At 36.0% G+C, this 144,179-nt stretch overlaps 1 protein-coding gene across 1 annotated transcript; it reads right to left on the bottom strand.

Annotated features, from left to right (window-relative positions):
• Window positions 1-38,674: 38,674 nt before the first annotated feature.
• SLC4A1AP (solute carrier family 4 member 1 adaptor protein) lies at window positions 38,675-91,910 on the bottom strand. Its single transcript, XM_032317563.1, is given in 15 exon segments — window positions 38,675-38,872; window positions 43,214-43,326; window positions 43,484-43,604; window positions 89,995-90,259; window positions 90,261-90,350; window positions 90,512-90,684; window positions 90,686-90,813; window positions 90,816-90,911; window positions 90,914-91,026; window positions 91,028-91,087; window positions 91,089-91,181; window positions 91,183-91,326; window positions 91,328-91,367; window positions 91,370-91,397; window positions 91,560-91,910. Coding segments are annotated over 15 exon segments (2,013 nt in total).
• Between the last annotated feature and the right edge of the window lie 52,269 nt (window positions 91,911-144,179).

Below are 144,179 nucleotides of genomic sequence, written 5' to 3' on the forward strand. Positions count from 1 at the left end.
TTGTATTTTCATTATCATTTGTTTCCATGACTTTTTTCAATTCTTCTTTAATTTCTTGGTTGACCCATTCATTCTTTAGAAGGATGCTCTTCAAGCCTCCATGTATTTGGGCTCTTTCCAACTTTCCTCTTTTGATTGAGTTCTAGCTTCAGAGCATTGTGGTCTGAAAATATGCAGGGAATGATCCCAATATTTTGGTACTGGTTGAGATCTGATTTGTGAATCAGGATATGATCTATTCTGGAGAATGTTTCATGTGCACAGAGAAGAATGTATTCTGTTGCTCTGGAATGGAATGTTCTGAATATATCTGTGATATCCATCTGGTCCAGCGTGTCATTTAAGGCCTTTATTTCCTTGTTGATCTTTTGCTTGGATGATCTGTCCATTTTGGTGAGGGGAGTGTTAAAGTCCCCTACTATTATTGTATTATTGTCTATGTGTTTCTTTGATTTTGTTATTAATTGGTTTATATAATTGCTGCTCCCATGTTAGGGGCATAGATATTTAAAATTGTTAGATCTTCTTGTTGAATAGACCCTTTGAGTATGATATGGTGTCCTTCTTCATCTATTATTATAGTCTTTGATTTAAAATCTACTTTATCTGATATAAGGTTGGACACCCAGCTTTCTTCTCATGTCCATTGGCATGATAAATTGTTTTCCACCCCCTCACTTTAAATCTGGAGGTGTCTTTGGGTCTAAAATGAGTTTCTTATAGACAGCATATTGATTTTTTTTTTTTAATCCATTCTGATACCCTGTGTCTTTGATTGGTTGGGGCATTTAGCCCTTTTACATTCAGGGTAACTATTGGGAGATATGAATTTAGTGCCATTGTATTGCCTGTAAGGTGACTGTTACTGTGTATTGTCTCTGTTCCTTTCTGGTCTACTACTTTTAGGCTCTCTGTTTTCTTAGAGGACCCCTTTCAATATTTCCTGTAGATCTGGTTTGGTGTTTACAAATTCTTTTAGTTTTTGTTTGTCTTGCCAGATTTTTTTCTCTCCTTCTATTTTCAATGATAGCCTAGCTGAATGTAGTATTCTTGGCTGGGATGTCAAAAATTTTCTTAAAGCGCTTAAGTGATGGAAGGAGCTGGAAACACCAGTCAAGCAGCTTCAGCCATGGTAGTAGTGGCCGCCCTTAAAAACAAGAGTGAAACGTTGGTTCCAGGCAGCAGCTGATCTGGAAAGCAAAAGTGGTTCAGGCAGTCAAAGGAACTTGAGGGGGTTGTGGAGGGATCAATGGAGCTTTGTTTAATTCACATGCAATAAAATTTACTTATATATTATCTTTAGTATTTGTCTTATCCCATTAGAATAAAAGCTCTAGAATGATCAGAATATTTGGTGATTTTTTTTTTACTAATATAGTTCAGTACAGGAACTTTGTATTTCCAAATTGGTGGCTAATACATGTTTGCTAAATTAAGACAAATACTGTTTCACCAATGAAAATTGTATTCCTGAATATTCATTTGCTCTCATGTGTGAATGTCATAACCTAAGAAGTTATCTCATCAAATTAGTCATATGCGAAAAAGTGGAAAATTTTATCTCTCATTTTAGTATTTATGGCTTTGTTATAGAGAAGAGAAAAATGAGCAAAATTAGAAGATGCTTAATTGCTGGAGCTACCCAAGGTAGAATAATTAAGCAAAAATGCTGAGTACAAGAACCAGGACCTTTGTCTTAGTTCTTTTAATTACTTAAACTGTTAGATATGAAGAAAGAGAAAAGAAAGAGAGGGAATCTGTCCAAGGCCATTAGAAGGTAAATAATAAGTAATTAATAGGGCCAAAAAGACACCATTAAGACTCTACATGCTACAGCCCCACAATTCACCACAGCACATGAAAGCCCTGTTTTTCCATCTCTAAAAACTCAGAACAACTTGGCTTCTGGACTTAAAATGTTAAGCTCTAAAAAAAAAAAAAAACCAAAGTCTTAGTACAGGCAATATAGGTAAGCCTGTAATTTATTATTATTTTAGGGAAACTGAACACATGCATAAAGACTAACCAAGAAGGGAAGCCTTGCCAAGGTTAAGTGCCACCTGAGCAAGACTAGGGGAGATACTGATTCTAGCATCTGGTTCTAGCTCTCACAGTGGTAGTGTCACGTGAGCTTTAGGTAAAACTCTCACTATCTCGGATCGGTGTAACAAAAGATGAAAGAAAAAGATCAGACTTGGTGTTAAGTAGTGCTATGCGGTAAGAAAATAATTACAAAGGGTTGTAATCTTGATGTCGTCCATGTATTTATCTCTATATTGGTTATATGACTGAAACCCTGGAATCTTCTAAAGGTATAAGATACTATAAGATAGGATTAGATGATACACAAGGGTCAATGAATTGATAGTCATTAACCGGAACGCATTTAGATAGTGTACTTAGTAGAGTAAGCACTGTGCTGAACTAGACTTTCAGATATCATTCTTACTTTTATTATGCAAAATAAAAGTAAAGTCTCACTCTCTATACACCACACACACACACACACACACACACACACACACATGCACACACACTCATTCTGCTTCTAAAGTTAATATTATCCCAACAGCCTTCTCCAGATTAAATTACAACATATTTAACTGGGTTACCCTTCAGTACAGAGAAGCAAAAGAAGAGCCTGAGGAATTTGAACCTCTCTCATCCCTGAATGTAAGGTAGGAGGTGAATGTCTACAAGCACACAGAATAGCATCCCAGGAAATTCTGAGAACAGTCTTGGGGGGCATAGTGTCCAAAGAAATAATTTAAGTGATTGTTATTAAAGAATTACTGATTAACAAAAATACCTCTGTGCCATGTAAGCCAACTACTTTCTCTGTAGTGGTAGAGTGAAATAAATCACACCTCATTTAGATATACATGAAGTATCACATTTTGGGAAAATGTGTTAAAACAGTGCTCTGTTCATGTTGCCCTAAATTGCTGTCAAGAGAGCCAGGACTTTCAGAGCTAGATTTGAGGATTTGGTATTACAAGACCCTGATGGCTGAAAGGTCAAAGAGAGGACAGTATATATTTATCATGAGGTACTTTGTCTGCTTGAAAATAGGAGCCCTTGATAATTCACAACAGTGTTTAAAAGGATAGTTTTAGAGATTAATTATCTGGAGATGCTTGTTGTTGAGATACCATAATAGGTTTTGATTAAACTTTCAAAAAACATTAACAAGATGGCTCCAAAGTGCTGGTCTGTCTAGATGACTGTAGCAGAGATTGGCTCAGTTTTTATCAATCTCTTTTTCTCTTCCTTCCTGGAAACGTTATTACACAACTAGACTATATTTTCCTGCCTTCCTTGAAGTAAGGTGTGGCTATGTGGCTGAGTTTTAGTTCACAGAATGAAAATGGACACAGTGTTTGCCACATTACACCTGGAGGGGCACACCTCCCATGTGATTCTCTGTACTCCCCTTCTCACGCCATGAGATGCTGAACATTGACATCGAGGACATGGCAGAGCCACAGTTGGGAGGAGCTGGGATGCTGAAATCATTGCATGTAAGCTCACCCACTGAAGTGCAATGTTATGTGAGCTAAAAAGTAGGCAACTAATAGGTTAAGTCTCCGATTTTTATAGGTATTAGTCTAATACAGGAAATCCGTTTTTTTGACTTTTGCCACACCTGCTAAACCTGGTACATCTGTATAATATTTAGTAAAACAACAAACGAACACACAAATATAAGTCTTACTTTAGGCAGCTTATCAAATCTTCAAAACATAAACTATATAAAATTTAATAGTTTATTGGAAATAGATGTACACTATAACAGATTTTGAAGAACCCATGAAGATAATAATTAAAAAAAAGCAAAGCTAAAATATGAGTGATACACACTTTCAAAAAACTTGAAATAAGAGTTAGGTGTAACTGAACGGTGATTCAAGGGGTTGGTATCCTGAGTTGTACTGGAGCTTGGGCTAGTGATTATTCTTCATTCCCCACATCCAACCAGTGGTTGGAACTTAAGAATTATGTATTTTAAAGGGCAGAAGAAACTAGAAGGATGTCTATAAAAATTCAGATGGACAATTGTCACAGACAAATTTGGGTAGTCTATACAGGGTGCTAGTCAACAAGTGTAGTTACCTTCTCCATCAAATGATTGGTGCCAAGCTGGGTAAGATGAGGCAGTGTTGGTCCAGTTGTGACTCTAGAAAAGTCTATAATATCTCACGTTAATAGGCCTAAGTTTTCCAAGTAGAGAATATGATCATTATCTCCAAGGAAATTACAATTTTGTTCCTGAGTTTAGCATAAACTACAGTGATGTAGTAAATATTTGACTAGTTTTTGTTATTCAGCATTTAAGTACCTTTTTACTATTATATATCATAATATTTCTCTTTTAGGGGAATTCTCACATCTTTACAAAAGGGAAAAATAAGTGAAGGAAATACTTCCTCTATGTTTCCTATAGAAGATGCCTGACTTGAGTTAATATTTTACTATTGAGCCAGTGACACAAAGACAGTGATGATGACAAAAATTCAATCACCTGACCACAAAACTGACTCTTCTGGACCCTAAAGCCTTCAGAGCAGGGTTGACATGTGTTCAACTCCTGGCCCAGCCCTCCATCCTAGAAACTTCCCACATCTTTGTAATTATTGTTATTATTAACTTTATTTTTGTTTAAGATAGTTTCTGTTGTTTTTCAGTAAGACCTTGACTGACACAACTAGTTAATATAGTATCAGACTGTGCACTACCTATGTTGAGAATTATGGCAACTGCTATCTTGCCTATTTCAAAAGTATTAATCATATATTAATGTGTATTTTTTGGCCTTTGGAGAAGGGAAAGAGCCCCAAACCTGGTAGGGCCACATTTTTATTTGTTTTGTTTATTTTAGCCCAAGAAGAGCCAATGCGATCACATCCAAATGTGAAATATTTGCCTGCTGCATTCAGTAGAGAATTATGTCAGATCTGAAAGATCACCTGGAAAGTCCCATAGAAGACAGGCCTGCAGAGGTGACTCTTACAAATCTGTTCTAAGAACCAAGTAGCAGAAACTTTGAGAACAAAATTTTGGTGGCAAAATTGAGATCAATTAAAGTTAAGATTTTCCTACTATAGAGAAAAAATTTGTTGATTTTCACGCATGATAGGAATTTTTAGCTCGCTGGTTATGTTGGTTTTTGCCCTCTTCACACACTACAGTTTGCCTAGACACAGGTCCACCCTGGTAAAGATTGCATTTTCCAGCAATACAGGTGTATTTCTTATTCTTTCTTCCTTCCAGTTGTATGGAATGCAGATGTGGTGGCAAGAACCAAAGCTACCACCCTAACTTCAGAGATGTTTAAAAGAAATAGTAGTGAGAGAGAAGATATCTATGTCCTTGCTTTGTTCCTAATATTCAGGGGAAAATATCTAGTTTCTCACTAGTTGTGATGTTACTCCTTTTAATTATTTTTTAATGAAAACGTTCAGAAGAACATGTCCAGGAGTGGGCCATTTTCTTACCCTTGGTTGGTACATTTAGAAAGCACTTTCATTATAAAGTTAAGCAGTCTTGTGTATTTAGCGTCTTTAATTTTTAGTGTCTAATTTTAAACTTCATAGATTCTTTAAACTATTCTTTCTAGCACTTTCATTGTAACTCTGTTATTGTGATTTTTTAATTTTATTGCATTTTAAAATTCTTCTTGAATTATCTATGCATCCAGTGGGCTTATTTTTCTATTTTTCTATCTAGTGGTTTGTGGTTGTATTTTACATCTCTGATTTAGGACTCTGTTTATGACCGTGAGCCATTATTGACTTCTCACCCGGATAAGGCATTCTTGCCTTTGGTTTGTGGGGCTAACTTTTGTGAGAATGCACTGGGCATGGGCATGGGCAGCTTGGTGGGACTCTCCCAAATGGGAAACATAGACTCCTATTCTTAATTACCATCCCTTCCCTCTTCCCTGGGAGGCAATCTTGAATTTTACTTCTCTTGGTTTTCTAGGGAATCAAATATACTAATCTTCACAGGGATGGATTTATGAATTTACTAATTTATAAAGTTAGTAATTTACAAATTTATAATTTTTATTTACAAAGTCACCAATTTAATAATGTATACATTTATAATTTATAAACTTATTTGAACACAGGTGACCCTTTGCAATTTAATATTCAAATTTAAAAATTTACAGAATTATTCCCTTACTGATTTGCTAATAAAACACCACATTAAAAATTTAGCTATTTACTAATCTTCAAATAGAAAAAAGGAAGTAAGAGGATGAAGGTGTTGATCCTTAAATCCAGTGCACACATATTTTTTTCCCCACTTCCCTTCACTCTGGCCTTTTCTTCTATTCCACTCCTGTAGTTGCATTTTGCAAAGGGCCACCTTCATCCTTCTTTGTGCATGCTCTGAACTGACCTATGTCAGTTTCAGTGAAATAGGTTCTAACTTACATCTCTCAGCAATTTGTGAAAATCTCCATGACACTCATGTCATACCAGCTGGTCACCTGACATTTTGTTTTTGCACTATGTTTTATGGAAAGTAGAAATACAATATATGTACTAAATGAATCATTATTTGTCAGAAGCCAGAAATAGAAAAATTTCAAAAAAGTGACATTCAAATATTTTACTGTCTTATAAACTGTTTTTCATAATGTAAAATGGATTAACTATCTCTGAATTCTGAATGAACTAAGAAGAATCCTCAAGAAGTGTTTCCTCCATGCCCTAACACATGAGAAATCATATATATTCATTTATAAAATAATATATTCAAAGCAGAGGAAAAAAGGTATGCTATTTGCCCCATTCACATGATTTATTTCTTAACTATGGAATTTTTTACAAGGACATATTTATATTTTTTTTAGTCAGAAAAGAAAAGCAAGGCAAGCTTATTTTCTTTAGAATTACAGGCATAGAGAGTTATACTAGGTTAGAATGAAATGACAGTTTAAGAGTCCACATTGAGTTCAATGAATTAAAATCCAACAGCAGGTCAACACTTAAAATCCATGCCACTCTCCTGTTGTGTGGGAATCTGCAACCTTATTTAGAAACTTTATGCAACCAAGTTAAAGGACATTGCACTGGAAAATCTCCAAATAAACCTGTAATTAATATTCCTGGGAATACAGATATTTTATTAAGTGTGTCTGAAACAAAAAAATCCAGCCATTTTAAAATCAATTTATAAAATTGTGATATATTCCTGGGACATATATTCTATGAAAATATCCAGTATTAAAGAGTGTACTAGGCTGTGTACAAAGATTCATGCTGTTGCCATAATTGTTTAGACATTTTATTTTATTTACGTATTTTTTTAAAAGATTTTATTTATCTAACAGAGAGAGACACTGGGAGAGAGGAAACACCAGCAGGAAGAGTGGGAGAGGGAGAAGCAGGTGTCCTGCTGAGCAGGGAGTCCAGGGTGGGGCTCCATCCCAGGACCCTGGGATCATGACCTGAGCCGAAGGCAAACACTGACTGAGGCACCCAGGTGCCCCTAATTTAGACATTTCAGAGCCTATATCATCATGTAAGGGTAGCTACACCAAGAGTGTTTCAGTGGTATACTGATGTTCAAGGCTCCCTCAAGTGCATTCAAATTAATGCTTACTGAAGCTTCGCTGTGGAGGGGTAGTTACTAAGAAGTCTTAGACATCAAAGAAGGGATGGCCATGAAAGAGGCGAACTGTAGATTCTCTCTCACTTTCACCTCCTCTCCAGATTAATTCCCTGAATGGCCTCTTTTCAAGCTCTCATTTGTTTCTTGCTTTTTCACTTGGGATTAGAAGAATCTAGACCACAATGGTTTTCAATAATTAAAACGCTTATCTTTCTGAAGCATGTGAAGGCCCCTCTTCCCTTGCTTAAATGTGAATCTCATGATTAAACCTGCCATTAACCTGAGCTGAAGTTCCTATATTCACATGCTTTTACTTTTTTGTACTTTGCTGGTTAAATTCTAGGAGCAAAATTAAGAACTTAATAAAAATAAAAATAATTTCTGAACTTAAAATGATGAATCACTAAGGAGAAATGGCTATGGCATATCGCATGATAATTTAAATTCAGACTGTATGTGGGACATATTTTTCATTCATTCAGCAGCCTCAGATCTTGTACACGAAGATGCTGTACACAGCTCATGCTGTCAGCTTGCTATGAAAGAATTAAGGGAATCGAAATATATTAGGTTTCATCCAGGAAAACTATGTATTGTTTAGAGCGTGTCCTTCAGAGTTACCCGATTCTGTTTTTGGTTTTGGTTTTGGTTTTCATTATCTTTGAGCTATTTTACAACTATGTAAGCTGTAAAACAAGACAAAACAAAATCTCCTCGTATAACAGATAATTATTGCCCATAGAAATTCAAAGTTTGTCTAGTGAACTGCAAGTGATGATTGCTCTGTGCACATGAATCACTTTTGCTAGTTTTGCATTTACTTGTAAATTCACTTCAACATTTTTTACCTGAGAAGTGCGGTACTTTAAATTCTGTTTTGTAGTGTCTTACTGGATCCTTCATGAACTGAGTTAAATAAAATCTTTGACATGTAGGCTATTTTTGGCTCTTTGTGTGTCCCAGTTTCTTTTTGAATATCTTTAATCCCTTTATGAATCTGAATTGTAAGTTGCAAAGATTTACCATAAAATGTGTCCTCTAGAATAGATCCCGGTACATGGCCATCATTGAAGGACAATGTGTGTCTTGTGTATTTACTAGATCCAACATTTCTGTGGAGCATATATTCTGTAAGAGAAAGAGTTCTCTTGAAAGAGTTTTATTTTAACTCAATAGCAGAATATACAAAATTCGCTTTCACAGACTTCACAGAATTTAATGAGAACTTTGTGTGCTTTTCTATGGCCATGTGTTAAAGTATCCTCTCCTTTTAGTACAATGTGTTCCTGAAAATGTTTAATTCCTGAGGCAGAAATTCTAAAGAGAGTTATTGAACCTACAGAAGTCATTGTATACCATCTTACACTTCTAGGTAGAGATACATTTTTTTTCCAGAACTGTATTGGGTTAAAATTAAGTTGTGTGGGTGGTTTTTTTTTTGGGGGGGGGGGATCAATAGCTTCACATTCCTATAGAACTTATTAAGTGTATGTGAAGAGTGTCTGCAAGTATTCAGAAACACAGATTTCTTTATCATTACCTGATGAAGATTTTAATAAATTGCTGAAGTTGTACTGCTGTTAATTATTAAGTAAGAGTAGCAAATGTAGAGGGCTTTATGTTTTGTCATTCAGTGAATCTCATTTATAGTTCTCAAAAATTCGTTCAACAAAATAAATGCATGATCTCTATATTTGTTGACAGAAAGGTTTTTTGTTCTTGCTTTTTTTTTTTTTTTTAACAATACAGAGCATTTTTCTATAGTTTTTTTGTATTCTCAGTACACCTGCACTTCATGGGTACAAAAACCAGACTTTTTCTAGACAGTTCTCAAAAAGTTTTTTCTAAGTAATGATACATTAATAAAGTTGTCACATGTAACCACCAAGTATTCAGGGTTTCATAAATATTTATGTAATCTAAATTAATACATATTATACATTATTAAGCATCATAAAATGTCTTATTATGAAACCAATATAAGACTAAAGAAAAAGTCCTGATGTATTAGTTTATTGAGCACCTAAAGTGCGTCTGGACCTGAATTAGAAGTGAATGACACAAAATAAAATAATCATGTCTGTACATTCTAGCGGGGAGAAATAAAACTGCACAAATAGTGTAATACAATAAGATACGGGTTTGTGTGAGTGTATGCACTCATATATTGGATGCATGTGTATGTGCACGCATGTGCATCAGAGAGAAAGAGACAGAAAGAGACCTTAAAATGTTGATACAGACCAGGAGGTGCCCTTGTCTTGTCCTGAAAGTTTAGGGGAAGATTCCCAAAAGGAGAGAGCCTCAAATGGAAACTTTGAATTTGTTTGAGAGGCATGAAAGGATGGACGCTCTGCCATGATGAATGTTACAAGCATTTTTCCCCTGGAAGTAGAGGGGGGAAGTCACACAGGTACACAAATATAGGAATGTGATGTCCAATAAGGCAACTGGACCTGGAGACAAAGACTAGATCATGAAAACATCAGGAAGGCATAGAGATTTTATATTGTGGTTAATGGAGTAGCATGAACTCTTTCCTTTCCAAACACTGCAAATTAGAGAAATCTCTTCAAAATATGTCCCATATCCTGGGATCTGACCACTTCTCACCACTGGAATTATTTTCAAACCACTTTCTCTCATCTGTCTCACTTACTCGTCTTTCTGCCTCTATTTCTGTGCCCTTAAAGTCAGTTCTTCCCATACAACTGCCAGTGTCCTTGGCATACTGTTTTTGAATAGGTCATTCTTCTTCTCAAAAGCTCCAATGGCTTCTCTTCTCATGATACACAGTCAGCTAGAATTTAATGACAGGATTTATCATCCTTCCTAAATTATCAGGCCTCTAGTTGCAATGTTGGGTTTAATGTAGAACATGAAATCAGCCATAATACCTAGCCAGCTAAAATGTAACACAGGGGCCACTGAGGGCAGGGAAGATTTTGGAGAAGGGTGTAGGCCTTTGGAATGCCAAGGCCAACTGAGCAGTCTGCATTGGAAAACCCCTGGAAGTTATCTTCCCAGAAGCTTTCTTAGCCCAAACAGCTGCCCTGTGATCGAAGAGATGTATGCATCATCCCTGAGGCTATGGTCAGCATAACCGTAGAACACGCAGGTTAGCATACCTTGTCTTTCCCATAAGGAGATCCTCCTAGTTTCAGTAACACCCCTTGTCACACATCACATGCTTGAGAAACAGTGATAAGGATTTGTGATGATCCTGAAGGACCAATAAAAGAGTGAGCAAAGACAAGCAAAGAGTCTTCCTCTCTGAGTGCTGAACCCTTGCCTCCTCCCTCTCGCAGTAGAGTTTGGAGTGATCTTTCATCTGTCAGTGCAGGGATTGCTGGTCATGCCTGACAAGTACATCCCCAAACTTACTTACTCCTGCTCTTCTCCATACTCACTCCAATCCAACTTGTAGTGACCTTATGCCATTCCCTGAACATCAAAAGGCAGCTTCCCCCAAAGCTTTTCTACCAGCTGTCCTCCTGCCTGTAACACTCTTTGGCTAGATACCTTCCTGGTTCCTGTGCTTCATTTGGACTCCTCACTTCTGTTTTTGTTTGCTTGTTTTAAATCAGTATTGATTTGAGGTATTTCATAGCAGCTCTGTGTGGTGATTTCAAAGAATGAGATAAAATATGTAATTCAGCAGTCATTTAAAAAAAAAATACAGACCCAAAGAAATAAGAAACACTTTTAGGAAATGGAAAAACATACAAACAAACAAACAAACAAACAACAACAAAAACAGCTGTAGGATATCCAGCATGTATGTATCCCATCTTCAAATTTGAAATCTATTGCCAGTTGTCCAAAGTGGCTCGAATATAAAGTTTGTGCTATGAAATTGTGAAAATTCGTTCTGTGAAGGGTTGGAGAAAACCAGTGCACTACCACAATATTTAGCTTCCTAAATTACCTCTACCTACAGATAAGCAAGAAGTTTAAGTTAGCCTATCTTAGTGATAAACTCCACCAAGAAAACTTTTTAGTTTTTAAGTTTTACAGTTTGATGTAAAAACAAAACCCAAGTTTCAGACTCCCCTCAGAGTCCTTCTCTGACTACGTTTTTAGGACAATAGTCACTTGGGTGCTCTTGATCCCTTTAATTTGCTCAATAAATAGTTTGCTGAATGAATAAGATGGATTTGATTCATGATTCTATTATGTGAATGTTTACTTGAATATATATATATATATATATATCTCTCCAAGAAATTAAATAATCACAATTCAAACATCATTTCTTTCTTTCTTTCTTTTTTTTTAAGATTTATTTGAAAGAGAGAGAAAGCATGGGGGCTGGGAGAGGTAGAAGAGGAAGAGAAATGCTCAAGCAGTCCATGCAGAGTGCAGAGCCCAAAACAGAGCTCAATTGATCTCACAACCCTGAGATTATGACCTGAGCCGAAACCAGGTCTTATGCTCAACCAACTGTACCCCACAGGCACCCTAAATATCATTTCCTTTTATTAAACCCTATCTTAGCTCAAATTACGTTGCTTGCTTTTAATAACATAAAAGGATTTTGTTTGTTACAAACAATACTCATAGGAAAGTAATCAATATTTTCCTGGTTGGTATTGCTTTTACTGACTTCTTACAGGGATGGAGATTCATGTTTTGAATATTAACACTCGCTGAGTAATAGACAAACAGATGTATCAGAAATAGATAAAATTTCTTTGCAAATCATTAGAAATGGATGCAACTTCCTTTGTAAAACTGTTCAATTTTTTTTTTCTTTTAGAAGATATAGGGTGTGATCTTAGCACAGAATATTTTGTTAAAATACAGAGAAGTGTTTTGTTTTCTCCATTATAAAGTAGTAATTAATAATAATGGGACCAGTCTTTGAAATAGTTCACTAAGTGATACTTACCCAGAGTGCATTTCAATGATACTAAATGATATATTTGGAAAATTGAAAGTATGAACTTCAAAGATAATTAAAAATTTTGCTACTTCTCCCTAGTATTGTGGCTTGTTTTATATCATTGCTGTTATTTTCCCCTATATTCTGATCAATTCCTTCTCAGGTGAATTGTGCACTGGGTTTACCTCTTGTTTGACTGAACACTGTGAAAGGTTTTGTTTATGTTTAATATAACATACAGTTGTTTCTACAGATACCTGCTTGTTACAGTTTTTATTGTTTATTAATAAAATGTAATCAACTACAACTTTCAAATATCAGTACTTTTTCATCCTTTTTCTCATTAATACATTAATGGCTGATCTGATTTTAAATGAAATCAGTAAGATACATCAAGGGCTTTTTTTTTTTTTTTTTAAAGATTTTTATTTATATATTTGACAGAAACAACAAGTGAGGGAACACAAGCAATGGGACTGGTAGAGGGAGAAGGAGGCTTCCTCCAGATGCAAGGGCTCTATCCTAGAACCCTGGGATCATGACCTGAGCCAAAGGCAGACGCTTAACAACTGAGCCAGCCGGTGCCCCAGATACATCAAGTTCTTAACCTTAATATGTAATTAATGCTTACAATAGATATTTCCCAAAATGGAAATCATCACCTGCATTTGTAATCAGAGTATTTCCAGCAAAGCTTTGAAATTATAAAATGTAAAATTCTATTAAAATATAACTTTAATAGAATTTCTATTTCATTTTATATTAGAAAAATTTAATGATAATAATTAAGACTCATGGAGGGTTTTCTCTGTTACACTGTGCTCAGTACTTCACTTAGTTCCTATTTTGCAGGTATTAAAATCCAGATGGAGTTAAGTACCCAAAGACCAAAGAACTTACTAGTAGGCAAGCTTGATAGGAACCCTCTTGTGAACCTTGGCAGTATGATTTCAAAACCTGAGGTCCTAACCACACAGTCACCCGTCTGTGGCCTATGGATGGTGTCATGAACCAATCAGAAGTTGACACTTTATGGGTATTTAAGGAAGAAAAACAGGAGAGTCACAGTAGCATTTGAAAATATGTACTTTTCACTGATGATCACGAGTGTCCTTTAAAGATATCCAATCGAAATAGTAGCATGTCAAATAGCAGGCATGGGGTATTTAAGATAGATTAATTTCAGAGTTAACTTAAGGAAGCAAGAACAAAACTGATATAATGGCTTATGCTACCATTATCTGTTAAATGGAAAATTTTATATGGTCTAGCCATGCCACTGTTAGTTTCTTCTATCCATTTTAAACAGAGCAGTAACAGTGATTTTTAAGGGGGGCCTGGGCTCAGTTAGTCAATGACCAAATCTTGGTTTCTTTTCAGGTCATGATCTCGGGGTCCTGGGATCAAGCCCCAGGTCCTCTGCCTTTCTGCTCAGCAGGGAGTCTGTTTCTTCCTCTTCCTTTGCCCCTCCTCCCGCTCCTGTTCTCTCCGCCAAAATAAAAAAAAAAAAAAAAAAAAAAAAAAAGTAAAGTCTTTAACAATGATTCCTTTGATGTCTTCCTACTGCACTTAGGTTCAATATGAATTTCTTAGCCTAGAACACAAAGGCTTACCCATACTCATTCCTGCTGCTGCCTTCCTTCCTGCACTGACCTTCTTTCAATATACCAAAGGGTAATTGAGTCCGATACTCTTTCTTCCTGGCCCACTTCTTAACTTTTGTTAACTTCTACTCAACATACAAATTTAACTTTTAAATGTGGAGCTTAATCTGAGTAGATTTCATAAACTACCTTACGTCAAAAAGATTAGACCTCATAGTCTCCCACCGTACCTTTTTTTCTTACAGAGAATTTACCAGGATTTGTAGTATGTGTTTATTTGTATCTTTCTTGTTTAATTTGTATCTCCTTTTCAAACATATAAGCTCATGAAGGCACAGTCTTGGAGTGTCTTGACTGTAAGCTCGTAGAACTCACCATACTGCATACATCAACAAGTACAAATCCTTAATAGGTGTTAAATAATATATATTAAATACTTAAATGGGTGGAAGTTTAATGTTTTAAGCACTACAAACCTTTAATGTCATCTTTTGTTTATATTAAATGTCTTTCTAACCTTGGTCTGCATGTACTAGTAAATAGAATCATTGAATGCATGATAACTTCTCTCTTATAATTCACATTCTGTACTGCAATATGGTACTAAAATTAGTTTTTAAGCAATTTAAAAAAAGAATATTTTAACCATTCCACTGTTGGCTAGAAATACTGTCCCAACAACATTAGTATCTTCTGGGAGTTTATTAGAGAAACAACAAAATTGGGATCCACGCAAGACCTACTGACTCAGGCTCTAGGAGTGACGACTAGAAATCTGTATTTTAATTGAGCTCTTTGGATTGATCCTATGAACACTCATGTTTGAGAAGTATTGCTCTAAACAAATTTGTATTTTTATGAGCCTACTTATTCATGTGCATTTATTAATTAAGCCATGCCTGTAATGTCAAGTCATGGCCCATAAGCTTCAGAATGTACTATAGAAGATAACTTTTCAATGAATTAAAGAACAGGAGCATTTTATTATCTGGCCTCTATCCACACCAAAATGAATGAGGGAACCAGTTAAACGTAGGAGAAACATAATTATTTTGCTTAATTTCCTCATGTTGCCAGTTGATAGCACCTTTATCATTTCTACATGAGCTCCATCGTGTGGCTGAGCTTTGATTTTTTTTTTTTTTCCTGTATAACTACTAGAGGTAGTTACATAGATGATTAAATCATGAATAGAAAAATTAATGCTTTTTCAGAGTTCTGTTGCTGAGAGTGATTCATAATCATGCTTCCTTTGTTGTTTTTAGTTGTTTCTGTTAATTTTTTGGCATCATGATTTTAAAAATTGGAAACAGGATGGACAATTGGTGCTAGAAATGTAGCACTGATGGTTCTTTAGTGCCTTGACCCTACACTCCGAATTGGGTTCTAAAAGAGACAGATTACAATTCCTGTAATCACTGTGTTTTGAGATTGAAGGTTTCCCAAATGAATGTGCGGTATGTTTTTTGTTTTGTTTTGTTTGTTTTGTTTTTGTTTTTGTTTTTTAATGAGATAAATGACTTCTTTCTGCCTATCCACCTAACTTACATCAGGAAAAACACAAATAAAAAGAGTGTGTAAGAGTTTTGTATTCTTTTGTGAAATGGTCAGTTGAATATAACCATAAGGGAGACAGAAGAGAAGCTGTGAAAAACCCATATCAGTTTATTATACTCATAGATTTAGGAATAGGAGGCATGGCATATCGTGCAGGACAGCATATGGAAGCCACCAGGTGGGCAGGAAGCAGAAGACAGGATCTGGGGGAAAGCTAGGTCTGTAGCTTTTCTTGGGAGTCACAGAAAAGGTAAGACCAAGCAGGCTAAACATATTAAGACTGGCTAGTTTGAACAACTATGAAATGCTTTAAGTTATGGGGGTGGTCCCTATTTGTCTGGCACCTGATCCTGGGGTGAATGAGGTAGAGAAATATCATTTCTTGGGGTGAAATTACTTTATATATCAAAGGCATGCTCTTGGCTGCATACTTTTCCAGGTGTAAAAATTGGCTAGCTTAGAGAGGGGCAATATTTCTTCAGATAGAAAGGATTTTTTTTTATATCAAAACATTATGATATACAGAAAATTTAAAATATTTATAATACATTGCTTGTATGTGTGTATCCCAATACCGATGTTTTTGTGTTACACTCAATTACAGAAATAATACAAAAGGACTCCACCCTGTGCCAAAAAAAGAAATGACCCTAACCTATCATACAAATGATTTTTTTTTTAAAGATTTTATTTATTTATTTGACAGAGAGAAATTACAAGCACACTGAGAGGCAGGCAGAGAGAGAGAGAAGGAAGCAGGCTCCCTGCTGAGCAGAGAGCCCGATGCGGGACTCGATCCCAGGACCCTGAGATCATGACCTGAGCCGAAGGCAGCGGCTTAACCCACTGAGCCACCCAGGCGCCCCTACAAATGATTTTTGATATTAAAATAGTATGACAGTGGCGCGCCTGGGTGGCCCAGTCATTTAACTGTCTGCCTTCAGCTCAGGTCTTGATTTCAGGGCCCTGGGATCAAGCCCTGCATCCGGCTCCCTGCTCCATGTGGAGTCTGCTTCTCTTTCTGTCCCCAGCCTCCTCCTTCTGTCACCACCCTCCTCCCCTTCTCATGCCCTCTCTCTTTCTCTCTCTCAAACATGTAAGTAAAATAATTTTTAAAAAATAGTATGAAAGTGTATATAACGGAATTTATTCAAAAATGTTTTTCAAAGGAAGAGGGATAAATTTAAACACATGAAGCACCAGTTAAATAAACATGACAGTTATATCAATATAAGACAGTTTCTGCCATCAGTTTTTCCAAATTCATTAGAAAACTTCAAAATTTACCATAAATCACAATACAAATATGTGTTAGCGTGAGGATTTTGAACTTCTTCAGTCCACAGAACTTTTAATAGGTTTGTAGTTTTCATTAATCACTTAACCAAAACACTCACAGCTCAGTTGCTCCTTACCCTCTACATCTTGCTTCTCTTCCAGCCTTCAAGCCTCTAAGTATGTGAAAATATCACCATAATTAGAGACATGGTGTTTCACTGAAGACACACAAGAAACGTATTGTCAGCAAATGTGTACCCCTGAAACAAATAATACATTGTATGTTAATAAAAAAAATCTATAGTGAAATATTTGTTAATGAAACAAATAGAAACCATAAATTTGAAAAGACCACAGAATCATTCTCCATGGGCAAGGTATTCTCTGCATCTATATTTAAATGTCATTTTATTAGCTATTACAAAAATAAATTATGAAACAAGCTGAATTCTATAATTCTATCTTAAACATACATATTTCCATTTTTTCACAAAATGAAAGCTTTTGTGATGTTCTTTGGGTTTCCATAACGCTTTTAACATAGCTTTGCTTACCACTATGATTTAGAAAAATCAAATAGGCAGACTTCATTTCCCTTGTCTTTGAAGACTGATGGCTGCATGGACAACCAACAGTTCATAAATGAAGTAAAAAAGAAAACCCAAAGAATAATTCAAATTTTCTAAAAGAGAAGCATGTAGGAAAAAAGCTAAAATTATATATGTATTGCTAACCTAAAAATAAAGAGCCACAGTGAGAGGAAAAGGAGTGTTTATTTAGGATCAAAGATTGCAATTTGTGGGAGTGGGTAGAAACCCAAATGTTGTCCCACTTGTAGAGGGAAAGCAAGAGGTTTTTATGAAGGGGAGTGGAAATTACCTGAGTTAAGAAGAGAAAAAAAGGCTGAACTACTTCTTGCAATCAGGATGTCCATTCGTCCCCGGACTTCTCAAGCAATTGCTTAAAAACAATTGCTGTTTTACTCTGTTCACAGGTCTTGGCCCAGTTCAAACAAAGATGATTGAGGCTATTTCTCTGCCATGACCTCTTCAGCTCCATATTAAAATAATTCTAAAAAAAATAAATTAAATAAATAATTCTAATATCAATTTTCCACAGAATATGTAAATAATATGTATTTAGAAAATATAAATATTATAATCTTCTCAATACTCAATACCCCACTGAGCTAGATATATATATATAGAGAGAGAGAGCGAGTACGCGCAGCTTTTGGCACACTGAGAAAATTTCATATCTTTATGTGAATCCATCTATAAATTGTTTCAACTGCAACCATCATTTGACATATTAAAAATGTAAGCTATTAGATTGCTAGATTGGTCAAGATACTTAACATCTGTGACTTAAAATGCTCTCCAATAACATGCCTCTAGAATTCTCAAAAAGAATATTTCATAATCTAGTACATCCTATCAGGTAAATACTATGAGAATAACATTTCTCAAATGCACTCCTTATGAAAGTAAAAATATTTCTTCTTAAAGTCTATTCTTCAGCAAGAGGTCTTCAAATGTAAGCTAATTTCTAAGTTATGTGTACGTATATGACATATAAGGGTTTAAATAAGACACACGTCTACTTTTTAGAAGTGTGCTGTAAAAAATAAACTAGAAGACATTTACCAGTCTCAATAAGAACAAAAGGGTAATCAAAATATATACTATAATTGTGTTGTAACAGCAACACATTATAGGTGTTTTTTTTTTTAAAGATTTTATTTATTTATTTGATAGACAGAGATCACAAGTAGGCAGAGAGGCAGGCTGAGAGAGAAGAGGAGGAAGCAGGCTCCCTGCCCAGCAGAGAGCCCGATGCGGGGGCTCAATCCCAGGACTCTGGGATCATGACCTGAGCCAAAAGCAGAGGCTTTAACCCACTGAGCCACCCAGGCTCCCCCACATTATAGGTTTTAATTCGGGTTGTGAACATGTAGTTTATTTGATAAATAAAATTTGTAGTGTATTTGATAAATAAGAAATTTCCTTACATATTTGGGAACGGTCTGGTAAAAGAAAAACATGTAAAATAACTCAAAGAAGTCAACAAAATTTAGATAAGAAATTATATGTGCCCAGAATAAAGTGGGACTTAAAGAGTAATAAATAAGAAATATGGGTGCCTGGGTGACTCAGTGTGTTAAAGTCTCTGCCTTCGGCTCAGGTCATGATCTGAGGGTCCTGGGATCGAGCCCTGCATTGGACTCCCTGCTGCGTGGGGTTCTGCCTTTCCCTCTCCATCGACCTCTCCCCCAACTCATGCTCTCTCTCACTTTCTCTTGCTCTCTCAAATAAATAAATAAAATCTTTTTAAAAAAAATTAAATATTGGGGCGCCCAGGTAGCTCAGTTGGTTAAGCAGCTGCCTTCAGCTCGGGTCATGATTCCAGGGTCCTGGGATTGAGCCCCACATCAGGCTCCCTGCTCAGCAGAGAGCCTGCTTCTCTCTCTCCCCCTCTCCCGGACGCTCTGCTTACTTGTGCTCTCTCTCTAACTCTCTGTCAAATAAATAAAATATTTTAAAAAAAATTAAATATTTGTTGCATTATAGAGCATATATTCATTGTTTGCTCTTTTGCAAGGATATTCACCAGTCAACTTATATATAAATTGATTATATTAGTATTGCACTCAGAACAGTTTTAAACTATTGACATCTAAATGCTAATGCAATTTGCCATGCAGTATATAAAATAATTGATATCAAATTAATTATCACAGGGTAACATAAAAAAACCTTAATACAAATGTACTACTCCCGTATGTATTGGAGAATAAATTATGGATTGGTTGGCCATATTGCAAAAATCTGCACTATTATCTAAATTAAAAAATCGGAACAAGTAAATTGCTACATTAACCTTTTAGAATTACAATTTAATTATTCTCCACACACCAGTTCACATTTATGCAAGTTTTTCTTCTGAATTAATAAGTCGTTTCATTTAATTGCTCAAATGGTGTTCAAAGTTCTGATTTTCACAAGCACACTAACATCAGTTTATTTTGAGAAAATGGATATTTTAAAATTCTTCTTTTCTAAAAAAGTTACATGTCATTTGCCAAAAATCATTGACAGAGTTAAAGATAAATGCATTAAGGTGTTTTCCAATTCTCCTGGGAATAAAATACATAATACAGACATGAGTTACCCCATGTTTAAGAACTATGCTCTCTAGTATTACATTTCATACTATTTTAATTAAATATTTAGATAAAATTGTTGGTTTGTCATCCCTTGTAATATTATGGTCATATATTATGGGCATATTATGGTCATATATCACATACCAGGAATAAATAGCCTCTCTTTGAACTCTGGGTTTTGTTACTTTTATCCACTTAGGATTTATAGTAATTATGAAAAAATGTATGGACATATCAGTCCTTTGCCACTTGACTGACTGCACTGCCAATAAAACTTGGCCCTCAAAAAGACTTATTGCTTGATTTTGGCTATGACATACGTTTTCATTGTTCGTGAATCCTACACACACACACACACACACACACACACACACACACACACGAGATTAAGAGAAACAATCTTCTTCAAACTGTTAGAGCTGTTTCCAGTTCCCTCCATCTGTGGTGTCCATCCAAATTGTAGTGGAAGGTATGTTGGGATAGAGTTAGACTTACCTGAGTTTGAATCCAACTCCTGTGACTATTAACTTGGGGATCTTAGGTAAATCATTATCTTTCTTGAGATTTCATTTCTTCATTATAAAATACAGATTAGGGCTTCCAGGTGGCCCAGTTGGTTGAGCATCCAACTCTTGATTTCAGTGCAGGTCATGATCTCAGGGTCCTGGGATGGAGCCACACACAGCAGCTCCCAGCTCTGTGGGGAGTCTGCTAGAGGATTCTTTCACTTTATCCCTCCACCCCTTGCCCTGCTCATGTGCTCTCTCTCAAATAAATAAATAAATAAATCTTTAATAAAACAATTTTAAAAATATAAATAAAATACAGATTAGAATATTCCCCCTCATAGAATCATTGTAAATTTGAGCTTGATTCTCTCGAGGGTCCTTTGTCTTTTGAGGTGTTTCCTATGGAATATACGAGGCTTTCTCGTGGTTTCCATAAGTTTTGGGGAACCTTTATTACTTTTGCTTCTAGGAATCTCACTGCGTACAAGTTATTCTCTTCCTGACAGATTTTACAAACAATTCTTTTTTCTCACATATTATTTGCCAAATATTTTTAATAGATTTAAAGACTAAATAGCTTTAAACCTTAGTATAGTATTTTGTAATTTAATTTTGAACATAAAATGTGTATAAGTGACTTCACAAAAAGGAGGGAGGTTACACTCCTTAGTTTTAAAAATCTTAGAGCACTGAACTATCACATTAATTTGCTCTGTAAACACTTTGTTATTGCTCATCAGCTTGCTTTTAATCCCCTTTCTTCTCTTTTGTCTTTCATCCTACCAGACATTTTTATTTCCTAACAGGCAACTATTTATTTTTTGTGTGTTTACCTATACAAGTATTTATCTTGGTCTGAATTTATCTATTCCTTCTAATCTATAACTTCAGTGCCAACATTCCTACTAGCAAGTATTTTCTGAACAAAACCAAAACAACTTGTTCACTAAAATAATCTTTGATGCTAAATATTACAAGATATATTTTGCAACATTCCTACTGAATACATAAGACATAACTAAGACAAATGTAGCAATATATGGCATATAGTCATTATTCAAAGCAAGTTATCCCTCTTCTCATTTATAAATAAACCATAAAATATATTTAATAAACCAGAGAATAGAAGAAATAATGCATTTCTTAAGGATGAACTCACTCACACATCACACCTTTTCTTGGCCAGTAAATACTCAAGGGCTACAAACCATTTGTACTCAATGAGCTGAGATTGTACATAAATATAACTCTATGAAGTTACTTCAAAAATGAATATAGTAAGTTTATTCTCTAAAACCAATGAAAATTAAAACACTAGTTGATTTGAAAGATAGACTGAAGATGGCTTCTGATTTTCCCCATCTCCTAGTATTATACCTTTGTACAATCCCCTCCCCTTGGTTTTAAATAAGATCCATGACTTACTTCTAACCGTAGAACATAGCAGAGGTGATGAGATGTCATTTCTGTGATTACATTTTTTAAGATTGTAACTTCTCTCTTACTAAAGGACTCTGTTGATTCTCCCTCTTGCTGCCATTAATGAAGTAAGCTGGGCTATGGAGAGTTCAAGTGACAAACAATTGAATGTGGTTTGCAGCTAACGGCAAGCAAGGGACTAGGAATCTCAGAATGATAGTCTTCAAGGTTTTGAATCTCGTCAATGGCCATATGAACTTGGAAATGGATCTTTTCTCAGCCAAATCTCAGATGAGACCACAGTCAACATCTCCTTGATTGCAAATTTGTGAGAAGTAGGTAAAGAAAATCCAGTTAAGTCATGTCTAGATTCTGAAAATAAACTGAAACCGAGAAAATAAACTTGTGTTGGTTTAAGCTACTAAGTTAGTGGTAAATTGTTGTGTAAAAAAAATGAGATCCATGATATTTCAGTAATATAAATAAAATAAAATTTTTAAAAATATTTTAGTGTGAAAAATTTCAAACATACATACAAAAGTCAAAACAACCATACAGTGAATGCCCATATAAATACCTCAGCAAAGCTGTCATCATCATTCATGACTAACACAGATAATGGAGAATATCATTACACTAAGAGAAGCAAAAAAAAAAAAAAAAAAAAAAGATGTCAGAGCTAATTGAAATATATACTTAACAATTTTTAAATAACCCAGTATTTTCAACACATTGTAAATTACTCAATTTTATTTTTTAATTTCCATGAATATTTTTTTCTCAAAAGGATTAGGATATTATTAGTAAATTATTGAACAATTAACAAAAATATTTCTAAAACTTAGAAATGCTGTTTGACACACTTTAATAAGAAAAAAATTAGAATCCATTCTTATCTTTGGAAAAAATTAAAATTCTACATTATTCTCTGAAGAAAAAAATTTTGCAGCATGGATTTCATTTTGTATTTAAAAGACAGAAGCAGGGGCACCTGGGTGACGCAGTGGGTTAAAGTCTCTACCTTCGGCCCAGGTCATGATCCCAGGGTCCTGGGATCAAGCCCTGTATTGGGCTCTCTGCTCTGCAGAGAGCCTGCTTCCCCTCCCCCTCGCCCCTGCCTGCCTCTCTGCCTACTTGTGATCTCTGTCAAATAAATAAATAAATAAAAATCTTTAAATAAACAAACAAACAAATAAATAAATAAATAAAAGACAGAAGCAAACTGATGACCCTTTACAATTGTCAAAATTGTTTATGAATAGTCAATACTGGGAATACTAAATATATAACAGATACCTTACTGTCATGAATGACATAAAAATATAATGCAATCATAATCCTCATGTCCTTCTGATCTCTTTTCCTCTAAATTTGATTATTTAGAAATCATGATTTTGAGGAAAGATGGTAGCATTGTAAATGGATACATAGGTTTTGTTCTAAATAATGCAAGCTTTAAGTCTAGCATTTTATTGTAATTTTAATCAAATTTCTTACTTTTAATATATTACATATGTGTATCATTTACCTCGATTTTTAAAAAATCCATTTTCTAGATATCTGTTCTCTTACATTGCAAAATTAGGTGCTGACTGGATATTTTAACAAAACAGGGGAAGTTCAAATATATGGTGATATGTATGCTTTAATGATGAACATTCTGAAAATATCTGATTTCCATATTGTTAAAAATATAAAGAAGTTGTATGTATAATGGATTTAAGCAAGTGGAGTTTAAGTATAAATAAAATGCAAGCAAGAACTCTAAAAGGAAAATATCATCTGATATTTATTAAACAAACTAAGGTAAGCAGCTCAAAAGTCCTAAGTTAAATTCTGAAGAACCAATTTAAACTTTGCCCAAAGCCACCCTTTCTGTCAGAAGCTCGGAGATAAATAGCTAACAGAACCAAACGATGACAGAGCTGAATTCAGATATCAGCAATACTGCTAAGAACTGAGTAAGGCTATGATTAAGTGTAATTCTGGCCTAAGAGGTCATTTATCTGCAATATATCAGCTATAAAGACTTGAGCAGAGTCATATTTAGTGAAGATTGAGGATGATGTTGAAACTAAGGCATTATTGGGATGCCTGGTGGCGTAGTCAGTTAAGCGTCTACCTTCAGCTTAGGTCATGATCCCAGGGTCCTGGGATCAAGTCCTATGTCAGGCCCCTTGTTCAACCTGGATCCTGCCTCTCCCTTTGCCGCTGCTTCCCCTACTTGTGAGAGCTCTTTCTCTCTCTCTGACAAATGAATACATAAAAATCAAAAAAATAAAAAATAAAAAAGAAAGGAAGGAAGGAAGAAAGAAAGAAAGAAAGAAAGAAAGAAACTAAGGCATTATTTCACAATGAAGCACAACTATAGACAATGATCTGTACAGACTTGGTGCCCCTTCATTCATAGCAGGACTATGCAGACACCCTGAGCACTTCATTTGACTCACCACTGACAGAGAGAAAGAGTAAGAAGGGAGAGAATAAATTAATCTTAAATTGGTTGAGTTTGAATATCAAATTTGAATTAATTTTACCTAAAAAAAAAATTTAGCCCGAAAGTAACATATTTAAAGAGTCATGCTTATCAAATAGAGTTTCATTTGTTTTTGTTTTTGTTTTTGTTTTAAGATTTTATTTATTTATTTGACTGACAGAGATCACAAGTAGGCAGAGAGGCAGGCAGAGAGAGAGGAAGGGAAGCAGGCTCCTTGCTGAGCAGAGAGCCCGATGGGGGGCCCAATCCCAGGACCCTGGGATCATGACCTGAGCCGAAGGCAGAGGCTTTAACCCACTGAGCCACCCAGGCGCCCTGTTTTTGGTTTTTTAAAGATTGATTGATTAATTGACTTGAGAGAAAGAATGTTTGTGCACAGGTGGGAGGGGAGGCGGAGGGAGAAAGAGGAGCAAACTCTTTGCTGAGTGGGGTACATAGGGCTCCATCCCAAGACCATCAGGTCCTGACCTGAGCTAAAATCAAGAGTCAGCTGCTCAACTGACTGAGCCACCCAGGCACCCCTTGTTTTTGTTTTTTTAAATTTATCCTTATGAGAAGAAATGGCAGTTCTAAAGCTGAGATGTTATTAAATTTTTTAACATAAATTTTAATTCTACATTTGTAAATTTTGATGATAAATTTTAACTTTGTCATATTCACTAATAATGTGTATACAGATATGTATGTGGGAGATAAATTTATTCAATAGTCCCAACTCTCCAAGGCATAAATATGGAAGAGTTTTATTTTTCTCCACCACTGTCTTTCAATCATGGTTTGTCCAATCTTCCTCGCCCATACTATAGTATCATTTTCGGGGATCCCATTACCAAAACCCTGGACAAGAATCTTTAAAGAATTATTATGCATAACAGTCAAACACTAGAAATAACAAAATGCACAATAAGTGACTAGCTACGCCTTTTGTCCGTTTATCCACTAATTGAATAATGACTCTCAGTCAGACCCCATGTCGAGAACTTGAAAGGCTCCTGTGGAGTTCCCTTCACCAGAGTTTCCTGATGTGAGCAAACCTTTTACAACAGGCTGTAGGCTCCCAACACTGGAAGGAGGAGTCACCTTTCTGATTCTTCTCCTACACTCTGGAATATGGGGAGGAGAATGTGTGGGAGAATTGAGCTAGGTCCACTTCCAAGAAAGCCCTTGGGCAAGGTGCCTGGTTCCCATATTTGGCAGTTCCATGGCTCCTCTCCTTAGACTCAGGGGCATTTAAAGTATCATTCTCAGTTTTGAACCTGGCGTTCCACAGGGGCCATAACATCCCCCTGAAAATAAAATACACTCTCACTCATACAACAAAGAGAAAACCATGCAGTAGTTTTCAACCAGGTCTGATTTTGCCCCCCATAGGACATTTGGCAATGTCTGGAGATGTTCTTGATTTTCCCAGCTGAAGTAGGAGGTGCTACTAGCTTCTAGTAAATAGAGAGGGAAAAAAAAAAAAACAAAACTTTGCTAAACATCCTAAAATACATGGAGCACCCTCCACCAAAGCAAAGAATTACGTGGTTCAAAATGTCACAAGCATCAAGGTTGAGACACTCTGAGTTACAGGGAATCTCTTACTTTGGACATTTTAGAGAAACCATAAATTCTGGGGAGGTTTAGAAAACCATACTCAGAAATATGGCACCTTGTAAGGGTGAGCTTCTGTGAAATAAACATGCCATGCAATCAAGCTGCAGTTATTTACAGTGATTGTACGCATTGTCTTCTCAACCTTCACACATCAAGTCATTTCAATAAGCCTGTACAGTTTTTGTGAGAAGTAATTACAACTAGAAATGATAGCAAAACCATATTCTCAAAGGACAGTGTTGTACGGTAACCTAATGATGCAGATAGAATATCATTTACTGCATTTTAAAAGAATTATGAAGAACACTACCAATGACATTATGTTATGTCCTTTAACATATAACATAATATTTTAAATATGAAAGAAACATAGTAACTTTAAATGATGCAAAGATAAGTCTACTTATTTTCAACATTAATTTAAACCAAGAAAATGAGTTCACTTACTTGTGCAAAATGTAGAGATTCATTTCAAAAAGATATCTTTAATTTTACATTTTGAGCAGCAATAAATAAGTTTTAGAAGAGAATATATACCCCTCATACACCAACTTCTATCCACCCCCCTGAAGCAGATATTATTCAGTAAAGTTTCCCTTATTGAAAAGAATATACACAAAGGATTTTAATATTGATAAATTTAGTAAATGTCTCTTAAAACATACATCTATTCACTAATTTGACAAATATTTATTGAGTTCACAATTAAACAAGCACCGTGCCAAGCTGAAGACACAGTAATAAACAGAGAGACATGTCCTTGCCTGTAAGGATATAACTCTAGGGGCACCTGGGTGGCTCAGTGGGTTAAAGCCTCTGCCTTTGGCTCAGGTCATGATCTCAGGGTCCTGGGATCGAGCCCCAAATCGGTCTCTCTGCTTGGCAGGGAGCCTGCTTCCCTTCCTCCCTCTCTGCCTGCCTCTCTGTCTACTTGTGATCTCTGTCTGTCAAATAAATAAATAAAATCTTAAAAAAAAAAGGATATAACTCTAGTATCTACATTAAATTGTTTATATGTAGTCTTAGTTAGTGCTAAGCCAAAGTGAGCTACCATCATTAATTCTGTCCACACAAAAATTACATTGTATATATTGATTACTAGTTACACATGATCACTGAGGAAAACAAAATTTCAAATATGCATAGGTTTCATATTCTAGAAATTATCATTTATTTTAGTTTAGCATCCAAATTAAAAATAAAGATTTTCAGTAGTTCATGTATTTATATATATTTATGTTGTATATAATATATTTAATATACATTTATGTATGTTTATATATTAAAGGGGTTATATTTATAATAACAATTTTATTAACAATATTTCACGGACCTAGGAAGCAATAAATATAAGGTAAATAAAATAAAAACAGAGATTCCCATCTTGCAGTCATTTGCTTTCTGAGTCCAGATTTAAACTGAGTGAGCGTTTTTACCATCTATTTACTATTTGTTGGTCAATCTTAAGTGAATTTGTAGTTTCAGTCTGGCTTATCCCTCTCAAACTCAGGTCATATTAAAAAAGAATGGCTGGGGCGCCTGGGTGGCTCAGTGGGTTAAGCCGCTGCCTTCGGCTCAGGTCATGATCTCAGGGTCCTGGGATCGAGTCCCGCATCGGGCTCTCTGCTCGGCAGTGAGCCTGCTTCCTCCTCTCTCTCTCTCTCTTCCTGCCTGCCTCTCTGCCTACTTGTGATCTCCCTGTGTCAAATAAATAAATAAAATCTTTAAAAAAAAAAAAAAAAAAAAAAAAAAGAATGGCTGTCTTTAAATTGGAACTAATTAAGACCCATGGAAGTCCAAGTATCTGATTAAAAGATGGTTGGGTCCCATTGATAAATCAGCAGGGTAGCTTACATGTCTCTTTTAAGGTTGGATATCATAAAAATGTCACAGAAATTCCATTTGGTAATTTCAACCTCTTTTTAGGAAATGAAAAAAAATTTTTTTTGAAAAACAAAAGTGCCTAACAAAGAGACATATAAGAAAGTTTCAGAAGACAGGTAATGAAGTGCTTGAAGCAACTTAAATACGTGCTATTCATCCTAGCCTATGAAGTCATGGAGCATTTGCATATATAATTCACAATACAAGTTGCTGAGGTTATAATGAGAAATCCAGAATCTCTTTCATCTTGCACTTCATAGATTGGTAAGAGGAATAAGATGATTAAGTACAGAAAGGTTATAGTACAAAACTAGAGTATAAGCATAATTGGAAAGACATGGTGTTACATAGCATCTCTTTTATTCATTTACTCATAAGCATTTAAAAATATATATATCCTATAATGTCATCCTTCACCACTGGTTCACTATATTACCATATTTCTCAGAAATATTTTCCAGAAATAGTAAACTTTTACATAGGTAGGTGATTGTAAGAATTAATTTCAATTAGGGGTGCCTGGGTGGCTCAGTGAGTTAAGCCTCTGTCTTCGGCTCAGGTCATGATCTCAAGGTCCTGGGATCAAGCCCCACATCGGGCTCTCTGCTCCACGGGGAGCCTGCTTCCTCCTCTCTCTCTCTCTGCCTGCCTCTCTGCCTACTTGTGATCTCTCTCTGTCAAATAAATAAATAAAATCTTTAAAAAAAATAATTATTTTCAACTAGAAATGATAGGCTCTGTCTTAAAAGTGACCATTACATATACATATCCCTAAAACTAATATTACATTGTATGTTACCTGACTGGAATTTAAATAAAACCTTAAAAAATGGCCATTGCATGTATTTGCATATATACACATACATATTTATATGCGTGTGTGTGTGTGTTGTTTGTGTGTGTGTGTGAAACAAATCAGTGAAATAACACCATATCTATTTCTCCTCATTCTCTGAACACTACAGCATGCTCTCAGTCAGTGAGAGCTAGTGTGGAATATTTTGCTGGATAATGCTGGCCAAGAAGTGTTTGGGATGGATGCTGTCATGCCTCTCCCAGACCCTCCCCTTAGGATGAAGGATTGCTGGGAGGGCTGCTGGCAGAAAGGCGTCAGCTGTCACACATTTAGGATGAGTCAAGCCACATCCAGACACGGGGATATAAACCCCGATGGTCCTTGTCCCAGCTGGGCATAATCTTACAGGGTCCTCCTCGCTTCAAAAGCTCTCTGTGGGGCCAACTGAAGTCTCTGTCAAGATTCATCACAGACAACGCCTCTGTTTGCCCACTCCTGCTTCTGTCCCTTCCCTTCCCTTCCCTAGTACCGATGCCAGAAATCCTTCCTCGTAAACCACCAACAGACTAATCTCCGTCACAGAGTCAGCTTTCTGTGAAAACCGCAACAATTTTAGTGACCCATATGGCCAATAATCTTCACTGCTTAGTGCTCTACTGTGCTCTTCTGCATTTTAGGATTTCGTCATGGTGTGATGATGGCTTCTTTTAAGCAGTTTATTTACATATTTCTTGGAAAATTGTTGAGATGTGTAACAGACAATAAAAGTTGTTCAACAGGGGTTACACACAGACTCACAGGAAGAAATAGAAGTATCACAGCAGATGTGAAAATTAAGTTTGTAGGGTCTGGAGTCTTTCAATAAAATCATCGAACAAGCAGTAAGAAAGACAAACAGGCAACAGGGATTTGTGGGAATCCTTTGACATTCTGAAGAACATTATGAATATCAAGGCAACTTGAGAGGAGTGACCTGTACTTATACAAAGGAGATCCGGAACAAACTCCAGCTGAAATGGCATCAGGCCCCAGGCATTTCGAAGAGTACACAAGAGGGAGTTCAATGTGGTGGGCCAGAAGAGGATGGCAACGAAATTCTCTCTATTAACCCCAAATTGTACTGATTTGATTAGTGCATCCATATTTCTAAGACTGGATGACCTATCTTAAAGAGCATTCGTTTTTGTCAACCAACCACTAAAAAACTAAAACAACAACAACAACAAAAACTTAAAATTTTGGACATACTGACCAATATAACAAAGTATTTGCCTTCACAAAATTCCATGAGTTCAACTCATTTCACGACTTACACTTCAGTATTAACTTCTCTTAGAAAATTATTTCATCTTAAATATACATGCTCATTATTTTGTATACTTTCCATGCTGTAAAAATAAATATATTAAAACTCTTGGTATAACACAATCCACTCAATATATGAAGCTCTCTTCACTAATGATGGAATTAAATGATGCCAAATTACTGAAAATGTGTTCTTCCAAAAGCACCATCTGGATTCTTGACAGAGTATTGGCAGCTGGAAACTTAAGTTCTTGAATTTAACAGTACTCTTGGGCCTCTAATCTGGTTAGTCCATCAAAAGCTATGTTAACTAACAAAAAGATATGCTATGCTTTAGTTATATAGCATTCTTTTGTCTTTTATTTTTAGAAAACAATGCTAGCTATTAAGAGCCATACATGAAATTTTCAATCATTCACCATAATCTGTCTAATATCATTGGTCCCTAATATTTTGATATAAAAATTCTAATATATATATAATGCAATTAATTCATTCAACTGTATTCATTTATCAAAACTCCTAACCCCATAAGATTTGAGATCACTTCATTTTTTTGTTTACTGTTATAAGACCAGCACCTCGAACAGTGCCTGGAACATATTAAGCATTCTATGAATACTTTGAACATATGAACAAACCCACAACAAATGAATGAATGAATTCATCTTTCTAGCTCCTATATTGAGTTCTGCTACTTGTGCATTACTTGTGTTTTTTCAACTAATTAACTTAACAAGTAAACATGAGATTAAAAAAAATTAAATATAGCAAAGCAAACCTTGCTCACCAAGTATGAAGAAATGTCTTCAGGCAAAAGTTGAGCTAAAAGAGTCTCATTGATTATATCATACATGTGCAAAAGTTTCATCTCAAATTACCTAGGAAGGTTTTAATTTCAGCTTAACCGTATTTAGAAAAAGCCTAACCATACATAGTAATGTTTTAGCAAATTTTATTTATACAATGACTGTTGTTTTCCACAGGAAAAATGAAACAGGAAAAAAAAAGAAAAAAAAAAACCTAAAGCAAATATATTTTGAGTTTTTTCTAAAACAGAAGGAATTTTATATTGAGCAAATCTTAAGTAGAAATTTCTTAACTAACTATTGTATACTATGAGTTAATAAATCAAGGTCCAAAAAGTTATCTGAGCAAGGTAAGAGAGAAGGATCTCCAGATTTGGCATATATTATGTCTCCTGACTTTGCAAGGTCAAGACAAAAATAGCATTAAAAAAGAAAAGAAGAAGAAATAGCTTTGAAAGGGAAAATTCAGTATTGCTACAGGCCCTTAAAGAAATAGTTTAAGAACCAGAGTTTCGAAGCTGGTCCTCAAGATTAAAAGTTCCAACATGAAGATTCCAGATCTTGTTTGATCTCTAAGAAATCTATTTAAAATAATTAACTTCAAAAGACGTACATATAAATAATGTTAACTACTTACATTTCACTCAATGCCAATTATGTCTATTTAACTAAATTTACATTTACACTGTATTATTGTAAAAAGAAAGCCAAATTATTAATAAAAATTTAGACAATCTTGGCACAGTTTTCCCAAGACAGGTAAAAGAATCTTGACTCTTAGAGTGTACTTCTCTAGTGGCTGTTATTTTGGTCCGTTGCCCTTTGGCAAGGTGAGGCTAAAAATAGCTTTGAATTCTGGCTCTTTGTTTATCTTATTTTATTTTTTTAAGATTTTATTTATTCATTTGACAGAGATCACAAGTAGACAGAGAGGCAGGCAGAGAGAGAGAAGGAAGCAGGCTCCCCGCTGAGCAGAGAGCCTGATGTGGGGCTCCATCCCAGGACCCTGGGATTATGACTTGAGCTGAAAGCAGAGGCTTTAACCCATTGAGCTACCCACGTGCCCCTTTGACTGTTTATTTTAAAGATCTTGGCATTTATTTTAAAGATCCTTCCCTCCTTTCTTAAATATGTTAAGACAATTAATTAGGATTAATTCCTTGCTAGAAACTATTCTTATATTGTCTTAAATGCTGAGGGCTATAAAGAACTGAATTTTTCTTATACATCTTATTTTCATTGATTTCTTTCTGGGTGCTAAACTTAGTTTAAAATTCTGAGATATTTTATATGTAAATTTCTTGGGGTGCTTTTAGTATAATCATGGCCCCAGTAAGGACTTCCATTTAAAACCATAGGCTTTCTTCAGATACACTAACCTCATCTAACAAAAACAGTTTATATTTTAGCTCCCTTGTTAGTCCACAACAATTTATATTTACATGTCTTATAGCACTTACATAAGACATGTACAAAAAAAAAAAAACTTGTTCTAGCATGGCTATTTATTATTTTTAGACTAACTCCAATATCTGTTAGATTGTTAGTTTCCTAAAGGCAGGGACATTGTTTCATTATATTATGCACTGTAGAACTAATCAGAATATCTTACTACCTAATAGTATCAACAAAACACAGAATGGAATCAACTATTTCATCAAAATCATCTGTTGCTTTGACACATTGGTGAAGATGATCTATGATCTTTTTTGAATTGCATTTTTCCAAATCCAAACAAAACAAAAAATGTAGTTATTTGCATATATCTTATGATTCTACATGTCCAACACATGCTTTTGTACAATTTAAATCACTTCCACAAATTCTGTCTACCAGCGTCTAGGAAAATAATCCATGGCAATGCCTTGTAGACTGCATTTGATTCTTTCTGCCTGGGAGAAATTTTTCATAGTATATGGGTTTTCATCATTCAGTAATCTGCCGATTTATTTATTATAAATAAAGTTGATTCTTATATAGGTAAATATATAAATAAAGTTGATTCTTATATTTAAATAAATCCATGAACATAGATTCTGAATGGAAGAGCAAGAGAAAATTAAAACATAACTTTGCAAGTGGGCTTTGTAAGTGTCAGGACTTTTTTCTGATCCCAGATACACAGTGCAAAGAAACCAATTTTCTACTTTCTCACAGAGGAAGAGTAAATTGAAATTTACCACTTGCTGAAAAGAACAAGCAGCAGGTCAATGAGACCTCTCTATAACAGGCAACCAAATAAAAGTCAGTGGGTGCAATTAAGAGCATTGAAATTTCAAGGGAACTGTGTGTATCTTTAAATAAACAAATCAATAAATGGTACTTATTTTGTGAGTTTGAATTGGTTCTAACTGAGCTAAAATGATCCAAGATACCAGATTGTTTAAATATTTTAAACCATTTTTTCTCTAGTTCAAACTAAGCTACATATTATATGAAATCTTTGTAATATTTTTATAATGAAATCTCAGTATATATTCTATTAACTAGTGAACTTCCAAAAATATTTAATTTCAGATTTTACATTACAGTTTGGCTTAGACTGGAAACCCCACAAACAGATTATGAATATTATAAAAATAAGATACCAAATAAATTTGCAGGATTTCACTTGAAGAAAACAACCAAATAATGAACATTTATACCATCTATATGTTCTAGAGTTCATAAATGACTTATACTTTCAAGTACAGATATTGTGTAGTCTTTTGATATCGGTTCAGTGATATCCTAGACCAGACCTTTGAAAGCACAGCATTAATTAAGCCAATGGTGTTTCTGGCCTTTACCAGTTGGGGGTTTAATGTACAATTCTATTTGTATGCAATCATATGTTTTGTAGATATTCTTGGTAAAGGAGATATTTTTCTCTTCAAATACCATTTCAAACATGACAAAGAATCTATGTAATAAAAGAAATATTCAGATATAAAGCAGTCCTTTAGAAAACTTCCATTTTGAAATTAAAAAATAAAAGCTCTACTTAGTGCCATTATAAAGTAGATGTATCTAAAATGAGGAAGAGTTAACCTCTTGTAATTTTAGCTAACAGTCCCTTCTTAACTTCACATTGATTTTCTACCGAGTAAAGGAAAATGGAAGTTTGAAGGAAAAACCTGTTAAATGGATTTCAGTAATACTGAAATTGAAACGACTTCAATTCTATTAGTGTGAAATCCTTTGTAAGGAAATTTAAACTCTAGGAAGGTTGAGATTGTTAACAGTATCAGTAAAATAGACCTATAAATATAAATTCAGGTGAAGGAGAAAATATCTGACATTAAAACACGTAGAAAAGTTCAAATATATTACACAGGCAAATCTGGAGTAAAAAGCCTATGTAATAGTAGATGGGTACCCTTTATGTGTCCCTTTTTAAACTTTATAAAAATTTTCAATCACATAGGAAAGAACCATATAATAAACACTCACATAATCTGTTCTAGCTTGATCAATTACAGTTTGTTATACTTATCTGTTTTTACCAAAATATTTATGTAAATATATTACAGATATAATAACATTTCACCTCTAAATATTTCAATGGGTAACTCCAAAAAAGATATTATCCAGCATAGCCACAATATAATTTTCACAACAAACACAACTAAAAATAGTCCCTTAAAATCACAAATACTTAATCTATATTCAAATTTACCCAAGTGTTCTAAAATGTCCTTTATAGCTTATTTGCTTTAGTCAGAATCCAATCAAGATCACCAGTTCAATTTATTGTGATCTTTCTCTTGTCTTTTAAAATATGTAACAGTTTAAAAAACAAAAACAAAAACGTGTAACAGTTGCTTCCTTTCTTCCACTTGCTGCTCTCAGAGATCAGACAAGATGTTCTTCAAGGTACACCGTTTTCTAGATCTGTTAGATTGTTTACTCATGTTGTTATTTAGCAATTTCTTCTATTCTCTGTAGTTTTGCATACAGACTATAGACCTAAAGATAAATCAGACTCAGGTGAAACATTTATGGAAACTTCCTGTGTAGGAGGTGGTAGAAGCCAGAAGAGAGATAACTTATGGGAGGTTGTACTGGTGGGTTGGTGACTGTGTGGGGAGATTTCTGTGCTGCAGATAGCATTGTAGTTTGTTCTAAATGGTGGTTATACATAACGGTTCACACGTGAACATTAATCAACCTCTGAGCTTTTAATTTGAAAATGTATTTTACATTTTTGAAGGAAAAATGAATATAATACATTCTTCCATTCTGTTGCATCATTTTTCATGATGTACATCATGCTTAGTCATCCCAATACCATTGCTAGAATGATCACACTGAAGCTGTGACAGACTTAACTCTCCTTTGTAAATTTACATATTTTTCCCCCTTAGGAACAAGTAATAATTTGTGAAGTGATGCTTTGGTGCCATAAAAATATCAAATTTACCTTTAGTCTTCTATCATGTAACAATTTTACTAACCATTGATGTTCCTTGCCTAAATCTATTATTCAATGCCTTCATTATGGGTAGCAAAATGGTACATTTCCTTCTATGATTTTTCAAAGTTCATCTACAAATACTAAAGCAACTATAAGCCACAACTTGTATGTATCAATCAAACTATAGAAAGACATATCTTATATGTGTATACATGTATACATACAAGAACATGTGTTTTAATTTCCCTTCTTATGATACCTATTATATTATACTTTTATATTTTACATTTTTTATTCAATAATGCCTTATGAAAACTGCTCCAAGTCTTTTAGTATATACAACCCCAATTCATCATTTTTATTGATACAATCATTTATTCAACTATTTTTTGTTTTTCCCACTTTATGTGTCTATCACAATCTTGAAATTTTTATATACTTGTGCATATATGCTTAATCCTTGAAGAATACAAGTACTTTAAACATATTTTTGACATTGTCAACTTACATTCAATTAAAAAGAGCCATATGGAACCATCCACATTTCCTCTGTCAGAGATTGAGAAAACATTTTTACTTTACTCAGCTATTACAAAGGAATATTTTATCATTTACTTTGCCTGAACAATAGTTTCAGAACTTTCCATTGGTTTGCTGAATATTTCATTGTATTTGTTTGTGATTAACCTGGACATATCCCTTGTTTTTCTTTTCTATGATTTATTTATACCTTTGACTCAGTTGATAGGGAATCTCTACAAACCCATTGTATAACGGGAGAAACTTGGCATGTCTTATTCCATATTGCTTCGATTTCCCTTGCTGCTATGACCTGTAGGTTAGAAACTTCTGCTTAGCCTTGCATGTAGGCACGTTAATCATAGGTACAATTTGCAAAAACAGCTCTTTACCTGAAACTTAGCTCACCTGAGGAGAAAGGGAAGTAACCAGAGCAGTCATTATCCCAATTCCTTCAAAATTGAAGAATGTTCATAACTCAGGAGAGATTGAAACTCTGCCCCACAGGGTTAATGAGGTTGAAACAAGCAGAAAATTTAATGCTTGTTTTTCAGAGAACAGTTTCCCCCTAATCAGCTATTGTGTCTCTTCAGACCCCACTAACAAATCCACTGGCTATCTCTGCAGAAGCCTGACTCAAGGTCAACTGATACGGTTCCATTTTGTGAACAAGCAAGGCTTTGCATTGCTTATCTAAGATAATGAGCCCAAGACCCCATTCGATTTATACTAGCTCTTGGAACCAGGCTCATAGCCCCCTCTCCCTGTCCTAAGTTAAGCTCCTCATATCAGGGGCTGAATTTTGTCTCATTCTGGTGTTAAGTTTCCACCCCAAAGTGAACACAGGATGTATGTTTCATATACGTTTGCTCAATGAGCTTACTCCATCTTTCCTCATAAACAGAAGCGTCCTCCCCCTTTTCATCAATATGTTTATTTACTTTACATCACCCTTCATCTATAATTCTTATCTATGTTTTGTTTTTTTAATTTTTAATGATAAAACTCTTTAAAAGAGTTGTCTGTGCTTGTCCTTCTCAGCTTCTGCCCACCTACCCTCTCACCGATAATAGCCAGCTGGCCATATTTTTCGAGATCATGAGTAACCTCTTTTGTTAAATCCAGTGATGATTCTAAGCCCTCATCTGACTTGACCTTTGAGCAGCATTTGACACAGTCCATTCTCTGAACCTCCTTGATCACTTCTGCTCATAGGAGATAAACCTTTTGCTAGATTTCTAGATTTTCTACATTGCTCACTCATTCCTTTTAAGGCTTTGTTGATGCCCCCCTATTCTGCCTGAGTATATTAGAGTGCCCAGGTACTGTTCCCAGCCCCCATCCCATTATAACTATCCTTATTCCTTGGTAAACTCACGAATTCATTGGCTCTAAAATCATCTATACATTCCATGATCCCCATATATATATTTCCCCCCAAAGTCTATTCAATCACACCAGTCAGAGTGGCTATTTTAAATACAAGCCATACAGAGCACCTGGGTGGCTCAGTGGGTTGAGCCTCTGCCTTAAGCTCAGCTCATGTCATGATCTCAGGGTTCTGGGATCAAGCCCCGCATCAACTGGGCTCTCTGCTCAGCGGGGAGCCTTCTTCCCCACCCCCTATTCTGCCTGCCTCTCTGCCTATTTGTGATCTCTCTCTCCGTCAAATAAATAAAATCTTTAATAAATAAATAAATAAGTAAATACCAGCTATATCATGATATCATTCTATCAAAGTTTTTAAATGACCTCCTACCGTTTCATCTAGAGTCAATGGATTTAATGATATCCTGCAATATCGTACCTGCTCTGGTCTCCTTCTTGCCTCTCTGACCACATCAACTAGTATGGACCTCTTTGCTGACTCTGCTACAGGCCCATGATATTTGGCCGTTTATTTACCAAGGATAATGTTTCCTCAGGATCACTGCTTGCAGTTCCCTTTGCCTGGAATGTTCTTCCCTCAAATACTTCAACATTCATTTCTTACTGCCTCTACACCTCCGCAAAGAGTTACCCTCAGCGAAGCCTTATGCAAATACATTTTGCCAAAAAAAGAAGAAAAAAAGCCACCCCACAATACTATGACAATCCCTATTCATTATCACACTGCTCTATTTTTCGCCAGAATATTTTTTTCATTTTCATTTTCTGTGTGTGTGTGTGTGTGTGTGTGTGTGTGTTTTGTGTGTGTGCGTACATTTATTTCTCTCCCCCTCCCACCAGGGTATACATCCCCTGAAAATGTGAGCTTTGTGTATTTACAGTTGTATCCTGAGAGCCTAAATGAATGTCTAACACATAGTGGGTGCATTAGAAACATTTATGAGATGAATACATGAATGCAAGCAAGATTGGGTCAAAGTGTAAAAAGTTTTTGGTTTTGGGAGAAAGCAATTGGACTTTACTTAGTCACCAAACTGGGAGCTCTCATCGATATTTTAAAAAATATTGACATATTATGCTTTAGAATATGCTTTAGAAAGATTAATGTGGCACGCTGTCCAGGATGGGATGACAGGCAGTGAGGCTAAAGAAACAGGAAGAAGAAAATTCTGCAATGTTTTATTGACTAGGAAGAATTGAACAAGTGGGTTATTCAAATATTAATATATATAGGCAGAAAGACAATTCGAATGTGATTTAAAAATCCTTACTGAAATTTTCGATAACTGTACTAAGACGTATGTTTTCATGGATTTTTCAAAATTGTGTTTTACTTTTGAGATCAACATTCAGAGCCAACTTCCTGAAATTTTTGTGGAGATTAATATCTCCCTGAATCTCATATGGTTCAGGAGTTTCAAAGCATTTGATAAAAGTATCTATGGATTAGTTTTCTTAACAGATCTGCCAGGGTAGCACAAAACCTCTGATTTCCAGCAGCCCACGCCCTGCTCAGACGAGCTCTCGTTGACCCTTTCTCCTTCCTTCACCTCCGCGACCTCCCTTTTAATTGGGTTTTCAGCGCTGACGACAGACATCTGGTTCTCAACCTGCCCATTAATCTGAGGGCTGCACTCCTTAAACTGATAAAGTCTAAAGCTCATCAAAGGGCAACATTTAGATGAACCCACGGAAAAGCTTTTATTAAATAAAGGCTAGAGGGATCCTATTTAAAAAGATAATAGAGCTGTCAGTTTTCTTGATAATTAATGTACTTTTCCATAAAAATCCAAACCCAGGTTATTTTTGTAAACCAAAACAAATACATATGTATGTGTATATATATATATACACACACATATATATATCTGTGTGTATATATATATATATATATATATCTGTTTTTCTTTTAGTGATTTATTTTGTAAATACAGACTATGTGCGTGAGTGTTCTGAATATTTAAGTTCTGTGGCATATAGCCTGTGCTCACAGTGAATGCCTACAATTTGAATAAAACTGAGGTTAAAAAAAAATGGTTAGCGTATCCCATAATATTAGGTGTCTGTAATATTTAAAAGCTCAGTCTCCTTCATTTTCATATGTCATATTTCAAATTATCCATAGGGTAGAATTTTCTGAAAGACAGGGGACACAAAGAAACGAATGGCAGGAGGCATTGGTTTCCTCTCTTGACAGGCGTCTTGAGAAAATATAAATAATTATTAGCTAATTGTAACAACACAGTAAGATTTCTATGTGCCTTTACTTGCTCATTTCAATGCCACCTTGTTTAGGCCGCTATCCCACTAGAAAAATGCCATAGTCCCATTGCCACCCTGTAGTTTAGTACCTGTCTGGTTGTCTGACAGTAAAACCTTCGATATATGCCAAACTGCTATTTCCAAAATTTGATCACATGCTCATGTCATTCCATAGCTTAAAAACCTCCCAGTGGCTCCCTTTTATAGGTCCAAGAATATAAAAACTCTTTTGATAAGGGGACTCATTCCAAGTCATGCCAGTAAATACATAATGAAACGTCTTTAAAGATTCCTGAATGGACAATACTGTTTTATACTCACTCATAGGCCATTCTCTTTTTGGAATGCCTGTTTTGTTCTAGTTTAATTCTTATCATTTTTGCAACAAAGTTCAATGATCCACCTCTTCCGAAAAGATTTCCCTGACCCTGAACTCAATATATGTGTTCTGCCACTGGAGGAACTGTCCACTGTCCACTTTGACAGGTGTCTGGTCAGATCTCCTTCACACCTTGGTTATCTTATCCTTTCAAAATGTTTACCTTGTCCTTCTTCAAAGTCGCCCTGCTCCTTAGTTCCTAAATCCTGGCACAGTAACTGACATCCCAGTAACCACTGAATGTATTTTTGAACCAACTGAAGGTAGTATACTTGTTAATTAAAGGGAAACAAAAATTCTTGGTAAAAAATTAAATGATAAGAAATTTAATTAATTTGATAATATGATGCTTTTAGATTGGTGCCTGACAAATAGTAAGCACCCAATAAATGTTAGTTCCTTCATCTGTTTATTGATTCAATAAATATTCCTTCGTTATCTACTATGTGTGAAGCTCTGTTGTAGATGCTGAGGACAGAGCAGTAAATAACATAGCTGAAAATCCTTCATAGAACTGACATTTTAATAGGGGGAGACAGGATATAAGCAAAGTAAGTAAAAAATAAATAAGTAGTTTGCTCAACGGTGATAAATGTAAGGGAGCAAGATAAAGTAGGGGGTGGGTTGAGGAATTCCTGTCTGAGGGGAGTGGCCGTTTAAACAAATGAGGTCAGTGGAGAAGAAGACATTTGAGCAAAACTGAAGGAGCTGAAGGGGGTGCTCGGAAGATGCTGGGAGGGAAAGACCCAGCCAGAATGAACAGCGAGAGCAAAACCCCAAATTTGGGGCATGGGGATCGAACACAAACGCGGAAGAATGTCTGGCCTTGCGCAGTGGGGTGGTAGGAGATCAAGTCACTGGACACAGTGACGGTGTGGAAGCCAGAATCATGTAGGAACTTTCAGACCATTGTTAGAATGTTGGCTTTTACTTGAAAAACCACAGGAAAAACATCGGGGGGAAGGAGTCGGCTGACTTTGGTTTTAAAAGCATCACTCTCCTTATTCAGACATATTCCTAGTTATCGTGTCAGTAGGAATTTATACTTTAGCAATGCACCTATTATCTCATTATAAAGGATAAATTCAATTTTTTATCTTTTCACTTAATCTCTTTGCGATTATCTACTACTTCTTTGGTTACGCCTTGTAAGTGTCATTTGCTGTCCACTTTTTTTCTCAGCCTCTACCTATTGGGGTGGCCCAGGGCTTATTCTGTTTTCTTCTGGTTCTTTTCTTGCCCCTGTACCGGTGGTTATAAACTAGGGGGGGTGACTTTTCTTGCCAGTGGATACCTGGAAGTGTCTGGAAACAATTTTGGTTATTACAACCAGAGGAAAAGAGATCCTACAGACATTTAGTAGGTAAAATCCAGGGAATGTCTTACGATGCACAGGAGAGCCCTGACAAGAGAGATTTTATCTTGCTCAAAATGGCAAAAATGTTGAACTTGAGAAACCATGCTTTATTTATATTCCAGTGGTGTTCATATCTTGATAGCAAAATTTAAATCCCATCAAAACCGTGATGATTTCCTCATTTCTATCCCCATCTTCAACTCTCACCTGTGCTCTAGACACATAGAACCTGTTGCCAAAAAGCAAGTCTATAGACATGCCAAACTTAAGATATCTAAAACGGGATTTCCCCCCAAAGCCTAATCTTTTCCTAGCTTTCTCATCTCTGTAAATGGCATCATCATCTGTCCAGATGCCCAAACCTTTAACTGGAAGCCATTCCTGATCTGTTATTTCTCTCATAACCCAAATCCAAAACACTAAGTGCTGCCTTTAAAATATGGGGATGCCTGGGTGGGTCTGTGGATTAGTAACGTGTCTGTCTTTGGCTCAGGTCATGATTGCAGGGTCCTGGGATCAAGTCCTGTGGGGAGCTCCTTGTACAGCAGGAGAGCCTGTGTCTCCCTTTGCTTGCTTCTTCCTCTGCCTGCCTCTCTCCCACTGCTTGTGCACTTGTGCTCTCTCTCTCTCTCTCTGGCAAATAAATAAACAAAAATAAAATCTTAAAAAAAAAATGTTCTGAATCTGCTCAATTCTCTGTACCTCTACCACTGCAAACCTAGTTTGCCCTAAGAATAAGCCAATGACTTCCTATCATTTGCCTTCCACCTTCTCTCTCAATAATCAAGGGGGCCCCACACCCACGGTGGCCAGGGAAATGTTTTCAAAACATAAGTTGGGTCATGTCCCTCACGTGCTCAAAGCCACCTGAAGCTTCCCATCTTTCTCAGTATGAAGACCGACACTTCACCACCACCTGTAAGGTCTTGCCCGCTCAGGCTCATATTTGTAGACATTACTCTCTAAATTCATTATAAATCTCTCCTAAATGTTATGTGCTCCCTACGTGCTTCCTCCAAAGGCAGCCTGCCGCCCTACACCACACCGCTATTTCCTTACCACCACCCTTCTTCCGCCATCTTTCCTTCTAACACCACTTTCTCAGGTTTACTCTCTTGCTTACTCAACTCAATAATATTAGTTGAAGGAATATTTATATTCCTTATATTCCTATTTTTTCCTATATTCCTATATATTCCTATTTATAAAAACAAGTATTCTAGAGATGTCTTCATTAAGATTGTTTCTTCTTCTTTGCCTTCTATATATACCTTGTGTCTAGTGTTTACTCTGAGTAAATATGATTAATAGCCATTTTATTTTATATTTTAATCACTTGATAAAGAACAAACTGGAGATGATAATTTACCCAAATCAAATCATCTTGCATGTCTCTCCCATGAGCCAGGTCTGTGGCAAGTTCCATAGAGGATATTGGATACTATTCCATGACCTTAAAGCAAAAACTATTTTTTACTACATTTTTGCTATCAAATTAAATGAGATTAAATTAAATTATAATTATACTTCAACATGAAAAATGTAAAAAAAATTTTAATAAGGAAATTGAATTTTCTTATTAAGATAGACTGTAACATTTTAATCCTACATATTCCCCATAGGAATAGTTCCTTTGCACTTGATAGTTAGAAGGCTGCGTATAGTAATCACAGCCCAGAAAATTAATTGCAGGCAAGACGAATGGAAGTAGCAGCATAGATAAAGAGTTACTGAGAAAAATACACTTTTACAATTTATTGAGTGCCACGCATTATAAAAGAATTTTCAAACGGTGTCTCACAAACTTTTTGTTCGTGACAATGATGTCATCAAGCAAATTTGTAAGGAGAGGACAGAAAGCACAGTCAGTGGGCAGGATAAGGCTCCATGTACTCTCCAGAGTTGGAACATCTGGTGAGGCAAATCAGTTGCCAGCTCCCAGTTCTCCTGGTCTGGAGCTTGCTGTACTCAATGCTTCACCTGGGAGAGGGGCAGTCTGAGAGAAGGGGGGACAGTCTGAGAGAAGGTGGGACAGTGATGTTCAGTGAAGCTAAATTCAGGTACAAACGTGCTTCCAGATGTTTCATATCTTCCTGCAGAGGGATGAACATGAGAAAACGTTAATCCATGTGGGTGTGGGTGAAGTGATTAAAGTTGCCTAAGAAAGTATATACAGAAACCCTCTTTCTGTATATATATAGTTGCATGAGTTCATGATGTATTTTAGACATTAGCCCCTTTTTAGATTACGTGAAAATATTTCTCCCATTCGGTAGGTTGCCTTTCCATTTTGTCGATGACTTCCTTCACTGTCTAAAAACTTTTTAGTTTGATGTAGCCCCATTTGATTATTTGCTTTTGTGGTCCTTGTCTGAAGAGAAAGATCCAAAAAAATATTGCTAAGGCTAATGTCCAAAAGCTTACTTTACCTATGTTTACTCCTGGGAGTTTTATGGTTTCAGGTCTTACATTTAAGTCTTTTATCCATTTTGAATTTATTTTGCATATGGTGTAAAAGCGGTCCAGTTTCAGTCTTTTGCATGTAGCTGTCAGGTTTTCCTAACATCATTTGTTGCAGAGACTATTTTTTCCTTACTGTATATTCTTACCTACTTTGTCAGAGATTAATTGACCATATAATGTGGGTTATTTCCTGGCCATCTATTATGTTCCATACATCTGTGCGTCTGTTTTTATCCCAGGACCGTAATTTTGATTACCATAACTTTGTAGTGTAAAGTCTGAGAGCACGATGTGTCCAGATTTGTTCTTTATCAAAATTGTTTTAGCTATTTGGAGTCTTTTGTGGCTCCATACAAATTTTAGGATTATTTGGTCCAGTTCTGTGAAAATGCCATTGGTTTTTTGATAAGAATTGCATTGAATCTGTAGATTTCTTCGGATGATATAGATATTTTAACAATATTAATTTTCCCAATCCATTAAGACAGAGTATCTTTCCATTTGTTTGTATCATCTTTGACATCTTTCATCAAAATCTTACAGTTTTCATAGCATAGATTTTTTTACCTCCTTTGTTAAATTTATTTCTAAGTATGTTATTCTTTTTGATACAAATAGAAGTGAGATTTTTTTTTCTAGTTTACCTTTCTGATAGTTCATTGGTAGTATACAGAAATGCACCAGATGCCTGTTTATTAACTTTGTATCCTGAAACATAACTGAATTCATTTATTAGTCCTAACAGTTTTTTGGAAGAGTCTTTAAGGTTTTCTATCTATAGTATCATGTCATCTGCAAATAGTGACAGTTTTATGTCTTTCTTTCCAATCTGGACACATTTTATTTATTTATTTACTTACTTTAGCTTTCCTGGTTACTGTGCCTAGGACTCCCAGTACTATGTTAAATCAAAGTGGTAGTAATGGACACCCTTGACTTGTTCTGATCTTAGAGAAAAAGCTTTCAGTTTTTCACTATTGACTATGGTGGTAGCTGTGAGTTTGTCATATATGGCCTTTATTATGTCGAGGTACATTCGTTGTACCAACTTTTTGAGAGTTTTTATTATAAATGGATATTGAGTTTTGTTAAATGCTTTTTTCTGCATCAATTCTGCACCATAGTTTTTATTTTTCATTTTGTTAATGTGTGTATCACATTGATTACTTTACAGGTGTTAAACCTCCTTGCATCCCAGAATTAAATCCTACTTTATTGTGGTGTATAAGACATTTATTTTGTTGTTGGATCCAGTTTGCCAGTAATATGTTGAGAATTTTTGCATCTGTGTTCATCAGGAGTATTGGCCTATAATTTTCTTATTTATTTATTTATTTGTTTATTTTTTATTTTCTAGTGTTTTTGTTTGATTTTAGTATCAGGATATTGCTGTCCTCATAAAATGAGTTTGGAAATATTCCTTCCTCTTCGGTTCTTTGAAAATAATTTGAGAAGAATATGTATTAACTCTTTTAAAAATATTTGGTAGAATTCACCTGTAAAGCCAACCCGGACTTCTATTTGTTGGGAGATTTTTGATAACTGATTCAATTTCATTGCTAGTGATCAGTCTATTCAGATTGTCTATTTCTTCATGATTCAGTCTTGGAAGATTGTTTCTAGGAATTTGTCCATTTCTTCTAAGTTGTTTGATTTGTTGGTGTATAATTATTTATAGTAGTCTCTTCTGATCTTCCCCCCCCTGCAGTATTGGTTATAACTTCTCTTTTATTATTGGCTTTGTTTTTGTTTTATTTATTTGAGCCCTTTCTCTTGTTTTCTTTTCTTGATAAATCTAGCTAAAGGTCTATCAATTTTTTTTTATCTTTTCAAAGAACCAGCTTAGTTTCATTGATTTCCTTCCTTCTTTTCTGCCTTGCATTTATTCCATTCTAATCTTTATTAATAACTTCCTTTTTAATGTTAACTGTGGGTTTTGTTTGTTTTTCTTTTTTTAGTTCCTTTAGGTGTAATATGAGATTGTTTATTTAAAACATTCTTTGTTTTCTTGAAGTAACCTTGTATAGCTGTATTTTTCTCTTTTAGAACTGCTTTTCCTGTGTCCCACAGATTTTGGACTCTTGTGCTTTTCCATTTTCATTTATGTCTGTGTGTGTGTATCCCTTTTTTTTTTCTTTTCTGCTTTTTAATTTCCTGGTTGACCCATTGGTTCTGTGATAGCATGGTGTTTAGTCTTCATGTGTTTGTGTCTTTTCCAGTTTTCTTGCAACTGATTTCCAGTTGTAAAACATTGTGATAAAAAAAATGCTTGCTATGTTTCAATTTTCTTAAATTTATTGTTACTTGTTTGGGGGCCTAATATGTGACCTCTCATGGAGAAGGTGAGGTTTTAAAGTCCTCCACTTTTATTGTATTTGCTGTCAGTTTCTCTCTTTATGTCTGTTAATATTTGCTTTATATATTTAGGTCCTCCTTGTTGGGTACACAAATATTTACAAGTGTTATATCCTATTGTTGATCAAATATTTTATCATTTTATATAATGCCCTTCTTTGCCATTTTTAACAATCTTTATTTAAAATTCTAATTTATCAGTGGAGCTTGCGTGACTCAGTCAGTTGAATGTCTGACTTCTTGGTTTTGGCTGAGGTCTTGATCTCATAGGTGGTGGGTTAGAGCCCTGTGTTGGGCTCCATGGTTAGTGGGGACTCCACTTGAAGATTCTCTCCCTCTGTCCCCACCCAAATAAATAAATCTTTAAAAAAATTGTTTTAAAGTCTCTTTTGTCTGATATGAGTATTGCTTTTCATTTCCATTTGCATGGAATATCTTTTTCCATCCTACCCTATCAGCTTGAAAACTGGATAAACAGAGCCTCCATAACCAAGGACAATGGGACAGGAGGAGTGGCAAAGGCAAGATGATACCAAAAAAAAAAGAACTCCCTCCCCAGGAGCAGCAATCCACAATTGGGAGGGATCTCAAAAACATGAAATTTTTTCCCTGAACACCAAGAGATTAGATCTCTGCATCAGGCACTCCAGTCTTTGAATCTTGCATCAGAGAGATGAGACCCCCAAAATCTAGGCTTTGTAAACTAACAGGGATTACATAGGGAAACTAATAGGGATTGTAAACTAATGTAAACTAATGGGGATTAAATGTAAACTAATGTAATATAAACTAATAGGGATTACATCCAGGAAAAACATGGATGTACAGGAAATAGAGAACCTAATCTTAAAGGGCTTGTATGCAGTCTCACTTGCCCTGGGACCCAGCAATAACACATCAATCAGAAAAGAGCTTAGAACACAGGTGAAAGAGATCCACCTACTACTAGTCCCAGGGCATCTGCCTAAGAGGGAGGAAACTGCTGAAACACTTCTGGGGATGGAGACACTGTTGGGCTTCATTCTTAAGATTACATTCTGCCTTGCTAGTGCTGAAGCGGGTGGGTGCCATCTCGGGATTCTCATTCTAACCTGCTGATACTGGCAGTGCACTTGTTGAGAGCCCCACCCACTGCCTCTTTTGCCATATTGGATTTCATGAACCAATAAAATCAATCATATTATCTTTATTTTCTACATTAGACAAAGAACCAAGGGGCTACAATGATAGGGAATGCAGATAATAGATAACTTAAGAGTCTTAAATGACCTGCTTAAATTCTCATAGACAGTGAGTAGTTGTCCTGGAATTTAATTCACTTTCCCCACCCCACCCCCTGACTTCCAGTTCACAGCACAGAGTTACCCACTCTGGTAGCCTCTCCAGTCTCTCCTCTCTATAACTTTGTCAGGCACTCTGACTTTCTTGCTGTTCCTATAGCACACCACTTACTCCTCTGCCTCTGGACTTTTGCACCTGCTGGTGGTGCCTCTTCTTAGAATGGCCTTCTACTGGATGTCCATAGGGTGTACTTCTTCACCTTCTTTAAACCTTTGATCAAAAGTCACCTATCATAGCGACATTCTCTGGTTACTTTAAAATTGCAACTATTCTTACTCTCATTCACTTGTTCTTTTACTTTTCACACACTTATCATCCTGTAAGAGACTATGCCATTTGCTTATTTTTGTTATTATTTATCATCTATACCTCACAACTACTAGAAGAAAGAGATCAGATTTCTAAAATCTTTTTTTCCACTCTATCACTATGGCTATGAACAGGGCTGAGCGCAGAGTAAGTGTTCAATAAATACTTTTAAAATGAATGAAAAACATCCTTAAAATACTCATAATAATGCTTTGTATTAAATTACTTTAATGCTTATAATTTTGACTGGTTCTAGAAAAAAAATTAGAAGCAAATAAAGATAATTCTATAGGGAATTTAAACAACATGGCCCAAATATTCTATTTGTTATGGATTGGTTTAATTCAGTGAATAAATTTAGAACAGGGGTTCCTAACTTAATTTATGTGGATCTTCATGGGCCTCCAAGGATGGAATTCAAGGGTCAATACATTATGAATAAATGTCTAAATTAAGCAAAATGCTTTTAGCATATTTAAGCAGAAGAGTCCATCAAAAAAACTGGCCACAAGAATATTTCAGAATATATTCCAACATGCCAGATATCCTTCCCCCCCCAAAAAAAAAACTGCTCCTACTGGCCTAGTTTGATGAAAATTAGATATGCCTACTGCATAGAGCCAGCCCCTCACAGTTTTAGACCATACTGTGTGCATTATGTAAGAAATCAAATGCTGTCTCCATTCTGATGGAAATTATGCTATAGCTCATGTTTATAAAAAAAAGCCCTACTGTGGATAATTTTTAATAGTAAGAAAAATGAATATGCAGTATAGATATTTCATTGGTTTATTGAACATTATTCTTAATAAAGTCCTTTAAATACTGAAATTCCATAACTAGTTTTGGGTATCATGCACATATAAAATCTGAATTAGTCAATGTAATTATTTTGAAATTTGAGAGAAATCTAGTATTAGATTACAAATAAATGTATAGTGTAGTTGTCTCTTTTTAAAATATGATACAGTACTAACATAATTTAAATAGTTTTCATTTGGAGGATCATTTATTTCCCCTAGGTTTTCATGAATTCTCAGTTAATATTACCACCACAATGAAGATTAAAGAGAGTGAGCTCTAGAGTCTTGGTCAGAGTGGAATATTAAGTGAATGATTTTCATAGAATTAGGATTCATAACTCTATGGATTTGGCTACTTGGAGTACTCTGGCCTGTCACTCTTCATAAGCACACATGATAGAAACCACACTGCCTCTCTCGCATAATGCTGGTACTTATATGTTATGTTGGGCTTGGAATCGTCAAATTTTTAAAGAAATAAATAGAGCAAATATTGTTTTCCAGATTTTATAACTGTATTTCCCCAAAGCCCATACTCAAATATAGACTCATTTGGGTCTTAAAGACTGTGGATAGAATATGGGTTATAGCCAATATTGCACAGTCTAATGAAGCACTGCCACAGGCAGAGGAAGGGGACCTGCACAGCCTGCTGACCGCAGAGCATCCAAAGCGCCCGGGTTCCGGACGACCAGGAAGAGCTGCATCCTTCAGAGGAAGCATATGGAAAGCCTGTGGCTGAGGTCAGGAATCATGTTGTGAGGCAATGTTTTCAGGACCATCTGTGTCCATATGCTTTAAGAATATGTCCCGGTGATAAAAGATCTATGGAGGAATTTTGGGAAATTAAATGGTCAAGCTCAGGGACACAAAAATCTACAGGGTATGGATTTTTTTCTGAAATGCCATCTTGCAAATAATGCTATACGTTCTGTTTTGTTTTACATTCCTGGAACCATCTTCCATTCCTTCCGGAGCCAAAACAAATGTATATAAATGGATAAAATTGTTGTTTTCATGAACTCTTTAAAAAATGCAAAAGACATTTGCCCAGAGAAAATGAAATGTTGTATACTATTCACAACACCCTAAATGAGTTTATTTCATTTTATTAGATTCAGGAAATTCCAATTTTAAAAAGTTTTGACATATTAAAGGCAAGATAGGTGAGAACAATGTTCAGGAAGGTAGTTACAACAACAATCAGCAAATGAAGAAGGCTTTGCTGCCTTAAACCCATATCTATGGGATCCTAAATGTGAATTGTGATTCAGTGTCCATAATTGATGTTTTAAAAAAAAAGGCAATAATTTCCTCTCTTATAACTTCAAGAATACATAATTTATTCAGCGGTCAGATTGGATGCCATCTTGGTCTTCATCACAGAGAGTGGGGGACAAACTTCCAACTCATAAACATTTGCCACAGAGTCTTCCTTTATAACAGAATAAGGGGTGTGGATTTTCTGAAACGACAAACTTCCTCACTCAGGATGAATGCTATAATCTTTTTTGTTTGCTTTTTGTATATCAATTAAAAAGAAGAACACCAAAAACATTTTAGAAATGTTTCCAACAAAAACAGTTCAGTATTAATAAATAAACTGATACTTGAATTTATTTACCTAACTGCCTACCTCATGTAACAATTTTTGCAATAGGGCAGTAACATGACCACTGATGTAAAGTAATTAACTGACCAATTACTACGTGACCAGTCAGAAGTCTAATCCAAGACTATATGAATTAGCAGGGTGCCCATCTTCATTGAGTAAGTCTAATTTTCTAGGAATCAATTCTTTCTTCTTCAAAGTTAATATGTAGGTTTGGTTACTTTCGTTGTTTTCTTTTAGCCCAAATATTCTAAAATTATGCAACTTCAGGAAACAAAAACAATGAAATTCAATTGTTCAAATGCGATGTAAAATATTTTGAGCCAATACATTTTTGAAAATTGTCATTCCAAGACTCAAAATACAAACAAAATGGAAAAAAAATCTGATTAAGTAATAAATAATTAACATTTAAAAATTCATCAATTTCAATTTAACCTGCAATTACAAAATGGAGATTATTATGACTTTGGATTTAATGAAGAAACAAAAAAAGTAAATGTGATTTTTGACACACTTGGAGAAAATTCTTACTTTGTACTTTTGAATTATATGTCAATAATAGTAAGGATGGTAACCAGGCAAATAAAATTCTATTAGATGTCATGTTATTGCCCAATTCCATTAGACCACCTGAGATATTTAAAATAAGCCTGAGGCAGGAAAGGAGCAAAATTAAGTCATTTATCTTTTGACTAATTTGTTCATGAAACAGACGGACTCATGCAGGGCTCCTTTCAGATAAAATATACCAAATGCTTTCCTGATGTCCAAAGTCATTTTAATCTGCACATTTCTAGTTCATAATTAACTGTCAAACTTATGATATTTTATTTAAGAAGACCCCTATTGAGAAAGAATCTTATGTTAGAAATTTTTGGTTTTTCAGAATTAATTTCTACAATGCCCATGATAGATAGATCATAATAGAATGCCTTTGAAATCAGACCTACACATGTCAACTGTGTTTAATCTCCACTAACAGAGTTTATTACTTACTACGTGGAATCTTGACCCCAATTTATAATCATATAGATCTCTGGAATTCTAACTATAGAAATTAAAGTCTGCAAACCTAAAAGTTAGGGTGGGAAAGCAGAAAGAAAATGTCATAACCTCAGTTTTGGTCAATTCTTGCTCGTTAGTTGCTACTGAATGAAAATTCTACTAAAAACAAATATAACTATGGTAAGATACCATTTCACACCCACTAGAGTGGTTATTATTTAAACAAAACAAAACATGAAATAACAAGTGTTGGTGAAGATGTGGAGAAATTGTAACCTTAGTGCACCATGGAAGGGAATGTAAAATGGTGCAGGAGCTGTGGAGAATAGTATGACAGTTACTGAAAAAAATAAACAGAATTACCATATGATGCAATAATTACAGTTCCAGGATTCAAGTGGGCATTTGTACACTCACATTCCTAGCAAGATTATTCGTAATAGCCAAAAGATAGAAGCAATTCAAGTACCCACTCACAGGAATGGGTAAAGAAAATGAGTTGTATGCGTACCATGGGTTATTACTCAGCCTTAAAAAAGAAAGACTTTTGGATACATGCTGTATCATGAATGAACCTTAAAAACATTACAGCAAAGGAAAAAGCCAGTCACCAAAGAGCTTCTTATGAGGTTCCTAAAGTAGCCCAAGTCATAGAGTCAGAAAGTGGAATGGTGGATTTTCCAGGGAGTGGGCTGGGGGGAGGGGCGAATGGGAAGTTACTGTTCAGTAAGCAGAGTTTCAGTTGGGGAACACAAGAAAGATCTGAGGATAGATAGTGGTGGTGATTGCACAATAATGTGAATGTACTTACTGCCACCAAACTGTACCTATTTTTTTTAAGATTTTTATTTATTTATTTGACAGACAGAGATCACAAGGAGGCAGAGAGGCAGGTGGAGAGAGAAGGAAGCAGGCTCCCCGCCGAGCAGAGAGCCCGATGCGGGGCTCAGTCCCAAGGTCCTGGGATCATGACCTGAGCTGAAGGCGGTGGCTTTAACCCACTGAGCCACCCAGGCGCCCCCGAACTGTTACCTTTTTAAAAGTGGTCAAAAATGGCACATTTTATCTCGTGTTTATTTTTTAAGACTTTATTTATTTGTCAGAGAGAGGGAGAGAGAGAGCACAAGCAGGGGAAGCAGCAGACAGAGGGAGAGGCAGGCAGAGGGAGAAGCAGGCTCCCACTGAGCAAGAAGCCCAATGCGGGGCTCAGTCCCAGGACCCTGGGATCATGACCTGAGCCAAAGGCAGACACTTAACTGACTAAGCCACCCAGGCGTCCCCTGTCATGTGTATTTTATCACATCTTTTTAAAGGGAGAACTATGGCCAATAAACTGTAAAATGTTTTAAAAATTAAAAAAAAAAAAACCCACAACCTAATATACATTGTTTCTAATACATACCCCTCATGTCACTATCCTAAAAACCTAAAATTGTTATAGATCTTTCAGATTCATTTAAAAGGAATTTTTAGAGGCAAAACATTATGCACTAGAAAGAGCTTGTTTTGTTTTGTTCATTTTAAGTTACAGGTAGTGCTTCCAAGGTGATCTTTACTTTTACTAATTTTTCTACATTTGTTTTCCTGCTTGTGTCAAGTTTGTGAACCTGCCCTTTGCAGCCATAGTTCAAGTCACCAAACTAGGCACAAGGGAGACATCCTGTTCATTCAAGGAAACATGTGTGGATGGCCTTTTGCAATGCCGTCTGTCTGTTCCCAGATTAGTCTCTGCATGTAGAACTATTGCCCTCTTTTTAAAATTTATCATCTGATTTGGAAAGTAGATGATGTTACCTGGTTAACTTCAGACGTATATTGGCTATCTTTTTAATTTGTATTTTGAAGAACTGAAAAAATATATATTGCCAGGTAGACAATCCTTTCCCCATGTAGGCAGGTTTTATTGCCTGCAAGATGAAAAGGAACAACTCTGTTTTTTTTTTTTGTTTTGTTTCAGCACATCTGATTTTTCTACATATCACGAATAACTAAATCTAGATAAATAAGCACGTTACAGAATAATTGGCTTTCTCCTTTGCCCACCAGATATAAACTATGCTTTTAATTTTCCCTATTCCTTATTCATTTTTTGATATAAATGTTCAATAGGGGTTTAAATCCTTTTCCCAAGCTTCTCCTTTATCATGTTTCTAATTACCTAGCCTAATTGCTCAGAACCTTTTAAAGCTTGTGAAGTTTCTAAATGGTTTTCTTTAATTATGATTCTTTCGTGACGAAAATGCAGCTAAACAAAAGTTAAAGCTGCACATTGAATATCTGTGTTAGAGAAGTCAAAAGAAAGAAATGAAATGTTTGCTTTAGAAACATGGCCCAAGAAAAGTGATTTTTATAATGGTCTCTCGATGGGCCACTTGATGGTATAAAAGATTCAAGATTCGGGGTGGCAAATGGATCTAATGAAAAGATTCAATATAATGTAAATAGTTTCATATATATATATAGGCCTGTTCTTTTTGTTTCCATAATTTGCACATGCATACAGTGTCAGAACAATAAGAAAGCATTATTGTATATTTTAACTAGATGTTTTATGGTCAGTATAGAAATTTAGAACCCTAATTCAGATCTCAAGACAAAGATAATTTTTATCAGCAGCCAAGGTATGGTTGGCACCTTCCTAGTAGTTAAGCTTCTGTCTAACTGGGTTCTCAAAAAAATATTACTGAAATAAAAATCAAAAAATGGTGTGTTAGGAAAACATTATAAGCTTGTGATTTCTTTAAGGTTTTAGTGAGCAAAACCATATGTCTATAAAAATTATTTTATACACACTACAGACAAAACTGTGCAGATTCCAGCTAGGTATCGGAACCCGAATGTGGTTGGCTTTGGAATGGCATAGGGGTCCATTTATTTCTAGAGATTCTAATGATAGCTCGAGGGTCAGCAGCAGATGCAGGCGTGCAGATAAGAAGCATGTGACAACGTTCCTTTAGGGATCAACAGTTGGGAATGTGAGCCCAAAAGGCAGAGGAGAAGTAGAATATGAAGTTGAGCAGAAAAGCAGAATGAAAGAGGATTAGAATTTGAGAAAGGAATGTCAGGATGAGATTGTCTGGGACAGTAGAAGTGGAAACCGAGGCATCATGTGAACAAGTGTGATAAGGAAAGAGAGAAGAGATGTGGGCTGGATGGGGCGGCAGTTAGTTAAGGGGTGGGAGGCAGATTCAGCTCTGATGGAGCCACAGGATGGTGCAAAAGGAGAGTTAACTAGAGAGTTAATAAGCAACCGCCGACTACTAAGTATTGACAAAGAGACCCATCAGCATCAGAAGTGTCTACTGACAGGAAATGGTTTACCGACCCATGGAAACTGGAGGCCAGCTCCGAGACTAACTCCAGGAGCCTGAGTCAACCGTGCCAATGACCCGTAGGGAACTCTGATCTAATCACTCGCAGGACCCAAGCAGGGAAGCCTCCTTCCTAAAAGTCGCCATTGTGGGGCAGAGCAAAAGGAGCCTCCCTTCAGTTGCAACAAACCATTGATGCATGGCTGGATACCACTTCTATGCAAGCAGAAAGCAAAAAAGTCCCTTCCTCAGGGGTGGACTCATCCCCACAGCGGCTGGGCAGGGCTGAGTGCAAAGCCCAATGGGTCCTTGCCCTGGTGTCTTTGTGCAATGCCCAGGAGCTGTCCAGCTGTGCGATGCATTCCTGCCCCAGGTACAGTCCCTACAATGGGGGCTATAAATGGGGTCGACAGAAGGAAAACCTTCATTCTTCTCTCCCTCGTTTATTCAAGAAATACCTACAGAACATCTGACCTGGTCTAGGGGTTGTGCATGATGATAATCCAGGCATGAGTTAGATCAAGTTCCACTTAAAGAACAAGAACGTGGCCCAGACGAAGGCTGGTGAGGATGGTCAAACAGAAATCACAGGCCTGTGGTAGAGTAGTGCTCCCCCCATCTAACACAATCCAGAAACCTATGTCTACTTCTGTATGTAAACGCATCACTAAAAAAGAAAAAGAAAGCTGATTAACCAAAGAATACTTTTCTGTTTCAAAATTCGGAGTAGAATTTATAAAACACAGACTGTCAGCATTCCCACATTTAGACTAAATATGTTTTGACCTCTTCTTGGTTAACTAGGAGTACTTTTATTCACATAAATTATCATAAAATATACTGTGGTTCTGGGTTCTGCATTACCTCTGTTTAGGCCATGAAAAGATAAATACCACATGTAATGCTCTTAGATCTTAGTTCCTTTCCCTCTCTGTAGTCCTCTGTTATAAACTCCATTGGTCTATCTCATGTCTAAATGAGAGATAATATTTATACAGCACTAATCATGCTGCCCTTGGTACTTTACATGTAGTGACATATTTAATCCACTCAAAAACCCTGTGAAAGGACCAATTTATAATTGAAGAAATTAATGGAGAAAGGGGTTACTGACAGCTGCAAAGTGACAGAGATTTGCATGCAGAAAACCTGTCCCTAGGGTCACTGCCTTTATCTAAGATGTCACTGCTCATCAGATTCCTTAGGGAGAAAAAAAAAATTATCCAAGCATCAGTAGAATTGTAAACCTAGGAAGTAAAATGAGTAACTGCTGAGATGTTTTAGTAGAAAAAGGGGGAATGTGGTGGGGTGGGGGCAGAAGTCTAGATTTCTTACCTCTTTTTCCATCCTCCCAAACCCTGCCATTCTGCAAAGAAATGACTAAAAATTACCAAAAGAGATTAAAAATAAATGACCTCCAATTCAAGTGCCAGTATCTTGACTCTATAACTTTAGAGAGCACACACACTTCTGCTTAAAACATACTTACTGCTTTTTATATATCTATCCGGCAAGCAAAACATATTAATCCTATTTTGTAGAAAAAGATAGTTTTGCAGATTCTCCTTGTCAGCATGAAAGATGAATATTACCGTGTAGTTGTGCTCGCTACATTGCAATTACTTTCTCAGCAGTGTATTAATTAGTCAACTGCAGTAGTCTAGAACTCTTTGATGCTAGGTAATGAGATTAATAATAGATTTCTATCAACCCTCCCAAAACTACAACAGGCATCAAGTACTTTTAATCTGGATTGCCTGTATGTGTCATAAAAAAGCTCTTCAGGTATCCACAGCTAAATGGGGACCATTGTGTTCAGCACACCACAGTATCTAATGCTTACAAGGGTGTCATCTACGAGAATAGCATTCTAACACTGCACGCTATGAAGGGTGCATCTACGAGAATAGCATTCTAACACTGCACGCTATATCTGGTGTATAATGGACCAGCTTGTTTCAGTTTTGTACATAAAGTTGCAAGTGCTTTCCTATAGGAATAATTCCACATTAGCTGTAGCCTGATGGATTGTAGCTTCTTAGAAACACAGGCCTGTAGGTTAGGAGGTACTGGACACACAACAAATAATGTGTGTTGGGAAATACCTATTGTAAAAAGAAAATATCAAGAATTCCTCTTCTTGAGGCATTCATAATTTTCTGAAGAGGAAGCTGTTTCAAGTGGAGCAAAAGTAATGAATATAGAGATATTATCTAACAATTAAAGATGGACTATGCATTATAAATCCTTACATGTACACAGGGAAACACACTCATTGCATATATGGTTCTTGTACTGTTCTATGGTTCTTGTACAGTTCAAGCGTATTCATTTCTTTCTTTGTGGAAGCGTATACATTTCTTTCTTTTAATGTCTAAGTGTACATTTATTTGGCCAATGGAATATGCACCATGTCTTCTGGTGCGCAGAGCTCCCTAACCATGTCAGAATCCCAATAGACTTGCCTTCTCCCAGGGCTCCCCTCTGATGAAAGACCCACTGTAAGAAATTGAACTCCTATGTTCTGGATTATGTCTCATGACTACTTAGGACATGGGTGATACAAACATGAATTTTAAAGCTTTGTTTGCCTGTTCAATTTCTTACCAAAATATGAGAAATGATATCTATATACTGTAGGTGGTCCTACCACCAATTTCCAGAGAGTATCTCTGGCTAAGTATTTATTTAAGATTATATCTACTGACCACTATTCATATAAATACATATAACTTTAAAAAAATGAGTTCATTCCTGGAGGTGCTTGGTCAAATTCTCTTTTTTAGTTCTAATGCTTCCAAGCATTCATAGTATGTTAAGATTTTTCTTCTTATAGAAAATTATAAGGAAAAAACTATTATATATAGAAATGTCTATGTTTATAAATATATAACAAATCATGACTATTAATTGTTGTTCTCAAATGCATTACAACAAAATTTCTAAGCAACTTTCTCAGAAGGATAAATTTCACTTTTGCACCCAAGGGAACACATGATGTTTGCAAAGTTGCAGAGATACATGTCTGCATGTATTATCTGTTAATACTGATGCTATAGATTAGTGGGGACGTTCTCCTGAGATCACCTCAAAGAAGCCAAGGGAGTAACGACTAGACCTCTTTGCTGCCTGTTCTTTCTGTCCCAGATGAGGCTAAAATAAGGTTCAGAATATTATCCTGCTTGAAAGTAAGGGCTCGTATCATTGTGGGCAAAAGCATGATATGATCATTGACTGTAACCAGGGACTGGTTGTGAATTAAAGATTGTAGTATGTGTGGCTTGGTGTGTGTTTATGTGATTGTGTGACTATGTGTTATGATGAGTGAGTGTGTCTGAGTATGCTTCTGGGTGTGTGTGTGTGTGTGTGTGTGTGTGTGTGTGTTGTGTGTGTGTGTGTGTGTGTGTGTGTGTGTGGTGAAATTGGAATAATAAAAACCATAACTCTAACTGGAATGAGAGAGTCTTCCCTTTCTTCTACATCCACCCTTTGACTTGGTGGTCATATTCTTGTCCTTTAAGATTAGACTGATAAGGGGCGCCTGGATGGCTCAGTCATTAAACATTTGCCTTCGGCTTAGGTCATGATCCCAGGTTTCTGGGATCGAGCCCCGCATCAGGCTCTCTGCTCAGCGGAAAGCCTGTTTCTCCTACTCCCCCTGCTTGTGTTCCCTCTCGCTGTGTCTCTCTTTGTCAAATACATAAATAAAACCTTTAAAAAAAAAAAGATTAGATTGATACAGCTAATTTAATGAGAAACCTAACACCACCCTTTTTCAGAGCTGACTTAGTATAATCATTTACCGTTATGCTTTGAATAATTAGGTGCATGAAGTTGGCAGTATTCAGTGCACCAGAGAGTTCTAAATGTCTGCGAGGTTGCCATGTGACAGAAAGGGACATAGAAAATTTTCAACCAGTGAGATTTGAAGTGCATTCTCAGAAAGAATGGGTTTTATTATCAAGTCACATTCGTCAATTAAACAAAGACCCTCTTAAATTCCAACTGTTAGGTTAGTCTTTTATAAAAGGTTTTTGTTATTGTTGAATTCCCAGTATAGAGATGTTCCCTGATGTCAAGTACACTTTTTACCTGCCCTTTCCAGCATGGCATAAAGGTTCTATTCATCTGACTGGGTGTATGTTTACCAAATGTAGGGCTTTGCTGGGACGATGAATCTGTGATAGAAGATTCTAGTCCAATTTCAGAGCTAGGAAGAGCCTCTCTTTCTTCTTCCCTTGTACTGATGGCTGATGTTCCTCAATTTTATTTGATGACTTCCTGTAAGGCGAAATTAAGAATTTTTTTGTGTCATTAGAACCTTAAATATTGAACATGTCTTGAATTCTAAAATAAATATGTATTTTGTTCAGTTTTCTATAGTTTTATTATTTTAACTCTATTACACAGATACACTTTTTTAAAGATTTATTTATTTATTTATTTGACAGAGATCACAAGCAGGCAGAGAGGCAGGCAGAGGGGGGGGGAAGCAGGCTCCCTGCTGAGCAGAAAACCCAATGTGGGGTTCGGGATGCTGGGATCATGACCCCAGCCAAAGGCAGAGGCTTTAACCCACTGAGCCACCCAGGTGCCCCAACACAGAAACTTTTTTTTAAAGAACTACAGATTAATATCTCTTAGAAGACTGGTATTCTGAAAACCGAGTTTGGGAAAGTCTCCTTTAAAGCTTTGTCTCCTATTGAAATGCAAATGAGATTACCCATTAAACTTCACCATTTCACTAAGTATAAGTTCTATTTATCAACCCTTTTCCTAACAAGTTTCAAAGAAGGAAGTGAGACTATGAGGACATGATGTTGGTAGAAGGTTAAACCTTGGCCTGGTGTTTAGCTGCGTTGGAGCACATTCTTGGCACATGTGGTCAAAAGAATTTATTTTAAATCAAGGCACAGAACATTTCGCTTCTACCAGGGGCTATGGATATTTGGAAGCCTATTCAAACAGATCATTGATTTATTGAAATCAAAGAATTCAGCAGTTTTCTGTGTGGTTTATAGGTATTTGTGTGAGTCACTTTTCTGCATATTAACATTTTTATATGTTTATGTAACATGAATATCCTAAGTAAATTATAACATTTTAAAATTAAAAATCAAGGACTTCCAAATTATGAGGGTTAGTCATGATTTTATAATCTTGGTTTCTGAATTTTCTGAATTTTTACCACCACCATATTGTCTCTTCAACACACAATCACACATTTTCCCTTGATTTCCTGGGATCATATAGTCTGTAGTTGTTATGAGATATATTGTATCCCCCTGAATTCCTATGTCAAAGTCCTAACCCCCAGTACCATAGTCTTTGACTGTATTTGGTTATAGGGTCTTTAAAGGGTTAATTGAAGTGCAATGAGGTAATTAGGGTGAGTCTTAACCCAATTTGACTGGTCTTACAAGAAGAGGTGATTAGGGGCACCTGGATGGCTCAGTGGGTTAAGCCTCTGCCTTTGGCTCAGGTCATGGTCTCAGGGTCCTGGGATCAAGCCCCACATCAGGCTCTTGGCTCAATTGGGAGCCTGCTTCCTACCCCCCCCACCCCCCCGCTTACCTCTCTGCCTTCTTGTGATCTCTGTCTGTCAAATAAATAAATAAAATATTTTTAAAAAATTTTTTAAATGTTTAAAAAAAAAAACAGAAGAGGTGATTAGAGGGATGACTGTGTGAGGACACAGGCAGAAGACACCTTCTGCAAGCCAAGGGAAGAGGCTTTAGGAGAAACTAAACATACTGACACCTTGATCTTAGATTTCCAGCATCTAGAATTAGGAGAAAACACATTTGTGCTTTACCTCCTCCAGACAGTGGTATTCTATTATAGTAGCCTTAGCAAACTAATGCTGTGATTATAAGGGATATTTTCTACTTACCCCTCCAAACACAATCTCTGTGCTTCTCTTGCTCTCTGGAAGCTAATCTTCAGGAACCCTGATCAAGGCCGCCCTTACCCAATGGCTTCAGACAGGGTTCAGTGAAAAGGAAGCATTAGCAGAGGAGCTGTGACTAGGAGGAGAGTAAGATATGACCACTACTCTCCTGCTTTCTTCTGGCTACGTGTCTTCAGGCACCTGACCCTTAAACTCTCTTGTTCAGCAGCCCTTACAGCTTCCGCTTACTGGCCCCAGTTTCTAACCAACCTCCCTTTACTTGCCCCAAGTCGAAGGTAGGCAGGACTCCTGCCCGTAGCTCCCGGCTTGTGGCACTCCTCTATACCCACTCACACCTTTGCACGTAGCCCCCTTATTGGCATCCTCCCTAATCCCACGGGAGCCTGCCAGGGCACTGAGGCAGCAGTTCTGTGGATGTGAAGGAAACAGTCTATTCCTAGCAAGACCAGGTCACAAAGTCAATGTTACCTGATTGGAATATGTACTTTATAGTAATACATTGTCCCTTTTTTTCCTATTCCTTTATATTAAATCTGATAGTGCCTTAAATAGATGGTACAATCAATGAGTAATTAGTGAGTAGCCATCTTACAATACCTTTTAAAGATGTTCATCTGCTAGAGTTGATGCTTTTAATCTCCTAAACATAATTGCAGGTTACTCTAAGGAATCAGAGAGGCAGAATTAATGTTAGCATTTCTTAATTCACATGGTGTCAAAACGTTTTCTCACTCAACCTCACCTTATTTATCTCTCTCTCTCTTTTTTTTTTTTCCTATAAAGGTCTAAAGGTATTCACAAATCTAGAAATTGGGGAAAGTGAAAAATTTGGTTTAGTAAAGGTACGGTATATTAAGTATCATGAACTCTTATTTATATTGAGATCCTTGAAGTTAAAATTATGTTAAAAATTATTGTACTATAAATAGCATGAAATAATGATCAAACACACTCTAATAAACAAATAAATCACTTACCAATTTTAAACTGATCTAAGTTCTTCATCAGATTGTTAAAATTTTAAGTTTTCCAATAAGCCGTTTGTCAATATACTGTGCTAAATATTTATAATAGTTATACTTCTGCTGCCATCTAGACTTTAAGGGAAAGCACTGCATGCAGACTGCCTAGTTAGTATTGGATGAGTTGATGCATAAAAAAGAAATGATGCAGAAGAAGATTATCTGGCAAGATTCAGTCGCATTCATTTTAACAAACTATTAAAAAAATTTTGTAAGAAACTTACAAATAAGTCCATTTAATTATTACATAGTCTAATATACTCAAGTTTAGCTTAATTATTAACCTTTAATGGAAGAGGAAAGAAGGGGGAATTATATGTATAAAACAATGAGACAACTCATATGATTTCAAGTTTTCAGTAGAATAAGCAACCCTGTAAATGAACATGATCAAGTAAGGTTTATAGAAGATGTATTTATTCTTTTAACATTGATCTCTGCAATTAAAATTAATCTACAACCATCAATTGCTCTTTTATAATATGTCTGCCCCCACCATTAAATATCCATAAATTTCGTTGGGAAGCCTAGTGTGAAGCCATAAATGTCAGGCTCTGGAGGAAGCTGGCGTCAGGTTCAAATCCCAATTCTGACACTTACAGGCCCTGTGAACTTCTGCAAGCTGTTCAGCCTGTCCAAGTGTCATGTTCCCCATCAATAACAAGAAGATAATAATACCTGTCAGGTAGGTTTGTTTTGAGGATTACGTCTGATGACATAATACCTGTGCTAGACACAATGTTCAGGACATTTTACCTGACAGTCTAGATTCCATCTGTCTCAGCTCTCAAGCCAGGAGTCTCACTGAAATCCTGAGAAATGCCACAGTCCTTCCTTATACAACCAGAAAGTTGTTTTTCATATTTAGCATGTATTATCTTCGTTATTTAATTTTCTGATTAGAAACTTCACCCACACTTACAAAATTCAGATATTTCAGAATAAAAAACTGATTGATAATAGATACATGACAGACAGATAGATAGAAATGCAGGTAGACAGATAGACATAGAGGTACAGTTCCTCATAATTCTACCTCTCCTCATCCTCAAAAGAAATCTACTATCAAGGTACAATATGCATGGGTCTCTTCATTTTTCTTTTTCTATACTTCTGCTGGCATAGATTTTATTATATTTATAGAACAAGATTATGGCATGCATTATATTGTAAGCCACCTCTTAACGGTAACTCCCCGATCTGAACTTCATTCAGTTTGGCACCTATTTTAACATGTTTTCACATCAGAGAATAAGATTTGATTTGAGAAACATTGAAAAATAATGCAAAATGTTGCTGGAGATTTCTTAGAGAAATGCAAGTATCCCCAAAGCGCCAATCCTCCCTCAACAGCCACCTGTCTTCTCTTGCTTGCTCTCTCCCCTCCAGGCTCCACAGGCTCGAGGCTTTAGCTAACCTACCCTCACCTCTGTTCACAAGTAACCACATTGCCTGCCACCTCTTTCCTTCCTTAGAGCAATTTAGCTCTCTCTTACCTTATCTCAAAAGTAGAGGATTTCCTGTACATTCTGTACAAAATGCCAAGGAACATGGAGTCCAGGATAGGGAATTATAAGTATTTTTTGTTGTTTTTATTACGTTGCTATTCAATGAACTTGTTCACTTAAAAGTATTTCCTAGTGGGCACCTGGGTGGCTCAGTGGGGTAAGCCGCTGCTTTCGGCTCAGGTCATGATCTCAGGGTCCTGGGATCGAGTCCCACATCGGGCTCTCTGCTCAGCAGGGAGCCTGCTTCCCTCTCTCTCTCTCTCTGCCTGCCTCTCTGTCTACTTGTGATCTCTCTCTCTGTCAAATAAATAAATAAATAAAATCTTTTAAAAAATAAAAAAAAGTATTTCCTAGGTAATGTAACAACCAAGTTCTCCACCAGAAAAAGATGGTAGACTCAATAGGTTTAATTGAAGAACTGTTTGTAATGAAAGGAAACTTTCTGGAAGTCTGGAGAAAATTGAAAGAAGACACAGGGACAGTTAATGCTCCAGAGAACAGGAATATTGAGAAGCTATGAGAAGCCTGAGGCCACTTGGCCACGGGAACCTGTGGTATTACAGATGCCCAGAGAAAACTTTGAGACTGTTATAGCTTACGTTTTGACCTTAGAACTTGGCTAGTGCCCAGGTTGGAATAATTCGAATAATTCCTTGAATTCTCATCCTAATTCTTTTAAGGAAAACCTAATTGGACAACAGAGCACAGAGCTGTGCAGAGAAAAAGGTAGATAAGAAAGGGGAGGAGGGGAAAGATTGCTTCAAATAAAGAACATACACAGACCTCCTTCAATACGTGTAAGACATACAGTATTTCTTCTCAGCAAGTAGTTCTCCTAGGGCTGGGACACAGAACAATATAGTCTGTCCTCGGTTATCTTTCTTTTTAAATTTTCCTCTAGTGAGCTCCAGATTATTTAAAAGAAAATAACTCTGTTTCTTAATATCAGGAATTTAATTATTTTATGTCCACTAACATGGGCTTGGTATAATCTAAAAGTTTAATAAACTGAATTGAATTGAAATCTATACAAAATAAATTTATTAAGAATTCATGTATTCTTTTTTTTTTAATTCATGTATTCTTAATGTAAACAATGATTGAAGCACAGCCCAATTGCAAATTCCTGACCATTTATACATGCGGGTTATTGAATGTATAGTATGTAGTGTGGCAGAATGCCCCACAGGACTCTCTTTGTAAACAACAGCAGTTTTTTATTTTTTATCTATTTATTTATTTATTTATTTATTAACAGCAGTTTTTTAGATGTCCACTCTAAATGAATTATTTTTAAGAAAGCATCAAAGAGCCATTGTTATGCATCCAAGCCCATACAAACTTAGTGGCTTAAAGCAAGCACAATTTAAGACTTCTCATAACTCCCTTGGGTTGCCCATCTGGAGATTTCTTCATCTGGTCTTGTTTAGAATCCCTCACATGGATGTAATCATCTGATGGCTAGACTGTGACCAGAAGCCTCACCTGCATGTTGAGAAGTTGGTGCTGGCTATCAACTTGGGCATCTTTATTTTCCTTCCCAGGCCTTCTTACCTGCAATAGACTAGACTTCCACACTGAATGACGATTTTGAGTTCCAAGAGAGTGAAATATCTAGCCTTGGGAGAAACACATTGTCATTTCTTCCACTTTCTATTGGTTGGTTAAAACAAAGCAACACATGTTCCAGAGGAAAGGGAAAAGGAGCCATCCCATGAAGTAATTAAGCAGCAAAATCACATTGAAACAGGCATGCTTGGTAGAGAAGATTTTTTCATCTTTGCAAACAATCTCCCACAAAGACCTTACTGGTCCTTGAGCTGTATTATCCAAATTGATAAGTCCTAGCTAATCCTTTTATATAGCTTATATCATTCCCCCACTCCCATGAGCTCATAGGTCAGTATTGACCACCATACTCTAAACTCTCAGTAAAATGATGAAGTGCCTCTATATTTGTAATAAAAAAATCTGATTCCATTATTTGAGGATCTGATTGTCAACAGAAGATAAGCCTTCCCTTCCTCTTCTCCCTCCATTCCATATCTGGCCAAACTGGTAGGAAAGCCCAAGTATTCTCTCCTTTGATGACAAGAGAAGTTTCAACCCACACAAATGATTAATGACACAGGAGCCCTCAAACCTTACCTCATAACCTAAACATCATGAAAATCCCAAGCCAGTCACATTTCCCTGTCTTCTCAAGCCATTTTGGATCAACTTTAGAGGTCCACCCCGTTCTCCCTAGAAATCCTCATTATATAAGTAATGAAAACTTTTGGATCGCACGTGTGTGTGTGTGTTTCCATCCATTTTGACAGCTGAACCAAATTTTGAGTTTTAAGAGTGGCCACAACCATTGGCCTTGTGAACAGTGAACTGTGCTGTTTCTGCTGCATTTGCTGAATTCTGCCTAAGTTGAATATTTTTGTAACTGACATTTAGGGACAGGAGTTTGAAATTGGATGCTTCTTATTGTGACTCTGGATCATGTATCTGTTCCCAGAGATATCTGTGTGTCGTAGATTGATTCATGTGTCTTCATTTCAATATAAATTGTGACTACCCCTAGGCTTTAGAAAATGACTCTTACCCTATGACCAGTTGGTTGTGTGTCTCACCAGGCATTGGTCCCTGTTTCTAGAGTGTTCTGTCCAGTAAACAACATGCCAGACATTCATTCACATGGAGGAGGAACAGCACTATTTGAAGAGCAGTCATTATTTCAAGATTTGATTTACTAAGGTCCACATTCGTAAGGGTAGGTGCCTTATTAAGACTCTACAAAATGTCTTTGTTGTTGCTACTGCCTATGCCTGTATCTCCAGAAAACACCCTTACCCTCAGGGTTATAGGGAAAACATGTATAGCAACCCGGTGGCACAACCAATGAGTTTAACATTTCCATGGGGGAATCTTTACCCCTGATAATACTGAATTGAGACTATATGGTGGAATAAATTTATTAATGACTGTGAGGTAGAGGAATCCCCTCCAAGTTCATCCAGTAAACTCCAGAGAGTGAGGTTGAGGGAGATGTCGAGGGAGATGGGACAAAACAACAATAACAACAACACAAACACACACACACACACACACACACACACACACACACACACACATAGAAACTTGCATAGAGGTGAAGAAGGACAAAAAAAAAAGAAAACCTGAAACAGAGGTCCATAATTTGACTGAATTAGAAATCCAAAATTTACTAAAAGAATTTAAATAACAAAAATAAAAAGGTAATGATTCGCTTGTGCACATTTACAAAATGCATCCTGAATTAACGTTAACATCTGATGAAATCCACCAATTGGAATACCTTCATGGCCTTAGTCATCAATGGGGTACAAATTACAGTTATAAATGGGATTCCACTAAATTTCAACAAGGTACTCCTTATAATCTTAGGGGGGTTAATGAGTATGAAATAGAGGACAAAGAAGTGTGCCTCACCTTAGCCTTTGGAACTATTGTCTAAATTCCTATGATCATAACACCCATAGTCCTAAAATACTGGGTAGTGAACACGGACAATGTGATGCAATGAGTAATAAATTAAAATTAAATTTCTGGCACTTACAAATTGACTTGACAACATCAGATTCTCTGAACCTATACCTTGCCCCACCTTAAAAGTTAATAAATTCAATGTAAACAAAAATAGGATTTTCAAGGATTGAAACCTATTACAAAAGACCTATTTAGAAAAGGAGTGATTATCCTCACAGATTCTCTCCATTTAAGAGACCAATTTGGCCTATTCTTTAACTTGAAAATAATAGTTACTCACAGTGGATAACTGTAACCTTAGTGCTCTGTTCCCACCCATTCAGGTCCCTATATTTAAGGATTCTATTTAACCCCTTGACTACCTGGGAAGTCCCTCAGGATAAACTGAGTGAGCAGCAACGAGAGCTCATATACTTTACCGATGGAATTACTACTATGCTCACTGGAGAGCTGCTTCTTCTTACTCCTTAACTGGGATAATTACAATAAAAGATAAACACAAAGGTCAGCAGTTGGCCAGATATCAAATAATCATCTTAGCACTGATGCCCTGGCCGGCAATCAGCCTCATCTGCACATTTTTAGTAATTCTTGGGCCATCGCCAATGATCTTGCTGTTTGGCCTGGCCCATGGCAGTAATAACAATTCCTTGTCTGAGTTAGCCTCCTTTGGGTAAAGAATTCTGGCAATTTCTTCCTGTATAGATACTCAAAATCCTAATCAAGTTTACTTATATCTTTATACATATTCAAGTCAACAAACAGTTCCTCTCAAGACACTTCTGATTCTCTTTGGAGTTCAATATCAGTTCCACATTATCAGTAGTGACTCATCTTATTTCCCAAAATACACGATGCTGGGCTCTTAAACAAGGCATTGAACAGAACTTTCATTTGCCTTACTTGCATCTGGCTACGAGCCTCTTAAACACAATAATGGCTTAGTTAAACAAGTTTTTACTCAACTGAATAAAATACAGTACATTTTTGTTATCAACCAAACATCTGGCATGAATAGTAATGGAAGAGGCTGATTCTATTTTTAATGTTTGAGGACTGTCATCTTTCAAGCTTCACCCTGTCCTCCTCTCCTTCTGCTGAATACCTTGACAAGTTGGTAAGAAACTTAGGATGCTTCTTCTTGAGTCCTTGTAGCAACTTAAAGTCACACAGACTCATGCCAGGGTAGGAACTCTCACTGCATTCTCATTTGGTAAACACCACTAAAACTCTAAGCCAGTCTCTTTCCCCTACTCTTTGACACCATGATCTGGCTAGCTTTGAAGGCCAGCCTTGCTCTTCCATGAACACCTCATCACATGGGCAATAAACCTTTTGAGATTCTCTTGGCATGTGTGTGAGTGGCATCTTTAGCCTTAACATTAGATCAATTTTGGGGCAGAAGCAGGGATATCCTGCTTCTTCAGAGAGACCACAACAATCTTTTAATCTTATTTTAGGAACAGTGTGATTGAGTGAAGCAACATAGACTTTGAAGTTAGACAAACATGGGTTTTATCTCTGAATCTGCTACTTCTTAGCTAAGTAACCTTTGAGGAAGCTGCTTAATATGTCTTTGATTCAGCTCACAAGACATGAATAAGTATTTCCAAGATCAAAGAATGGAAAATGGATGTGAAATGAGCACTCATGTAAATAAGGAAGGACTAAGCAAGATTTCCTGTTTATATGTTTGTCAGGTTCATTTGATGTTTATATCTGATTCTGCATGCAAAGGTGGCCAAATTCCCAATGCCATATTAAGAAAGAGATTCCATAGAACTAACAATCATATCTTTATAAGGTCACCAACCCTGAAAATGTTGTCTCTTTCTGACTTTCATATTACATGTCCCATTCTCTTTCCTTGTTGCCAGGTCTACTTAATCATTCTATGTTTTTCTCTTAGTCCCCAAATGCAGTAAATGCCTTTTTTAAAAAGATCTTTTAAAAAAAAATATTTTATTTATTTATTTGAGCAAAAGAGAGCAAGAGAGAGAGGAATAGGCTCCCCACTGAGCAAGGAGCCTGATTCAGGGTTTGACCCCAGGACACCAAGATCATGACCTGAGCTGAAGTCAGATGCTTAACTGCTGAGCTACCTATGCACCCCTAGTTTTTTTGTTTTTTTGTTTGTTTATATTGTGGTTTTATAAAAGTGCTTAACTTAGTTTATGTACATAGTTGGACTACAGGACAACTTACAGAGACTATATATGATTTATACAAGTTAGTCAAGAAGCCATTCTCTAGTGGTGGTAAAAGAAAACTCTTCTACTTATGTGATATGGAGAAATAGTAAATCATGAGCACATCCCTTTTTTAGCATTCAAAAAGAAAGAGCTTATTGGTTAAGGGATAAGACTGTATTTTAATCCCAGTAACTCTCCTTATTAGCTAAGAATTCAGGCAATTTACTTAACTCTTTTAAATCTAGGTTTCCTCATCTATAAAATAGGAAATACAATTGTGCCTACATAGGGCTGATTTGAGAATTAAGTGAAATAAAGCATCTGAAGTGTTCAAAACAATGACCAGCAGATAAGAAAATGTATACAAGTTGTCATTACTACACAGTGTGAAAATGAAAACTCTCCCTTAAGAGGAATGTCTGTGAGCTCTCCCAGGTTTCCTGCTATGATACTGTATTTGAATAAGGTAGGAGGTTGATTCTTCATATACACACACCTGATTGCATCCAAAATACAGGATTAACGTTATTTTCCTTCTTTAGTTTGTATGATGTACAGCTTTTTCAGGCATACGCTGAATACAGGCATTATCTGATATACTAGGAAAATAAGATACCATGGAATGCTCAAAGCAGTGGCATTCAAGGATGACTACTATGATTTAAACACATAAAATGGGTGTGGTGGTTTTAAAAATGTACATACAAGGACACCTGGGTGGCTCAGTCAGTTAAACGTATGACTCTTGATTTTGGCTCAGGTTATGATCTCGGGGTGGTAAGATCGAGGCCCACATTGGGCTCCATGCTGGGTGTGGAGCTTGCTCAAGATTTTCTCTCTACCTCTGCCCATCCTCCCTTGCACTCTCTTTCTATTTCTAAAAATAATAATAATAAAAATGTGTCACACAAACACTTCAAGAAATGATTAATTTTATTCTTCTTGAGTGTGGGTTGAATTTAGTGACTTACTTCTAATGAATAGACTGTAGCACAAAGATGCTACGTCACTTCTGAGACTATCTTATACAGACAACACAGCTTAAAGTTTGGGTTCATTCACTGTTTATTCATTCAATTACTCTGGGGAAGCCAACTGCCCTTTCATGACAGGTAGAATTCAGAAAGACCCATGTACATGGAACTAAAATCTCTGAAAAATAGCAAGAAAAACACTGAAACCTGAAAAGTGGCATATGAGTGAGGGTGAAAAGTCATTCTCCACCAGCTGAGCCTTCAGATGAGACAACAGCCCTGGCTGACAGCTTTACCACAACCTCCTGAGACACCATGTGTCAGAGGCACTCAGCTCCATCAATCCCTGGTTCCTGACCTGTGAAACTGAAAAATAATAAAACTTTGTTGTTTTAATCTACTTAGATTTAAAAGTAATTTATTAGATAGCATTAGGTAACTACTACAGATGAACCAGAGGTACACACTTTAAGTGTGAAAAACTAGAAATTATACCTTTTATTAAGATTAGAAATAATCAGCATCTATATATATACATACACATTATATTAGACTATGTAATGCTTATATTCATTGCCAGAAAAAATTATTAGTAAATAACTATAAGTTATTAGTAAAATTAGTCATTAGTAAATTAGTAACCTTAGCAAAAAGTTATTAGTAAATTAGAAAAAGTTATTAGCAAAACTAATAAAAGTTATTAGTAAAAAAAAATAATTAGTAAAAATTAGTACTTTTTCTAAATAGAGATTTTAGTGTCTGGCCAGATGAAATAGAAGTATGGAGTTCTGAGCCTAGAAGAAATCACAATCACACACATTCTTGACCCAACTTGAATTTAAAGAATCATAGCAGTTCTCAACTTCACATTGTGCTAAATCAGCAGCTCCAATGACATAGACAGCAACTTCAATAATTTGTATTGAAAAGAACATAATATGTGGCAAATTACAGTCATGAATTTGTGACCAAATATACCCCCATATAATAATAAAATGTTGCCATACTTCAGGGGACATTTCAAAGACTCACTAATATAACCTTTATCTGCCTATTTTTAAAGGAAAAGAATCCTAGATATTTGACAACAAAGGTTTTTCCATGTGTGCAAATTATTGGAAATTTGGAAGAGAATGGCCATAGTTCAAAAATGTGTGTTCTATTAGAACATGTATGGTAACATGACATCATAAAACTATAAAATGAACAATAAAACTTTAAAAAGAGTAACTTCTAATGAGGAATAGAATCATCAGTTCATAAATTTTATGGTTCTGCAATTAGGTTGTGGTTGATAGAGCAGGCTAAAGTTTAAAACTAAGGACTCATGACATCTGTAAACATGAAAAATTGCAACTAGTGTTGATTAGAGACTCTCCCTTAACATACGCACACATAAAATGTACACCTTTAAAAATGGGTTCTTTTTGTGAACTGGATAGTCCTTAACCTAGGAAATTTAATATTTGTTCCTGGGCAGAGGTTATTATAAAAGTTTTCCATATCCTTATAGTTTCATTTTTCTAAGTAGAGATTTCAAGAACACATGCTCCTGGGGACTTCCAGCTTTTAGGGCATATTTCTGTGCATACAGTATTTCAGATTTTGCCAAAGTAACCCAACATTACACAACAAAGAGTAAATTAAATGTGTTGAAGAAAATACCTACTTATAGTCACATAATTGCCTGTAATATTTTAATTCACTTTATAAAGCTATTTTCCCATTGTACAATTTTCCCTTGAATATAACTTTCTATGATTTTTTTAATATAATTCTACCAATAGTATGTAATCAAGATGGTTATTTCTTTTTGGTAAAGTTGGAAATAAATGTTACCACTTTTTTCAAGTACTTTGTGGAGCCATTAGAATCACAAATAAGACTTATTTATGAGACAAATATAGAGAACTCATATAATATTAGGAAAGCCTACTTAAGATTCTAGATAATTTAAAATCACACCATGTATGTTCTTTCTCGCTTTTTTATACTTTTATTTCTCATGAAAAAATATAACAGAATCAATGCAATGAAAAATATTTTTTTACTTGTCTTCCTGGGCCTCAGAGTACATCATTGGCTTGGCTGAAAAATTTGAATCACATGTTAATGGAAGAAAAATGCCAAAAGATAGAAAGAATGGTGGCAGCTACTGAACAAAATAAATCATATTGAGTCCTTGGAGTACGTAGCAGAAAGATAAAGGATCTATGGAAGTTTAAAAAAATTTAGAGATCTTTTCTTCAGACCTGGTTTGAATTCCAATTTCTCAGCTAAATTCCTGTATAATCTTGAATGTGACTGTCAAACATTCTGAACCACAATTTGTTCATCTGTAACATGGAGATATTAAGAGTACTCACTTCCAATGATTGTTGAGAATATTTTTTAAAATATTTTATTTATTTATTCGACAGGTAGAGATCACAAGTAGGCAGAGAGGCAGGCAGAGAGAGAGAGGAGGAAGCAGGCTCCCTGCTGAGCCAGATGCGGGGCTCCATCCCAGGACCCTGGGATCATGACCAGAGCCGAAGGCAGAGGCTTTAACCCACTGAGCCACCCAGGCGCCCCTTATTGTTGAGAATATTAAGGAAGATAATATATTTGAGGCACTAGAATCTAGAGATCAGCATACTGCTGGCTATAACCTTTATGTGTGTGTGTACATGTGTATAAAATTCACTGGCTATTTTATTATGATCACCATTATTAGTAGCATAATTAATATTCTCACAATCATCAATATTACAAGTAGGTATTATTGTTTATTTTGAATCTACAAGGAAGCTGAGGTACCGAGAGTTTAAGTAATTTGCTTGTATTTCCACAGCTAGGTAGTGGTAGAACCACGATGTGACTAAGTTTTCCTGACACAAAACTCATGTTGTTTTAATGTACTGTAACACCTCTCTCTCTCCTTTCAGAGGAAGAATAGAATCCGTAATTCTTCCATAGCATATAGCCTGGCTGGGTTGATCATGAGGTTGTCAGAATAGATAGAAATTACTCAAATAGTTAATCTTTTAAGTAGATAGACTTTAAACTACCCTGAAGAGTGACCAGAAAATCAAGGTAGAATTATATATACTATCTATATATTTCTGTAAAGTCAAGATGAATGACAAGCAAGATATGCCAATTGTTGCACTGACAAAATAGACAGTATTATGGCAGCTTAAAAAAATCCAGAATATATATTTATAATACTCTTTCTCACCATCTGTCTCACAAGTGTCAAACTTGGCTTAAGTGCCTGACATGCACAGCTGGTGACAGGCTGCGGTGATCCACCTGCACACGTGCCTCATGCTAGTGGCTTGACTGGTACTAATTTGAGGAGGCCGTACTCTGAAAATATGCATTTTATGGCTATTAAGTATTTATTCAGCAGTGTGTGTGTGTGTCATCAAAATGTCTCATGTAAGACAATGCCACCTTCTTGCTTCTCGTAAGATATGGCTCTAAATACTGTAACCACAATTTGCTCAGCTTTAAAATAGTAATAATGAGCTACCCATTGGATTGTTGGATAAATGAAATAACACAAATAATTCCCTAAGAGCTATGTTTTACACATAGTAAATGCACATTAACTACCACTACTATTATCCTCTGCTATTCTTGTTATCACAACCAGTACATAATGCAAGGAAAATTACTTGTGATAGAAAAATACAACAAAATCGTTTAAGCAAACTAAGAGCTTGATCACAAATATAATGAAACTAGAAGAAAATGAGATTGTTATAACCAAAGGTGTATAGCCTGTTAGGTATACACCATAGAAGAAATCACCAGAAAGTCAATAAAAATCAAAGCATGAAGGACAAAGCTTCTGCACACCAAGAATTACCAAAAACTAAATTAAAAAATCAATCTTAGTTGATAAAAAGTATGTGAAACAATAAAAGAAATTCTTAATACACTTGATATGTCTTTCAGCTTTTCAATTTTTTTTCAACTAAATAAAACACTGGTAATTCCATTTGCTAAACAGCAACATTACATGAATTGTACATGCATTATATTACACTATTCAGAAATATTACAAATCATTGTTAAACACATGAAAAACTGTGTATCCTCATTAACAAGGAAAGATAGTCAAATTAACCCAATGATAATTTATTTTCATTTGGGCAGTTAGCTGTTGTGAAATGATGTCTATATTATTCAAAATACAGTAAATCAGTTTGTTAATATCTGCAGGTTATGATTATAAGTCTGGCAATAGGTATCAAGAAATTTTTAAGTTAGCCTGGTAGGGCTCCTGGGTGGCTCATTTGGTTAAGATCTGACTCTTGATTTTGGCTCAGGTCATCATCTCTGGGGTGTGAGATCAAGCCCTGAAATGGACTCTGTGCTGGGTGTGAAAACTGCTTAATACTCTCTCCTTCTTCCTCTCATAAAAAAAAGAAAAAAAAAAGTTAGCTTGGTAATTTAACTCCTAGTAATCCATCATAATTTAATAGCAATTCAGACAAATATCTGTTCCCAAAACACTAATCTCAGTATATTTTCAGATCAAAAATTAGAAACAAGTCAAATATCCGTGAATATATTTACTTAATAAATCAGTTCATATAAATTTACACTGTTTTATATTTATGTTACAAAACACAATCATTAATAGTCGTGAAAAAATATCCTAATGCGAAAGTGCTGGGAAGAATTGTAAGGCTAAAAGACCAATTTCCTCCTGCTCGACTCCTACTCACTTCCTGTGATTCAGTAGCTCTCTGCAGAAGAGGAAGTGACCATGATGGAAATGACAAGGACACAGATTCCAGCCCTGGTGAACCACAGTCAGGATAAATGGAGAGCAGAGCTCAAGCCTGCCTGGGCCCCATCACCAAAACCTGGTGCTCCAGTGCCTGTCAGCCCAGCATCCCCTGATGCCTCCTGGCCCTCAGCAGCCTGGACTTTGCCAGTGTAAGCAGCATTGCCCCACTTTTGCTAGGACTTGACCCTTGCTGCTGACAACAGGAGCTGGGCACCTCTGTGAGGCCAGTCTTGCCCACCACTGCTGTCATTAACAGTGAATGTGGAATTACAGATGATTTTTACTATCTTACTTCATTCACATTCTTTATTTTAGACTCCTTATGAGGCTCACAAATCTGCTTGATAATTAGAAGAAATAGCAAGTTAGGTCCATAAAAGCTATGCAGTCAGAATGAGTATGTCGTATGAATTCTGCACAGCAAAGCTATTTTGGGGGGCACCTGGGTGGCTCAGTGGGTTGAGCCTCTGCCTTCGGCTCAGGTCATGATCTCGGGGTCCTGGGATTGAGCCCCGCGTCGGGCTCTCTGCTCAGCGGGGAGCTTGCTTCCCCCTCTCTCTCTACCTGCCTCTCTGCATACTTGTGATGTCTCTCTCTGTCAATTAAATAAATAAAATCTTAAAAAAAAAAAGTATTTTTTGAAAACTGACATTGATGATTCTTATTGTCCAGTTTCTGATGTCTAAATGAGAAAGACTGTCCGCCCCTAGAGTAATGAGTAGTCAACATGCGACAGAACAAGGACAGGTATATATGTCTTTATTTGTCTCTGGCGAGAGTCAATTCATCTCCAGCCTGAACAAAGAGGAAACACTGATGTTCTGACAAAGGGGGAAAATGAAAGGAAATCTTTGACAATTTTTTTTTTTTTCTGAAAACCAACATAAGGAATTGTTTGATTCTCATATGCTGCACAACAATTATACGCAGTGACAAATTATTTCTTGAGATTGGTTCCAGGTGCTGCACCTGATGCATAATAAAGAAACTCAGAGAAAAATGAACAGTTTTCATTTTTTATAAGGATAACGTGAACCAAATGATTAGAACATCTTAAATCCACCGCGTTATTTTCCTCTCTCTCCTTCTCTCTGTTTCTCTGTCTCTGTCTCTGTCTCTCTCTCCTCTCCTATTCTCTCCAATTAAGGCAATTTAGTCATGACATATTTTCCCTTTTCCAAAAGAAATGTGTATTCAATAACAAAAGAAAACTATTTTAAAGATGTCAGTTTTTAAAAAGTAACAGTAAATGACACTCTTTTTTCAGAAAGAAAATAATTGCTTTAACTGGAGGAAAGGGGAAAGTGGTAAATCAAAAGAAGAAAAGGTAAGCTGTAATCTAAAAGGCCTTCCATATCAACAATGATCAAATACCTGCTGTAAAAAATGTGATTAGATAGACTGGTAGATATGGATATAGGTTATAGACATACACACACACATAATGTGTATGTATATACACATATATGTATGTATATATATACATATTTCCTTGATAGGTTTACATACATATATATAAATATACATCATATTCAATTTTATATTATCTCTTCCTTGAACATTGTTAATGAATAGTAACCAGATGGAGAACTAAAATGCATCATTTTATAATCACTGGAGAAGAAAACTATGATATTAAAGATATCTTGTCGTATGTGTTTGGATAATTAACAAAGTGATAATCATTTCTCATTTTGTTGCAGCGTTCACCCTTCACCGGGATGACAATAAGAAATTGTAGCACGATTGTTTGCAAACTTGCCAAAAGCTTGTTTGGTAAGGTTCACAGAGTAAGGCAACACAAAACCATTTATACTGGAAATCCTTGTGTAAAACATATTCTTGTTTATGCAGAGAAATGCAAGAAGAGGAGAGGAAGAGAAAGAGAGAAAGGCAATGTTTTTGTGTCTCTATGATCCTTTATTCATTCATTTCTACGTCTTCTCCAGTGTCCTTGGAGCCCCCACCCCACACCCGGCACCCTCGCAGGCACTACAGTCCTTGCACGTGACGTGAAGCACGTGGAGGTAATTGCACTCCTTTACTCTGCTCGCTCTTTGCTGATGGGCACAACTCCTGCCAGATTAACTCAGATGTATTGATAGGGAATTTCACTGTTTCTAAAAATTCTATTTAAAAAATAAATAAATAAATGAAAATTCTACTTATATCTAAGTCATCCTCAAAGAGGAAATGTGTTTTTAAAATCTGTGTTCTACTCCATACCACTTAGCCACTGAGTGTCAGGTTACTGTATTATTTGGATTCCGTCTAGCACAATGAAAACTTTTTTTGGAGAAAGGGAGGGTGAAGTTGTTTCAGCCTGCGTAGATGCCCAAAGCACTTTTCCTGGATATAAAAGATTCAGTAATAAAACATCCAAGAAAGTTGGAGTATTTGTTTCTTTATGTTGCTAAACTTTATCTTACCTTTTTTTTTTTTTTAAAGATTTTATTTATTTATTTGGCAGACACAGATCACAAGTAGGCAGAGAGGCAGGCAGAGAGAGAGGAGGAAGCAGGCTCCCTGCTGGATCCCAAGATCCTGAGATCATGACCTGAGCTGAAGGCAGAGGCTTAACCCACTGAGCCACCCAGGTGCCCCAACTTTATCTTATCTTTTTCTTTTTTAAATAAGAACCTTTGGCTGATGAAGGAGATGCCTGCCAAGTGATTAAAGACAAGTGAATGAAACTTTTAAGGATTCTTAACGAAAAAAATTACTCTGAAATATAAATGTCCCAGACATTTTATCTAAAGTGGAAACATGGGTAATAAGGAGGGCATGGTTGTGATGTGCACTGAGTGTTATACATAACTAATGAATCATTCATTGAACACTGCAGCAAAAATTAATGATGTACTACACAGTGATTAACTGAACATAATAATAAAAAATAAAAAATAAAGAAAAAAGTGGAAAGGTCTTATCAACTAAGAAACATTGCTATTTGCCTTTGAAAATATTTTTGTTGATTTATCAAGGGCTAATGATATTTTAGTAAAATATTTGAACCAAGGTTCAAGATAACCAAACCTCCTTTGTTCATTTTTAAATTCATTTACAAATGTATATTTTTTAAATTTTTCTTGTATCCTCATCAATCTTCTAGGCATTGGGAACAGAACAGTAAAAAAATTTAAAACCTGAAAATCTCTTCCTTCTACTTACAAAGGACAATGATAAACAGTATAATAAATAGTATTTCAAACAGTGGTGAGTGATAATGAAATAGAGAACTGACATTTGCTCTTTTATAAAAGATGCATGAGGGGTACGTGAGTGGAGATCTGAAGGAAATGAGAGAACATGATGTGGGAGTGTCTGAAAAAGACCATCATGGGTTGAAGAACAGCAGCCTCAAAGCCCTGAGTGAGGAGAATTGTCAGTGTTCCTGATACAGCAGGGACCAGTGAGGCTGGAGAAGAAAGAACAAGAAGGAAACTGCATGATGAAGTCAGACAGGTAGGTGCTGACCGTGGAGTACACATGATATACAACCTTTGATCATTATAAAAACTTAGACTTTTACAATGAATGAAATGAGGTATAAATTAGACTATTTTGGATAGAAGAGTGGCATAACCAGCCTTTTGTGTTAAAAGAATCACCAGGGCTGCTGGGTTGGAAATGCACTGTGCCTGTGGAGAGAGGATATTAGTTTGAGAGCCATTAGTTTAGAGATGGCATTTAAAGCCATGAGGTAGATTTAGTCTTAGAATTTCTAGTTACAATGCAGGGAGTCCCAAGTGACTGTTGCTCTCAGGGTATCAACAAAAACATACCAGAGGTACATCCTGTTTGTTTGTTTGTTTTTATCAATTGAACAACTGAGGATGCAGAGAAATCCTAATGTTTTGTTTCATTCAAGCTCAAAAAGGTGAAGATGCTTCAATATCTAACATAACTAAATTTCAGTAATATAAGCAGTCTACAAACAAATCAATTTACAGATTCAGAAAGCTCAGCTGACCCCAAACAGAAAATGAGGAGGATAAAAAAGCATGTCAGTGTTCTATGTAAGTGTTGAATCACTAAATTGTACTCCTAAAGCTAATATTATACTATATGATAATTTACAAATTTAAATAAAAATTTAAAAAAAGACATTCCTTGAGACAACAACATCAAACTGATAAAAGTCACTGATAAAAATAAAAAATCTAAAGTAACAAGAAAAAAATGGCACATTGCATAAAGGAAACACCAGTGCAAACAGGTGTGGAAATCATGGAAGTTAGATGTCACAGAATGCAGAAAGAAATACATGAAAAATTTCACATCTGTTCATGATTAGAATTCTAAGCAAACAAGAAATAGAAGGGAACTTCCACATGCTGAAAAGGAGCTTTTACAAAATACCTAATGATGACTATTAAATACTCTTCTTTCTCCAAAAATTTGGAATAAAACAAGGATATCTGATGTTACCATAGCTGTTAAAATCATACTAGGGGTCCCAGTTACTGTAACAATGCAAGGAAAAGAAACAAAAGCCATAATAAAATAAGAAGTTATGCTTTATTTGCAGATGACATAATCATTTAGATTGAAATTCTTTTTTATTTAATTTTTAAAAGATTTTATTTATTTATTTGACAGACAGAGATCACAAGCAGGCAGAGAGATAGGCAGAAAGAGAGCAAGGGAAGCAGGCTCCCTGCCAAGCAGAGAGCCCCAAGCGGGGCTCAATCCCAGGACCTTGAGATCATGACCTGAGCCAAAGGCAGAGGCTTTAACCCACTGGGCCACTCAGGTGCCCCCATAGATAGAAAATCTTAAGGAATCCATATATTAAAAAAAAAAAAAACAAAAAACCAAAAACTCCAGAACTAATATGTGAATTTAGTAAGTTCATGGGATATAACTTTAATATATAAAAATTATTTCTTTAAATATTAATTGCTTTTTTATATAAGAATCAAATAATTATAAAATAAAATTGTAAGCCATTTATTTCACATTGCCTTCAAAGTTATCAAATCTTTAGGAATAAATTTAATAATAATTGTGAAAAACCTTTTTGTTGAACAGAAAAGAACTACTGAGAGAAACTGGAGAAGACCTAAATGAAAAGGTATGCCATCATCAATTGCAAAACTCAGTATTATTAGGATATCAATTCTCTGCAAATTAATCTATTGATAAAATTTAACACCAATAAAAATTTGAACATTTTTTGTGACATTAACAAACTGATTCTCAAATTTATATGGAAATTCAATTTAGAATACCCAAACAACTTTCAAAGACAAAAAAGAATTGTAGGGATTAAGTAACCCAATTTCGAGACTTACTTTAAAACTCTAGTAATCAATAGAGTATGAAATTAGTGAAATAATAGACATACAGTGTGTGGAATAGAAAAAATAATCCAGAAATCAATTCATGTATGTATTGCCAATGGATTTTCAATGAAGGTACCAAGGTAATTCAGAAATTAAGACTTTAAATTTTGCATATGTTTTATCTTATTCATATAGATGGTACTGAAACTCTAGATATTTGTATGGAAAGAAACAAACATCGAAATATTTGCCTTGTGCTGTACATAAAATTAAACATTTATTAACTTAAAATTATCTTACCTTAATTATCAATTGGTTTTAAAATAAGATTATCTTGGATTATCTGGATTGGTCCAATATAATTTCAAGTGTCCTCAAATGGGGAAGACAGAAACATAAGAGTAATATCAGAGTGATGAATGTAAGCAAGACTTGACTAGCCATTCTTGGCTTTGAACATGGAAAGAAGCCATGAACCAAAGAATGTGGGCAGCCTCCAGAAGCTGGAAAAGATAAGAAAATAAATTTTCCTCTAAAGCCCCGTCAAAGAAATAAGATTTAAAAAAAAATTAAAAATTAAAAAAAAAAAAAGAGCAAAGAAAAACAAAAAACAAAAATGACCCTGATAGCACTTTGATATTATTCCAGTGAGACTCATTTTGGAATTTGACCTCCAAAACTGAAGGATAATAAATTGTTGCTTAAAAAGATAGATCATAAGATTAAATGCAAATGCAAATACCATGCAACTTCTAAAAGAAAATGTAAGAGAAAATCTTTTCAACTCTGGGAAAGGGTAGCATTTCTACACAGGAATTTCTTCTCAGTATTCCTGACAAAGTATACATATTTTCCCAAGTCCAAAAATTAGAGAAAAAAATCGGTTGAAAGACTGCAAAAAAAAAAAAAAAAAAGTATTATAATTCTGAAAGTATGACATGTTATTAATAACATAAAGACAAAACTTGCAGACATCCACTAATATCAAATTGTGGAGAAAAGGCAGAAAACACTAACATATGACCATAAAGTTCAAGGCCAATATCTGTGTGAACTGAGTCAAGAACATGTAGTAGAGAAGCAGTCACTATGCTTGCAACAGTTGCCATGTTTTATGTGTGTGTTTGGTTCTGTCTGTTGCAAACAGGAAAACATTCTTGTCCATAAAATAACTTTTAATAAGTTTAAGGGCATAGCATACCTTTTGCAAACCCCGAGTAGTGTTCTAAGAAATAATGTCTTAAAAAAAAAAAAAGAAAGAAAGAAAGAAAAGAAATAATGTCTTTAAATTGGCAATTTCAGAAAGTAATTTTGTATGACATTATTAAACTTGCTATAGATCCAAATGTTGCATTTTTCAAATGTTACATGGTAATATCCACAGGTGTTTTTCACCGTTTGGATATCCACTATAGAATTTACTTCCTTCTGACTCCTTTAAATGAAAGTACTACAAAGTAAAGAAGATGCAGATACTATTGTGGAATATTCCAGCATGAAATCGGAAACTATTCTAAACTCTAAATCATCAAAAGTAATACCAACTTCAGTGGCAAAGCCAAATTAGGGCAAGCAAACAACAGTTTCATGATTTAAAAAAGAAATAAGTTTGTGCTTTGGGAGACCGTTTTCCATTGGGGTCTCACATGTAGACATTAACAACAACTAATTTTCTCCCAGTGGCATTCTCAAGTATTTTTGTCTAAGCAAGCAGGCAAGGAAGTTAGAAATCTCTTCCTCCCCAAAGATTTGTTTTTGCTTAGTTTCCCAGGATGTTAAAGATAAGGATCCCCCCCTCACCTTGAATAAATTTAGTAACATTCCAGAATAAGAAAAATAGTTACCTCCCTCAAGAGTTGCATATATCCTTATATTTTGGGGGTAATAGAGATGATGTCTCTCTAGAAAGAAGGATGGACAGATCTGCTTACAGCATCCCTTATTCTTATAAGGAATAAAATCAGAATAACAGTATTCCTTTCCTATTACACACTCTATTGTGTGCCTACAGAGCAACTAGCTTTTTTTTTTTTTATCACATCACCCTGGGGGATGAGGGTGGGTTGACTGGTCCAACAATGGTACTTTAGCTACTACTATTGCTGTGAGTAACAAATTGGATTCTTATGCTTTCTGTCAATATATACTAAACTGTGGCAAGCTAACTGATTAGACTGTAGGCAACGAAACCCTTAGATACTTTACATGTTCTCAAAATATAAAGAAATATGTATGGTAACACTCAATTTGAAGATTCTTTGTATCATTTTTTTTTTTAATTTTAGAATAAAGAAAAGAATTTGAAAGGAGACTGAGAAAGAATAACCAAATGCACTAGGAGTTCTACCGAAAGAGAGTGGTGTCCTAGAAAGTCAACTTCAATGAGTATACTGTGTCAAATATTGTTGCAATCGTGCAAAATATGGATGGATATCTGATCATTGGATGTAGTAGTACAAAGGTGATTAGTGACTTGGCAAGAGGGCTCTCAGTGGAGAGATAGAAATGGAAGACTAACCAGTGGGGGTTTAAGACAGAGGAGTAGAACACATGGGATAACCAAAATGGATATTCTCATTTTAGAGTTGAAGGAGCTGAGGGTCATGAAATTTGAAAGACTTTATGTCAAAAGACTTTATCCTAAAAAAAAAGAAAAAAACTTCTCTAGTAACTAGCAATGTTAAGAGACTGTTTCTGTCAGTTTCTCTTTCCATTATAGCATGCAACGTACTACATAGAATGTTAGAGCTGTCAGGACCTTCATTCTCCCAACAGAAGAGAATTTAGAAGTCACTTGTGAATTAATAGCACTATTCTGAATTATGATTGAGATGGACTTTGCATTGGCTAGCTATACTTTTAGGTTAATGAAGATATATTAGATTTAAAATGATGGCTAGGTGATTTACATTTCAATTGACTCTGGGAATTTAGGGTTTATTGCCTGGGGAAAACCTTAATTCTCATATATTATGATTGACTACTCCATTGTTAAGGGATATAATTTGATTTTAGCTAGGTATTACAATGCAATTTAGCTTTTTTTCTCCTTAGGTGTCCTTCTTTTTATTTTATTATTATTATTTTTAATATAGAGTAGAATCTACTTTGGTCCTTGCATAATTATGTGCCAGAATGGCTCAAGTCACACAGCTGCTCTCCAATTCCAGAGAGTTTTGGTTAATGCAACATCTGCCTTCTCTGTCTTGTGCTTGCCCATGTATTAATACTCAGCTTTGTGCAGCTCACAGAATCTCTCAAGCATATAATAAATAAGTTCCAATGAATTAGAACCTTCTGCTTCAGCTGATATTAGTTTTTGTTGTTGTTTTGTTTTTCTCTTGGCTAGTTTAAAATTTCTCCTGTTCTCTCAGAATAGCCCAAATAGTCAAGGATTAAAATTAGTTTTTAAAAGGTTAGTGTTTCTTTCCTTTTTTTTTTTTTTTTCTCTCCTCCAGAAAACTTCAGCATCTCCTTTCATGGAATAATAACTGTTTAACAATAACAACTTTAAAAACTTGTTAAATAAATAAATAAATAATAAAATAAACACTTGTTAACTGTTTAATAAGTTTAAGGACAAAAGATTAGAATATGAGCATTTTGTCACCCCACTAAAAGTGATTTTCCTTTCATAGTGAGCTGGGACATACTATAATGAAGTTGTTCTGAAAATCAGAATTAAAATTTTTAAATTTCATTCTATTTTGTAAGTATATATTTTCTCGCTACACACTGTAAAACAATTAAAAACCAAAAATATGTAAAATATGATTTTCCCTCAATGGAATTTCTATTTAAAGAGGAAAAAGTAAAAAGAGGAGGACTACACTACTAACTTTCATCTTTGTAGGACAGATTCTATGTGACCACTACTTTTTTTAAATCTCCAGGGAGAATAAATATTACAACCAGGGTAATTTACAGATACACCAATTTCTGTTTTGTTTTGGTTTATTTCTTAATCATATATACTGATTTCTGTTCCAAGAGTTCAGGCAAGTACGTGGACCTCCTCGGCAGCAATGCTTTTTGCTGCAGGCCAAAAACCAATAAATAGCCTTCCAATATGGCTTTTGCATTTCAGTTTTTCTCTGTATCTTTGTAGTAGTATGCTGGAATGGAGAGGTGAGAAGATAAGGCATTCAGGGAAAGAGAATCCATAATTTGCCCAGAGATGGAATTTTATAGATTCCTTGACTTTTTTAATTCCCCAGTTTGGTAGCAGTTCTTCTTGGTGAGAAGAAGCTTGCAGGAAGTTCACAGGTTGGCTGAATCCTCGGTGTGCAGGTCTCCAGGCTCAGCAAAGATCATGAGATATTAGGTAGTGACTAAGCTTCCAGTCTCAAATGATTGGTCTTGAGTAGTAAGTATACCAGCATAGAGATCTTCACCTAGCTTTGGACATTAGAAGGACGTCCCAATAAGAATAAATTGAATTTCAACAGCTAGGACATATACAGGTTTGGAATCTTATATAATCAGATTTAAGAAAGATAAATACTATGACATTTTCTATATAAAGTATATCTAACATGTCAACTAAAATGATGATTTTTATTAAATTAAAAATTGAATTACACATACTTAAAACTTTCTGGGAATAAATTATTTTATTTCACTTGCATTTCATACAACCTTCATAATCACATCACATGAATATAGATACTACCATCCTGCATTTTAAAGATTCATAGATTTGGGGCACATGCGTGGCTCAGTCATTAAACATCTGCCTTTGGTTCAAGGCATGATCCCAGATTCCTGGGATCGAGCCCTGCATCGGGCTTCCTGCTCAGCGGGAAGCCTGCTTGACCCTCTCCCAATCCCCCTGCTTGTGTTTCCACTCTCGCTGTCTCTGTCTCTGTCAAATAAATAAATAAGTAATTCTTAAGAAAAAAAAAGATTCATAGGTTTGTACTTAAAACGTTAAATGACTTATCTAAGAAGTGTAGGAAAAAATTTAATTGCTATTTGATTCCAAAGTCTTCCCACGATATTTCAAAGAGATACTTTTTTTTCCCCAAAGATTTTATCTATTTGCCAGAGATAGATAGAGAGGGAGAGCATGAGCAGGGGGAGCAGCAGGCAGAGGGAGAAACAGGCTCCCCACTGAGCAAGGAGCCCAATGTGGGACTCCATCACAGAGCTCTGGGATCATGACCTGAGCTAAAGTCAGATGCTTAACTGACTGACCCACACAGGTGTCCCTCCAAGAGATACTTTTACTTTAGGGAGTAATCACAGTTTGTCAAGGCCTCATGTGGAAATTCAACTGGAATAATAATGTTGGCTTTTTTTTTGAAGATTTCACCTATCTTCCCCACAGGAAGAGATAGAGGCTTCCCTGTAGGTATCCTTTTTGAGTCAACCAGCCTTTCTACCGAAAACACTTTATTTTACTCCATGTCTTAAGTTAAAGGAACCAAACTGTTCAGAGACTTTGTGATTTCCTAGTTCTGACTGTAACCCATGAGAAATTTAATTATTGGGTTCAGAACTGGAAGTCCTTGCATGCTGAACCAAGGTTGATTCTTCTCAGTAATATTAATAACATTTTTATCTCTGTCTTCCCTATGTTCATCTCTCAATTTGTTCCAAACTCATGAAGGTACAAAAGGGTACTATTATTTGGTCCCCATCATACTCTACCAACCTATGTTTGAATAGTAACTTTCAAGTTCCTGTACCTAAATATATTCAGTAGTTCATGTGAACTATTTCAACTGCAAATGATAGAACTCTGAGTCAATCTAAATTTGGTCATGATAAAAAGGTTCATCAATCAAATTTCAAGAGAGCCTGGGTTGCAAGCAGGTAGGGGGAACGCTGAGATCATGGACTTGAATCTTCTGATCTCTTATCTCAGCTTATTTTTATGTTTCCTTTACTGTAAACTCTCCACGTGGTGGGAAACAGGGCCATGATGCTTCAAATGTTTAAGTCTGTACTTTGGTCTTTATAGATACCATAGCTGCAGACAGAGTAGATAATAATAATAAAGTAACAATATCAACTAATATTTATACTTTAAATGTGCTAAGCATTTTAGATACAGTAAATCTTTTTATCCTCACAAATACCTTACAAGATACTCTCAACAGCATTGCACAGTTCATAGTTGGGCAGCCAGTATTGGATCAGTGGCTTTCTTATACACCAATAATGAAAATACAGAAAGGGAAATTAGAGAATCGATTCCATTTACTATAGCACCAAGAACCATAAGATACCTGGGAATAAACCTAACCAAAGAGGTAAAGGATCTGTACTCGAGGAACTACAGAACACTCATGAAAGAAATTGAAGAAGACACAAAAAGATGGAAGACCATTCCATGCTCTTGGATCGGAAGAATAAACATTGTTAAAATGTCTATACTGCCTAGAGCAATCTATACTTTTAATGCTATTCCGATCAAAATTCCACCGGTATTCTTCAAAGAGCTGGAGCAAATAATCCTAAAGTTTGTATGGAATCAGAAGAGACCCTGAATCGCTAAGGAAATGTTGAAAAACAAAAATAAAACTGGGGGCATCACGTTACCTGATTTCAAGCTTTACTACAAAGCTGTGATCACCAAGACAGCATGGTACTGGCATAAAAACAGACACATAGACCAGTGGAAAGCAATTCTGAATGTGCTCAGAGTTGGCTTGCCAATCTACACTGCTTCTTCCAATTATATACTTCCTCTCTTAATCTGATTAAAAACGCAAAACTGACAGAATTTGGGTATTTTTTAAAATTTTTTCTAACCATACTGATTTCTAATATAGGCTTCGCTGCATGACTACACAATTAAATGTCATCTGTAGTTACATGTATAAGTTTGACTTTAAAACAAACTATTTGACAAAAAAAGGGTTTTGATCATTTTTTTTTTTTATGAAAAATCCATGCTGAGTTTTATTTCTCAAAGTTCACTTATTGCAATGTAGACACTGTTGTTTACTGGATAATTCATTGGCATGGGTTATGAAAGTTTTCTTTCATAAGAAAGAAATCCACATAAAGTAAAATATACAATTATGAATATATTTAATGGAAATGCCACAATGTATCACTTCTCTAATCCTTGATATTCTGCCATGAAATTTAACTTGGCATTGACTTAAAATCAGAACTTTGGCATTTCTGATTATAACAAATGTTAGCAATACCTCTTAATTCTTGGTGAAGGGATGTAGTTGAAAGAGAAGAAAATTTTGTTTTGGATGAGAAGGATCCAAAACAAGAACATGTTTATAAAAATAAAGGCAATACTCTCATACATATTGTTACCTTTAGTCAAGTGAATATATTTTAATAACACAAATCAGGGAATATGAATTATGCTTATATCTTAGGGATTCTTAGGGATGACAGAACATTTGAAATGTGGACTGTCTCAAAAACTTAGAATATTTGGTTGCTTTATAGGGTTATTTATCAAGATTAAATGCAAATATGACTTATATTTTGGTCTTTCCTCTGAATTGGAGTAGAAAGCATTAAAATCTTCCGACTAATAAGAAGCAAAATGCAGGGGTGCCTCGGTGGCACAGTGGGTTAAAGCTTCTGCCTTCGCCTCAGGTCATGATCCCAGAGTCCTGGGATGGAGCCCCGCATGGGGCTTCTCTGCTCAGCAGGGAGCCTGCTTCCTCCTCTCTCTCTTTCTGCCTGCCACTCTGCCTACTTATAATCTCTATCTGTCAAATAAATAAATAAAATCTTAAAAAAAAAAAAGAAGCAAAATGCATTTTTTAAAGTAGGGTTTTCTTCAATCTTGATAGTACCAGTTAAATGGGATCTTGAAAAACATTAATCTTAAACATACTTTTTTATTGGTTTCAGCAACTTTCCAGCATGTGCCACCACCTATTCAAATTGGAATTTCTCTTTTTTCAATCTTTTTTTCATTCCTTTCTTCTGTGCCTCCCACCCAGGTCCACTGTCATAAAATTATTTTTCTGTTACGAATAAAAATAAAACAAACAAGAAAGAGATATAGAAGGGTGATTCCATTTATATAGTCTATTGAATTAAAATTGCCATGCCCAAGTGTGCCTTGAATATTTCTACAACAAAATCCTTCCATGGCCATCATTCCTGAATATCCACATACTTTAATTCTTGCATGAAAATGAATTTGCAGTATCAAGGCTTTAACTTTACATATTGTTTCCCCCCCCCGAAAAATACCATAATTTGGTAAATCTTTTTCCTCACTTTGCCTCTGTATATTTTAGACATATGCTGACATATTAAAAGTTCTGTGATTTAATCCAGAACATATAATTACAAGGTTGAGTTCAAGCAACATCAGTACCAAAGTCTTGTAATTCCTTTTTTACTGCTTCAAACTCTCTATGATGCTAGTGAGTCAATTAATTATCCTTTAAGAAATTTCTCCAATTCATTTCCTTCAAGGAAGCTATTCAATGTTTTACTCACTAAAACTGATTCCAAAAGTAATATTTCCATATACTTTAGAATGTACTCATTCTGTAAAAAAAAGGGGGGGGGCAAAACAAAACAAGCAACAAAAATAAAGCAACAACAACAAAGTCTTCTACTTTCTGAGTTATGCCAGAGATATGGTTTGAGGGTTGATTATTTTTCAAGTAACAATGAAGAATAGCAAGACTGACTTAAGTCAATAAATTTTTAATATATATCTTTACCATTTAAGACTGTTTTTGTTTGGGTTTTCTATCCTACAAGCCAAAAACATGTTCTCTGATTCTCAAGGTTCACTGGCTATCCTGGTATTTAACTATAAATAGTAATACACACATTATTAAGAGAAGACTTTCTTGATCTACAACACTGCTCCCCTCCTGATATTGTTATAGTCTTGCTCTGTTTGGCCATCTGGTTAGTTTCTGAGAATTTTCTTTTCAGATTTCAGAAGAAATTTTCCTTCTTCAGTTAAATAATCATAAGTGCAGATGTATTTGAAGGCAAGGTAGGTAATGTGAAGTTGTAATGCCGAGGGTAATGAGAAAGTGTTTGCGCCGGGTATGAGAGTAGGGCATTCTTTTCAGACATCGATTTGAATTTGGTGGGTCATAGTCCTTTTCAAATGAAAGAATAGAACAGAACAGGACAGAACAGAATAGGTCAGAACACATCTCATAAATGTAGTAAGGGTAAAGACTGTTTTGTATTTGTGTGCATGTGCATGTATGTGAGTGATGGGGTTGGTGGGGAGGGAGAGAGCATAGTCTGGTAATAATATAAAATATGTCTCTTACTGTGGGTATTTTCAAATTTTGAGACATACTGAAGCAGGTAGCATCTGCTCCATTTAGAAACATTCAAATTTAAAACAAATAAATAAAATACTACTTTTGCCACAGAAAATACATATTCAGGTGGAACCCAGTCTAGATAGCAGCCAGTATGTGAATCCAAGTTGAATTTTCATGTACAATGCTAATTTATTTTCTAATTAAAGATGGTCAAGAGTGGATATTTTGGAATTGAATTGTTTACATTGTATTTACCAGTGCTTCTTAAAGCTCCAGTACATCCTAAACTTATTGAGGAGATTATAATTGTTACTAGGTCATCTTCATTTACTTGGCTCCATTTTTCACTTCTCCCTTAGTAGTTTAGATGCATTGTGTACTTTTATATTCAAAATATAGTCACTAGGTAACAAATTGATAATGCCATATAAAAAACACTGTCTCATAAGATGTGTGAAACATCAGAATTTTTTCAACTACTTTAACATAATATGCTGATATGTTCAATGCAAGATTATGTACCAAAACTTTCTGATCTCCTGAATTCTTTCCTCTCAGTGAATGCATTGTTTTCTTGCCCATAGGTAATTCGAAAAACAAATATGTTCTTTTTCCTTTGAAGAAAAACAACATGAATTCAAAATGCTTACATGAAATATCTTTCATCAATGTAAAGAGTCTAAATTCCCAAACTAAGTTTCCATAAGCATTGTAACTGATGACTGTTATTCAAGATAACATTTTAAATCAAATATTCAGAAAATCTGAAAAAAATAAAAATCAATTCACTCTAGAAAATTCAAAAAAAAATCTCTAAATCTTCTCCCTTACTAAAGAAGATATTTGTAATCTAGAAATGAAATACCCTACTTTAACTTTGATTATAAAACTTAAAATATTAGAAAAAACAATGAACTTAAGAAATAGAACTGCATATCAAAGTATTTTTTCTCATGATAATTAAAATTTTGCTTTCTCACTTAGAGTCAATCCCTCATTTTAATAATTCACAAAATATACGTTCCAGTCTTATATATATGCACAAACACTTGTAAACATAAATACTAAATTCAGGAGGATATGAATAAGATTAATTTAGAAACCAAGAGCATGGAAGAACAGTTACCACATTTAACAAGCAATCGTCTGAACTCCTACTTTGGAGTTCATTGTGGTATAGGAGCCCACATTTCCCATGCCACTTGGTCCACAAAGTCTTTGCAACCCTGAAACAATCAAAGGCCAACATTGTCATGAAATAGATCTGGCCACCATCACTTTGGGTTTCATTTGGGACCCGTCTACAGACGTCTGGGCCATCTTCTGGATATTTGGAGGAAAGTTTTGGTGGATGTTCTCTTGGATTGGTAGCCTTTTTTTTCTTCAACTCTTCTGTTTTTCTCAATTTCATTCTTTGATGCTCGGGGTTCCTTGAATGATGAAGTTATTTTGCTAATCTTATTGACAAATATTCTGTTCCACCTGGCTGAGCCATGCTTTCATGGGTTTTTGTATCTTTAGAGCATGTGAGAAGAATCCTTTCCTGTACTGCTTCTTCTGGTTCTAACTACTGCTAAAGCCTGCTTCTTTGTCCCATCATATTTTTCTTTTTATGCTCTTTTGTGTTCTTCTCTTCCTCCTACACAGACTCCTCTTCCTCCACATTAGGCTCATCTTTCAATTTCAAAGTCAGAATGAGTTCTGGGTGTTTGGGGCAGAGGGATAATTTCCCTACTGTTCCAGTTTTTAATTTGGATTTGTTTTCTTTTTTCATGGCACCAAAGAGAATCAATGTAAGCTTTTCAGCCTTTTTTTTTTTTTTTTCTTCCTACATTTCAAAAGTGATTTCCAGTCTTTTTTAGTTCTGGTATCTCTCTGGGCTTTACAGATTTTATCAACCCTTTAAATCTGTCTTTGTTTCCTCATTTCCAAGTTCTCAAGTAGTTTCTTCCATTGACATGCCATCTAACACACTCTTTGATTTTGTTTCTGATGTGCAAGCATCTAAAACATCTGGAGATGGTGACTCTGATAGAGCTTTGAGACTTTTAACCTCTCAGAGATTTCTGAGCTCCCTTTTGCTATTAACTGGGCAACCAATGATTAAAAGTTCTCTGGCTTTTTGTCAATGTTTCAGCCTTCTTCATTTGCTTCAAGGATTCTTCTCAACCAGATCAGTCGAATCAAGGAAACTGTCATCATCATTACCATAAAAATCTGTTTTCTGAGTCTCTGGCTTTCTTTCTCCAAGAATCTGCCTCCTGACTTGGAAATCTCTGAGTATGTAAGATCCAACAAGCTTCCAGTGAACACTATCATTGCCTCCTTTCTCTTTTTTGAGCCAATGGCTTCAACCCTCAATTGTTTTTTGGTTGAATTTAATTTTACCCTGCAGAGAGAGAACATCCTTTGTTACTGCTTCACCAGTTTCTTCAATTGCCTTACTACTCACTTGGATCCTATCTCTGTCTTCCTCTGGTCCTTGCAGAATAAAGAGGTGGTGCCACTTCCAAAGCTAAGAACATGCTCCTTGGGGACCAGACAATAGTGCTATGTCATTTGGCTAATTTGTTTGTTTGAGTGTCTTCCCTAGACACATCCTAGAACATAGAGTTAGAAGACAGGTCCCTGGCAATAGCATTTCATTTCAGTGAAGGATGTTCTGGAAAATATGTTGCAGTTGACAGTGACCTGAAAAGGCAACAACTCATCACTTTGGGCTACAGATGTCATAGATAGGTGTTGCTTTTCAGGGTCCATAGGCTGCAGGGGCCTGTGGGTCAGGGAACATGGCTGACCCCCCCATGGGTCCCTGAGAAGGGGGTCCAGCAGTGCCGTGGGCTTTTCCTTCTTCACTTCTTCAGGTTTGAGGGACTGATGGCCAGGTTTTCCCTGAGGCAATAGCAAGGCTGGCTTCTTGAAGTCTCCATAGAGTGCTTTGACACTGGGGACTCTGATAAGGAGGAGGAAATCACAATGGAATTTTGATTCACTGGTTCTCTTAAAAACAATGGAAATAATAACAGGAAAATTAACATTCATTTTTCAAGAAGAGATTTGAATAAGGCATGTATTTTGGGCTTTACTATGGAGTAAGGAATTATGAGGCATAAATATGATTATACAGTTATTATTCAAATTTGTATACAGGTGAGATCAATCACATTTCATACAAAATGTGACCTTTGAAAGGGAAATAACAGCTTAAACTTGATATATGAGAGCAAAAGGTGCAATCCATCCATTTACATTGTTGGTGGAAAGAGATGAGTTCTGTCCTCAGCCCACATAGCAGAAACTAAAAATAGGAAGCCTTTAATTCAGTAAAAATATTTTGAGTTGTGGTGCCTGGGTGGCTCAGTCATTAAGTGTCTGCCTTCACCTCAGGTCGTGATCCCAGGTTTCTGGGATTGAATCCTGCATCAGGCTCCTTGCTCAGCGGGAATGCTGCTTCTCCCTCTCCTACTCCTCCTGCTCCTGTTCCCTCTTTCACTCTCTCTCTTTCTGTCAAATAAATAAATAAAATCTTTAAAAACAATCTCTTAAGTAAACAGTATTTACTATTAAAAAACTATGTTTTTTTTAACCTTTAAGAAACAACACTATTTATGTATTTTTATGTATTTTTTATTATGTTAGGTTAGCCACTGTACAGTACACCACAAGTTTTTGATGTAGTATTCAGTGATTCCTTAGTTAGTTATAACACTCAGTGCTCATCACAACAAGTGCCCTCCTTAATACCTACCTCCTTAATACCCCCACTCCTCTGCCCTGTGATACCCTCAGTTTGTTTCTTGGGGTCCATAGTCTCATGGTTCACTTCCCTCTCTGATTTCTCCCCCTTCAGATTTCCCTTCCATCCCCTATGGGCCTCTGTGCTATTGCTTGTTTTCCACATATAAGTGAAACCATATGATAATTGTCTTTCTCTGCTTGACTTACTTCACTTAGCATAATCCCCTCCAGTTCCATCCATGTGGATGTAAACGGTGGATATTCATCCTTTCAGATGGCTGAGTAATATTCCATTGTATATATGAACTACATCTTCTTTATCCATTAATCAGTTGAAGTCCTGGGTCCTTCCACAATTTGGCTATTGTGGACATTGCTATGAACATTGGGGTACATGTGGCCCTTCTTTTCACTACATCTGTATCTTTGGGGTAAATACCTAGTAGTGCAATTGCTGGGTTGTGAGGTAGCTCTATTCTTAACATCATGAGGAACCTCCAAACTCATTATCAGAGTGACTGTACCAGCTTACATTCCTACCAACAATGTAAGAGGGTTCCCCTTTCTCCACATCCTTGCCAACATTTGTTGCTTCTTATCTTGTTAATTTTTGCCACTCTAACTGTTGTAAGGTGGTATCTCATTGTGGTTTTGATTTGTATTTCCCTAGTGATGTTGAGAATTTTTTCATGTGTCTGTTAGCCATTTGTATGTCTTCTTTGGGGAAGTGTCTGTTCATGTCTTCTGCCCATTTTTTGACTGGGTTATCTGTTTTTTGAGTGTTGAGTTTGAGAAGTTTTTTATAGATCTTGGATATCAGGCTTTATCTGTAATGTCATTTTCAAATATCTTCTCCCATTCTGTGGGTTGCCTCTTAGTTTTGTTGACTATTTCCTTTGCTGTGCAGAAGCTTTTGATCTTGATGAAGTCCCAAAAGTTCATTTTTGCTTTTGTTTCACTTACCTTTGGAGACATGTCTTGAAAGAAGTTATTGTGGCCGATGCTGAAGAGGTTACAGCCTATGTTCTCCTGTAGGATTTTGACAGATCCCTGTCTCACATTGAGCTTTTTTATCCATTCTGAATTTATCTTTGTGTATGGTGTAAGGGAACTATGTGGATTTAAGTGCCAATATTAGGCTTAAACTCACTCTGGTGGCAATTCCAAGACGTACACTAATTTAAATTGTTAGCCAGATCCTGTACAATCCATGAGAAATCACAAGCAGAGATGTTAAGCAGATTTATTTACCCTGGGCTTGGTCAGGATCTTGTTCCCACTTCTCCTTGCTCACTAGGATTCCTTTACACCTACCTCAAATTGAGGCATACTTGTCACATTGAAATGTCAGAGCACCCGAGCCTCTGGAACAGATGAGTGAAGGACAGGCCCTCATATGAGATCCTTGGATGATTGATAGCAGGCTGCTATGAGATTGCTGTGTGCCAGTGAGTGTATACATGGCCATGTGTGTACTGGGGTGGCTTTAGGGAGCTGGGGGATCTCTTCCCATCTGCCTTACCTAATTATGAGGTTGCAGGACTCAACTAGAAGGTTAGTAATCCCATATCTGCTTGACAATATCTTATTAGTTTCAGATATATTTTATAGTAATTTGATCTTTATAAATATTATAAAATGATGCCCAAGTTTAGTTATCATCTATCACCATACAAAGTCATTACAATATTATTGAGTATATTTCTTATGGTGTACATTACATCCCCATGACTTATTTCATAACTAGAAGTTTGTACCTCTTATCCTCTTTACCTATTTTGCCTATGCTCCATTCCCTCCCCACTCTGGTAATTACCACTTTGTCTTCTGTATCTATGAATCTGTTTCTGTTTTGTTGTGTTTGTTCACTTGTTTTATTTTTGTTTTTGTTTGGTTTTTTTAGATTCCATATATAAAGGAAATCCTATGGTGCTTATTTCACTTAGCACAATACCTTCTGGGTCCATTCTAGTTTTATAAATGGCAAGATTTCATTCTTTGTTATGGCTCAGTTCATTATGTGTGTGTGTGTGTGTGTGTGTGTGTGTGTGTATACATCTCACATCTTTTTTTCAAAGATTTTATTTATTTGTGAGAGTGAAAGGGAGAGAAAGAAGGAGTGTGTGTGTGTGTGTGTGTGTGTGTGTGTACAAGCAGGGGGGAGGGGCAGATGGCATGGGAGAAGCAGACTCCCTGCTGAGCAAGGAGCCTGATACAGGAATAGATCCCAGAACCCTAGGATCATGACCTGAGCCAAAGGCAGACACCTAATGGACTGAGCCACCCAAGCACCACATATCACATCTTTTTTATCTTTATCTATTTATAGACATAAATTCTTTCCATATCTTGGCTATTGTAAATAATGTTAGTATGAACATAAAGCTGGATGCATATATTTTCAAATTGGTGTTTTTATTTACTTGGTTCAATACCTAGAACTGAAATTTCTGAATAATATGGCAGTTCTATTGTAAGGAACCTCCATACTATTTCCATAGTGGCTGCACAAATTTTCATTCCTGCCAACAGTGTATGTCATTTCACTTTTCTCCACATCCCACTGATACTTATTATTTCTTGTTGTTGTTGTTTTTAATAATAACTAATCTAACAGGCTTGAGATGATACCTCATTATGGGTTTTGATTTTCATTTCCCTGATGAGCATCTTTTCATGTACCTGTTAGTCATCTTCATGTCTATTCAAGTCCTATAGTAAATTGTGGAAGCTTCTCAGGTATTGGGGATGTTTACCCAATATTTGTATGATTTGCAAATATCTTCTCCCATTCATTAGGTTGCTTTTTCATTTTGTTGATGGTTTCCTTCACAGTGCCAAAACTTTTAGTTTGATACAATCCCATTTGTTAATTTAACTTTTGTTGTCATTTTCTACAGAGGCTTAAAAAACTATTTCTAGACCAATGTCAAAGAGTTTACTGTCTGTGTTTTTTTCTACTAATGTTATGGTTTCACTCTTACATTCAAATATTGAATCCATTTTTTATTTATTTTTGTATATGGTGTAAGAGAGGGGTCCAGTTTCACTCTTTTGTGTGTAGACCTCCAGTTTTTTCCACGCCACTTTTAGAAGAGACTGTCTATTCCCCCATTGTATAGTCTTGCCACCTTTGTCATGGATTAATAGACTATATATGTATGAGTTTATTTTTGAACACTCTATTCTATTCTATTGATCTATGTGTTGTTTTCACACCAATTTCATACTGTTTTAATTATTATAGCTTTATAGTATAGTTTGAATCAGGGAATATAATATCTCAGTTTTGTTTTTCTTTCTCAAGATTGCTTTGGCTATTTGCGGTACCCAACAAAATACTGATGGCATTTTCAACAGAATTAGAACAAAGAATACTAAAATTTGAATGGAACCCCAAAATAGTTCTTTGTTAACATATGCAAAGTTAAGAATAAAAATTAGTTAACACATTAAAATAATTCTATAAATCAGGGTTTGCATATATGGAAGAAATCCAGAGTTTTGTTATATTATTAAAATGTTCATTTTATTTTTTTGATTAATTACTTAATTTTTTTAAGTATAAAGAAGATATAAAGCACTCCCTGCTTCCACTGAAATTGTGACCCCAAATTTTATGCCCAGGCTTAGACACCCAGCATGACCCAGGACCTGCCTTCCTCTGACCCCCTTTTTCTACTCCCTGTGCTCAATGCACTCCAATCATACATTTGTCTTTGTCCTGCCCAGGCCTGCGTTTGTTTTTTTTTTTAAGGCTTCAAATTAGTTAACATACAATGCCACACTGGTTTCAGAAGCAAAATCCCGTGATTCATCACCCACATACAATGTACAGAACCCAGTGTTCATCCCAACAAGTACCCGCCTTAATACCTATCACTCATTTAGCCCATCTCCTTACGCAACTCCCCTCTGGCAACCCTCAGTTTATTCTCTATTTAAGAGTCCCTTATAGTTTGCTTCTTTCTCTGTTTTTATCCTATTTTATTTTTCCATGCATTCCCTCTGTTCATCTCTTTTGTTCTTAAATTTGACATGTGAGTGAAATCATGTATTTGTCATTCTGTGACTGACTTATTTCCCTTAGCATAATACACTCTAGCTCCATCCACATCATTGCAAATAACAAGATTTTATTCTTTTTGATCACTGAGTAAAATTTCATTGTATATATATACCACTTCTTCTTTATCCACTCATAAGTCAATGGACAATTGGACTCTTTCCATAATTTGGCTAATGTTGGTAATTTTGCTATAAACATTGGGGTGCATGTGCCCCTTTGAATCAGCACTTTCGTATTAGCATGTTGGGATAAATACTTAATAGTGCCACTGCAGGTTTATAGGGTAGTTCTATTTTTAACTTTTTTTTTTTTTTGAGAAAAACTCCATACTTTTTTTTTTTTTTGAGAAAAACTCCATACTGTTTTCCAGAGTAGCTATACCAGTTTTCATCCCCACCAAATGTGCCAATGGGTTCCCCTTTCTCCACATCTTCACTAATACCTGTTTTTTCCTGAGTTGTTAATTTTAGCCATTCTGATTTGTATTTCCCTAATGAGAGATACTGAGCATCTTTTCATGTGTCCATTAGTCATCTGATATCTTCTTTGGAAAAATATCTATTCATGTTTTCTTCCCAATTCTTAACTGGAGTATTTGTTTTTTGGGGGTTGAGTTAGATAAGTTCTTTATAGATTTTGGATGTTAGTTCTTTATCTGATACATCATTTTCAAATATCTTCTCCCATTCCATTGGTTGCCTTTTAGTTTTGTTGATTGTTTCCTTCATGGTGCAGAAGCATTTTGTCTTGATACACTCTCAATAGTTCATTTTTGTTTTTGTTTCCCTTGCATCCAGAGATATGTCTGATAAGATGTTGCTATGGCCAAGGTCAAAGAGGTTGCTGCCTGAATTCTTCTCTAGGATTTTGGTGGTTTCCCATCTTACATTTAGGTCTTTCATCCATTTTTAATTTCTTCTGGTGTGTTGTGTAAGAAAGTGGTTCAGCTTCATTCTTCTGCATGTAGCCTTCCACTTTCCTCAACACCATGTATTGAAGAAACTATCTCTTTTTCATTGGACATTTTTTCCTGTTTGTCAAAGATTAGTTGACCATACAGTTGTTGGCCCATTTCTGGGTTCTCTATTCTGTTCCATTGATGTATGTGTTTGTTTTTGTGCCAGTAACACACTGTCTTAATCACTACAGCTTTGCAATGTGGCTTGAGGTCTGGAATTGTGATGCTTCTTGCGTTGCTTTTTTTTTTTTTTTTAAGATTGCTTTAGCTATTCAGGGTCTTTTCTGGGTCCATATAAATTAGAGGATTGTTTGTTCTACCTCTGTGAAAAGTGGTGCTGTTATTTTGATAGATTGCATTGAATGTGTAGATTGCTTTGGGTAGTATAGATATCTTAACAATATTTGTTCTTCCAATCAGTTTTCTATTTCTTTGTGTCTTCTTCAATTTCTTTCATAATTGTTCTATAGTTTTCAGAATACAGATCTTTGCCTCTTTGGTTAGGTATCTTATGGGTTTTGGTGCAATTGTAAATGGGGTCAATTCTTTGATTTCTCTTTCTACTGTTTCATTATTGGTGTAAAGAAATGTAATAGGTTTCTGTACATTTATGTTGTATCCTGTAGCTTTATTGAATTCATTTGTCAGTTCTAGCAATTTTATGTTGGAGTCTTTTGGGTTCTCTACTCGTGTCAACTGCAAATAGTGAAAGTTTGACTTCTTCCTCGTCATTTTGAATGCCTTTTATTCCTTTTTGTTTGATTGCTAAAGCCACAGCTTCTGGTACTATGCTGAACAACAATGATGAGAGTGGATATCCCTGTCATATTCTTGACCTGAGGGGAAAAGCTCTCAATTTTTCCCCATTGAGGATATTATCTGTGGGTCTTTTGTATATAGCATTTATGATGTTGAGGTATGTTCCTTCTATTCCTACTTTCTTGAGGATTTTTATCAAGAAAGGATGCTGTATTTTGTCAAATGCTTTTTCTGCACCTATTGAGAGGCTCATATGGTTCTTATCCTTTCTGTTACTAATGTGGTGTATCGTGTTGATTGATTTGCAAATATTGAAGTATGCTTGCAGCACAGGAATAAATCCCATTTGGTCATGGTGAATAATTCTCTTAATGTACTGTTGGATTCAATTAGCTAGTATCTTGTTGAGAATTTTTGCATTTATGTTCATCAGGGATATTGGTCTGTAATTCTCCATTTAGTGGGGTCTTTGTCTGATTTTGGAATCAAGGTAATATTGGCCTCATAGAATGAGTTTAGAAGGTTTCCTTCCATTTCTCCTTTGTAGAACAGCTTAAGATGAATAGGTATTAATTCTTTAAATGTTTGGTGGAACCCCTTGGAAAGCCTCTGGCCCTGCACTCTTGTTTGTTGGGAGATTTTTGATTACTAATTCAATTTCTTTGCTTGGTCTGTTCAAATTTTCTATTTCTTCCTGTCTCAATTTTAGGAGTTTATATATTTCTAGGAATTTATTTCTTCCAGGTTGCCCAATTTGTTGGAATATAATTGCTCATAATGTTTTCTTATAATTGTTTGTATTTTCATGGTGCTTGTTGTGACCTTCATGATTTTATTTATTTGGGTCCTTTCTCTTTTCTTATTGATAAGTCTAGCTAGGGCTTTATCAATTTTTAAAAATTTTTTTTCAAAGAATTAGATCCTAATTTCATTGATCTGTTCTACTGTTTTTTTTTTTTAATTTTTATATAATTTATCTCTGCTCCAATCTTAATTATTTTACTTCTGTTAATTTTAAGATTTATTTGCTGTTCTCTTTTTAGTTCCCTTAGGTGTAAGGTTAAGCTGTGTATTTGAGACTTTTCTTGCTTCCTCAAGAAGGCTTGTATTGCTATATACTTTGTTCTTATGACCACCTCTGCTGTGTCCCAAAGGTTTTGAACTGTGATGTTTTCATTCTTACCTGCTTCCATGTATTTTTTTTAATCTTAATTTTTTAATTTAATTTTATTTTATTTCAGTGTTCCAAAATTCATTGTTTATGCACCACACCCAGTGCTCCATGCAATATGTGCCCTCCATAATATCCACCACCAGGCTCACCTCCCCACCACCCCCCCAAAAAAAACCCTCAGTTTGTTTCTCAGAGTCCACAGTCTCTCATGGTTTGTTTCCCCCTCCGATTTGCCCCAACTCACTTCTCCTCTCCATCTCCCAATGTTATTCCTTATGCTCCACAAGTAAGTGAAACCATATGATAATTGACTTTCTCTGCTTTAATATCCTGATTGACCCACTCATTCTTTAGTAGGATGTTCTTTAACCTTATGTAGTCATGGTTTCTCCAAATTTTTTCTTATGGTTGCCTTCAAGTTTCATAGTGAAAATATGCATGGTATGATCTCAATCTGTATGGTTGAAGCCTGATTTGTGACCCAGTATGTGATCTCTTATGGAGTGTTCCATGTGTGCTCGAAAAGAATGTATATTCTGCTGTTTGGGGACAAAATGCTCTGAATATATCTGTTAAGTCTGTCTGATCTTGTGTGTCATCCAAAGCCACTGTTTCCTTGTTGATCTTCTGCTCAGATGATCTGTCCATTGCTGTGAGTGGGCTGTTGAAGTATCCTAATATTGTATTATCATCAATGAGTTTCTTTACGTTATATTTGGCTGCTCCCAAGTTGGGTGAATAAATATTTACAGTTGTTAGATCTTGTTATTAGGCAGACTCCTTTATTATGGTGCCCTTATTCACCTTTTATTAAGGTCTTTGGTTTAAAATCTAGTTTGTCTGATACGAACTCTCTAGTTTGATACAAACTCCAGCATTCTTTTGATGTCCATTATCATGATAGATGGTTCTCCACCCCTTCACTTTCAATATGGAGTTGTTTGTGAGTCTGAAATGAGTCTCTTATAAATAGCATATTGATGGGTCTCGTTTTGGGTTGTTTGTTTGTTTTTAAGTAGGCTTCACTCACAGAATGAAGCCCAATGTGCAGTCTGAACTCACTATCCTGAGATCAAGACCTGAGCCAAGATCAAGAGTTGGATGTTTAACTGACTGAGCCACCCAGTCATCCCAGGGTCTCGAGTTTTTTAATCCATTTTGATACCCTATGTTTTTTATTGAAACATTGAATCCACTAATATTCAGATTAATTGAAAGATATGACTTTAATGCCAATGCATTACCTATAAATTTGCTTTCCTATAGATGGTCTCTATCCCTTTCTAGACTTTGTTAATTTTTGTCTCTCTTTCCCATTCAAAGTGTCCCATTCAGTACTTCTTGCAGAGCTGGTTTAGTGTTTACTAACTCCTTTAGTTTTTGCTTTTCTTGGAAATTCTTTACCTTTCCTTTCATTCTGAATGACAGTCTTGATGGATAAAATATTCTTGGATGCACATTTTTTTCCCATTTAGCATAATGCTAAATGCTAAGTTTCTGTGGACAGTTCTGCTGCTAACCTTATGTGTCTACCCTTGTACATTGAGGTTATTTTTGCCCCCAGCTGCTTTCAGAAATCTCTCTTTATCTTTGTATTTTGCAAGTTTCACTGGTATGTCTTGATGATCTGGTTTTGTTGATTTTTGAGGGGATAGTTCTCTGTGCCTCTTAGACTTGAATACTTCTTTCCTTCCCCAGATTAAGTAAATTCTCAGCTATAATTTGTTCAAACTTCTGTTGCCTCTTCCCACTCTTCTTCTGGGACTCCAATGATGTGGATATTATTGCACTTCGTGAAATTGCTGAGGTCCCAAAGTCTATAATCATGATGTAATAATTTTTTCCTTCATCTTTTCAGCTTCATTATTTTCCATAATTTTATCTACTATATCACCTACTCAACTCAGCTTCTTCCATCTTCATGATTCCATCCAGTCAGTTTTGCATCTCAGTTATATATATTTTTTAAATTTTATTTTGGCCTAATTTTTTGGTCTTTTACCTCTGCAGCCAAGGTTTCTCTGGTGTCTTCTATGCTTCTTTAAAACCTAGCTAGTATTCTTATGACTGTTCTAAATTCTTGTTTGGATGAATTGCATATATCTGTTTTGGGAGAATCTCTGGCTGTGATTTCTTCTTGACTTTTTTTTTTTTTTTTTTTGAGAATTCCCCCATCTTGTCATTATGTCTAGCTTTCTGTCTTTTGCATATTATGAAAGCTATGTTTCCTGCTCTTGAGAGTAATACTATATTAATAAGGGGTTCATACACTGCCCAGGGCCTGGTGCTTCAGGAAGTGTTTCTTGTGTATGCTATGTGCACTTTGCTATTGTGTTTTTTAGCTGCTCTTCCCCACAGGTCAGTACTCTACAGAGTTTCTCCTTATAGTGGGGAGTGTTTGGAACTTTAGGTAGGTGTGCTTTGATTTGTTAAGTCTGGTACATGATGGGGTGGGGTGCTTGCTTGGTCTTCTGAGAGAAAGGCCTGCTTTGCCGGCTCACAGTCAGACTTGACTTTGCAATGATGTCCCTGCCAGGTGCAAGTGGAAGGGCTCAGTGTAAGTGATTCCAACCTCTGCTGGAAGCACTGTGTTTTCTTCTGAAATGCAACCATGTGGATGGGTGGAGGCGGTGGGGGGGGGGATGGAGTCACCCTGCCCTTTTGTCCTTGGGGAGGAAAACTCAACAGCCTCTGTTGTTCACAGAGACTGTTCACTCACAGTCTCAACCTGTCTGTGCCTGGCCATTGTCACACCTGACACCACAGTTCTCCTGTGTTTTATCTCTGGCACACAACTGGGATTCAAAACTCCAAATCTTAAAGGGCCCAGCAAGGTATGGACCCACTCTCCCTTCTCCCTGCAGGGAAGAGACTTGCAGTACACCCCTCACTGCTCTGTCCCAGAAAAGCAGCTGCACAGTGCACACACAGTGGCTGGAGTCCACTGTGATGCAGAGCAAAAAGTTGTGACCAAGCTATCTGCCCTCTGCATGTGCCTGTCCCTGCCTCTGAACAGTTGTTCAATGAGCCCCCCACAGTGAGCCCTTTGTCCTTGGAGAGGCAAATACCCTTTTTCAAATGTACTTCAGCAGGGGGAGCAATCTCTTCCGGTGCTACCCAGACGATCCCTTCACTGCAGCACATTGTGGAACCTTATCCTCCTCTCTCTCCCACTCTTTCCTTCTTTCCCTGACTTCACTCTGTGACAATGGCTCCTTCCCCTCCATAGCACTGTGGTTTCTCTCTCCCCCCCAGTTCAGGGCTCCAAACCTCTCATCTGCCACATTCTCTCTTCCCACTGTGCAGATTGTTTTCTTAATCCTCAGATCAATTTCCTTTGTTCAAAATGACAAGATATTGATCTAGCTGATTGGAGGAATGGGGCAAGCTCAGGGTCTTAACTCTTCCTATCTCTGTTTTATTTTTAATATATCTTTGGATTTTATTTGATTTCTTTGACCCAAGATTGCCAGTATATTCAGTCAATTAGAAATAAATTATCCTGATCTGTTTATTCATATGACACCAAATTATTTTCACTGAATCTTCCTAAGTTGACTGATAGTGTCAAGTAATGAGAGGTCATGTCAAATGAGAGGTAAGATTTCTTGCTGACTGTGTTGTATGGCTGTGTGGGCCAGGTGGACTTCTATAAGGATTCACGGAGATTCATGGTAGCCATACAGCATAGCTCTGCACCAAAGATTCACAAACATACATTTTTCATGGGCATGTTCCATAATGTTTTGTCCAGTTCAGCTGGAGGGAGTGGTGGCCAACCAGGTTTTAAGCAAACTTATTTTTATATTTGGTCTAATACTGCTCATGCAAATTATACATAAGGAAGAAATATAGCAGAAACTAAGTGATATATGCATGCTAAAGTGTGATTGCTTCTGCATTTGTGCATAAATACATGGAGAGTGATGTAAAAGATAGAATGGGCAAAAAGAATAAATGCCTTTTTATTTATGGAAAATAGTGGCTCTGCAAGTAAAAAGAGTCTAATTCAGTAAATGATCTGAGTCAATCTATTTTACTCTCAAGTCAATAGATGATAGATAGATAGATGGATGGATAGATAAAATAACAGCGGCTAGTCACCACTGCTATAGTAAGAATATGTTCTTTTATTCGATCAGATTTAAATTCACACCAGGAACAAATTATAATTTTTCTAAATTGAAATTTCATTACTGACTAGTATAAATGAATGTATTATACATTTAATAGATGATGGCATGCCTAATTAGGAACTGTTAATTCTTTTCTTTGATATAGCATTTTTCCTTAAGTAATTTTTTATAATTAGTACTAAATTATAGTAATGAAATATCTTACTTATGAAGAAAATACTGAATAATGTATTGACTAATAGCATATGTTGAATTAATTATTTAGTGTAATTTGACAGTAATATTTAAATTCATGTTGTTTTGACTCTGACAGTGAAATACATCATGTACAAAAATTTCTGGAGTACCTGGTATTTTTTACAGAGAAATTATGAATTTGTATTTCAAAAGAAGAAATAGAAAAATTCCAAGTATATAATGGAAAAGGTCTATATTTCTGCTAATTTAATGTGTTTGACACATATGAAACTAATTAGGTAAACACGTCAACCAATTAATCTAGTTAATGCTATTAAGTATTACACAACTTAAAAGTATATTCTATGTTGAGAAGTTAATAAAAATAATAATCGGGGCACCCAGGTGGCTCAGTGGGTTACACCTCTGCCTTTGGTTCAGTCATGATCTCAGGGTCCTGGGATCGAGCCCTGCATCAGGCTTTCTGCTCAGCAGGGAACCTGCTTCCTCCCTCTCTCTCTGCCTGCCTCTCTGCCTAGTTGTGATCTCTGTCTGTCAAAAAAATAAATAAAATCTTAAAAATAAATAAATAAATAAATAAAAAATAAAATGATAATCGTCCTGATTCAGTAGTTACAATGTTATAAATCAGAGTATAAGTATAAGGCTGCCCAGAAGATTCTACCCTACATTTGTTTTAGTGTTGGTAGATCCAAAGAGGTTGCTTTTACTGGATTCTATTATCTTAGTCTATGATTTAAGGACTTCATATTATTTTAACTATATGTGCAAAACCTAAAAGGGGAACTACAAATGACAATTTGAAATAATTAGAGAACAAGAACTATCTGTATTATTGAGAATACTATTCTCAATACGTATTATTGAGCATCTATGTAACCACACTATAATTGTAATTAGCAAATCAAATGCATTAGGTTAAGTGGAAGAATAATGTGGATTGCATCTGCTGAATTTGATGTAAAGGCCTGCAGGTATTGAACTGGGCTCAGTGGTTATGTAAGATTCACAGAAAAAATGTGGCTGCTCTGGGAAAGAAGCACAGCCTAGAGTAACACTGTCTAACAGAAATAAAATGTCAGCCACAAATGCAAACCACACAGGTAAAACTTCACATTTTTTAGTGGTCACGCAAGAAAAGTTAAAATAAACAAATGAAATTAAACTTATTAATATATTTTACATGACCCAGTATATTCAAAATACTATTATTTGAACTTATAAAAGATTGTGATTTTTACATTTTTTATACTAAGCCTCTGAAATCCAGTATATATTTTATAATTATATATAGCACATCTCAATTTGTACTAACAGCATTTCAAGTGTTTAATACCCATAGATGGTTGGTGGGTACAAAAAGTTCAACCTCAGACTCTCTCCTTGGGCCTGGCTAGCTATTCATTCTCTTCAGTGTTTTGAATGAAGAGTTTCTTAGGAGATTCATGTATTGTATTCATGAGAAAATGAGAAAAGCAAAAAATATCCTGGTAGTTTAGAAAAACGTATAAATATTACAAAAGCCTAACTCAAAGGGCAATTTTTGGTCCCTAGCTTATTGGACCTTTCTGCAGCACTTGCCACGGTAGATTACTTTCTGCTCCTTAAAACTACACATCGATGGTTTTCTCCTATCTCACTGACTTGTACACATTTTGAGTCAGATCCCCTTTCTCTGTTCTACAATGTTGGTGTTTTACAGACTTTTTTTGACCCCCATTTTGTTCTTACCCTACAACTTCTCCCAGGAGTACCTCAAGCTCTTATATATGCTGATATCACTCAAATGTTATCTCTGGCCTTACATCTTTTGTTAACCTTTATTTCCAAATGCCTGTTGGATAGGTCCACCCAGCTATTTTACAAGCACGTAAACCCATCATCCTTCCTTCTACACCTGCTCTTCTAGTCCATAGTTCATATGGTGTCATCACCATCCACTGAATTAGAAACCAATGGTGAGCCTTGACACTCTGCACTCCCTCACTAATCAGCAAACCCTATTGATTTCGCCAACTTAATATATATCTATACTTCCCTCTCTCAAAAAAACATCTGCGATTCACTTAACTACCCTCTGTTTCTTGGAATGAGGCAAAATCTTCATTAATTCACCATTTTACTAATCACATGCCCTCAAACCCATCTTCCCAACACAGCTATGGAAAATGAAAGAAAGGCCATCTTTACTCTTGCTTAAAACACTTCAGTGGTTGCCATAAGTTAAAGAATAAGGTCCAGAATCTCTGGTCCTTCATATCCTCTTACTGCCTTGCTCTTTAATTTTATTCTTATACCACTTTCTGAACTTCACACTCTACCAATACAAGACTCTAATGTAGCTCTCCACAAACACCAAGCTGTGTGTGAGCTGTGCTTCCTTGGTTCCTTTTATTCTTCCCCTTCTTTAATCCCAGACTCATCCATTAAGAACCCACATATGTTTTACATCATTTCCTTAAAAGGCTGTAAATTGGCCACCATCCAAGATTGTTTCTGGCTGGGTGGGGGTCCTCTTGTTGCTTCCTAAACATACCTCTATCACAGCATTAAGCATGTCTATTAAATTGTCTTCTGGATGTCTCCACCATCACGTGGTATAAATCTTTGTATCTTTGATATCCAGCACAGTGCTTTGTATAAGGATTTGATGAACTCACCGAAGTCAGGTTAAAAACACTAGCATTTGTATGTTCACTCACATGTACAAAAACTGCACACATGAGGACACTCAAGCAAAGTAGACATTCGTTCCTTTAAAAGCAGCACAGGTAAAGAAATTGAAACATTTTAGTAAATTAAAAATCGATATGCATGAACAGTGAATACAGCTCCCTCAAAGCATGAATTGTGTTCAGGCTGCCTTACTTGAAGAATATGCGAGTTTTAGCTCAAACTTTCCTTGTCAACACCTTAGAGGCTGTCTAGTTGTGGGCGAACAGAGGGAAAGAAGGTTACAGAGATTAGTGTTGAAATTGTCTCCTATGATCCATGGCATCAATTCACTTTGCCAACCCCCAGTTTTCTCATTAGTAACATGAGGAAATTAGGCCTATGAGAGTCCTCCTGAATCTTAGATTCCATAATTCAAGATTGTGTCTACATAGGGGTGGAGAGAGGAGGAAAACAGGGAGAGGAAATAAAACAGAACTTGCTTACATCCCAATTCATTCCACCTGAACCTATAAAAACACATAGCATCATTTTAATTAGAGCTGTTTCATTAATTTTAATTTTTCCAAATACATGAGTATTTATGCTATATTACAGGAATAGTTATGAGGAGATGTGAAAATGTTTTATTCTTCTTAAGTCCAATACACATTACATGATAACAATGTCCATAAATGTTAATGATTTTAGTTTCATTTTTCTTTTCCCAAGATAGAATAGTTGCATTACGACAATGTTGAATCTGGTAGGGATTTAATTCCTTATGCAGCCGTGCTCAGGAAATCAATGGGATAAAGCTGAGATGTCAGTGCAGCTTAATTTGGTCAGTCATGTCCTATAGATGTGTGAAAATCATTGTATTTTTCTACAAGAAGTTCTGAGCGCCATTTAAAATATACAAACTGAACATGGTCTTCAGTGGTACCTAGGACCTTATTGTGTACACTGTTGATGACCAATAAATGATTGTTTAGTAGCCAAATAATTCACATAATAGAGAAAATGTGTTCTGTAGACCACAATGGTATAGTTTTAAGAGCATTATCAATGACCAAGAACACACTGCAAAGCAAGGTTGTGAAATATCGCTGTCATATAGGGGACTTTGTAGAGGAACATTAGTTTTACTTCTATATAAAGAGCACATGCTTGTTGAGAAGATGAAGACAGTACAGTATAGATAAATTCAAAATAGATACTCACCTTTATTTCCATCCAATCTCCAAAACTTCTCTGATAACAGCATGCTGTATAATGGTTTGGGGTTTTTTCTATGCCATTGTAATGGGATGTCAAGGAACTTTTCCTGTTGTTCTGGAGTTGTCAGTGGCTAGAGCTGAGGGCAAAGGGTGCATTTAACAATTGGAGATGTCTTAACCTCTCTGATCCTTAGTTTCCTCACATTGAGAATGGGAGCAGTAATCAATTTCCTTCCTAACTCAGAGCATTTTTCTTTTAATTGGTGAAACATAAATGAAAATAGTCTATAATTATAAATCGCTACACAAATAAGGTGTTATTCTGATTCTCAAAGAATGAAAATAAATTTTGGATCCTATGATGCCAAAACAGCAAGCAAGAAGCCCCCAAACCTATGATCTATCTGATTAAAAAACGTTTATGAAGTTGAAAGTAAATTTTGTGATAAAAGCAATATCTGCTCAATAAAATGCTTGCTCATCCGAAGAGTGGTCACTAAATTTAAACAAATTTTAACATTTCATAAACTATTCATGAAATTTCCAAACAACATGCTATACAACCATTAAAACTAATTATGATATTTTTTCTCATATTTCCAAAAATATATTAAGTGAACTTCAGAATGCAATAATATTCTGTACATTACCATTGCAGCATAAAAGGGATGTACAAACACAGAAAACAATGTGCTTAAAATAAAATAATTGTAATCAGTTTATAAAACCGTAACATTTCAAAACTTTACATGTTTTATGTATTTTGTTTTAATATAGGGAAATATAAGAGATGGAAGGAATCAATGGTTCAGCATTTACTACTTTACTATGAGATAAACTAGAAGATAAAATCCCCCTATACATACTAATAGAAGAAATGTATCTCAGTGGTACTTATGTACTGAAGGTTTGTTTTCCCTCCCTTCCCCAACTCATATGTTGAAGCACTAAATCCTAACCTGATGGTCCTAGGAGGTGGACCTTTGGGAGGTGATAGGAATTAGATGAGATCATAAGGGCAGAGCCCTTAGGATGGGGCTAGTGCCCTTAGAAGAGTCAAGAGAAAGTTCACAGCTCCATTTTCTGCCCCACTGGGATGCAAGAAATCAGCAGTCTGCTGAAGGCTCTCTCCAGAACCCATAGGTTCTGGCATCCTAACTTCAGAATTGCCACCTTCATCTCTGTAAGCAATAAATTTCTGTTCTTTATAAAGTAGCCAGTGTATGGTAGTTTGCTACAACAACCCAAGCTGACAAAGAGGATCCTATAGTAACAAACCTCTAAATAACATCATGTGAAAAATGGAGAAAAAAGTTTCTTTCCCTACTGGTGTTGGACTTCACTAATAATGTTTGGTTGTTCATGTTTTTTAACATTATTTCTTCAAGCCCAGGATCTCACAGTGGCTTGAAAAATTCTGAAACCCTGCTCAGACCCTCCCTACATTTGGAGCACCAACCAAGAAACTGTCTTTCCAGATCTGTAAGAATGCTTGTCATCGGAAAAAGTGTTTAGAGAAGAACCATAACCATGCTCACAAGAGTGCCCATTTCCCTATCTCTCCTTGCTTTGGGCCAGGGCACAGAGAGGAGACCCAGGCCTGCCCCCACAGAGAGACTCATCGGGCAGAGAAGTCAAGATCTGGATATCCACAATCTCCATCCAGTGTAGGGTGAATTTAGATGCAGGTGACTGCACAGGTGCCATGGGGATTTGGGGGAAGGACTACCTGGGATAGGAGACAGGGAGAAATCTTCAAGGGTGCAGAAATGAGCAATTTCCCGAGCAAAGAATACTGTCTTCAAGGCATGGGGAATTTAGACTTCATTCCTCGTGTTTTAAAGCTGTACCAGCTGGGGTCTTGGGGGACGGGGGTGGGCGGTGGCAGGTTATGGGGAAGAAACATAGCCTGATGAAAGTTGAGGCTGAAGAGATCAGAAAAGCCCGGAGCGGTGCATCTGGAAATTCAGGATTATCCTGTAGGAAATAAGGAGCCACAAGATGAATGGAACAGGGAGTCATCCCAACAGCCAAAGAGAAGAGGTAGAGGAGAGTGTCACAGCAATGGGTGAGCAGACACTAGGGACTGAAGAGCATCCCTTCCAGCCCACGTCCTTTGCACCTAGGGAAACTGAGGCTCAGAGAAGAAAAGAGACTTGTCCATAGTGGCCATTTGGCTTCCGAGGTTGAATATGGTGGTGGAGGCAATCAGTGGAGGACCTGCCTTAATTCCCTGAGGACAAGCATCTAGTCTTATGGGTGCTGCTGGCTCTGCGGACAGTCAAGGTCTAGCAATGGGGTAGGAAGAGAAAACACAGAGGCAGCAACAGTGTTTTTTTTTTTTAACTAGTCCTTTCCACTTCATCCCTTGCTCCTACCCTCTCTGGCCCCTAATTTCCTACTACCTAGAGGAGACCCTACACCTGCCCTGACCTCAAACAGTGGATTCACTGCCAAGGCACAGGACAGGCAGCAGGAATGGCAAAAGCATATTCCTTCTCTCCTGATCCCTACACTTGTGTTTCTATCCGACCTGTGACTGTTTACACTACTCCAGCGTCCGGCGCCCAACTCCAGCAACATCTCGCCACAACCCCACCTCCTCCCAGCCACAGTGGGGTCAGCAGGCCCCAAAGGGGACAAAGCAGAAGTGATGCCAGCAGAGCCCAGGGACGAGGTGTAGGGGGTCAAGGCCCCTCGCAGCTCCCCCTGCTGGCTGCAGTTGCCCCTGCCCCCATGCACCCGGGGTTGGTGCGGCCTCTTCAACCACCCCCCATACCTGGTCCCCCTGCCGCTCCCACCCACCTGCAGTGAGCACTGCCCACAGGCAATTTGTATTGTATTTTTTATCAAACTGAACGTTCAAAATAATGAAACCATATGCAGAGCTACATTATATTTTCATACATTTCAGTTTTATAAATATGAATGCTTCTGTTTAGATTCCCAAAGCTGCCATTTCAAGTGGAACCAAATATTCTCGAAATATGTAAGAAACTGAAAATTTTATCATTCATAAATAACCAAAATTGACAGAAGAATGTATAAAATAACCTCAAAAATACTTTTAAAAACATATTTTTTCCTCAGCTACTTTTACTCTGTGAAACTGACCTGGAACTCTGATCTCTATAATCTGTCTAGTTTTTAAATACATTAATGTTTAGTCTTTAGACTAGAAAAAAAAATCACTGTGAATGATAATTCCAAAATCAGCCTGTGACCCATTACATCTCAGTGGATTTGGCGTCCTGATCTTTTCTCATTCTGGTGTAACCTCAGCATCCTGCTTCATTTAATTCTTTAAACTTTAATTAAAAAACAGCAGGAAAAGCCAAGAAGATAAAGCAGATGAAAATCCCTTTATAGCCTGTAGGATAGTGAATAACAGTTTGAGAAAATGAGGGAAATTTTGTTCAACTATGAATATGATCCATGAAAATTTATTTCTTGTGGATTATTATTTTGCAGAGGAAAACCATTATCAATCTGATGTGTTACTGCACTAGAAATATCAGAATCAAGCTGTCTGAAAAGTCTGTATCAGATAGACAATGCTATTCTACCTAGTTCTTTTTTTCTCCCTCCTTCTAGAGTATTTAAGCTTGTTGTTAAATTTACTCAGTTGTGGGGTATCAGATTCATACTCTTGTAATGCATTCTGCCCTGGCTGATGTGGCCATTTCAATAACACAGCGAATCTGAGAACTTGGCTGTAGGTTTGTTGAAGGCCAAATTAACCTTTCTAGCAATCTTTTATGTTTGGAAAGTGATCTGTTTGTAGCACAATTACAACCTGAATTGGGAAGAAGATGTTAATAAAAATGAGGCAAGTGTCTAGCCCAATGCCCTGAATATAAGCTACACTCAATAAATGTTTTCTCCATGAATAGTTGAATGCATAAATAAGGAAAGTATTTGGAAAAGGGGAAAATATATTAAAATAATGATTTTTTTTGTACTGGACATATCTCTGGAAAGTCTGAATAAAAATTCTTTAATAACATCCATCTTTTCTGGTGGTACATCTGGTGTGTTTGAAACTCAATTTTTTTTTATTTGGGAGAGAATAATTAAATGTGGAGGTTTCCATATTTGATTAGATTAACTGATTTTTCTGAGCTGAGTGTAATTATAGAGTATCATAAAGAGGTCATATGACAGTTTTCCACAGGTGAATTTTTAGAAGAAGCAAGTGTGCCCTGAAAGTTTGCAAACCGGGGGCAGAAGAAACAGAAAGGGTCAAAAAGTGAACCACACAAGTATAAATGTATTTGCCCAGGACTCTGCTTTTTCCACAAGGGAGTGAAACAGATTTCTGTGTTTTCTTTTCCTCGTGTTGTATTATAATGTTGCATTATCATTTTTCCAGCCATCCCATCACAGAAACTAGAGCCCATCTTATAGCTTCCATGAAATGCTTTCTGAATGTTTTCATTTATTTTCCCAAAAAAATTTGGCTGAAATTTTTATACCCCTAAGCCATAGTTCCTTTAAGAGAAACAGTGACCCTGTCTGGCTCATATTTTTCCCTCTCCCTCAAAATCATATAAATCCAGATGATTATGATTGACTCTGGAGTCCAAATACCTTTCAAGTACAGTACCTCAGTGGTTGGTTCTCCGTGACCAGTGAGTCTGCTTCCATCTCACTGGAGGGCCAGTTGATGATGCCAGTAATTGATCTTCATGTCTGACTTCCTTTTAGACACAGCTGCATCTCACCATTCAGACAGTATTTTTTCTACATTCTGCTTGGTCTGTGGAGGCTGTTCTAACCCACTTCCCTTCTGTGTTCTTTGCCAGGCTCTGACATCATGTATTTCCTATCACTTGCCCATTGCTATATAATCCCCAGGGGTGGCATATTCGCTTGGGCTTTACCCAGATCTCATATCTCTGCTAAGCTTATCTTGCTGTTCCTCAGTATCCTCCTCTCCATTATGATTTCTGTTACAACCTCCTAAAATGAATCCATAAGGCTTGGTAGCACTTCTTCTCAGATACTAGTTAAATATTGGTCTTCTGTAGTTACTAGTATCAGTATCAGTAGTGCAAGACTAGTGATGCAGTAATAACTAGCACCGCACCTTTAATCATCTGAATACCATGAAGATATTCATAAGGTCCTCAAACCCACCACTACATGAGAATTATTTAAATACCAAATAAGCATGTTGCTATTTTTCAAATATATACAAAATCTTATGGTTAATACAGTAAAATGCATAGGTGATGAAATTCAAAGTAACTTGTGCTGTTATTTATCAAAACACACTAATAGTACTAACAGCTCCTCATGTGCTTTCTGCATTGATAGAGGTGATTAAATATTCTCCAACTGTGGACACAGACTGTCCTATTAGTCATCATTATTGGGTCACTTGCTGTTGACGATTCTGCCCTGTAGCCAGCACTGATACCGAGGGTGGCAGTTGACCCAAACGTCCACATTTGAAGTCTTTCTGGGATTTCTTAAACTGGAGTCAATGAGTGCGAAGCACTTCCTCTCTGCTGGTTTGAACTTCTAAGACCATTAGACATAACAGTTCTTCGTTCCTTCTCATAGAACAGAAGGTAATCTAGAGTAAGAGAGAAACAGGGATGGGAAATAACATGAGTTCTAGAAATCTGTCTCCACACAGATACCAAAGAATAACTGTGAATATTTATGCTACTCCAGTTTTATCCCTTCAAGTTTCCAGTATGCCTGAGTTTTTAGAGTGGTGTTCTTCTCACTTGGTCCAAAGAGACAACCGATAAAATAGATCATTGAACTGGCATAGTACATGTTGTATGTGTCTTCAACTAGTCTGCTCCAAGACTCATGAGTGGCAAGGAGCAGAGATGATGTGGGAGTATTTCCTCTATTTGACCAGGGCATATAAAGATGACAAAGAAAAAAATATTAAGACTTAGGATAGGTCGGGGCACCTGGGTAGCTCAGTTGGCTAAACAACTTCCTTGGGCTGGGGTCATGATCCTGGTGTCCAGGAATCGAGTCCCGCATCGGGCTCCCCGCTCCATGGGGAGTCTGTTTTTCTCTCTGACCTTCTCCCCTCTCATAGTCTCTCTCTCACTCTCTCTATCAAATAAATAAATAAAATTAAAAAAAAAAGAAAGACTTAGGATAGGTCATCCTGACATAAATAAAGAAATATCATGAGATCTCACTCAGCTCATAGGAATTGTAGAATTTGTTGTGAATTGTCAGAAATGCTTTGGTGGTAAAACAATTTCATAGTGTCTGGGGGAGTATCATCTATAAATTAGGCACACTCTTATTCCCTGCGGTTGGGCTCGGAGAGCAACCTAGTCTAATACACAGATAACACATACTCCACCAACCACCACATCTTTTTCATCTTTTTCGCTCAAGACACTCTCTTTATCCCTTTCATATTTTTATAGAAGTCATAATTTGAGTTAAAGTCCTTAGATAGAAATTTCACTCTAGGGATGCCTGGGTGGTTCAGTCGATTAAGCATCTGCCTTCGGGTCAGGTCATGATCTCAGGGTCCTGGGATCAAGCCCTGTGTTGAGCTCCCTGCTCCCTCCTCTCTCTCTCTTTCTTTCTCTCTCTCTTAAATAGAATAAATAAAATTTAAAAAAAATTTCACTCTACTTGTTGGAGTTAAAAAGCTTAGAGTCATCAGTTTGGGAAGTCGTTAGACAAGGAACTAGGTGCTGCTATTGGAATTAGAAATGATATAGCCGCGTGGGTATGTTTCTTGTCTAGAGTCCAATCCATATTAGCAGAGACTTTTACCCAGATAGCAAGATTTCCTTGTCTAACACAGAAGAGTGATAAAGGATAGACAAGAATTGAGATTGGCTGTGGGCTGTACTGTAAGCTTGAACGAAAAGTGAAAGAGAAGCATTGTTGCTGTTAAGACAATGATATTAGAGATGACTTAGACAACGAGCCCTCATATTTGAGGTGCTTGTAGAACACATGCTCATTGGTATGACTAGTAGACAATGAGGTGGATGTGTGGTGTCTAACTTTTCACAGGTGACAATGCAGAAGGTAAAGAATCAATATTTAGCAGCATACAGATGGTCATTGAAACAATAGGACTGCAAGAGATTGCTTGGGAGAGTACAAGTGGAAATGTCCAAGATTAGAAGGTCAGTTCTTGTTAGCTCCTTACTTAAACATAAATTTAAACAAAACATTCCTGGGGTGCCTGGGTGGCTCAGTAAGTTAAGCAGGTGCTTTGGCTCAAGTCATGACCTTGGGGTCCTAGGATCGAGTTCTGCATTGGGCTCCCTGCACGGAGGGGAATCTGCTTCTCTCTCCCCCTCTTTGCTTATCCTCGTGCTCTCTTTCTCTTGCACACATGCATTCTCAAGTAAATAAATAAAATCTTTAGAAAAAATAAAAATAAATAAAACACCCCTTTGTAGTTTTGATAGAACTGATTACTTAATTATTAATAATAACAGGTGTGCCCTTTATGAAGGTTATTACTAAAAAACCATAATGTTTAGTTCTGCCATGATTTAAGTACCTCTTTCCTTTTTGTCTGGAACCAGATGAACTCTAACTACTCATCATAGATAAAATAATGAATCAAATAAGATGGCTTCACCTTCTTTATCACTTACTCACAGTGCTTACTTTCTATTCATTGATATTCTCGTTTTGCTTTCTTTCTGCCAAGAGGGACTCTAGCTAAGATAACCAGCTTTGGGAGGTATTGATACTTTCGGTCTGAAAGGTGTCTCCGTGCCCTTGAAATGATACTGCATGAAGAAGTGTAGAATTCCCTGGGCATAAAAGAAGCTCCACCAGGATCCTTCCTAATTTAGACATTCTTTGGATCTTTCCCTGTTTGGACAGATGTCTTTAAGGTTTAGGGTATGAATGAAAGATAAACGATGTAGTCAACTGAATAATGACACCCAGAGCTCCCAGAGCCTAATTTAACCTGGAGTTTGTGAGTGTTACTTTACCTGAAAAACTATGATTTCAAGTGTGATTAAATTACAGATCTTGCAATGGGGAAATTGTCTTGGAATATCTGGGTGGACCCTAAAAGCTTTATTCCGAGTGTCCTTTAAGACCAAGGCAGAATGAGATTTGACACATACACAGAAGACAAGGTGATATAAAGATGAACCATACAGAGATTCGAAGGTGTATGCTTGAAGATCAGAATGATCAAGGAATGCAGGCAGCCACTAGATCCTGGGACAGCCAGGGCAGGATTCTCCCCAGAGCCCCAAAGGAAGCACAGTCTCACTGACACCTTGATTTTGACCCAATGAAAGTGACAGGTCTCCAGACCTGTCACAGAATAAATTTCTGTTGTTTACAGCCACCCAGATTATGGTATTTGGAATAGTAGCCATTAGAAACTAAGGCACACTAGACAAAACCTGCTTTTCTTGTGCTTCTTTTGACCCTTTGCCAATCATGCCCATTTAATTGACTCTTCTTTCTGTACAAAATTCCACATATTTTTATGTACATTTTATTTCAGGCTCAAACAGTCTCTATGTAATACAACTCTGTACTCTGTTAAACCCAAAATATTGTCATGAAGGAAGGAAGAAGCAATGAGCATATTTTAACCAATCAGTTGCAAGCCACATTGGAAAGTCAAGACAACCAGTTGTTATGTCATTTCTAGGAATAAAATAATTTTTGCCATTTTCTTATTTTTTTTCAGATGATTTATGTGAAACAGTTAAGTCTTCTATAGGAGGAGACTTCTGTAAGTCTTCTAGAGGAAACAGATGATTTGTGTGAAACAGAGTTAAGCTTCTATTTTCTCCCAAGTTTTCAGTTATTCTATAATGTATGTATGACTTTCCACACTGGGACTTGGTTTTTGTTCATATGTTGTGACAGCCAGGGTGTCAGTGACGGCAAATATCCCTGTGTCAGTGTCAGCCATGTTTGTCAAAGATTGTATTCTTTCCCCTTTCTCACCACACACATTCTCTGGCACCCTTTTCATTAAGCAAGCCATGACACTCCTTCTGGCCAATGAAATAGGGGTAGAGGTGACACATGTGACTTCTTGCTGGAAGCAGTGAAATTTGCAAGGGCTATTCTTCAGGGACTCTCCTTTTCTGTATGGTGACAAAAGGACCTTATGTGGCAAATAAGTGTGTAGTTGCAACATGAAGCCTGGATCAGTGTGAGTGTGGGTCCAGCTTACTCCCATAGGACCCATACTGTCAGAAAGAATAAATTTTTGTTGTGTTAAGCCCCTGAGATTTTGCAATGCTTATTGAATCATTTCCTAACTGGTTATGGTAAGTGCAGAGTGTTTCTTTGTTTCTAGGTTTCTGAGAATAATTCAGGTCTTCCTTGACTTACACTGGGGTTCATCCCAATAAAGCCATATTGAAAATATTTTAAGTCCCAACTGCATTAAACACCTAACGTATGGAACATCATTACCCTACACTGGGCAAAAATCATCTAACATTAAAGCCTATTTTATAATAAAGTGTCAAATAGCTCATGTAATTTATTGACTACTGTACTGAAAGTGAAAAACAGAATGGTTGTATGGGTACAGAATGTTGTAGATGTGTTAGTTGTTTACACTCATGATCACGTGGCTGATTGGGACTGTCCAGCATCATGGGAGAACAATGTACTACATACCTCTAGCCTGGAGCAAGATCAAAATTCAAAATTCAAAGTACAGTTTCTATGGAATTCACATTGATTTCACATCAACATAAAGTTGAAAAATCATATGTTGAGCCATCATAAATCAAAGACCGTCTCTAGTTTCAGATAAAGACCTGCTAAAGAATTTAACGTAATTATAATTTCTTAGTAACTTTCCAATGAAAGAATCTCAGATTCAGAAAAAACACTCCATTAGCCCAACTGTGGCTGAAAAACATACACTCATTCTTTTTTTCCTTCCACTAATTAGACTATTAACCTCTTGCCAAAAACAATAGCTAGAAAAAAATTTTTAAATATTTTATTTATTTATTTGACACAGAGAGACAGAGAGAACACAAGCAAGGAGAGGGAGCAGCAGGCAGAGGGAGAGGGAGAAGTAGGCTCACAGGGGACCTGATGTGCGGCTTGATCCCAGGACCCTGGGATTGTGACCTGAGCTGAAGGCAGATGCTTAACTGACTGAGACACTCAGGCACCCCAACTAGAAAATATTTTTTGTGGAATTGTAATATAAAAGTGTTTTTTCCTTTAACCAACTACTTTGATAAAATTTCATAAATTCTCAGAATTTTATTTCCTTCTAATAAAGAAGGACATAGAAATTTGATTAGAGTTTTAGTGTAAAACTATTTTAACAATGGTATTATAAAATAGCACACTTTATATTAAAACCATACATGATCATGGTTAGTAATATATGCATTATGAAACAATTTTTATGTCATGATATTTGAGAGACAAAAATAACTAACATAATTAAAATATTTGATCAATTAACTTAGATTAAACAATGAATTGGTTAGAAAATCCTCACAAAATAGAGAAGTTGACTTTTTTATGCAAAGGAAGGCATTTACTAGCTTGTCATATCTTCTGAAAAACAGATAATCTGTAATTTCTTGTTCCAGAAACTCCTCATTAGAGATGTTCTCATTGGAGTTTTCCACCAGATGTGAAAGCTCACAGAATTCTCCAGAGAGGTTTATCATAATCAAAACTACAGCCACTTGGAGAATGTGTCATTATTCAAATCTTTAATAGTAAATACAAAAAGCACACGATTGAAACAGAAAATAACAAGCAGTGTCCCTCAGGAACCGGACTGCAGGGATCTCTGCTGAAATAGAGAAATTTAATGATCCATGGAAATAGAACAATAATCAAATTTGTACATCTAGGAAGACATTAATATAATTATAACCAGAGGTACTTAGAAGAGCAAAGAGCGTGGTTCTGAGGAGAATGGTCAATTCTGTAGATAAGCAAGTAAAATCATTATTTTGGACCTGATAAAAATTCTTCCCTTGTCTTATCTGAAAACCCTATTTATCTAAGGTTTATTTCTGTTAAAAGTTGACTGGAAGCATGATTCATGAGTTCTTTTGTGACTGATTTGCACCAATTCTCCATCAAGTGTATTATAATGAGTATATTTAACAGTATTTCAAAGCTGACATTTATTTATTTTAAATAATCCTTAATTTATTCAAGGGCCAAACCGAAAAATCGAAAGGGGTGTCAAAAGATAAAATGGCTTATGCAAATGAAACAAATTGAGGTGAAAACAAGGTATCCCCTTGATACCCTTCATCTTGTACTTAAAATTAACAAATCTAAAGTCATTTAGTGAAACACATTTCCACCTCAACAAAATTCATACATAATTTTCACTTCCATATGAAGTTTCTTATATTCAGTCAGTTTAATTATCTACAACCCTTGAGTGACATTTTTTAATCCTTTGTGGTTCACTGAAAAACTTGGTAAAATATAACTAAGCGGTGTGTTCATTAAAATGTCAGAAATATTTTCGAGTCCAAATAGCACAGCACATTTTTCCTAAGTGTAGTAATAATGCAATAACTATGCCAGGAGGGTGTAATTAACAACCATTTAAAAGAACAATTGTCTTAAATTATTCAGGATCTTCATGCATAGCATCTTAATTAAGAAACAAAATTATTTTTAAGTTCATCCATTGGGAAAAAAAAGGAATAATGAAAATAAACTTAATGAAAAATACAAGTTTGCAGAACTTAGTTAATATGTTTTACACATAATATAGCTGCAACTGTTTTGTCAGGGCACTTCAAATATCATTAACATTGACAGAATATTACAGTTTACACAGCATTTCAAAAAGTGTAGCAGTGATTGTATTCTACTTGGATCTTCACACTGGCTGTTGTGAATACAGAAACCGAGAGCCCCATTATGTTGCCATTGTCTATTTAATCTGCTCTACCTTATAGTAGAGGTATGACCAAGTCCTTGGGTGACAGCATGTACCTCTCTATGAATAGGCCCTGCTCAAGCTTTATGACAAGAGCTCTAAGAACCACCCTCAACCCTTAACATGGGAGTCATTTCGATGGCCAACTTTATTCAACAGCTACTGCTGTGCATTTGTACAGGAGACGATGTTATTTTGTCAGCATGTGGACCTTTTGAGCTAAAGCTGTTCCTCCTGCCTCTCCCTGCAAAAGGGCTGATTGCCTGTTTACCCTGCCATAGGCACTACCCTATCTTTCGGAGACCTTAATTTCCCCTAAGTAAAATACGTGTCTTTCAGTCGACCTTAGATAGTTGGATTTTGAAATGTTTGCATTTTGAAATGATGAGTTTAAGGACACCAAAGTATTTCACAAATGGACTAAACACTAAATGAAAAGAGATTGTCAAAGTAAAAGTTTTTAGGAAGAAAGTTGTAACTATGTATTGTTTACAAGAAACGAATTAAAGTTACTACCAAGTTGGAAAAAGACAAAAGGTATAAACACCATGAACAAGAAATGTTGATATGGCTATATTAAGGTAGACTTCTAAGTAAAAAAAAATTAAGAGGGACATTTTATAATGACAAAATCATCAATTTATCAAGTAAAAGCACCTCAAAAGAACCCATTAGCAAAGAAATAAAAGAAAAGAAAATCAAAAGCAAAAACGTTGAAAATTCCAAAAAAGTCAAAGAAAGACAGAAGAACTTAAGACGTAAGGATCACATAAAAAGCAAATAACATGATGGTAGTTATGAATACAACTTATCAATAATCACATTAGATACAATTAGACTAATTTCTAAGATTACAAATCTAAGATTATAACAATAGATTTTTTAAAACCTCACTAAATATTATGACTCCCCTAAAACATTAAGAAATAGGTTAGAATTAAAAAGGGTTAAGTTATATAATGTAAACCCCAACAACAACAAAAAAGTTTCTATAGTTATATTAATGTCAGATAAGACCGATTTTACATCACAAATTATTGCTAGAGATTAATGTGGACATTTTATAGTGAAAATTCTCAAGAAAGACATGACAATATTAAATTGTAAGGCGTCATGTAACCTTAGAAGTATAAAAGGGTATGGAGAAATTTATTTCAAGATGATGGGTTAAAGCACGTAATAGAGCATAAGATGGCACTTAGGTCATTTTCTCATTCACTTAAAATCAAAAAATAGAATTCAGAAGAAAACTAGGTTGTACCTCCTAACTGACAACGAGCTAGGAGTTAATGCTTCGATCTTTCAGTTTCCTCAGCCAAAAATCAAGTGATTATATCTTGTATAAAGAAGGAAAAGTAATGGTAATGTTATGGTGTAGTTTTTAGAAAGAAACTTTTGATTGCTAATGAGCTACTGCCTCACAGACTCAGCCTCACAATCTCTGAAGTCATGTGGGGTCATATGATAACTTGATGTTCACATTTCTATACGCCTGTCAGCTTCCAAGCATGGGAACGGTAAGCAGCTGGAATTTATAATACCAACTCACAATGGCTATTTTATTTTATTTTATTTTATTTTTAAGATTTTATTTATTTATTTGACAGACAGAGATTACAAGTAGACAGAGAGGCAGGCAGAGAGGGAGAGGAGGAAGCAGGCTCCCCGCTGAGCAGAGAGCCCGATGTGGGGCTCGATCCCAGGACTCTGAGATCATGACCTGAGCCGAAGGCAGAGGCTTAACCTACTGAGCCACCCAGGCACCCTTTTTTTTTTTTTTTTAAGATTTTATTTATTTACAATGGCTATTTTATATATCACAGCCCTGCTAGGTATTCCCACTCTTCGGATTAAAACTTTGAAGCTCGAAGAGATTACCTTATTTCCCCAAGCCTGGGTATCTCCCAGGGGTTCTGAATTCTCAATTCCTTAAGGAAATTGTCTCAAAGTTTAATTCACATTTCAGAAAAACTTAATGAATCAGTTAAGCAGTTAGAATGGTTCTTAATTTTGTTTCACAGAGAAAGAGGATTTTAGAGTTCAAAAGTTCAGTACATAATGTGTCTATCCAATCTCATTTTATAGATGTTGACATTGATTGACTGGCTTAGAGTGGCTGCTAATAAATATTTGTTGACTGCATTAATGCAGTCATACTGAATAGCACTGCACAGAGAGTTCAAATTTTGCCACCAATTATCTATGTGATTTCTGATTTCCATTTCTCTAATTATAATTAGTTCAAGTTTACTGGCATCAAATACTCTTTTCAAATGTCTACGATTTTCTAAATCTAAAGGACTTGCCTGAGGTCATGTACCCAACAGGAGATAGACCTGATACTGGAACCTGCTGTTGAAATGAGTTTTCTCCTAAAATAGTTATTGTTTATACCAACTGCATTTTTCAATTAGAGAATCTCTGCTTAAAAGATCTGTTTTAAGTAGGGCACATGAGGTTATGAGCACTGGGTATTAAACACAACTGATAAATGATGGAATGCTACATCTGAAACTAATGATGTACTATATATTGGCTAATCGAATTTCAATAAAAAAATTTAAAAAGAGAGAGATCTGTTTTATTGTATTGGCTACTATTGATTTATCAAACCAATTTCCGTAACAAGAGCCTGCAATGTCATCTTTAGATTAAATACCACATAAGGTACTCCACCTGATCCGTAATGCCTAATAGAAACCTCCATTGACTATGCTCTTCCTGTGTGCCAGGCAGTACTCTGAGAGTTTCACATTAACTCACTGAATCCACATGATAACCCTACGAGGTAGGTTCTATCACTATCTCTGTTATATAGGAAGAAACCTTGGGCATACGTACATATGCATGTACGTGCACTTAACTTGCCTTAAATTATCTACGTTATAAGGATAGTAAATGGCAAGGTGAGAATTTCTGTTATCATAGTGCCTTTAGTTATCTCTTTTAGAATCAGGGTAAAAATAATACCCGTTTTCCTTAGCAGGAAAGAAGATACAGCTCATATTAGAAAAGTTTTTAAAATACAGGATTTGACAAACATGAAACAGCTAAAAAAGTAAGAACCTACCTATGTCAGACTGAAGCTGTGGAGTCCTGAATGGTGGTTTTTGATTAGTGATAGCCACTGGAGATTTCTAATATTTCTGCTGTACTTGTAATTGCAAATAAACGTGGGGAGGGGAGAACACGTCTAGATGAACACAAAACTATTTTTTTCTCCTTCTCATCCCCAAAATAGAGAAGACATTTTTCAAGAATGAGAAGAAATGAAGCTTTTAGGCTTAATGCAATCAAATGTATTCAGAAATCAAATGTAATGCATTGTTTTAACCATCCACGAAACTAGTGGTTCTTTCCTCAATTGCACCTGACATTCTTTCCAAAATATCACTAAATGCTGACATGCCATCATTTGACAGAGATTGCTTGTCAAAAACAAAATATATTCTTAGAGTGTCTTTCACTAATAACAGTACTCACAGCTGTGAGAACAAGGAAAAACTTCCCACCACCACCCCCCACTTCTTCCTTTATTATCCATCCGTTTGGGAAATGTCAACTTGCAGAAATCATTACTACATAGAGAATGACTCTATCAAACCATAAACGCCCCTGAAGTCATATCATGACTCTGCCCACTGATATATCAGTAAGTTAAGGATAAGGTGTGGAGTTCGCGGTGCTAGTAGGAGTCTGTTTATATTTCCAAAAGCCTACCAGCTAGCCTTTTTTCAGTTTGCAATATTTTTGTTCACACAGGCCTTTGCAAGCTCCACTTTGAAACAAGCCATTAAATCATATGGGGATTATTGCATAAATAATGAATGAACAGAGAAAAATGGGGTCATTTAATTTTCTTTTAAAAGGAATAGACTCTGGATTAATCTTTGAAAGTTCTTTGGGGAGTAAAATTCATTACTCTGTCATATAATGTTCAGAGCCTTTCTATTTATGATTTTACAAAGAACCTATAGTGCAAATTTATAACCTGTATGCATCTAGGTATGCATTCATATTTTATACGTAATTAAGTAAATTTAATATAATCAACAACATACACTTCAAGAACATTAGACTTTTAAAAACACAATTTTACCAAATAAAGAAGTATACTTATTGTTATAAATAATATTATATCATGTTATAAAGCATATATTATAAAGTGATTATCTTATATTACATTTAACTGTAAAAGTTTTTATCTCGGAAAATACTTTATTTCTTAAGTGTTTTGTAATGCAATTGGCTGAAAATGTATGTCTAAATGTGACAAACTCACACAAACATCCATAAACACAAAAGTTCAAATCAACACTATTTATAATATTGAAGCAGGAAATAAGCCAAATTAATCAAATAATAATGATTTCCATATAGCAAAAAGAAACATAACCACTAAAAGGATGCTATTAATCTATATTTATTGAATAGTCATTTTTATAACATATTACAGAATATTTAGATCAAACTTATGCATTTGTTTGTTATGTGGATATACAGATTTCCGGTTACAGATTTATATCCATGATCTTACCACTTTTTACCTCCTGTATTAGGACTCCACCAGACAAGCACAACTAGTAGAATATGTATATATTTACATACACACATACACATGTATACACACACATACACATGTGTGTGTGTGTATATACATGTGCATGTGATAAGAGAAACAGAGATGCCAAGGAAGTAAGGAAGTAGCTTCCATGATTGTGGGGACTGTGCAAGCATGTGTGAAATCTGTAGTGCAGGCTGTCTGGAAAAGAAGACGATAAGCAGGCTGGAATTCATGTGCTTAGCCCAAGCTGTTGTCTACAAGAGAACTTTTCCTACATCTACAAGGAAAATTCAGGCGTGGCTTTTAATATTTTCCAACCAATTAAGTCAAGCCTATCCAAATTATCCAGGATAACCTCTCTAATTACAGTCAACTGATGGGAATTTTCATTACATCTGCAAAATCCCATCATAGCAGCACCTAGACTGATGATCAACTGAATAACGGAGCACTGTAAAAAAGCCGAATTGACATCTCAAAAAAGCCATCATAAATCTCAAGCAACTATCATCTTTCTCTTGGGTCACTATAATAATCTTCTAACCAGGCTACTTGTTACTGCCTTTAGCCTCACTGACTCTGATCTTAACAGAGTAGCTGTAGTCATCATGTAACAAAGGACAGATTATTACATTGCACTGCACAAAACACCCAACAGCTTTCCTCTATACTTAGAGTGAAACTGAAAATTTTTACTATTACAAACAACTTTTGTGACCTCTTATTCCTTCTCTAACCATATTCCTTAGGTCTAACTACCCCATTCCTACCTATGCCCATTCACTGTTGCAGTCACACTGGCTCCTCACTATTTTGTAAAAACAGCACAATGCCTACAATGCTCTTTCTCCATGTGGACAGGTATTGGATGATTTCTTTACAGGCTCATCCAGTAGACTTGTTATAGTGGAGGGAATAATTAATCAAAATAGGGCGATAAAACTTACTCAAATTTAAGTATACAATGAAAGAAAAGTGTGTGTGTTGGGGGGTGGTGAGAAACAGAATGAAGCGGCCAAGAATGTAGAAAATAAATTATCTAGCACATGAGATAAGAGAAAACAAATGGAGTACAAGAAACATTCAGTAAGATAATGCCAAGTAATTTTCCAAACACATCATATTCAAATTGAAAAAAAAAAAAGATAAACAGCAAAAACTTGAAGTCAACAAGAAAATAAGAACATATTACAACAGAAAAAAAACAAATAAAAATTAGAACAAATTCCTTATCTGAAAATACACAAGCCTGATGACAATCGAGAAATCTTTCAAGTGTTTAAAGAAAAAAAAAGTCAATTCAAAATTCTATGTCTTGTAAAAATGCCTTTCCAAAAAATCATGTCTAAGTAAGAAAGTGTGTGTCCAAGCAAAACTAAGATAATTTATTAAAATAATTTTTTAGTTTGTCTCCCTCCCAATCCCATCTTGTTTCAAAAAAAATAATAATTTTTTAGTATTGTCAGGGAAGCATTTGTTAAATATCACTGCCATATATATGCCTTACAAGCATTCTTCAATCTCTCTTCTTTCTTTCTTATGCCCTTCCTTCCCCTCACTTCAATCAACAGTGTAGTTGGAAAAAATTGGAGAGAAAATATTTAGGTACTTGACTTAGCCAAGAATCTAGGTCACTTCGTATTGTTGTAAAGCAAGAAAATTGGGGGTTGAAAACCCAGTCACCACAGACTTCACTAAACATGCAAAATATGTAAATCTGTCTTTCATTAACCACTGTCTTGGAGGAAATATGGTGTTTTTGGTGGCTTTTTCTTTAAAGAGAATCCAGAAAATCATTTTCATTTTAAATAATTACATAAATAGTAGGTGAAATGTTTAAATTAGCAGGTCCTTCTTTAGTAATTCATGAAATTATGAATAGAATCCTTTATTTCATGCTCATATTATAATAACTAATATTACCACTGCCATTTTTAAATAAAAAATGTCCACACATAATTCATTTTCATATCCTTCTTTTCATTTTTTTTCTGTCTAAAAACAACAAATAGCAGAATCCCCCCTCTTGAATTCATTGGAGTATTAAAGAACCTCTCTCTGTTTCTCAGTGGAAAGCAGAGATTTACAACAGAGTGTGGCAATTCTTTTTAAACTATAAGCTATGTCTCTTCTTTTTCCATTAAGAGATGCCTTTGACATGAAATAGAACAGGATTTGGCTATATCAAAGCAAGGTAAAAGGAGCAGCAAGCACATACCTGTGCCTGTTACTGTCTACTGAAAGAAATGTTAATAGAAAAAAATATACCAGGGTAGATCACTATATATGCATAAGGAAATAACAAAATTTTGGAAAAGATAAAAGTAAAAGACTTTTTTGGGGTGCCTGGATGGCTCAGTGGGTTAAGCCTCTGCCTTTGGCTCAAGTCATGATCCCAGGGTTCTGGGATTGAGACCCACATCAGGCTCTCTGCTCAGCAGGGAGCTGGCTTCTCCCCCTCTATCTGCCTGCCTCTCTGCCTACTTCTGCCTACTTGTGATTTCTCTCTCTGTCAAATAAATAAATCAATCAATCTTTTAAAAAAAGACTTTTTTTTTCTTATTTTAGCTGTTTTAAAAGATAATTGTATAATACAAATATAGTAACAATGTCTTCCAGGTTTGTAGCATAAGAAAAAGAAAATTTATGAAAGTGATAGCAAAAAAAAAAAAAAAAAGGTTAGAAGAAAAACTTGGAAGTATATTGTAAGAATTTTACACTGCACATAAAGTCACATATTATTATTTGAAGATAGACTGGGATTAATGAAAGATATATATTTTAAACTTTAGCACAACCATAAAACTAACACTAAAAAAAATTAAAAGTAATACTAAATATAAATAAACACTAAATACAAAAATAAGTTAGATGTCAATAGTAGAGATAACATAGAGTTTAAGTACTGAATTAATAGAAATCATGTAATAAGACAGGATCAAAGAACAAATGAAACACAGTAAAGAAGTAGGAATATGATAAATTTTAATCTAACATACCAATAGTCATATTAAGTGTAAATGGTCCAAACACACTATTTGAAAACTGTCAGACATTCAGATTGGATTAAAAATCAGGACACAGCTAGATGCTGTCTATAGAAACCTGTTTTAACTATCAAGACACAAATAGGTTGAAAGCAACAAGATAAAAAAAAGATATATGATATAATCTCTATGCAAAAGGATGCTGGAGTAACTATATAAATATACAAATCAAATGTTAGTGCATAATATATTACCAGGCATAAGAATCATTATACAATGATAAAGAAGACTATATCGTGATTTTCTTCTCTTTTATCAATACTTGCTGTTAGCATTAATATCCAAAGTTACAACCTTACTAATAAGTAAACAAAAACAAAACAATCTCCTTGTATCTAAGTTTTAAATAAAAAATGTAAATATGTAAAAATGTAAATGACATTTCATACGATATAAATAAATTTAAGGTAGACTTCCATTTTTCTTTTCCACACAAAGAACCATCATCTTGTAAGAAAAAAAGAAATTGACACATTAGCTGACAAAAATAAGATCTAGATATTAAAATTAAAATCTATGTATAGTTTGTTGTTGTTGCTGAATTTTTCTTAAATCTATCTAAGATTGTTGATTTTTCAACTTGAATGATCCACTGGGTACCCAGATAATTGGTCATACATTATTATGGGTGTTTCCATAAGAGTGTTATTAAATAAGATAAACTGAGTAAAGCAGACTGCTTTACATAATGTGACTGGGTCTCATCCAATCAGTTGAGGCCTAAATAGAAGAAAAAGTTAACCTCCTGAATAAGAGAAAATTCTCCTGCCTGATGGCTTTTGAACTGAGATATTGTATCTTCCTGGTTCTTGTTCTGCAGCAGCTTCCAGCCTTTGAACTCAAACTGGGACATTGGCTCTGGAGATTTTGGACTTGCCAGCCTCCCTAATGAATGAATGCCAGCCTCCCCTTATAATGAATGAATGAATGAACAAATAAATAAACAAATCTTACTGCTTCTGTTTCTGTAAAGAAAGTAACTAAAACACCGTCCTACACAACCTTTTCTTTTTTTCCTAAGGACTGTAGTCCCCATATTTTCACATAACGCATATTAGAGTACCACTTGAATTTCCAAGTCTCAGGTTGAAAATTTATTATACAAGAGAAATTTGAAACTGATTAGAGACTTATTAAAATAGTAGCATGAAAATAATGATTATATAGCCTGTGGTAGAAGTCAGGGCTTAGGCAGTGAAATGAATAATTTAAGTAAAAATTCATGTCACACTGAGTAATACTGGAGTCAATCAACTTCTGTTCTTTCAGCCTCTATTTCTATTTTTATCCCTATAATCTTGCAAATTGTTTTTTTCTTTTGTTATTTTAATGAATGCTGGCATAAAGGTTCCATTTTAATACAAGTTTAATAAGGAATCCATTTTATTTAACGGCCAGTAAGATAGCATCATTCCATAGTTACAAAGTTTATACTTCCAAACTGTGATGGTTCTAAGTTACGTAAATTAGTTCATGAACTAATTTATGTAAATTAGTTAATGAAATAGTAACACAAAACTGCTGCTAACTTGTGCACTTGGATTCTACCTGGTCTCTTAACTTGTCTCAGTATATTCTGTCTAGTTGCACTTCAATTAGCCTTTCACAATATGAGCAAAGTGCACTTTTCCAAAGGCTAGTGTGGTCCTGTCAACCGTTTGACAAAGGCATCTTCCTGTTTTCAGGATATTCCAGGCATTCCCCACACAGCCTCCAAATCAGCTTGTTTCCTCAGTTTCATTTTCCAGCTCTCACTCTGGCTGCAGTTTGATTTTTCTCATGAGAATGTTTAACTTCCCAAGCTCCTCAATTTCTACCTTCTATTCCTCCCCTTCTATTCCCCAAATCATTCAACCTTCAAACCTTTCCTCGGTTTCCCTTTCCCAACCGGCTCCTTTCCCACCACCCTGAGTCATGCTCTCGCAGCATGACGACTTCATCTAGCATGGTTTTGATTTTACACTTCTTTGAGAGAAGTATACTTTTTGTACTTTTCTCTCTCTCTCTCTCTCTCTCTGTCTCACTGCATTATAAACTCTTCGAGGGCACTGACATGTTTTTGTTATTTTTTTTTATCTTGTTTTGACTTCCAAGTGCCCACACAATGTTTGGTCTGTACTAAATGCTCAATAAACAAGTGTTAAGGTAGTAAATAACTAAATCATACTAGTGTACAATCCACTCGAATAATTTGTCTAGTTTCTCTTAGCCATATCAACAATTCTAGAGAGAAACAGCATATACAGTGCAGGGTCTGATGTGGAAAACAAAACAAAACAGCAACTCTCTTTTTAAGTACCTAACTAAAACATTTGGTTTAGCTTATATGTGAAAGGATGTGGCATTTAAACTTTAAATAGATCCTTCTGGTTATTGTGTAATTCAAATAATTTTTGTGTTAAGTACCCTTTTTCTTAGTAGACTTACTCTCATAATTTCCCCTTGCTCAATTCTTTTTCTCTTTTTTACTTACTCCCAAATATAATCAAGCCTAAGAAAAATCATAAATACAAAGAAAAATGTGCACTCAATCGACTGTGGAGAAAAGCCTAACTTTGAAAGGAATCACAGATATTGACAGGATGTAAAAACTAAATATTTTCACTAGAAGTTCATAACCTATAGGTAGTTAAACCACAGACATGAAAAAGAAATCTACAGGAGCAATATATTTCAAAGCCATTATGTTTTAAGTTTTGGGGGAGGGTTCTGATTGTGGCTGACACACACATGGGATAAGGTTTTTATTTTGCAGGGTGGGTAAAATAACTTACTTGAATACAAATATGAGTTATATGAGCATGCTTCAAATGGAGAAATAGGGCATGTTTACACACGTTTTCCCCCACTCTCTTCTATTTGCTGGCAATTAAAATTACATTGGCTAATAATTCCTGCTCATTTACCAGTTACTTCATGTATGATAGACAGTTTTAAAGAGTGAAGACAAAAGCAAAGATAAAACTATATTGTAGCAGTCAGAAAGTGGGGAAACCAAATTGGAATTTTCTAGTGGAGAATTCTGGAACTCTATGGAAACCTGTACTGTCCAAAAAGCAGCAGGTTCCTTTTTAGTAGATACTTCCCATCTGCCTATTGCTGGAACACATCTTATTCTGCCTGTGAGCCTGCTTCATTGGTTGGCTCCCAGGCATTCAGAATTTGGTCTGTCTTGTGGGCAAATGCACAATAGCTTCCATTAGGTTCAAAGAGCTATGGGCCTCTTGCGTATCACAGAAACTCCTTGCGTCTGCACCTTCATATTACTAGTGTATAGCTTTGACTCCTTCCTTTCCTCTTCTTGTTTTGTTTTGCTTTATTTTGATTCAGCCATTAGGTGTTCTTCCCAGCTGCCATGTCACAACAGTGATAACCAGAACTTGGGAAGAGTTCTGGTAAATTGTTATTTATAGGAGCTGCTCACTTAGCTGTGCTTTACTGGTTCTCAGAATTGGCTGCACATTTTAACTTCCTGAGGACTTTAAAAACCCTAATATCAGGTTTCCATCACTATAGACTCCCATTATTTGCCTGTGGTGTGACCTGGAAACCAGGATCTAAAACTACCTCCACTGACTGCGTATTAGAATCATCACCAAGAATCTCCCTCTCCATTCCCTCAACAAAAGGTATCCTTAATTTGGATATTTTTGAGTTAGAAATAATGAAAGATTTGATATTTAGTTATGAAGCCAATATCACGTTACTAATGTGCTTCTAAAAATGCGGAATGGAATATTGGAATTTGTGACAAGAATCATCTTTAATTAGGAAATATTATAGATAGTGGGAAATGTTTCTAAAGCTATTATAAAAATGTAGGACTGAGAGTTCACTGCATGGGGAACCAGAAATAAAACAATGTCTTGATTAATAGATGACAAACAATCTGGAGAATTTATTCAATAACTACTAGGGTTAACATCTAAACAACTGTAAATATTTTATGGGAAAATGTGCAGATTATTTCAACCAGCAATAGCTACCCTTCATGTTAATTACTTACGATGGTTGTTTCACTTACCTTTGTCTGATTTATGCCTGTACATTTTCGTAAATTTCTTTTACACCGGAGAAGACAAAGGTATTAGAATTTCATAGTTCATTCCAAAAAGAAATGTTAAATTTGCACTTATATAGGACCAAAGGGTTTAATCAGTTAAAGAATGAATGTTGTAAAATATGCTAAAAAATTTATATCATTGAAGAGTGGAGATATTTCTTATAAATAGAATGCCCTTGACTATGAAAGCTTACACAGAAACCCTCTCAGCATTAAGCATAAGATTAGTAAGACTGGCCTGGATAAGTCTGTCCGGCTTACAGCTTACAGAATAGATACAATGAAAAAACAAAATTTTAATCTATACATAAGAAAATTATGATGATTTGTAATTATAAAGGTATAAGTAACATATAAGAATAAATTTTAATTTCTGATTGCTCTATTTACTATTGAGTGAAAAGGTAGCCATTCATAATTTTCAGTACAATCTTAAACTTTGACAAAAGTGAGAAAAGGGGCGCCTGGGTGGCTCAGTGGGTTAAGCCTTTGCCTTCAGCTCAGAGTCCTGGGATCGAGCCCCACATCGGGCTCTCTGCTCGGTGGGGAGCCTGCTCCCCCCTCTCAATCTGCCTGCCTCTCTGCCTACTTGTGATCTCTGTCTGTCAAATAAAAGGATAAAATCTTTAAAAAAAAAAGTGAGAGAAGATATGTAAGCAATGCCACTTTATATTTTAGTAGATTCAGACATGCTATAAATATTCTCATTGCTCTGTCTCCTTATGACAAGTTGATTTATCTTTACGTATTATTTACCCCCAAGTTTTTCACAGACCTTTTAAACAGACTTTCCCCATCTATTCTGTCCTTTGTTAAATAATTGAAAATAATTGTAGAAATTGAATATGTCCTACAACAACAGTCCTTCACCAATTTATCAGAAGCTACGTTGAGTGTGCTCTTTAATTTTTTTATTAAAATATATTAACTTTTAATGGAAATAAGTTATTAGAGGTAGTCAAAAGTGAACTGAAGCCTGGAAATAATATTTCACAGCTGGCCCAGGTAAATCCCCAAGGCTTTCTGATTTTAATTTCCTCATCTGTGAATAAAGGATAAGTCTACCTACATTTCAGGGTGATGAAGAGTAATTTAAAAATGTAAGTGAAGAGTGTAGTGGTGCATGGTATGCAGCAGATCATAACAAATATGTCCGCTACCACCATTCAGTACTACTATTGCTGTGCTAATTTATTACAATTATTTTGTTTTAATCAAATATTCTCATTTATTTTTACAACAGCCATACGAACTAGGCCATATTAATTACTCTAATTTCACACAGAGGAAACTGACACTTAAGAGAAAGTTGGTTGCTGCCTACAGAAATATTTGAACTAACAGTGTTTGGCTCTAAGACACCTGCCTGAAGAATCCGGCATCGCTTCTTTGCTTCCATCTGTTATATTATTGGTTGGCTGAGTTGTTACTCCTGGGACCATCCCCCGAGGCATTCTTTCCTTTCCTTTCCTGTGTTGACTCACCGACTTTCTGTTCCCATTCTACACCCGTGTTTGGAGAAACACATCTTTCCTGAGAAAAGGGTGATATACACTTGGACTTTTTGAAACCTTTTTTTATTACAGAAATTTAAAACATGGGCAAAAGGAAAGAATATCATGTAATGAAACCCCGTATATTTATCACCCAAATTTGATAATTTTCAACATATGACCAAACACCACCATGGATTACAAAACATCGTTAGCCTAGACCATATTTAATACGTGAGCATATATCTCTAAGCTATGATGTTTTAATATTATTATAGTAACATACATTATATAATACTTTAGCAGCCATTATTAATCATTGTTTGGAAGAGGTAACATTTGAGACCTTGCATGACTAAACTGTCCATTTTAAGAACACAGTTACTGTATAGTCTTTCTGATATAAAACTCGAGAAAAAGAATTCTTTCCTATTCTTATTAAAGATCTTTACTAATTTATTAATTTCTGGCTTCCACAATTGCTCTTGAGAAGTCAAAGGCAATTCACATTCTAGATCCTTTCTATGGACCAGGTTTTTGATTCGTAGCATATTTTCAGATCTTACTTTTATTCATGGTCTGCTGAAATAGCACAACTCTGTGCCTTGCTGGGTGCTTTTGTAATTGTGCTAGGGCTGCCACATACGACCCTCATTATGTTCAGGACTCATTTTCATCCTCTTGGGTATTTTTTAAATTACTTTTAGACTATCTTTTTGACTCACTGATATTTAGAAGTGTGTTTAATGTCTTCTATTTTAGCCAGCAAAGGACAGCCCTGGCTTACATGTGAGGGCTCTGGTTCCAAGGACAAGTTCATTTTCAGCGCTATTCTGGTCTTCATTATATATCTGGTCCACCAGAACAGCCTGCTGGATTTGTGCTGATGTCACCCATGGGATAGAGTGCACTTCCCTGGATCCTGGTGTAGCTAGGTGGAAATCCAGGCCCACAGACTGGTGAGCACTTCTATACCTCTTACCCAAAATCCAAACAGAGAGGCATCTGCTTTCATGTTCCCATGAGGTACAGTGTTTCCTTGAGCCACCAAGTGCAGTTAGGTAGGGTATAGGAGACTCTGGGGTCAAAGAACAGCATTTCCCCACATCTGCTCTCCAGCCAAGCAGTTCTTCTAATAAGCATTCCTCTAGAGAGGGATTTGCCTTCTAGAGACACCTGGAGTAGAGCTGAGAAGCTTGGCCTACTAGAAAGCAGAGTTGTGGGCAGGGAACAGAGCACCCACCTGGTCTGCACCTAGGCCATCTATGTAAGCAAAACGGCTCCCTGCAGGAGCTGGTTGGGAGGGTGGTGATGGGTTCCCCAGCCCTGTCTTCCTTGATGACCCTATTGTGGGTGGCAAGCAGCCTCACCTGTAGCCATTTGGAGAGATAAGGGGTGCTCATGTATTTTTATTCTTTTATTTCTGTTTTGCTCTGTTGTGTTTTATTTTCTGTTTATCTTCCAACTCTCCTATTGGAATTTTAAAATTCTAATTTTAAAATTTTAAAATTCTAAAATTTAATATCTTTAACTTAATGAAAATTCTTATTCTCTGAAACTTCTTTGAAACAACTGCTATATTATTGCTTTGTGTCAGTAAAATCCTTTTTTTTTATCTGTAAGGTGTTAAGATTTATTTGACAATGCACTGAGACTTTTTATTTCCACTTTGTTGCTTGCTTATTTTGTTTTTAGTTTTTCATATTTCAGGCTTTCCTCAAATGTCTGGGGACCTTGGTTCACTATTGACATTTGCTACTGAGGAACTAAAATGACAATAAGAGTTTCTGTGCACGCTCTAGCTTATTGTTAATGGATTTACCTGGAAGGTATTGGGCTTTTGAAAAATTATTATTATTATTATTAGGGACTACAGAATAGCATGAAAAATAAAATCCAAATGGTACTAGTTAGCATGAGTCACAAAATTTCTTTTTCTTCTATTTTCTTCCTTTCTTCCTTTCTTCTTTTCTTTCTTTCAGAGGGAAAGGTTGAGGAAGGACAGGGAGCAAGAGAGAGTGAGAAGCCTAAGAAGGCTCCATGTCCCAATGCAGAGCCCAAAGTAGCACTTGATCTCAATTCTGTGATCATGACCTGAGCCTAAATCAAGAGTCAGTTACTTAACTGACTGAGCTACCCAGGGACCCCCAACTCTCAAGATTTCTAAGAATAAATTGGTTTCATTCTATTGAAGGGAACATACTTGGGGGAAAGTCTGAGGGTGATGGGCAGAAATGGTTTTTTTTTCTCTGGATATACAGAACCTTGAACCATTCTATGTAGCATTCATTCCAAAGAGTTAACAGGTATATTCATCCCGATGAGATGATCTCTTTCTACCTGTTGAAATGGGACAGAGTTTAGAGAGAGATGGATATGCTTCCTGAAGTTCTAAGATAAAACTTACTCAGTCATACATTATTATTGGCATCTGTGCACCTTTTGTGAGGCATTTGGAAGATGATTGTGGCTCTCTACCATGTGTGCTAAAGGGCTAACTTTCTTCCACATTTTCTCATCAATAAAACCTTGATTTACCATGAAGCCAAGTTTTGCTCTCTTCATCAATCTTTAACTTTCTATTTATTATTTATAAGTACACTAATCTACATTTGCAGAACTACTCAGTTCTTCTGCAAAAGGATTTGCCAATCTCTTTCTGGGTCTAAAAGCCTACCTGCTGTTGTTCTGGGAGCCAAGGGTAAGAGGGGCTGGGGAAAATTCATTTTTTAGTGTGCAAACTTTGGGACCTATTCTTGCCCTCAATCAATCCTGGTGTTTCCTCAGGCAGAGCATCAGTCATGCAGTTACTAGGGAACATCTCTTGTTTTTGCTGAGGTAGCAGAGGATTAAATATGTAGTCTGTTAACTGGGAGGTGTCTGGGCGTCCTAATACTCCTTATATAGACTTCCACCCAGTCCTACCAGTAAGGAGAGACACTTGTGTCTCCAGACCCTAAGGCTTATTTAGAGTCCATGGCATGAATCACCTTGGCTTTTAAAAAATTTTCTCTAATCTGCTAAATCTGCTGCCATCATATATCTATTTTCTAGCTTCCCAAATTTTATTGATATGTCTTGCCTTATGTGCTTCCTCTTCTATTGTCAGCAGTTTGAAGACTATAATTTTAAAATTATTTTACTGTCATTTTATGGGAATTTCATGAGGAATGGAGACAAATCTGTGTTAAGTCTGTCATGTTTAATTGGAAGTATATGCTTATTTTCTGCATGAATTTGGATCTCACTTCAGTAAATATGATCTGTTCTATATTCTTCCTAAGGCTTATTATTGTGTTAATATTACATATTTATACATAAATAGATGGACATGCTCCAAATGAGTCTCATAGAAAATTAAAAATTTACTAATCCAAAGTAAGAAGAATGGATAATGTTGAGATTTAATTATTAGAATTATTTCAAGAAATATTGTCATCAAAGTAATCAATAAGAAAAATCTATATTATGATGTAATCAAAATAACTGATTCCTTTAGATCCCTGCTGTATACAACAGAATATATAGATTACTTTTCATCTGTTGTCAATCAAATAGAAAAATCTTTACTCCAATGCCAATAAAGATGGCAGAAAAGTCTTATTTTATAACATTTAAAGTGAAACTGATTCTAGTCTAAGATGTTATTATTAATCTACAAAGTTAAAATTTTCTAGAAATATGGATGGGGTTTTTTTTTGTTTGTTTTTCATAAGGTTTGATGATTCTCACTACCAATCTAGCTGTGCTGGTTAAGTATTAAGGAGGGTATGTAAGTTGAGATAGTCAGATCTTGTCAATTTTAATGCAGCTACTCTTAAAGAAATATGACTTAATAAATAACTGCAGTTCTCATTCTTATGGACATTTTGTGAATCCCATTAATTATAGTCACATGATGGGAATCGGAATGGCTCAGTCATTAAGCATCTCTCTTCAGCTCAGGTCATGATCCTGAGTTCCTGGGATCGAGCCCCACATCGGGCTCCCTGCTTAATGGAAGCCTCCTTCTCTCACAGCCACTCCGCCTGCTTATGTTCCCTTTCTCGCTGTGTGTCTCTCTCTGTCAAATAAGTAAATAAGATCTTTAAAAAACTATTATAGGGGCACCTGGGTGGCTCAGTGGGTTAAGGCCTCTGCCTTCGGCTCCGGTCATGATCCCAGGGTCCTGGGATGGAGCCCCACATCAGGCTCCCTACTCAGCAGGGAGCCTGCTTCCTCCTCTCTCTCTCTCTCTCTCTCTGCCTGCCTCTCTGCCTACTTGTGATCTCTGTCTGTCAAATAAATAAATAAAATCTTTACATATATATGTAAAGATTTTAAAATATATACATGTTACATATACATATATTACATATATACATAAAAATATATATGTAAAGATTGTATTTATTTAGATTTATTTATATTATTTATTATTATTAGATTATTAGATTTATTTAGATTATTTAGATAAAATAAAGATTTTGTGTGTGTGTGTGTGTATATATATATATATATATATATATATATATATATAAAACAGTCACATGATTCAGACAAGAAGGCTTAATGTTACACATGTTCGTAGTATCTGAGCAGTTATTTCATGCTTGAGGCAGGATAGCTACCAAAAAAGTATGGCTAGGATGGCAAAATTAGATTATCTGTAATAAAATATTTCACCAACACCATATTTTATCAATAATTGGAGAAAAATAAAGTCAACTATTTTCTAAGTCTTATACCTAAGAGAAACAGGGGTAATTTTTAGTTTCAATATACTCCATATTTTGCAAGCAAGTATTTTTAAATTTAATTTCTAGTTTGGACTCTACCCACTTACCAAAAAGCACACCTGAATAATATATGCAATAAAGAGAAATGGATCAGCTCACATAGCTAAGTAGTAGAAAGCTCAAAGATGATTGAAAACAGATTTGAACGTTGCAGAAATCTTTTTCTCTCTCTTCTTCTTTTTGTAGCCCTCCAACAACTAAATAGACTTTCTCAGAGGGAGGCTGTAGTTTAAACAGATACAAAATTATACCCTCCTAGCCTTGGAACAATGAGGGGTTTGGTTTTTTGTTTTTGTGCGGTTTTTATAAAGATTTCATTTATTTATTTATTTGATAGAGATCACAAGTAGGCAGAGAGAGAGGGAGAAGCAGACTCCCAGCTGAGCAGAGAGCCCGATGCAGGGACCCTGGGATCATGTGGAGCTCGACCCCAGGACCCTGGAATCATGACCTGAGATGAAGGCAGAGGTTTTAACCCACTAAGCCACCCAGCCACCCCCGTTTTTTGTTTTTCGTTTTTGTTTTTGTTAAGATTTTATTTATTTATTTGAGAGAGAAAGAGAGCACGAGTGGGCGGAGGGGTAGAGGGAAAGGGAGAAGGAAGCTCCCAGCTGAGCAGGGAGCCTGAGGTGGGGCTCAATTCCAGGACCTTGGGATCATGACCTGGGCAGAAGGCACTTAAACATCTGAGCCACAGAGGCGCCCCAGAACGATGAATTTTAAAGTTCTGACCTCCAGCTTGAGCTCAAAAGTACTGGGAATGAACTTTCATGGGGCTAGGGGTCATGGGTACCCTTAGGAGCTGAATTCTGTCCCCCTTAAATTCATATGTTGAAGCCCTAACCACTGGTACATTAGAATGTAACTGCATTTGGAATTAGTGCCTTTAAAGAAATGATTAAGTTAAAATCAGGCCATTAGTTTGGGCCCAATCTATCATGACTGATGTCCTTTTAGGAGAGGAAATTTAGAAACATAGCGAGACACCACGGGTGTACATACGCATAGGAAAGGCCATCTGAGCTCACAGTGGGAAAAGGGTCAGTTTCAAGCCTAGGAGAGAGGCCTCATATAAAATCAGATCCACCAACAGCTTGATCTTGGATTTCCTAGTTTCCAGAACTGTGAGAAAATAAATTACCATTGCTTAAGTCACCCATATTATAATGAACAACCATGAACTTATCATCTAAAGAAATCAAACATTCAAATATTCTGAAGCTCCCTATGTGACCTCTACTTTATTATGACAGCCCTAACAAACTAAGTGCCATAATTGGTTGTGATCCCCGACAACTCCTGTGACCACGAGAACAAAACGTCGTAACTGTTAAGTTCCTACTGGAGATGCATGGGTGTAGCGGTGGTAAGAATAAATGGTTCCACAAATAAAAATGGGGAGGGGGCGCATTTCTAGATGGAGAGAGGAATCCTCACCAGACAAAACAATGGTGTCAGCAAATCCTCTAGTAATATTAAACTGTATATGGTATTATATTTATATATTTGAGTTATAAAATATAGATGAATAAAATAATGAATCCCAAATGACTCCGTTTGGAAGGATATTATAATGAACAACCATGAACTTATCATCTAAAGAAATCAAACATTCAAATATTCTGAAGCTCCCTATGTGACCTCTATCCTTGCCCCTTTACCCTAACCATCCCCTCAAGTAGTCAGTATCTGGAATATTTTGCTTTTTATTCTCTTTGTTTTGGTCATAGTTTTAGCAAGTAGATATCATCTAAAATAAGGCTCAGTGGTTTAGGCCTCTGCCTTTGGCTCAGGTCATGATCTCAGGGTCCTGGGATTGAGCCCCACATTGGGCTCTCTGCTCAGCGGGGAGCCTGCTTCCCTCTCTCTCTGCCTGCCTCTCTGCCTACTTGTGATCTCTCTCTGTCTATCAAGTAAATAAATAAAAATCTTTAAAAAAATTAAATTAAATAAATTCTTATAAGTTTTCTTAAGTTTGCATCTTTTGAGATTTTACATAAATGGAGCCAAACTCCAACCATCCCTCTGCAGTGCTCTTATGTTCTCAATAGTGTATGAGCTGCATACAGGTTATTGCATTTTGTTACTATTACACAATAGTGAAATTATACACTATTTAATTATAAGATATACTCACAAATCTCCTAGGATTATATCTACTTCTCTGGTTTATAAACAATGCTACTCCAATTCATATACATGCCTCCTCATGCAAATATCCAAGAGATCTTTGCCATAAACATCTAGGAGTAGAATTGCTGAATATAGAGCAGTAGTTTTCAACCAGGAATGATTTTTCCCTCCCCAAGACATTTGGCAATGCCTGGAGACATTTTGGAAGGAGGAATAAGGAATGCTGCCATCATTTAGTGGATGGAAGCCAGAGATGCTGCTAAACATCCTACAAAACACAGGGCACCCCCTCAAACAGTGACCCAGCTCCAAGTATCAATGTTGCCATGGTGGAGAAAACCCAGTGTAAAGGATGTGCACCTTCAAATTTATGGTCCTGCTGTTTTACCATCAGCCTACAACTTAGAAGAATTCCTTTCGCTCCATATCTTTCCAATACTTTATATTGACAGACTTCTTAATTTTTAAACATTGTCTTCATTCTCTGAAGTCATTGAGAGTCTGACTCTGGTGTAATTTTCCTGACGACCCTCTGTGAATTTCTTCTTTGTTGGTTTTGTAACTTTTAGGACTGAGTTTATGGATGGTATTTTCTTAAAACACAACCTCCCATCTTTCCTAGGTCCTCTTTTCATCTTTTGTCTTATGTGGAGGACCTGAAGCGGAAGGCCTTCAGGGAATAGTAACTGTTACTAAGAGAACCAGTCACTGGCTTTGGTGTTTGTTATCTATTCCAGATGTAAGCTTGCTTTCTTTTTTCTTTCCCCTTTCTTTTCTTTCCTTTTCTTCTCACTTCTTTTTTTTTTTTTTTCTTTCTTTTTTCTTCCCCATCTCCCCTGGTAATTTATTTTATTTTCCAGGCTGTGAATTTGTAAGTATTTTTTAAATAAGTATTTTAAAGTATACTTTGTTGGGGCACCTGGGTGGCTCAGTAAGTTAAGCATCTGTCTAAGACTCAGGTCACGATTCCAGGGTCCTGGGATGGAGCCCCACATCAGGGCTCCTCCCTCTATTTCTGCCTGCTGCTCCCCTTGCTTACATTCTCTCTGTGTCAAATAAAAAAATAAATTAAATTAAATTAAAAAAATATATACTTTATCTTGTGTCTTTTGTATTTTATGCAGAGCAAATTGATGTAGCCTACAATAAATGTAACTGAGGTTTGGAATCATATTTTAAGCGTATATTTGCATTTTATAAAACTCAAAGGGATATACATTAATTGAATTTTTTATTAATTCCCTTTTTCCCCTAAAATCCTATGGTACTTACTAAAGGTAAATGTTTTAGTGTGTAATTACATGTTTATAAGACAAAATTGAAATTATGTGACTATATTATTTGCTAAATGTTAAGAAAATTTCCTTTACCAACCCCACCCAAGCTACCACTGAATCTTAAAAAATATGTGACATGTATCTTATACCAATCTTCTCTCCTCATTCATTCTACAAACCTTGATGAAGGTCACTCTTTTACCCTCTCCCCCTTTGATTGCTGCCAGAAGCTGCTTTCTCATTTCCTCCAACTAACAGCTGTCTTCACACTATTGTCAGACTTAGATTCCTCTGAATATGTCAGTCACCAGCATGTTAGACTTTGTGGGAGTCTGTTGTGTACCAAATAAAAGAGCTTTTTCTTTGTCATCTGGCCATAATAGTTTTTCTGGTTTCAGCTCTCCACCCTTTTTACCATGCACCACATATAAAATGAACTTCATGTTCTTGTTCTTGACTTTGGGGGGTGTACCCATGTTTTATAGGCTGTGTTCATTTGCCTAAAATTTGGATCTCCCCAGGCTTTTTGAATCATCACTACTGTTTTATCTAGACTAAGCTAAAATCTACCTTCTCTATGAAAGTGCTTTTAATCTTACAGCAGAATTGGTGACTCTCTTCAGTGGGTCCTGTGACATTTTGACAGTTTATTTAATAGCTCTGAAACAGCATTTATCCTTTGGTTCTACTTGATTCTATTCTATCCTATTTGGTTCTATTTGATAAGATTAATAAATCTCTGTCCTCCTCCTCCCACATTTTCAAAGTTCGACATCTACTAAAGGAAGACAAAGGAAACAGCCATGTCTCTGTGACATGTGATGCCATGTCTTCTGCAACCAACTCTCAGAAGGAAGGCTAAGCCATGTATCCTCTCTCTCAAAACTCACTTACTCAACTTGAATTGGAGAAGAAAACTAAGAGCATTATGTCACTAAAACACAAAGCATCAGAAAGACACCGCCTACTGCCCATATTTGTTTGTCTTTTCCCCAGTAGCATGTTGATTTCCAAGACTGCATTGTTTGAAGGAAGAGATATGTGTGCATCGTTGTAACTTCTATACCAGCTATTTATATAATAATTTGGCTACTATGAGATTTGGAGCTAAACTGACAGATTTCAAACCCTAGTTTCTTCATATGTAATATGAGCATAATATCATCTAAAATTTTTATAAAGTATACCTTAATATATATTTATATTAAATATACCCTATTGAATGGAATACTTTTAGGCCTCATTTAATGTTAGTTACTATAAGATATATTTAATGGTTTTCTGTGACTGATTTATAAAATTTTCCTTCTCCAGCACTTCTTTGATCCGTTCAAAATTTTCAATTAACTAGTCTCAAATGTTTTGTTTTGAAGGTTGCTATTAATCAAATGATTGGAAAGACAAAGGACAAAAGCAAAAGAATCTGAGAAATGTGAAGAAAATAGTCCAATATAAACATATAAAGGAATAGAAAATCTTCCTCACTTTTCTGACTTTAGGAAATGAGGTATGCTCCTTAAGTAAATTTCCAAGATAACTGAAGTTTAACTGACGGTCTCAAAGGCTATTGAGGGGTTTTGCAAGTTTCCAGGATCCTGTCCTTTGCCACCCTCAGAAAACACTGATCTCTGAAATTCTCAGTGCAATTGACCCAGAGCTACAAAGCAATCACTGACAGTTAATTGGAATTCAAATCTCTTAATAGTTCTTTCTTCCTTTAGCAATTTATGCTATTATTTTAAAATACCACTCATATCAAAGGGAGACCTTAAGGTAGGCAGTCAATTATTTAGGTTATGTGTGCATTTTTATGAATCAGAAAAGGGATGATTTAAGATAGCCTGAAAGGTGTGTTTGTATTTTGGTGTTGGTTTGAATTTCAATTCTGTGTGTGAAGGCTGAGGGTCTTAGGGGAGGGGACACAGAGTGAAGAAAGAGACTCAGGAACACTACACCTCACTCCTCAGCGTGTGGTGGGACAGTGTCCTCTTAGCACTGAGGAAAGAGAGACAGGTAGGTATACAAAGAAAGAGATGAAAGGCTATGACAATGAATTAGAGAAGGGATTCCTGCCTATTAGTCTCTCCTTACTGAGTCCAAGATGTTCAACAAACTGTGTCTTTAATTTCCCACTGGTTCCCTTTGGCAAGTACCAAAAATGTTCACCTTAAACAAGAGTGGAAGCAATTTCTGTTTGCCAGTAGCAGGAAAATAAAGGTGAGTGTGCCACGCAATCACACAGTAAAATACATTACAGGTTTCTTCACCAAATAGGATGTGAGTATTATTATAGGTTTTCTTCACCAAATAGGATGTGTGAACCTGATAGGAAAAATGTGTAAGCAAAATTTAATATAAATTAATTGGTGGACTTTATAAGTTTTTGCAGTTTATATCACACTAATGTCATTTTAGTCCTAGCACACATGTCCATAAGAATAATTCACATCAAATCCTTACTATATAAAGGTCAAGGACTAATGACTGTCAAGAGTAGTTGCTTGTGTTGAGTGGGGATCAGGGAGGAATTCACCTTCCCATGAGGGTTTGGTAATTTGATGTTAGCTAATGAATATTTTACCAGTGTGGGGGTTGGAGGAAATAAGCATAAAGAAAAAGGACTTTTCTGGCCCCTGTGAGGCCAGCTGGAGATACCTGAGCTTGGGCTTCCAATTGTCTCACTGATCAAAAAGCCTGTATAGATATATAGTAGCTGCCATGCACCCAAAGCTCTGACCAGTGAGTGGACCCCCAAGGTCACTAAGGTTAACCCATAAGCTGGTTAAATATTGGTAAAGGAAAATTTTTTTACAAGGTTTATTTTAGAGCATTATAAATGAGGGTGCATTTTCTTAAGCAAATGCTTAAATTAATACCAAAAGTGTCATTACTGCATTTTGAGTTAAGATCTGTATTGCATGGAATACATAATTCTTTATATTTAAATATTAATATACTGTAGATAACTTCCAAGTCTTATTCTAAAGCCTAATAAAGCCCCAAAAGTTTTGTCTTAAATCAAAAAGTTGCTGTAAATTATTTCAGGTTTGATGCCTTTTTCAAGCATATTTCAAAAAGAGAGCCCATTTCCCTCTACATTTCTATAGCAGTGGGTTTTAAATGATGCAAAGAGTATGGGAAATATCCAAATGGAAATTC

Source organism: Mustela erminea, chromosome 17 (assembly GCF_009829155.1).
Source record: "Mustela erminea isolate mMusErm1 chromosome 17, mMusErm1.Pri, whole genome shotgun sequence".
Classification (NCBI taxonomy): domain Eukaryota; kingdom Metazoa; phylum Chordata; class Mammalia; order Carnivora; family Mustelidae; genus Mustela; species Mustela erminea.